At 45.9% G+C, this 105,412-nt stretch overlaps 3 protein-coding genes across 7 annotated transcripts; 2 read left to right on the plus strand and 1 right to left on the minus strand.

Moving 5' to 3' along the window:
* Positions 1-22,071: 22,071 nt before the first annotated feature.
* On the plus strand, positions 22,072-57,044 carry Usp22 (ubiquitin specific peptidase 22). The gene is made up of 13 exons (XM_027921446.2): positions 22,072-22,460; positions 31,118-31,250; positions 40,970-41,083; positions 41,491-41,592; positions 42,241-42,410; positions 44,649-44,796; positions 47,268-47,373; positions 48,727-48,885; positions 50,102-50,228; positions 51,000-51,091; positions 52,462-52,524; positions 52,974-53,123; positions 53,985-57,044. Exons 1-13 carry the CDS (start codon positions 22,290-22,292, stop codon positions 54,025-54,027), a joined length of 1,578 nt encoding a protein of 525 aa, XP_027777247.1. The 5' UTR covers positions 22,072-22,289; the 3' UTR covers positions 54,028-57,044.
* Positions 57,045-63,372: 6,328 nt separating this feature from the next.
* LOC114084186 (uncharacterized) lies at positions 63,373-65,390 on the plus strand. The gene has a single exon (XM_071603530.1). The coding sequence runs from the start codon at positions 63,708-63,710 to the stop codon at positions 65,388-65,390; it is 1,683 nt and encodes a 560-aa protein (XP_071459631.1). The 5' UTR covers positions 63,373-63,707.
* A 6,529-nt stretch (positions 65,391-71,919) lies between these two features.
* Positions 71,920-100,568, minus strand: Tnfrsf13b (TNF receptor superfamily member 13B). Of its 5 annotated transcripts, none has more exons than XM_071603191.1 (7): positions 100,480-100,568; positions 95,627-95,708; positions 83,376-83,513; positions 82,479-82,643; positions 81,382-81,627; positions 73,066-73,251; positions 71,920-72,482 (listed from the first exon to the last, which is right to left on the minus strand). In XM_071603191.1, exons 3-7 carry the CDS (start codon positions 83,482-83,484, stop codon positions 72,229-72,231), a joined length of 960 nt encoding a protein of 319 aa, XP_071459292.1. In that variant the 5' UTR covers positions 83,485-83,513; positions 95,627-95,708; positions 100,480-100,568; the 3' UTR covers positions 71,920-72,228. The 5 variants fall into 5 exon arrangements, with proteins under 5 accessions (XP_071459292.1, XP_071459290.1, XP_071459293.1 ...); XM_071603189.1 differs by lacking the exon at positions 100,480-100,568 and adding an exon at positions 98,273-98,379; XM_071603192.1 differs by lacking the exon at positions 100,480-100,568 and adding an exon at positions 96,493-96,511.
* Positions 100,569-105,412: the final 4,844 nt, after the last annotated feature.

Consider the following 105,412-nt stretch of genomic DNA (forward strand, 5'->3'; position numbering starts at 1 on the left):
GGAAGTGGGGGTGTAGCAGGTCATATGGAATTACAAAGGTCAGAGTAAACAGTTTGAATTTCACTTAAGAGCAACAGGAAATCCGTGGAGAGTTTTAGGCATGGAAGAGACGTGATTAGATTCCTGCAGATAAAAGATGAGTCTGGAGTCAGGGGACAGGAAAGGGGCCGGGGTCAAGATCTAGCCATGGAGGGCTCAGGCTGGTATGTGCTGGATGTGCAAGGAAGGGAAGGAAGTAGGCGTTCCTTGGGGACAAATGAGCAGGACTGGGTGATGGATAGGAAGGGAGAAGTCTGTGGGAGCTCATAGGGAGCTGCTGGAACAGAGGCCCTGGGTGGGGGTAGTAACAGGGGTGGAGGTTGGAGGAGGATGCTGACTTATTTACAAGTATTTACTGATGCCCAAGCATCCAAGCATCCATCTATGTCCTAAGTACCTAAAAAATATTTTACCCAGCCAGGCACGGGTGGTGCATGCCTGTAATCCCAGCTCCTCGAGAGTCTGAGGCAGGAGAATTGCAAGTTTGAGGTCAATGTGACTCAGTACTGACCACATTGTACTAGAATGTGGAGGGCCCTGTACCAGGAAGAGAGAGAGAGAGAGAGAGAGAGAGAGAGAGAGAGAGAGAGAGAGAAGTTTCCATTCCAATGCAGGGAAAGCATGATTAAAAAAAAAAAAAAAAGTAGTAGTACGAAGCCAGGCACAATCTAGTGCAACTTGGGCATCTGAGGATTGCAAGTTCAAGGCCAGCCTGAACAATTTAATGAGACATTGTCTCAAAATTTAAAAAAATAATAATTTAAAAAATGGGCTGGGGCTGGGATTGTGGCTCAGTGGTAGAGTGCTTGCCTAGCATGTGTGAGGCACTGGGTTCAATCCTCAGCACCACATAAAAATAAATAAATTAATTAAAGGTATTGTGTTCATCTACAACTAAAAAAAAATTTTTTAAAGGGGGGCTGTGATGGGTGCAGTGGTGCACACCTGTAATCCCAATATCTTGGGAGGCTGAGGCAGGAGGATCTCAAGTTCAAAGCCAGCCTCAGCAACAGTGAGGCACTAAACAACTCAGTGAGACCCTGTCTCTAAATAAAATACAAAATAGGGCTGGGGGTGTGGCTCAGTGGTTGAGTGCCCCTGAGTTCAATCCTTGGTGTCATTCCCCCCCCCCCAAAAAAAAGTGGGGCTGGGCTTGTAGCTCGGTGGTAGAGTACCCCTGGGTTCAACCCTCAGTACAAAAAAAAAGTAATGTAATATGGATAAGATAAAACAGGCTAAGAGAAATCTGAAATGCCAAATGAGGAGGTATTTGCCATTTTAAATAGAATGGTCAGCAAGGGCTCATTGGAAAGTGACATTGAACAAAGACTTCATGAAAGAGCAGTTTTATCTGGAAAAGAACATTCCAGGCTATGGCAGCAGATGTAGGAGTGCACCTGGTATGCTGGGGAACTGGAAAGAGCAATGAGTGTGGCTGGAATAGAGGATCAAGGGAGCAGTAGTCACATTCACAGTGCTATGGCCCATTGTAAGGACCTGGGTTACTTTCTATGAGAGAGCGCGCGCGCGCGCGCGCGTGTGTGTGTGTGTGTGTGTGTGCGTGAAAATGCAAATAATCATCTCAATTACTTTTAATTGTTTTGAGGCAATAATTTTTTTTCTTTTTCTTTTTCTTTTTTTTTTTTTTGCTTTTTGCTAGGCGTGATGGCACACATCTAAAATCATGTGACTTGTAAGGCTGAAGTAGGAGGCTCACAAGTTTTGAGGCCAACCTCAGCAACTTAGTTAAACCCTATTTCAAAATGCAAAAATAAGACAAATACTTTTTATTGAGGTAAAATTCACAGAATATAAAATAACCTTTTGAACGTATGCAATTCATCAACATTAAGTACATTTGCAATATTGTACCACCACCTCCTCTATTTCCTGAAGTTTTATCACCACAAAGGAAATCCTATTCCCATTAAGTGATTGTGCTCTATCTCCTTTCTCTCCAGACTCTGAAAACAACTAATCTACTTTCTATTCTGGGCATTTCATATAAATGAAATCATACAATGTGTGATGTTTTGTGTGTCTGGTTTTTGCACGTGGGTCTGTATGTGTGTGTGGTGTTGGGAATGAACCCAGGACCTTATGCAAGCACTCTACTGGTGAACTATACCCCCTACTCCAGTACTTTGGCCAAATACGACTGTTTTATGGCTATGCCACGTTTTGCTGATCCATTCATCCATCTTTGTTTGTATGTGGTGCTGAGGATCGAACCCGGGCCGCACGCATGCCAGGCGAGCGTGCTACCACTTGAGCCACATCCCCAGCCCCTAATAGATGTTTTTAGAACTTTGGGTTTTTTTTTTTTTTTTTGGATCCTGGGGCACTTAACCACTGAGCCACATCCCCTACCCTTTTTTATATTTTATTTATAGACAGCATCTTACTGAGTTGCTTAAGGCCTCGCTAATTTGTTGAGACTGGCTTTGAAGTCGCAATCCTCCTGCCTCAGCTTCCTGAGCCTCTGGGATTACAGGATTGTGCCACTGTGCCCAGCAACTTTAGGATTTTTTAAAAAACTTCATTTTGACTCTGACTATGCCAGAAGAATTGCAGGGCTCTGAGCAGTTGGGTAACAGGTTGTGGCCCATGAGTTTACAGGATCCCTCCGGCTGCTGTGTAGAGAAGAAACAGGGAGGGAGGCCTACAGAGGTTCAAGCCATCGGGCAGGAACGAGAGGGCAGAGGTCTGGATCAGAATGGTGAAGTGGCACCCCCTTTCTCCACAGAAAAGCCCTCTTCATCATGGCTGATTTTAGGACTGTCAGCAAGAGAGTCCCTGAGAAAGAGTTCAATGTAGACAAACTTCCTATTTTCGTGTCGCCCTGTTTTACTTGGCTACTGGCCAGGAAGATACCAGCACTCCAGGTGCTGGACACCCCCTTACTAGTTTTTCACAAACGTATCCAGTATAGTAGTTTGTAGAACTGTGCAAACAAGGCCTCTGGCCTTGAGCTGGGCTTCACAGAGATGACTATATTTTTAAGATGTTACAAATGGGCTCCATGGTAACAGCTGGCAGGGGAGGAAACAAAGGGGAGATGAAGCTCTCCCCTTCTCAGGTGTTGTCCTTGAAGGGTTAACATGCCCAGAACAGTGAAAGAAAAAGCTGCTTTTATGTGAACTTCTGCAGACTGTGAACTTCTGACCCCTCCCCTTACACGCTGGGTATAAAACTCTGAAACTCCCTGAACTCGGGGTTCAGGGGATTGATTGATTACAGCAAAAGCTGTGCCCTCTGAGCCTGGCTGCAGCCAAATAAAACTGTTTCCTGCTATCTTCGGTGCCTTGCCTCGTTTGACCCTACAACAATGGCAGCATTGAAGTGCTGGGTCTCCTTGAAAGTACCCTTGGGAGTAGCTGGGGCACAGCACAGGCTTCTGCAGAGAAGGCTTCCTGCATACTCCCCAGGTCCCTCTTTCCTTCAGCTAGAATGCTGTCCGGGTGAGAGGAGTGGGTACAGCCAAGAACAAATGGAAAACAGAGCCCTCCATCCCGTGAACAGGAAAAACCCGAGAACTGAAAAGCACACCCAGAGGACAAAAATGCAAGCCAAGTGTTCCAGCTTCCATCGGAGGGATCACGAGTCGCCTGGCCCGAGTGATGCATGAGTCACGACCGGCCAGACAGTTCCCTCCTTCTTCTCTCACACTGCAAAGACTTAGCAGCTCCCCAGTTGCCTCCCTGGCTGAGTTGACCCTGTAAGCTCAAGGCCTGGGGTATATCTCCCAGCACCCGCAGGCTCAGACATCCCAGGCCAAAAAGGTGTGGCACCCCACACACAGATATGCAGTTATGGTTCCCCAGCAAAAGCAAGGAAGAGCTGCCCCAGACCCCGCCGCACATCCAAGGCTACTGTTTCCTTGGACACACATCAGAGCCCAGTGCACCAGGGAGTCGGTGATGACTTGTTCCCATTCCACACTGGGCAAGATTGTTCAGTGTCAGGCTGTCCAAATGTCAAGGACATGTTGAGAGTAATTGGGAGGGCGAGTCTGGAAGTTTCTGGGATCTGACTTCCTCCCCAGTTCAAAACACCCACAGTGGACACCCTCCGTGCTCGAGCCCAGGAGAGTATGCAACTGGCTGAATTTGGTCTTACAGACAGACACCTTCCTCCTTTATTCTTGGTCCTTTATGCTTCTGGGTTGGGGACTCCACTACTTAGTTTTTTTGTTTTGTTTTACTAGACAATGACATTAATAAGAAGTTTGGAAGTCAGAGAATCCCTGTTTGACCCACTCCATGGGACAACAGGAGGATCTAGGGTTTTTTTAACCTGATGTCATGTGACCTGGGGTGGGTTGTCCACTTGTCTAGCCACAATCTCCTCTTGCGAAAAGCAGGGTTCAAAACATTCCCCTGGGGCTGGGATTGTGGCTCAGCGGTAGAGCTCTCGCCTAGCACGGGTGGGACCTGGATTCGATCCTCAGCACCACATAAAAATAAAGGCATTGTGTTGTGTCCATCTACACCTAAAAAATGAATATTAAAAACAAACAAACAAACATTCCCCTGTGAGCTGTTGTATGCCACAGCTTGGATAAGTCTTGAAGGTATCCCTCAAAGGCTCACGTATCAACAGCTTCATCCTCATTGGGGTGATGTTTGGAGATGGGAAATTTAAAGGGGGCCTACGGAGTCCCAGGGGTGTGGCTCAGAAGGGACGGTGGGGGCCACAGTCTCTCTCTGGTTGTGACCTCTTGCTCCTGCATACACTCTTGCCATGGTGCCTGTTAGGGCTCCATCAGAGACTGAATTAAAGGCCCTGCCTGATTCTGGATATCAAACTTCCAGAACTGGGAGCTAAATAAGCTTCTTTTCTTTATAAAAGAAAACTTTTAAAAAATTCTAGAAAATTCTAAAATGACTTGAGTTAAATACATGACTCCTCCTATATGCTAAGCTCTTTTTTTCCTATGTCCTAATCTCTCTCTCTCTCTCTCTCTCTCTCTCTCTCTCTCTCTTTAGGTTTAAACAACAGAACTTTATTTTGTTACAATTCTAGAGGCCAGAAGTCTAAGGTTATGGGTCAGCAGGCTTCATTTTTCCTGAGGCCTCTCTCTTTGGCTTGAAGATGGACATCTTCTCCCTAAGTATTTTATTTTATTTTTTGGGTATTATGGATGCCCACAACACTTTTATTTTATTTATTTATCTTTATGTGGTGCTGAGGATCGAACCCAGGGCCTCACCCATGCTAAGCAAGCCCTCTACCACTGAGCTACAGCCCCAGACCCCTCCCTAGGTCTTCACCTGATTTCTCCTTTGTACCTGCCTCTGTTCTAATATCCTTTTCTTTTGTCTTTCAACATTTTTATTAGTGCATCATAGTTGTACATGGTGGTGGGATTTATTGTTAATATTCCTACATGCACACAATACAGCAGTATAATTTGGCTAATACCATTCCCCATGTCTCCCCTTACCATCTCTTCCTCCCACCCTCGGGTCCCCTGTCTATATTCTACTGATCTTCCTTCAATGTTCATGAGATCCTCCCAATGTCCTTCTTTTCCGTTCTCCTCTCTAGCTTCCGCATATGACAGAAAACATAACCCCTTGACCTGAGTTTGGGCTTATTTCACTTAACATAATGTTCTCAAGTTCCAATCGTTTTCCTGCAAATTGCATACTTTTATTCTTCTTTAAATGACTTGAATAAAACTCCAAGGTGTATGTACACCACATTTTCTTTATCCATTCATCTGCTGATGAACACCTAAGCTGGTTCCATAGTTTGTTAAATGTGAATTGGGCTGCTTTTTTTTTTTTTTTAATATTTATTTATTTATTTATTTTTAGGTTTCGGCGGACACAACATCTTTGTTTGTATGTGGTGCTGAGGATTGAACCCGGGCCACATGCATGCCAGGCGAGCGCGCTACCGCTTGAGCCACATCCCCAGCCCTGAATCGGGCTGCTTTAAACATGGGTATGCATGTATCTCTGTACTCTGACTTTAATTCTTCTCCATAAATAACACGGAGGAGTGGTATAGCTGGGTTGGGTGGTGGTTCCTTTCCTCATTTTTTTTTTTTTTTTGAGGAAACTCCATTCTGATTTCCAGAGTGGCTGTACTAATTTACAGCACCCCCTCCCTACACACACGATGTAAAAGTGTTCCTTTTTCTTCACATCCTCTCCAGCATTTATTCTTGTTGGTATTCCTGATGAGTAACATTGTTCCTAAATCCTTAACTCATTCTAACTCCATCTTCGAGACACACCTGTAATCCCAGCCGCTCAGAAGGCTGAAGCAGGAGGACTGCAAGTTTAAGGCCAGCCTCCGCAATTTCGCAAGACCCTCAGCAACTTATCAAGAGCCTGCCTCCAAACAAACAATCAAAAGGAACTAGAGAGGTAATTCCGTGTTAAAGTGCCCAAGTTCAATTACCTCCGTGCTATAAATGAGGAAACCAAGGCCCCAACCTGCTGAAAGTCACATGCCTGTAAATCCTGCAGACAGGATTGGTCTCACACCTCTTACCTGACATGCTCTGTGGTCTCTGCTCAGCTGAGAATATGTGTGAGGCAGAAGAGGGATGGGGTAGAAGCCCAAGGTGGGCAGTGATGGGAAGGAGTTGGAAAGGGGGAAGGAGGAGACAGTGTTTGTCTGGCTCAGCATCCCTGACCATATGCACTTATGCATCCTATGCACCTTCTTGAATATTCTTCTTTTTCTTTCTTTCTTTTTTTTTTTTTTTCCCAATCCACTACTGGGGACTGAGCCCCGAGCCATCGGTCGACACTGAGCTACATTCTCAGTCCAACCTTTCTTCCTTATGGTGGTTCATTCCCTTCCGTAAGAGGAACATGGGTCCAGCCTGAACCCGGCCACCTCTTCTCTCTGAGGCTGCATTGCCCCATCAGCCTGGACCTCAGGGCAAAGGGATCGTCAGCCACCCAGCCTGGACGCTGGAAAGGGGTGGAGATGGGCTTTCTGGAGTCCTGAGTAGGCTGAGGAGTGGGCACCCCGGTTGTCAAAACAACAGCTCCCCCAAGGAGTTTCAACATACATTCAGTTCCAAATAGGTCATTGGAATTTCTGACTTTAATTCTGACGCAGGATGCTATATTTTGCCCCTTCTGAGAGACATATATTCCTAGCTTTTTTTTTTTTTTTTTCTAAATCTGTCCTCTGTGCCTTCTTTCATACAGAGGAGAATTTTGTGTTTTGTTTTATCTTACTTTGAATCAGGGTCTCACTCTGTTTGTTGCTCAGCCTGGTCTCCAACTTGTGGACTCAAGGGATCGTCCTCCCTCAGCCTCCCTAGTATAGACGATTTTAATAGCTAAGCTATCTCAAGAGGCCCAGAGTGCTGGGGCAAGTCTCTTTCATTACATGAAAAATGAATCAGCAACAAAATGATGAAGTTGAATGCAGTTGAGATGCTGTCTGTGGCCAGAGCCATGTGGTGGCCGACTTCAGGACATCTCACATTGTCACATTGAATCACAAGGGGACAATACCCTCTGGTGCTCTGCATCCACTGAGACTCCGCTCACTCGTGCCTAAAAATGGGACGAAGCCATGTACTTCAAGGGTCATGACAAAGTCAAATGAGATGATAGGTGTAAAAAGCCGTTTCTGGGATTGTGGCTCAGCGGTAGAGCACTCGCCTAGCATGCGCAGGGCTCTGGGTTCGATCCTCAGCAACACATAAAAATAAATGAATGAAATAAAGGTATTGTGCCCAACTACAATTAAAAAAAAAAAAAAAAAAAAATATATATATATATATATATATATATATATATATATATATATATATATATATTTTTTTTTTTTTTTTTTTATAAAAAAGCTATCCAGGGTCACACACATGGGTGATTAAGATGTACTTTTCTCTCTCTGCCTTCACAATGACATAGGGCAATGTGGATGATTTGATGGAAAAATAAATAATCTATTAAAACATTTTGTGCCTGGTTTGGTGACACATGCCTCTAATCTCAGCTGCTAGAGAGGCTGAGAAATAAGGGAAACAAGTTGGAGGCATGAAGATAACAAGACCCTCTCTCTCCATTAAAAATGGAAAGATCTGGAGATGTAGCTCAGTGGTAGAGCGCTGTGGGAGACCAACCTCAGACGTGACTGAGTCACACTCCCCGGCGGGGTGCTGAGGTGCTCAGTCACAGAAATGTGGCAGAGCTTTCCCCACCCTTCTTGGGTGCGAGGGTCGGTGTCTCATGCATGGGTGTGTCTTGCTACAGCCCCATGGGTGAAGCTATGCTCACCTGTTCCTTTGTAATATAATCCCTTGCCCTGTTTAGGATAGAATCTTCCATGGAAGTGCCTTGTGTGTGCCCCCTTCTCTTACTGTGCCCTTGGGTGTGGCCTACCCAGGTGTCAGTCAACCTGCTGACAGTGGACATCATGAAGATAGACTCAGCCCCCTGAAACCTGACCCCTTGCCTCATTTGAATAGCTTCTCCTCAATAAAAGGGGTCAGCGTGTGTGCTCTCTCTCTCTCTCTTCCTGTGGACCCTTAAGGTCAGAGGAGCCGTCACAGCGACCCCAAAGAAAAAGGTATTTATGTCTCTTGTGTGGTTATTTTGCACGGCCCAGTTGGCCCAGTTTTCCTGGAGTGACCCCTGAGCCTTTTAGTCGCGAACAGATACCCGGCAGAGTGCCCCTGAGTTCAATTCTCAGTTACCATGAAAAAAAAAAAAAAACTCAAAACATTTTGTCATCAGAACTAAGAAAAATTACACAAACCTTAGAAATAAGGTAAAAAGTGACCGTGTGACTGAGTGACATGCCAGACATTAGGCATCATCTAGGATGTCGCTTTGCATAACTGACCACTTAGTCTAGATGAGGATCCGCTGTCTGACACCCACAGTTTGACATAATTCCTGCTGCTCCCTTGTAGGTTCACTGGTCTGTGGCCTGTACACAGAACTCACCCCTTCGTTTTTATTTGTCTCCCCAGGAAACCACCCCCAGGAGGAGAAGAGGAAATAAGAAGCCCCTCAATTTTTTAAATTTTTTTGATACTGAGGATTGAACCCAGTAGTGCTTAACCAGTTAGTCACATCCCCAGCCCTTTTAAATATTTTATTTAGAGACAGGGTCTCACCGAGTTGCTAAGTGCCTCCCTAAATTGCTGAGGCTGGCTTTGAACTCGAGAGCCTCCTGCCTCAGCACCCCGAGCTGCTGGGATTATAGGCATTTGCCACCGCACCTGGCTAGAAATACACAGTTTTAAACCAAAGCTTTGGTGCTAGGGGGAAACACACACACACACACACACACACACATTGCAGGAAGGAAGGAGAACCATGCTCACAGGCTGCCTGGAAATCTTGAACCCTAGTTCTTCAATACTTCAAAATAACAAGCCTCCCTTTCCACTTTGGTATCACTGTTAAGAGTTAGGTTTTCTTTTCTACCAAGGCTAAACCTGTGACGTAACACAGACATGTTTACCGTCACTTAGGTTTCATGGGTATAATGGAGCCACCTTACATTAGGAAACCATGTGGTCAGGACTGTGTTCATTTTAAAATTCCCTAACAGGCACCCCATCACAACTGTAGCCCCATTCCCTGTCCACCCCAATTTTAAATCAGCCAGTTGGGTAGATGGTACCCCAAAACTCTTTCTATCAGGAGCGAGGGGGCAGCGCTTCCTTAGAGATCAATATTGGCGGATTACCTACCCAGGGGTGCTTGCTGGTGGGATTCCTTTTGGGGGCACACCCTTCTGCAGAAGTACAATCTTGTCTTGCTGACCCACTTCTAAGCATTTATTTGCTTTCTGATACCACCTCGGTATTTCTAACGTACCCAAGATGTAGCCACCCTCCCCCAACAAGTCCAGGAATAATTTTGGGGATTCACAGGGATGGCAAGGCCCCAAACACACAACCCAAAGACATTTCACAAGGTTGTCACATTTGACATGGGTACAAATGTGATGTGAGATCCTTGGTTCAGTTTGGAGGGGTGGAAGTACATCTAGAGAATTGTACTTTGGTGCACTTGGGGGAAATTTGAATATAGATTATGAAATGGAATGTATATAAGGCTATGCATATAATGGAACGTATTGCATTAACAATTAAATTTCCCATGTATAATCCGGTGCTGTGGTTACATACGACAGGGAACTAGGAGCTGGTTGCTTCCCAGCAGCTCAGGAAGCTGAGGCAGGAGGATCGAGAGTTCAAAGCCAGCCTCAGCAAAAGCGAGGCACTAAGCAACTCAGTGAGACCCTGTCTCTAAATAAAATACAAAAAGGGCTGGAGATGTGGCTTAGTGATCCAGTGCCCCTGAGTTCAATCCCCGTATACCAAAAAGAAGAAAAAGATACATGCTGAAGTATGTGTGCAAGTAACTCAAGCACAAAATTTAGATTCAAAATACACATAGCAGGCTGGGGGGTGTAGTTCAGTGGTAAAGTACTACAAGGCCCTGGGTTCCATTCCCAGAACTAAAAACAAAATCTATCTAGGGAGGGTTAAAGGTTAAGAAGTGCGTAACTAGGTGTGGTGGCACATGCCTGTAATCCCAGCAACTTGGGAGGCCGAGGCAAGAGGATTCCAAGTGTGAGGCCAGCCTCAGCAACTTAGAACTTGGTCTCAAAATGAAATTTTAAAAAAGCAGGTAGAGCCTCCCCACCACCCTCTGCCCCTGCCCGCCCCCCATTCAATTCCCAGTACAAAAAGAAAAGGGGCAAAAAAAAAAAAAAAACAGGCTGGGGAGGTCGCTCAGTGATTAAAGTGCCCTGGGTTAAATTCTTAGTGCCACACACACCACACAAAGTGTGTAAACAACTGAAGTGTCTGGAGGGAGTGTTTTTGAATGTACTATTCTTACAACTTTCATTTAGGTCAAAAGGCATTCAAAATATTCAAAATAAAAATAAGATGTAACTGGGGAGCATGGGTGGAAATATAGATATTTAGGGTTCCCTGTACCCCAGTCACCGCCTTGCTTTCTGGGTCATGGTGGGTCACTGCCCTGTGACCCTGCTGGCTGCAGGTTTTCCCCTCAGGCTGGACCCCGTGTTGGGACCTTGAACATTCCCAGGTGCTAATAAACTCGCTTAGGTCCTTAGCTGAAACACTGAAGGAGCAAACATGTTGATAAACACTTGGAAACTAGCCAGAGCCTAGAGCCAAATCCCCCAAATCCCTAACTGAATGCCATAGCCCGAACCCTCACCAACCCTCACCGCAGACTGCTTGGTGGAAATCTCACTTCCCTCTCCAAGGTGGCTCTAGCGCTTTGTATGCAAGTTCCCCCAAGGGAGGCATGGGACTGATCAACTTGGCATTTAGTGCCTTTTTTTTTTTTTTTTTTAATCCCTGCTGGCACTTAGGATGGTTTTGGAGACGCCCTTATAGCAATTTCCCTGCTACTGGGTTTGGGGTGACTCAAGCTGTGGGTTTAATTGGATACAATAATATAAACAAGATCAGCCTGGGGGTGTGGCTCAGTGGCAGAGCACCTGCCCAGCATGTGTGAGGCCTGGACATGATCCCCAAGACTAAAAAAAAAAGGGGGGGGGATCGTGTCGTCTAGGATGGATGATGGAGGCTTACTGGAGTATTTTAATATTCTTGCTGTTTTCATGGTGCTGAAATTCAAACCAAGGGCCTTGCACATGCTAGACAAGCACTCCACCACTGAGTTACACTCCCAGTACCCTAGAAAAGTGTTTTATTTTTAAGTCTATTACATTTGGAAAGAGATCCAGATGTTCATTTTTGATAAAATGGAGGATCTCTCTCAGCATCAATTGGGAAGAACAAAGGAGTCACAATTGTTGCTCCAGGGAATCAAACATTGCAACCGGAACCATTTTGGTTTCAGTTTTTAACTCTTAGAATGTAGACATTGCTGTGATTAGATTATAGAGGGTGACTGTGCTCTTGGTTTTCCACTCTGCGGATATAAAATTCCATTCTTATCTGTTTGTTTAGGTAGATAAGAACAGATATAAACATACTGTTTCCAGGATTAATAAAACCCAACAGGGACAAACCTGTAGTCCACAATCAGTTTATCAACCTCTATGGAGCAAGAGAGGTTGAACATGGGCTCCCCAAACACAGAGAAGGGCTGGGGTGTGGCTCAGTGGTACAACCTTTGACTCACATTCAGGAGACCCTGGGTTACACACACACACACACACACACACACACACATTGGTGGCAGGGACTCAGGAGTCTGAGGCAGGAGGCTTGCAAGTTCCAGTGACTCTGTCTCAACAAAAGAAGAAAGGGGCTGGGGTGGTGGCTCAGTGGTAGAGCACTTGCCTAGCATGTGGGAGGCACTGGGTTCAATTCTCAGCACCACATATAAATAAGTAAATAAAATAAGGTCCATTGACAACTAAAAGAAAAGAAAAAGAGATGGAGATGCAGATGACTACCTCTGGGTAATTAAAAGTAAGAAAGAAAAAAAAAATTTAAAACCCAGAGGAATAAAACAATCAATAACCACAGATAGGATTTGTAGGATTTGGAGGGTAGGGGCAGAATGTAAGTTAAAAAGCAGTGTTTTGATGAGTGCAAGCCAACAGGGTATATGTAAAGGAATGACAACAGGCCTGAGCTAGAAAGTGGACCAGCACCCTGTTTCCTTGGAAACAACAAAGTCAAAATACACTTAATATGGTCTCTGTCAGTCTAGAATTTTACAGATCTTTGTATCTCGCTACCAAAGCAGTTTTCTGTAGGTTCACAATAGTTATGGAGTACTGTCGCTGTGATAGACACCCTGAGGTCATTGTCTGCAAGATAAAGATGGTTCTGAAGCCTGTGGGCACTAGACACAGGACTAGAGTTTTCCAAACTTCACTTCCAAGCTTGGTCTTGGAGTCATTCTGTAGTAGGGACAAACAAGGCAAGGCACCGAAGATAGCAGGAAACAGTTTTATTTGGCTGCAGCCAGATTCAGAGGGCATAGCCTTTGCTGTAATCAATCAATCCCCTGAACCCCGAGTTCAGGGAGTTTCAGAGTTTTATACCCAGCATGTAAGGGGAGGGGCTCAGAAGTTTACAGTCTGCAGAAGTTCACATAAAAGCAGCTTTTTCTTTCACTGTTCTGGGCATGTTAACCCTTCAAGGACAACACCCAAGAAGGGGAGAGCTTCTTCTCCCCTTTCTTTCCTCCCCTGCCAGCTGTTACCATGGAGCCCATTTGTAACTTATCTTAAAAATGTAGACATCTCTGTGAAGCCCAGCTCAAGGCCAGAGGCCTTGTTTGCACATTTCTTCAAAGTACTATACTGGATACATTTGTGAAAAACTAGTAAGTGGGTGTCCAGCACCCTGGAGTGCTGGTATCTTCTCAGCCAGTGGCCAAGTAAGCAGGGCGACATGAAAATAGGAAGTTTATCTACATTGGACTCTTTCTCAGAGACTCTTTTGCTGACAGTCCTAAAATCAGCCATGGTGAAGAGGGCTTTTCTGTGGAGAAAGGGGGTGCCACTTCAATTCCCCTACATCTCACATTGTGGTCCTTCTTCCTTCATTGCTGCCTGGTTAACCTGTTTTTCCTTGTGAAAGTCAAGATGAAACAAACCTACTTTTTTTTTTTTTTTTGTACCAGGGGTGATTAACCATTGAGCCACATCCCCGGCCCTTTTTAATATTTATTTATTTAGGTGGTGCTGGGGATTGAACCCACGGCCTTATGCATGCTAGGCAAGCACTCTACCAACTGAGCTATATCCCCGGCCCTTTATTTTTGGACAGGGTCTCACTAGGTTGCTTACAGCCTCACTAAGTTGTTGATGCTGGCCTTGAACTTGAAGTCCTCCTGCTTCAGCCTCCAGAGTTGCTGGGATTACACGCCAGTGCCACCATGCCCAGCTCCTTCCTGTCTTTGTTGGCCATACGGGGGATGTACCTCACAAATGCTAGGCAAGTGCTCTACCACTGAGCTATATCTGCAGCCATTTTTTTCTTTTCTTCTTCTTTTTTTTTTTTTTTTTTGTGTGTGTGTGTGTACCTGGGATTGAACTCAAGAGCACTTGACCACTGAGCCACATCCTCAGCCTTATTTTGTTGTATTTTATTTAGAGATGGGGTCTCCCTGAGTTGCTTAGCGCCTCACCATTGCTGAGGCTGGCTTTGAACTCTGGATCCTCCCATCTCAGCTTCCTGATGGGATTACAGGTGTGTGCCACCACGCCTGGCTCATTTAATTTTGAGTCAGGGTCTCATTAAATTGCCCAGGCTGGCCTCAAATTTGTTATCCTCCTGTCTCAGCCCCCTGGGTGGCTGGATTTACATGTGTGGGTGCCGCCACAAGATGAAAGTTTGTTGTCAGAATCAGACAAAAATTAGAGTGGGGAAGTTGAAAGGGGAGAGTTCCTGTGGGCCTGTGTAGGATATGTACTTTTTCAAGGACTTTCAAAAAAAAAACTCAAAAGAAATCTTTTTCTTGTTCTGTACACACCCCTTCCTTTTCACGCCTATAACAAATTTCTGTAACAAAGTTTATCTTTACTGTTCTTTAGGATTGCAGACAATTGAAGATGCTCTAGACAAGTTGCTCCCAGCAACTTGGGACAGGGCTCGCTGTTACCCACGCCGTACTTGAACTTAAAATCATCCTGCCTCAGGTTCCCTGAGTCACTGGAGTCACAGGTACACACCACCTCACCCAACTCTTCAGTGGTCCACTTTAGGTTTGAATATAGTCCTTGTAGCTCTCGTACTGGGCATTTTTTTTTTTTTTTTTTTTGCACCAGAGGTTGAACCCAGTTAACCACTGAGCTACAGATGAGCCTTTTTATTTTACGGCGGCCCTAAATTTCTGAGAATGGCTTTGAATTTTCAATTCTTCTGCTTCAGTCTCTTCGACTGCAGAAATCACAGGCTGTGACACCAGGCCCGGCCACTGAGTCTTTTTCACTGCAACTTTTTACTTTGGTACCAAGGATTGAACCCAAGGGCACTTACAAAATAAGCCACATCCCTAGCCCTTTTATTTATTTTTTTTTGGGGGGGGAGGGTACCAGGATTTGAACTCAGGGGCACTCCACCACTGAGCCACATCCCCAACCCTATTTTGTATTTTATTTAGAGACAGGGTCTCACTGAGTTGCTTAGTGACTCACTTTTGCTGTGGCTGGCTTTGAACTCACGATCCTCCTGTTTCAGCCTCCTGAGCCACTGGGATTACAGACATGTGCCACCGCACCTGGCCCCCAGCCCTTTTTATATTTTGTTTAGAGACAGGGTCTCACTGAGTGTCTTAGGTCCTTGTTAAGTTGCTGAGGCTGGCTTTGAATTTGTGATCCTTTCAAGGTTTTGGTATGACAGGCGTGTTCCACTGCGCCCAACTGCGACTTACTGTTAAAAGGATATGTTTCTCTTCCTTTCTTCCTCTTCCTCCTCCTAATCTCTCTTCCTCTCTGATCTCAGAGGAAACGGGATTGCTCTTCTTCCCTATCTTAGGCAGAATTAACTGTCCTTGGACATACATCCATCACCGAACAAAGTAATTCAGACTTTGGGGATGGCACCAGAAGATCTCAGAAATGACTATCTCCCAAATTAACAAGTGAATTACAACTCCAAAAGAGAACACTTGGAACGTGGCCTTTGAATCACCTCTTTAAAACTCCATGAATCCCCTTAATGGGTAGAATCACAGCCTCTGGGTCAGGAATCCCCTGTGCTTTCCTTTGCTAGCAAAGCAATACAACTTCTTTTTCCTTTTTCTCCAAACTCTGTCCTCATTATTGGACTAGCATTGGGGACAAGGACCAAGCCTTTGGTAACAATGGGGATTGAACTCAGGGCCTTGTGTAGCTAGGCAAGCACTCTACCACTGAGACACATCCCCAGACCAGCCCTTCATATTTTTATTTTATTTATTTATTTATTTTTAAATTTTTGAGTCGGGGGTCTCACTATGTTGCCCAAGATGGCTTCAGATACACAATTCTCTTGCTTCAGTCTCCCAAGTACCTGAGATTACAGCCAGGCACCACCATACCTGGATAAATTTCTGTTATTTATAAATTACCCGGTCTCAGGTATTCTGTTATAGCTGCACAAAATGTACTAAGACATTTGTTAATGTTGGTTACATTGCTTCTAATCCCACTAGATTGTGGGATTTTTTTTGGTACCGAGGATTGAACTCAGGGGTACTCCACCACTGAGCCACATTTCCAGCTTTTTTTTTTTTTTTTGTATTTTATTTAGAGACAGTGTTCACTGAACTGCTTAGTGCCTCACCATTGATGAGACTGGCTTTAACTGGATCTCTTCCTGCTTCAGCCTCCCGAGTCACTGGGATTACAGGTGTGCACCACTGTACCTGGCTCATTGTGGGATTTTTAAAGTAAGAAACTCTCCAAATCATTTCAATTTCCAGCAACTACTAGATCAGCAGTTACTAATGTTTCTTGAATCCTTAATAAACAATAGACGTACATTAGAAGTTTAGTATGGATTATCTCATTTATTCCTTGCCAAACCCCTTTAATTATAAACCCCAAGCTGATATAACTCTAGTATAAATAGATAAATAAATGGACTGAGAAATGGGACAATCTGCCCAAGGCTACACAGATTGATTGGAATTTTGCAGTCTGGCTTTTTTTTTGAGTAGACAAATAAATGCATAAGTGGAAATTTTGGACTGTGACTGAAGAATCATGTGAATGTATGAATTTGAACATATTTTTGTTTTCTGAGTCTTGAGTTTTTACACTGTCTTGTATCATCATATTTAGTCATTTTTTTAAAGTTTTGATGATATTTAAGTACAAAATAATATATGATTAATTCTCATTGTAAAAAAACAATCTGAGGTGGTGCATGACTATAATTCCAGATACTCAGGAGGAGGCTGAGGCAAGAGAATTGCAAGTTTGAGACCAGCCTGGAAACTTAGCAAGACCTTGTCTCAAAATGAAAAAGATATGGAGATGTAGCTCATTGGTACTGTGCCCCTGGGTTCAATCCCCAGTATTACCGCTAAAAAAAAAAAAAGAAAAAGAAAAAGAAATCCAACATTTTATATATAAATATTGATATATATATATAATATATAATATATGTATAAAAATATTTATACATACACACACACACACACACACACATATATATATATATATATATATATATATATATATATATATATTCACTTGTACTGGGGAATTGAACTCAGAGGCGCTTAACCACTGAGCTATATCCCCAGCCCTTTTTCATATTTTATTTAGAGACAGGGTCTCACTGAGTTGCTGAGGCTGGTTTTGAATTTGCAATCCTCCTGCCTCAGCCTCCTGAGCCACTTGGATTACAGGTGTGAGCCACTGTGCCTGGCTTCATCCAACATTATAGATGAATCCAAGTTGACTTCTCCCTCACCGTAGATTAACTGTTATTAATGGGTTGGTTTGTTTCTTCCAGACTTTTAATACATACCCACATGGAGTATTGTTTTCTCATTAGTGTCAGGATATCATCTGTAATTTTCTATAATTTGTTTTATTTACTGATGATTTACAGACTTCACATCAGTACTTGTCTTATCCCACTGTTGCTAATAACACAATACCAGTGATTGGATAAGTCATAAGGAAAAGAGATTCATTTTGATTCATAGTCCTTAACCAAGGGCAAGGAGTCTCATGTGGTGAAGGACTTCTTGTTGAAAGAATTCCCGGGTATGGCACAGTGAGAAACAGGGAGAGCATGTGCCAATCTGTTCTCTCTCCCTCTTCTTAATAAGCCACTGTATGTATTCAGCAATGAGGGTCCCACCCTGATGACTTCATCTAACGCTAATTGTTTTTCAAAGGTCTCACTTCTGAACACCCTTGTAATATTTTTTTCTTCAATTTTATTTTTTTAGTTGTTGATGGACCTTTATTTTATTTATTTATTTTTATGAGGCACTGAGAATCGAACCCAGTGCCTCACCCATGGTAGGCAAGCGCTCCACCACTGAGCCACAACCCCAGCTCCAGCTCTGTCCTCATTATTGGATAAGCATTGGGGACAAGGACTAAGCTTTTGGTAACACTGGGGATTGAACTCAGGGCCTTGTTCAGCTAGGCAAGCACTCTACCACTGAGACACATCCCCAGCCCAGCCCTTTATATTATTATTATTATTATTTTGCTTTTTTGAGACAGGGTCTCAAAAATATCTTCATGAGTTTTGGAGAGAGTTTTGGAGAGAACAAGCCATATTCAAACCATAGTGATATTTATAGAACTACTTCTTTTTAAAATTAATGTTATTAGTATCTTATTTTCTTTTTTTGTGGCACTGGGGATTGATCCCAGTGTTCTCTGCTAGGGTAATGCTCTACCACTGATCTCTAACAGAGCCACATCCCCAGCCCTATTTTGTATTTTATTTAGAGACAGGGTCTCATTGAGTTGCTTAGCACCTCACCATTGCTGAGGCTGGCTTTGAACTTGAGATCCTCTTGCCTCAGCCTCCCCAGCTGCTGGGATTACAGGCTGTGCCACCGGCCCTTTTCATTTTTTAAAATATTTACACCATAGTGATATTTATATAACTACTATGGTTTGAGTTTTGCTTATTTGCCCAGGCTGGCCCTGAACTTGGGATCCTCCTTCCTCAGCCTCTAGAGTTGCTGGGGTCACAGCCATGTGCCACCATACTCTGCTATATACTCCATTTTATAAATGGCTCTAGAGTATTCCCTAGAACAGCCATTCCATAGTTTATTCAACAGTTCTCTTATTAATGGTCATTTAGGTTGGTTCCACTTTTTCCCCCATTTAAAAAAATGTACTAAAGAGCACTGTCCTTGTTTCTGCTAGAGTTTGCTTCTCAAGTATATTCCAGATTGTGAGTAAGCCTGTTCTGATTATAGAGCATTTTAAATCCTTATGTATTAATTCAAGTAGAGAGCAAAGAAGTTCTTCTGAAGTTAGATGACCATATTAATTAATTAATTAATATTTACAATTATATATTAATAATTAATATGGATTAAAATAGACCAATATTAGGGTTTGAATGCTAAATACACGTTTCATTTATAAGTCCAATAATGTCAGAACACTCCCCCACATTCACATAGAATCACATAGACTTTAAAAAAAATATTTATTGATTTGTGTTTAGTTATAGGTGGACACAATACTTTTATTTTATTTTTATGTGGTGCTGAGGCTCGAATCCAGTGCCTCATGTATGCTAGGCGGGCACTCTATCTCTGAGCCACAACTCCAGCCCCGAATCACATATACTTTTATATTTTTTTATTCTTTTCAGTCTTGGGGATCAAACCCAGGGCCTCAAATATGCTAGGTATGTGCTCTACCACTGAGCCACACCCCAGTCCCACATAATCTTTAATTCCAGCCTTATTAACTATTTGCAATTTCCCTTTTTAGTAAGCCCATATTTCTTCCTCAAATATACCTTGCCTTAACCAGTGTTTTATTCCAAGGATAGTCTTATTAGATTTTCCTATGTGTTAGTGGTTAATTAGGTAGCTAATTAATTCAGCAGGCAATTTGGGACACCTGCAAGTAGGCATTCATGTTTTGGGGCACTGGGAGATGCTGTCATCATCCTTATGAATTTTTTTCATGCTTTGGAGAGAATAGACCACCACCACAACAAATACAGAAGTAAATGAATGCTATGTCAGATAGTTGATAAGTTCTTTGGAGGAAAAAAAAAAACAGGGTAAGGGCTGGGTTTGTGGCTCAGTGATAGAGCGCTTGCCTAACATGTGTGAGGCACAGGGTTTGATTCTCAGCACCTCATATAAATACATAAATAAATATCCATTGATAACTAAAAAAAAATTTAAAAAAAGGGTATGAGGGCAGGGGTTGTGGCTCAGGGGCAGAGCACTTGCCTGGCATGTGTGAGGCCCCTGGTTCAATCCTCAGCACTGCATATAAATAAATAAATAAATAAAATAAAGGTCCATTGACAACTAAAAAAAAAAAGTATTTAAAAAAAAAGCAGGGTAAGGGAATAGAGAATTTTGAATAGAGGGTTTAATTTTCAATAGAGTGGCAGTGGAACGCCTCATGGAAAAGGTAGTTTCTGATAAAGCCTGGAAAGAGTTCAGGGAGTATAATCCGTGGAATACCGGGGTGTGATGGAAAGCATTTTAGGCATAAAGAGAGACTACAGACTCAAAGGCTCTGAGGCAAAACTGTGTTTGGCAATCTGCCCCCAACACAAATGCTTTAATCCAGTAGTCAACAAATTAAGCGCTGTAGCTTTAAGAACCATGATACCACTCTCTTTATTTTTTAACCGGTGACAGCTCTGAACAGCAACTGGTTTTCTCCTGTCGGTGGAAGAATGCTGCAAACTCTCAAGCAATGGGATGAGTACAGGGGAGCAGCATCCCACCTCGCCCAAGAGGTGTCCCAAGATCTCCTTCCTCCCCTCTCAATCGCCACCCACCAAGCTTTTTTTTTTTTTTTTTAAATTGGAGACATTGCCTCTCTGGTCTCGAAATTGACATTCTCATGCCTCAGAGTTACTGGCATTACAGGTGTGTGCCACCGCCCCTGGCTGTCTTGCATACTTAAAACCATAGATCTTCTAATATTTAACACAATGTAAAGGCTTATATGAATAGTTGTCACGCTGCATTGCTTAGGGAACAATGACACTTATGAAATCACGACAAGAAAAATGTCTGTACGCGTTCAGTGCAGGACATTTCCCCTGTCCCCCAGATATTTTCTATCCTGGGTGGGTTGAATCCTTCCTTAGACGTGGAACCCACAGAGAAGAAGGCTGATTGCACTCATTGGACCTGGGGTGTCCCACCTAGCAGCCGCGAGCACTTGAAATGTGGCTGGTACAAACTGGAAGTGCTTGAAACACACACTAGATTTCAAAGACTTCGTGCAAAATTGGAAAATATCTCACTAACAATTTTCTTGCTTACATGGCTAAATGATATTCAGGCTAGGTTGGGTTGACGAAGCTGTCTCACTAAAATTAATTTCGCCTTTTTTTTCCTCTTTTCGGTTTTAAAAAAATGCAGGTTTTATATGATAAATTATTGTGTAATGGTGTATTAAGAATTGTAATGCAAAATAAATAAATTTTAAAAAAATAAAATAAGGGGCTGGGGATGTGGCTCAAGCGGTAGCCCGCTCGCCTGGCATGCGTGCGGCCCGGGTTCGATCCTCAGCACCACATACAAAACAAAGATGTTGTGTACCCCGAAAAATAAAATAAATAAATAAATAAATATTAAAATTTCTCTCTCTCTTTAAAAAAATAAAATAAAATAAAATGCAACCTAAAAAAATGCAGGTTTTATGAAATTTCTAATTCGGTACGTGACTGGCATCCTGTTTCAACTGGACAGCTCTGTGGTTAGGTCTTCCCCTGGACTGCGGGCTCCTGGTTGGGAGGGACCCCAACTGCATCCTTGAAGCAGTGCCAAACAGGAGGCTCGCCATTCAATCTAACGCCCCCGACACTGCAGCGGGAACACGGGCTACGAAGGCGGTAGGGTCCTGCGACAAAGTCCCCCAGGACGGGGTCCGGTTGCCAGGGAAGTGCACCGCACATCAGGGAAGCGCCCAGGGAGAGGGGAGCGCAGACTCAGAGTCCACGCCGCCCCCCCTCCTCGCCCCGCCCGTAGCCCCGCCTCTTTGCGGCAGAGCTCAGGCCGGTGCAAACCGGTTCCGCGCCCTGACGGACACCCAGCGCCACCCAATCCTCAGTACGCCCCCGCCTCCGCAGTTCCGAGTGGAAGGCCCGGCAAGTCCAGTCGCCGGCGTCCCCCCGAGAGGCAGTCCTGAGCCAGACGGACGGTTTTGTCAGCCTATGACAATGGCCGGAGGTGCAGCGGTGGGAGTCGGCAGCCAATGGCGTAGACGTGAGGACGGGCCTTTGTTTCCCCTCCACCGCCCCGTAGCTGCGGGCGAGGGAGGAGCCGGGACGGCGGGGGGCGGGGCTGCAGCCGGCTGGAGTCTGCGCACTAGGGCGGCGCCGGCCGGCTGGCTCGGGGTGACGTAATCTCCGCCCGCGAACCCGGAGAGCTCTGCACTGAGGGGCCCGCGGCAGCCGCAGCTCGGGGGCGGCGCCTGCACTGCCGCCGCCTCCCCTTGGCGTTCGCGCAGCTCTGTCTTTGTCCGCCGGCGCCGCGGCCGCCGCTTTGTTCCCCGGCGCCCTTGCCTCGGCCGACGGGGCGCGCAACACAGCAGCTCCCGCCGCGCTGGCGTCGTCTTCGCCCCCCTCGCCGCCGGCCCCCGTGCGAGGCCGGGCCTTGCCCCCGATGGTCTCCCGGCCTGAGCCCGAGGGCGAGGCCATGGACGCCGAGCTCTCGGTGGCGCCGCCGGGCTGCTCGCACCTGGGCAGCTTCAAGGTGGACAACTGGAAACAGAACCTGCGGGCCATCTATCAGTGCTTCGTGTGGAGCGGCACCGCGGAGGCCCGCAAGCGCAAGGTGAGACCCCCGCCAGCTCCGCGGCCTGGGCTGGCCCCAGGACACCCCCCTCTTTCTGCAGCGCGGTGTGGCACGCGGGGATTAAGGGTCTTGGGGCCCCTGATGGGGGAGGGGAGGGGAGAGGAGGGCCTGCGACCTTCCCGCCGCCTCCTGGGGCTGAGTGCATTAGCGGGGGGGGAGGGGCAGGGGCGTTCTCATTCCCCATCCCCCCCCCACCTCCCCCTTTGGGCGCGGAGGGTGGGGACGGGGGAGGGCGAATGCAAACAGGGAGGGGGGGGGTTTCTGCCACCGGGTTGCAAGGGCAGCTTGGGGCTGCAGGAGAGGGTTTCCAGGGTTCCAGGAATCTTCCAGGACTGGGAGGGGATGGGGGCCCCGGGAAAAGATAAGAGAGGAAGATCCCCGGGCCTTGGGTGATCTGCGGCGGTCATCCTGGCCAACCGTCTTGAAGGCTCCGTGACAACCGAGAGTCCATTCGTGCAGGTCCGGGCTCGGATCCCAGTACTGGGACCAGGAGCCTGTGCCCGGGACCTGGGTGGTTAGGGTGTTCCTAGGGTACTACTGGAAAGGGTACCCCCCCAGGGCCAGGGTCTACAGGGACAGACTGGGCGAGGGCGTCCCTTTTTTCCCCTGGTTCAGTTGTGGTATGGACGGGGTTGGGGCGGGGAGAGAAGGGCGGGCGGGGATGAGCCGAGCGAATCCTCTCGACGTGGAGAGGCGCGTCGCCACGACCACTGAGGATTTGTGTTGTAGCTACGGAGAAGTGAATTAAAAAAAATTTTTTTTGGCTGATGGGAAAGGTGGGGCTTGGAGCCTCTGCAATGAGGAACCATTGAGGTAGTCACAGTGATACCATTGTCTTTTTTTTTTTTTTTTCTTTCAATTGTGTACATCCAAGCAATTAAGCGTGTTAATATTTGGAAGTCAGAAAATAATATTCTTCAACTTTTTTTTAATAATTCAACGCAGTTTTGCAAATGACAACCCAACTCGTTATCAATTTCCACCTTGAATAACACTTTGTAATGGGAAAACCAATAGATCTGCTGGGTTTGTAGGCCTTGTTAAGTGTTATCTTTTTGTTTTTGACAGTAAGATAGTAAAGGTGCTGGGCATAGTTATCATTTAGAATGAACTAAGATTAGATGAAACAGTTTTTTTTTTTTTATTGTCAGTGAGATTCTTGCTACTTACGGAATTATGACTCTTAAAACTAGCTGATAATCTTGCTGCAATTGTTTTGTTCGTTTCTGGATTAAGATTTGATGTAAAATGCATTTCTACATGGGAATAAATACAGAATCCCCTCCTTTCCTTTTTTTTTGGTACCAGGGATTGAACCCAGGGATGGGTTAATCTATTTTTCTTATTGTATTATTTCACATCCCATGTGATTATTTCTAACACCGAATGGCCCAGTTAAGGAAAATTTAGTTTGAGAAACAATTTAACTATGGTGATTAACAGGGAATAACATACATTTTCCATGTTGTATAGGATTAAAATGTATTTGGTTTTAAGAAATGAATTTTGACAATACTTCAGTGAATGTATGTACGTATTTTTCTTGGTGGTACTGGGAGTGGCTCCTAGGTCCTCTCTACCACTGAGCTACGCCCTCAGCCTTTCCCCTGCCTCCCTCCTTCTCCCCCTCTTCTCTGTCTTAGACAGACTAGCTCAGTTGTTGAGACTGGCCTCCAACTTGCAATCTTCCTGCCTCAGTCTCCCCAGTGTTTGGGATTATGGGTATCTGCCACTAGGGCAGACCCTAAATTGTAGTTTTTTGGGGGGTGGAGGGGTGCACTCAGGGGCACTCAACCACTGAGCCACATCCCCAGCCTTGATTCGAATTTTTTTAGAGACAGGGTCTCACTTAGTTGCTTAATGCCTTGCTTTTGCTAAGGCTGTCTTTGAACTCATGATCCTTGTGCCTCAGCCTCCTGAGTAAATGTAGGTGTCCTTTTGAGTTGCCATTCTCAGCTACAATTTAACCATTAGAATGAATCCCTGGATGAATAGGAGTGACACATTTTCTCATTTGAGGTGAGGCAGGTTATGATTTTTGTATCCAAACTTTGATCCTTCTTTAGATAAGGGAATGAGGGGAAACATGATCAGATTTATTAGATTTCTTCCCAATTAGGCTTGAATTGCAGTACAAATCTTGTACTGCTGAATATAAAAATGTTCCCAGGGTTTAGAGTTCACTATTACCTGTATCCTCTTTGCATTCTGGTGTATGTTAAATGTAACAAATGTCTTACCACTTCAGGTAAGTGTAAACACAGCAACTGGCCATAAAAAGTCAGGAAGTGTAATAGTTCTGCTGGTTATTGTGACTTAACATACTCTGCATTATATTTTGAGTATGTAGATATTTGGAAAACAGGGTTTTGTTTGTTTGTTTTTAAATAATCATTTCTCTTTTCTTTGCTCTTAAGTTTTATGGCAGCCTCTCCTTTGGAGGAAAGCTTCCAATGCACAGAATTTGGGTCCTAAATCAACTCTTCTGGTAAAAGTTTTTAGTTTGGGAAAGGGCTAGAGAGGAGGGAGAACTATCTGGGCAGGACCAGGTGAGGGCGAAGGGTGAATTCATGTGGTAAGGGAACACTTTTCCTGCTTCTGTGTTTGGAGTCTTAATAGCACTGTTGGAGGAATAAGAAATGGACACCCTTTGGAAGAAAGGGGCAGAGTCTTTTTTGGACTACCCATTTTCTCTTTAATTCTGAGTCAGCTGAAGTACGAAGGAGTTTGTGGACTCACCCCTGAATTTGTGTGTGTCTAGTTTTTCTTGTGATTATGGGGCTAGGGAAGGAAGACCACAGAAGTAAAGTACCCTTGTCATAATACTGTATGAAGAATAATACTATCGGGATGTTTTACCACTTTTGAGCATTTCATTACTTTCCAGTATTGCAAAATATTTCAGGGTCAAATTGTATATTTTCTGCTCTGGTGTTAGATTCTGCCATTTCTCCAAGGATCCCTGGTTCCATTTATTAGAGAATGAAATTAGAAACCGGGATCTGGGCACTGGTGTGCTCATTAATTACTGGGATATGGTGGCTTCTTGGCTGTCTGAGGATAGCATTAAAAAATAGACCTGTGTGTGTTAATCCATCTGGACACACATCTATAATTTTTTCAGTATATCCCTTTGCATCCATATTAAGCCATACATGGTGTCTCTAACTCTAATCCAGTATTATATGGATCATTTTCTAGTTTTCCTTTCTTGGTTATCTGTAACTTCTGTGTCCAACAGAGAGAAACCTGGCTCCCATCACCCACAGTCCATTTTTGAAATAGTTCAGTCTCAGTGGACATGTGTAGACGTTTCAGAACTAGTGCTGGGTACGCCTTTCCTTTAGTGAGCACCCTTCACTCGTTGCCAAGTTACTTAGGAACTTTCTTCCTACCCCTTTCAGTGGATTGTGTCCTCTACCTGCAGTATAACCAGATTCTTCTCTCATAGGCTGCATTCCATCCTGCCTCCAACTGTGTCATGTACAATTTTGCATGGGTAAAAAGGTGATTGTTTTTTGTATGTGACACTGAGATTAAAGCCAATGGCACTCTATCACTGAGCAATACCCTGAGCCCTTGTTTTTAGTTTTTGTTTTGAGACGGTCTCTCCTAGGTTGCCATGGCTGACTATGAACTTGGAATCCCTCTGCCGTAGCCCTCGTGTAGCTAGGAGTACTGGTGTGAGCCTGCACGACCAGTGGAGGTTGGCTCTGTTCTGTAAAATTTAGTGAATTTTTTGGTAGTGCTGACAAGTGAAGCCAGGGCTTCATCCATGCTGACAAATGTTCTGCTACTGAGATACAGCCTCTGTCCCTGTTCAATGAATTTTGACAAATGCACCCACCACTAGGGTCACATACAGAGCAGTTTCACTGCTTCCCTTGCTCAACTCTCCCTATCCCTAGCAGCCACTGATCTGTTTACCATCTGTGTTTTTCTTCTTTTTCAGAGTTGGATTCCTATAGTATAGTCTTTTCAGACTGGCTGCTTTTGTTGGGTGACACGCATTGCTCCAGAGTATGGTTATAGTGATATCTTGTGTGGTTATAGTGACGTCTTGTAGGTATCAACTTGCTGACTTTCTCATTGTCTGGATTTTGTTTTTCTGTCCTCTGGATCAGCTGCTACAGATTGGTCTCTGATCCAGGGACTGGCTCAGCCTGATTCCTTTGGCCAGATCTTAAGTTTTGCTAGGTCTTCTTTAACGACACACCGATCTGATTCACTTGATGTCGACAGACAGATTCTTAGATTGGAAGTAGATAAACTCACTTTTTGGAGACTTACATGATCTGCCATATAGATACTTGAATCATCTTCTAGTATTTTATGTTGGCAGGCACTTGTAGAAAGTGTTGAAGAACAGAAATTAAAGTAGAATTGAGTGTTGGTAATAGGTTATCATGACTTGGTAGCAGCTCTTATATAAGACTCTGGGAACCAAAGGAGAACAGCAGGTTAAAATAAGGCTTCAGGGTGATCTGCTTGCTCCATGTGCATGTGCAACTGACACTTGGGAAGCTGAGGCTGCTTGGCTGAGTCATTAGTACCAGAGCCTTTTACTTCATCCCTGCTTCTGCCAGATGTGTGACTTGGGCTTCCCATTTGTGATTGTGATACTTCACATGTATCCAGCAGTTTACATTTTGTAAAGCACTTGTCATACATAACGTCATTTGGTTTGGTACTCTTGGTAGCCTTTTTCGGTAGGCCTGGCAGGTGGGTCTCTTGGCCCGTTTGAGAACACAGCTAGTTGGTCCTTCATTGGCTCAATGAAGGTTTTGATTAGGTGGATGCTGAGATCTATGTTAGCACTCTGTCTGTGTTGAAGGTCCGAGTTTGGCTCTTCAGGGTCTCCAGAGTTGTGGGTTTGTTTGAGAAGTTGGTCTGTTTCCAGTCAGGTCTTCAGCTTCAGGTCTTCCCTTGGTTTTTCACGGACAGTAGAATGTTTTCACCTGGTGCTTCAATTATATCAAATTCATGGTGGTAAAAAAGTCACTGCAGGGAATGTATGAGAATTAGACTTACCTTATTAAACTTATCTGCTTTTAATGGAGCAGTTGAAAGTGTGTGACTTGTGTGCTGATTTTTTAGTTGTAGATATGGACACAATACCTTTTTTTAAAAAAATATTTTTTAGTTATAGGTGGACACAATGTCTTTATTTTACTTTTATGTGGTGCTCGCCTCACACGTGCTAGGCGAGAGCTCTACCTCTGAGCCACTACCCCGGCCCAATACCTTTATTTTTATGTGATGCTGAGAATCGAACCCAGTGCCTCACAGGTGCTAGGCAGGCGCTCTCCCACTGAGCCACAACCCTAGGCCTGTGGGCTTGTTTTTATGGTGCTCGTTTACTTCTTTGAACTGGACTGTTCAGTGAATTGTCTGCCCACTAGTGTGAGGCCTTGTGTTTGACTACAAGGGCTGTGCCGTATAGTGTTGAGCTCTCTGCTCAGATTCCATCTCTCAGGTACAAATTTCTCTGATTTTCCCCCAACTCTCCATGATCAGATATGCTTTTCTTCTTTGAATGATCATAGTATTTCATGTATGTCTTCAAGCATATGTGTGTAGATTCTCTATGTGTTGTTTATTATTATGCTGTGGTTTCTCACCTCTTTTAAAACATACACCTCAGTGGCTTTTCATAAAGTGAATGTGCATCACCACTGCAGGGGGCACGGGGGATGGCACTCATCATTCCAGGACCCCCCCTCAAGCCACTGTGTCCCTCCCCTGGCCCTCTGGGAATCATTGGTGTAGATTTCCACAGCCCTTGACTGGCTTTGCTGCTTCTGTGATGGGAGCCCGCCATATGCATTTGCCTGTCTCACTGCTCCCCTCAGTGCCTTGTGAAGTCCTGCACCCCACAGAGTGCCCCATAGGCCCCTTGCTTTGCTGTGTAGTCTTCTACGAGTTGATCACACAGCCATTCATCTTTCCTCATGGGGAATATTTTTGCCTACTTCTTATGTTGGGGTATCACAAATAACATTGCTGTGAAATTCTGATCTGCATGTCTTCTGTTGCACATAAACCTAGAAGTGGAATTGCTGGGTTTCATGCAGTTTGATACTGGCTTTCCCTGTATTTGTGAAATTAAGAAACCTACAACAAATAGTAATAGCACTGTGTGAATGTCACGTAGTTTCGTAGAGTTCCCAGAGGTTTGGCTTTTGCCCTTCATTTATGCCTCTGTATGCCTTTCTTCCTGAGTCCTCTGGAGTTTGTTGTAGACTCTCATGGTATCTACCCTTAAGTGCACCTCCCCTAAGAACCAGCTCATTATTCTCCATAACCACAGTGCAGCGATCCCAATCCAAGTGTAGTTTTAATAGAATCATATTTTCTAACATATCCCTGTTTAAATGCCCCACTTGTTAGCCTTTTGAAACTCTAACAAAAACCAGAGATAATCAGTTTATAAGGAGAAAAGGTTGATTTTGGCTGACAATTTTGGAGGTTACAACCTATGGTCAGTTGGCCTCATTGCTTTGGGATTGTGGCAGGCAGCACATCATGGCAGGAGCCAGTGGCTGAGCAGAACTGGTTATTCACAGTGCCTTCCAAGGACATGCCCCCAGTGGCCCAGAGACCTCCCTCTAGGCCCCTCTGTTAGATGAGTTTCCGTCACCTCCCAGTAGCTCCAAGCTTTCAAATCCAAGCTACAGCTCTACTTTCCCAATAATGCTGTTTATGACTTGAGATCATTTGGTTATAGGATTCAGCCCAGGATCATGCAGTGCATTTTTTTGTGTGTCTCTTCAGATTCTGTTCATCTAGAGTTCTCCAGCTTTTTGTCTTTTGTACATGGTATCTTTGGAGAACACAGAACAGATATTTTTCAGAGTCAGTTTGGACTTGTGAGTTTTTCTCCTGAGCACAATCAAGGTGTGGACCTTGCTGGAGGCAGTGCTCTGTCATGGATTGGGTTGTTTTGCTGGGGAAAGTTCAGTTTGATTAAGGTGGTGTTGACCCAACTTCTCAGTCCTAAAGGAAGCTTTTACGTTTTGAGTTTCTAGGTAAAATCACGTAATGTAAAATTAACCATTTAAAACCATACTCTTCAGCAACTGTGAGTGTGTGCTCAGACCTGCGGCCACCACCCACCTCCTTGGGTTACAGCCCGTTTTTATCCTGCTCTCCTCCCCAGCCCTGGCAGTCTGGGTCCTCTCTGTGGTTTCAGCGTTCTGTGTGGGTGGAATCCTACTCCCCGTGGCCTTTGGTGTTGGGCTTCTTTTACTTGGGTCATGTGTTCAAGGGTTGCCGCCTTGCGGCTTGTCAAGTCCTCCTTCCTGTTCATGGGGAATTGCACTCCACTGCAGTTTGTCTGCCCCATCATCATTTGGCGGGTATTTGATCTGTTTCTGCTATTTTAGCTTTTGTGAATTACTGATATTTTTTTAACCAATGGTTTTAGAGTCCGTTGCCGATTCTTACTTGAATCAGTTATTACTATGGTTACAGAGTGGAGATTTTATATTTTTGGCCTTCCACTATAATTGTTAGTTGGAATTCACCTGTGAAGATGACTTAGAGTTAGTTTGTGTGTCTCTAGTATTAATTTCAATATGGGCTTGGAATTTTTACTCAATGTAAATAATTTGTTCTTGCTGGAATTCCTTAAGATGTCATCTCCTTTTAGTTGTCCCCTGTAGTGCTGGAAGTCAGCCTTCCTTTTGAGTGTTGCGGTTGCATAAGAATTGTTTACCACTGTGCTCATACTTGCTGCTGTTAAAATGTCATGTTTATGTGGCCTATTTCTTAGTAATAAATTGTTGTTGTTTTTTTTTTTGTTTGTGTATATTGCTTTGATTCAACCTCTCCTATTCCTTGTGTGTGTGTGTGTGTGTGTGTGTGTGTGTGTGGTGTTTTCTTTTTTGGAGGTTGGTGGCTTGGGGATCAGGTATTGAACCCAGGTGCTTAACTACTAAGCAATATCCCCCACTCTCTCCCCCCCACCCCACCCCTGCTCTTTTATTTTTTGAGACAGGGTCTTGCCAAATTGTTGAGGCTGACTTTGAATTTGCCATCCTCCTGCTTCAGCCTCCCAAGTTGCTGGAATTACAGGTGTGCACCACCCCCTGCAGCTGTGTGTGGTTTCTGTTTTGCTTTTTTGCTTCTAGGTGTGTGTGCTCTCAAAACCAGGGTTATCAAGCCTCAAATGATACTCAGGGTGTGGGTAGCTGGCCTGCAGTGGGACAGTGCCATGTCGGTTAGGGTGCCTGTTGGGATTGGGGAGGAAAATGTGGTAAACATGCCACTAGTTTTTCGGGCTTTGTTTTTGTTTTTGTTTTTCCACAGTACGGTCGTGCTATGTTGCTGGGCTGCCTTCATTTCATGATCCTCTTGCCTTTGTTCCCCAGGTAACTGGGATTACAGGTGTGTTACCACCACACCTGGCTACTTACTAGGTTTTGACATTGAGGTCATGGCTATCATTTCATATGGAGCTAATTTTAAGATAAATGAAATAAGTCTCTTTAAGGGGAATTGAAAGAATGAACAGTCATTTGCTATAAAATTCCCTTTCCTTTCCTCCAGGATGGCTTGGCTTGGCTTCGGCATTTCCCTTTTACCTCTCCTGTTGCTTCCTGCACTACTTACTGATTCTCTTCTCTGAATTTCAGGCAAAGTCCTGCGTCTGCCATGTCTGTGGCGTCCACCTGAACCGTCTCCACTCCTGCCTCTACTGCGTCTTCTTTGGCTGTTTCAGTAAGAAACACATCCACGAACACGCCAAGTCCAAGCGGCACAACCTGGGTAAGGCGCCCTCCTGAGGCGGGAACGGGCATCCCCAGCTCTCTGTCCTGTAAATTTTGTGATTGTCTCCATGTGAAACATTACAGGGGAAGTGAAGGGTATAAACTGAGCTCAGATGGATGATGTGCCCAGTTTGCCTGAAGGCTTATTAAGTTGTTTTAACACTTTATGTGACTTTAAATGATAAATGGCAGCTACTGTTTGTGTTTGGCTAACTTTCTTTGAAACTTTGATGTGTATTCTTCAGTGCTTTCCCTATGAATGAATATCAGATCTTCATTTTTCCCTTTGAAATATATAGTAGGAACCAAAGTAGGCAAGTTCATGAAAAGACAAGTTCAACATTGTGTGGCATCAAGATAAATTTCTTTCATATGCTTAAAAATTCAAACTCCTTGGGCTGGGGCTGTAGCTCAGTGGTAGAGTGCTTGCCTATTATGCGTGAGGCCCTGGGTTCAATCCTCAGCACCACATAAAAATAAACAAAATAAAGGCATCTGTCCATCTATAACTAAAAAAATTTTTTAAAAATTCAAACTCCTACATTCTGAAGTTACTTAAACTGTTTTACTCTTGGTTTTATTTAGTTATTCGGCTCTGGAGAATGGAACCCAGAGGTGCTTTACCAATGAGTCACATCCCCAGTGCTTTTTATTTTTTGAGTCAGGGTTTCACTAAGTTGTTTAGAGCCTTGATTAGTTGCTGAGACTGGCCTTGAACTTGGCAGTCCTCCTGCCCCAGTCTCCCAAATCATTAGAATTACTGTTGTCATTAAATATTTCTTTCTTTCCTGCAAAGTAGCACCTTCAGTTAAATGCTTGTGAGGTCTTGAGACTCTCCTTTACAAGATCATTTTCAGAGGGTCCAAGCTAGAGAAACTCTTTTGGAAAACGCTTCATGTGGACCTAGCAAAAGATGTTTTTCTGCTTCTTTTCCTAAAAATCTGTAATCTCACGCTCTCTGGAAAACATTAGCCTAAACATCCTAATCACAAACAACGTGATGCAGGTTTGTCACGTTGCTGCACAGACTCCCTGTAGGCAGTGTACACGGGAAGCCTGAGCCCCGTGTTTTGGTTAAGACTAAAGTAGACACATGTCTTCTGTAGTCTCCTTGAAAGAGCAAGTAGACTGACAGCAGAACAGGCATCTGGGTTGTGTGATGTGTTTATGAGCCAGCTGCTGTGTTGTGGGGGCACGGAGGCTGTCACCTCAGCATCATGCTGGGTGCAGCAGCACTTTTGTTGTAAAGGAAACGTTTCTTAATTTCTGTTTGACATGGACTAGTTCATATTAAAGCAAATACAAAAATTCACCAAATAAAACTCCATTATCCGCAGGGCACGGTGACTCTCACCTGTGATCTCCGTGCCCCGAGAGACTGAGGCGGGAGGACTGCAAGTTGGTGGCCAGCCTTGGCCACTTAGCATTAACATCGCGTGGCATCAAGATGAATTTACCTTTTATATGCTTAAAAAATAAAAAGGGCTGGGATGGAGCTCAGTGGCAAAGTGCCCCTGGGTTCAATCTCCATCACCCTTCAGCCATTTGTCATGTGTCTTTGTAATTCACCTTAAGTTTTGTGAAGGGCCATTTATTTATTTATTTTTGAGGTGGGAGAAATTATAGTAACTCAGTCATCTCCAGTGGACCTGATTTCCATCTAATAGCAGTTGTCTGTAAAAAGACTGCTTGGAATTGGGGGCTTCAGTTGTAACAGTGAGCTAACTGGCCTATCAGGGAGGAGAGCCAATGGTGCATAGGGCTCTGGTCAGCTACAAACCCAAAGGGGGCCCCACAGTCAGTAATGACTTTTTGTATTGGATGGGTGAGGGAAGGGATGCTGATGAGGTCAGTGTGGCTGTAATAGACATCTGTGATATCTACTTTTAATAGTACAAATGATGTGTTCCTGCTGTAATTGAATCTCAGATCAGTTTAGAACCAGATAATGGTATGGTTAAAAGAATATGGAATGTTGGAAATATATTTTTACTTAAAAATTTTCTGGAGAATCTTATTAACCCAACATGATCTGTAAAAATCACTTTGTAAATGTGATGTTAATTCATTTTAGCAACCTGAGTGATAAATTTTGCCCTTACTTCAACTAGAATGAGTAAGCTTTTATAAATGTTGCTTTAGGAAACAAAACCATGGAATGGGAGAAAGATGTGGCCCTCTGGTGTGTGTTTTGTGTTTTGTTTACGACATGATGCATGAATAGGCTACTTCCAATGTCCATATCTTTTTTTGTTTTTGTGTTTGTTTTTAGTTTATTTTATTCACTTATTTTTATGTGGTGCTGAGGATTGAACCCAGTGCTTCACACATGCCAGGCAAGCACTCTGCCGCTGAGCTATAACTGCAGCCCAAGTACCCACATCTTTGATTCTGCTCCTGCGTCCACCTGCAGTCTTGTAATTGTGTCATAATAAATTTCTCTCCATCTGAGAACCTCGTCAGTCTCCTCTTTTTTTTTTTTGGTAGAAGAAAATAATTATTGGTTCTGAAACCTATTTTTTTCAGTCACTTTCAGTATCAATTTCTATGTGAAGAAGAAAAATCTCACTACTTTGGATTTAAATTTTGATAAGTCAGAGCTCAAAAATCTGACAAGTACATTTTTTTCTTTTGTTTGTGCTTTCAGTGTTACGTTCAAGAAATCGTTGTCAAATCCAAAGTCATGAAGGTTCCCCCTGCCTTTTTTTTCCCTTAAGTTATGATTTAAATTTTATACTTGATGGTCTTTGATCCATTTTCACTTAATTTTTATATATGGTATTAGCTAAAGTTTTGCTCTTCTTGCATGTTAGGGACACAGATTTTCTAGCATCATTTATTGAAAAGACTTTCCCCAGAAGGATCTTGATACCCTATTGAAAAATCACTTAACTGTACACAAGTGATTATATTTCTGGGTGCTCTGTTCCATTGGTCTGTATGTCTGTCTTTAATCAATGCCACACAATTGATTATTGTAGCTTTGTATAGTAAATTTTGAAATCAATAAATGTATCCTCCAACTTTGTTCTTCTGTTTTAATATTGTTTAGCTGTTTGGGGTCGTTTGAGGTTCCACATGAGTTTTAGATGGATTGTTTCTTTCTACAAAAATATCTTTGGGTTTGTAGTAGAGGTTGCATTGAATCTGTAGACTACTGGGTGGAATTGTCTTTTTTTCCTCTTTTTATTGTTGAGATGCTATCACTGCATCATCCAGGCTGGCCTTGAACTCCTGATGTCAAGCAATCCTCGTGCCTCAGCCTTGTAGTTGACACTATAGGCAGGTGACTAGTATTGTCATCTTAACATTAGGTCTTCCAGCCCATGAACATTCCATGTTTCATTTATTTGTCTTAACTTTTAGCAATATTTTGTGGGTTTTAGTGTATGATAAAACTTGATTGAGTGTATTCTTGAGCTATTTTATTAGCTTTAATACTATTGTAAGTGAAATTATTTTCTTAATTTCCTCTTTGGTTTGCTCATTGTTATTACATAGAAATAAAACTGGTTTTTGTGTGTTGGTTTTTGTAACCTGCAGTTTTGCTGAATTATTAGCTTTTTGTTTTTTTTAAATATTAGTTATAGATGAACACAGTGTCTTTATTTATTTTTATGTGGTGCTGAGGATTGAACTCAGTGCCTCACGTATGCAAGGCAAGCACTTTACCACTAAGCCCCAGCCCCAGCCCCTGAATTATTAGTTTTTATGGATTATTTCTTTGGGAAGGGGTAGACTCTTTAAGGTTTTCTGCATAAAATATTGTGTCATCTGGAAACAGATACTACTTTCTTTCCAATCTGAGTGCTTTTTCTTTTCATTCCTTGCCTGATTGCTTTGGCTAGACCTTGCAGTGTTGTGTTGAATAGCAGTAGTATAAAAGGTATTCTTGTCTTTTTCCTGGTCTTGGAGAAAAGCTTCAGGTTGTCACCACTGTCATTTCAGCTGTGTGTTCATGTGTCCTTTGTCATATTAAGGAACTGGCCTTCTCCTCCTAGTTAACTCATTGGTTTTATCTTGGAAGGGTATTGAATTTTGTCAGGTGCCTTTTTTGCATCAGTCTCTGATTATGGGGCAAGGGCTTAATGAATGCTTAATGGTTGCAGTTTTTGTTTGAGGTAATGAAAAAGGTTTGAAATATGTAGAGTAATAATAGGTTTACAACATTATGATCATAATTAATGTCACTGAATTGCACACTTCAAGAGGGTTAAAATGACAAATTTTGTATATATTTACCACAATTTAAAAAATGCTAACATACAAGAAAGTTATTGATATGGCCCTCCATATCCCTAGATCCCACATGAGCAGATTCAGCCAGCTGTTGATTGAAAATATTTTTGAAATATTATGTCATTGCTGACATCACTCCATAGTTGAACCTATGATGATTTTGTCTGTCCTGAGTATATACAGACTTTTTTCTTGTCATTATTCCTGAAACAATACAGTGTAACAACCATTTACATAGTATTTACATTGAATTGGGTGTGATTAAGTAATCTAGAGATAACTTTAAGTAAATGGGAGGGTATGTGTAGGTATATGCAAATGCCACACCCTTTTATGTAAGGAACTTGAGCACCCAGGGTTTTGGTATCCACAGGGGATTCTGGAATCAATTCTCTGTGGATATAGGTGCACTTTAAATGGATTCTATGGTATATAAATGATATTTCACTAAAAAAGGAATAGGCCATGTGACCAAATTCCCACAGGCCTGAGGGGCTGAAAATTGTGCAAATGATAGGAAATTGAAGGCTTTTTGATTTCTGTTTTGGTACTGGGGATTGAACTCAGAGATTCTTTACTACTGAGCTACATCCCCAGTCCTTTTTATTTTGCTAAGTTGCCAAGGCTGGCCTTGAACCCATGATCCTTCAACCTCAGCCTCCTGAGTCTCTGGGATTACAGGCATACCCAGTGGAAGATGGAAGGCTTTAATTCAGAACTTTTTAGTATTTGAAAATGAGTGCTATTTTCTCCCAAAGATTATTCTTAATAGTGTAACATGATCAAAAAGCTATGGAGCATATTAAAAGGTTATGTAAGGGTCCGGCGAACGTCGGAGAAAGAGACCACCAAGAGGCCGACTCATGCAACCGCAAAAGGGGGTTTATTGAAGAATCCAGCGCACTGGGGCTCCGTGCTCACTCAACAAGGGAGAGCGGCCCAGAGCCCCGAGCAGGGGTTGAGCAGTGCTTAAGTACACTTTTTGGGGAGGACGGGGGCTTTGCATACATCAGAGCAAATCATCATGAGGCGCGGGAAAATCAAACAATTCTTAAACGTGATTAGTACATTCATTGGCGGGAACAGGTCGGGCGGGAGTGATAGGTCAATCCTAAGAAGGGGGGTACATTCAAACTGATTGGTTTGGGCCCTGAGATGCCTACGTGCCAAGCTGCACAGGGTCCTAGGTTATTAAACAACTAGATGGTCAGGGGGAATATTTACTGGGCAGTCCCGGGAATTGTCCTAACAGCTACAGGAATTTCAGGTTTTGGGTGTAGCATAGGAACTTAACAATACCTGGTCCTTGACATTTTAACTCAGGCTTTGCAGCTTAGAAACTTTACAATACCCGTTTTTTTAACACTTTAACTTCTATTTCTTTTACTCTTACAGTTGAAAGACAGTTGCTGGATGAAATGTGCTTTTACTTGTGTGCCTCATTGAGTTCAGACAGTTCAGTGACCAGGTACAAAGTTGAGCCCAGTGTTCTGTCACCTTACAGGGTTAGCAACATTATTGCCTGTCCACAGATGGATCCTTAGGTTGAAGCAGACCCTGTGCTGTGCCGGTGCCTTGCTGGGAAAAAATAGATGCCCTGCTGAGCCAGTGGTAACATGGGCTGAGTAAGGAGGATGAAGGAACTTGTTCAGGTTACAGGACTGAGATAGGGCAGTGCCAGCATTGGAGTCCTGACTTGCCAGACTGCAAAGCCTGTATGCTTTCTTTAGCAAAAACTTCCTTGTCCCCTCCTGCCCTACTCTTTCCTTTCCCTTCTCCCTGGCTAAAGGGGGAAACCTGTTTGGTGTGCTTGTGATGCCTAGATTATTGTCCTCCTCAGATGGCCGCACATGAGAGAACTAGTGGGGTTGGTTGCTGTTCCTTGAGAGATGGCCTGGAGCATGGGAACTCCTGCAGGAGTTCAGGGACAGAGGAGGGGACACTCAGAACACTACCTCCTGTCCATTATACTCTCTCACCTCCAATTCCCGCAGCGTCTCATCTGCTGTCTTGAGGATTTGACTGTTCAGAATATTTCTTGTAAATGGAATCATAAGTATGTGACCTTTCGTATCTGACTTCTGTTTCCAGTGTATTTTCAGAACTCATCCAAGTTGTAGTATGTGTTGGTATTTCACTCCTTTGTATAGCTGAATAATACTCCATTGTGTATATGCCACATTTCTCCATTTATCTGTTGATGGACATTTGGATCGTTCTCACCTTTGGGCTCCTATTGAATAAATACTGCCACGAACGTATGTGTAATTGTAGGTGAACATATGTTTTCATTTTTCTTTGATATAAACCTAGAAATGCAACAGCTGAGTCATTTGTTAATTTTATGTTTTGACTTTTGCTAAACTACCAAACTTTTCTGTGGTGTCTGCATCATTTTATCCTCCCACAAGCAATGTATGAGGGTTCTAGTTTCCCTGCCTCCTCACCAGCCGACACAATGTATGAGCATCTAGTTTCTCTGCATCCTCACCAGCCAACACTTTCACCCTTTTCTTTTTAAAAATAGCTTTCAGAGTGGATATGAAGTCATATCTCCGTGACTTTGATTAACATTTTCTTTTCTTTTTTCTTTTTCTTTTGCAGTACTGGGGACTGAACCCAGGGGCCTGGGCTTGCAAGGCAAGCATTCTTCCCCAGCCTCATGATTTTTTTAGCACCTTAATTTCATTTATTTATTTATTTTTGGTGCTGAGGATCAAACCCAGTGCGTCGCACATGCAAGGCAATTGCTCTACCGCTGAGCCCCAGCCCCTGCCCCCAGTTTGCATTTTCTTAATCACCAATGTTGATGAACATTTTTTTATGCACCTTTTGGGTCATTTTTGTATATTTGAAGAAATACCAGTTTGAGTCCATTTGCCCATATTCTAATGGGATTCTTTTTGTTCCTAATATTATGATGTGTGTAACTTTCTATTCTGGATGGATGTATGATTCACAAGTATTTTCTCCCATTTTTTACGTTGTCTTTTTCACTTTCTTGGTGATGGTTTTTGATTTAAAGTTAACTTTTTTTTTTTGCTTGCTTCTAGAGAGTGAACCCACTAAGCCACATTCCCCTCCCCTCCTTTTACATTTTATTTAGAAACAAGGTCTCAATGAGTTGCTTAGGGCCTCACTAAGTTGCTGAGGCTGGCTTTGAACTTATTGCCTTAGCCTCCTGAGCCACTGGGATTACAGGTGTATGACACCGTGCCTGGCAAAGTTTTAATCTTGATGAAGTCAATCTTTCCTATTTTTTCTTTCTTTTTTTGGTTGGGGAGGGTGTTACTGGAACTGAACCTGTACTGGAGATTGAATTCCGGGGGTGCTTGGCCACTGAGCTACATTCCCATCCCTTTTTGTTTTTTAATTTGAGACAGGGTCTTGCTATATAGCTTAAGGCCTCACTAAGTTAATAAGACTGGTCTCTAACTTGTGGTCCTCCTGCTTCAGCCTCCAAAATTGCTGGGATTATAGGTATGCACCCCTGCGCCTGGCACCTAGCTGACTTTATTTGACTTTAAGACATGGTCTCACTAAGCTGTTGAGGCTGGCCTCAGTGGAACCTGCTTCAGCACTCCTAGTGGTTGGGATTCCAGGTGTGCACCACCATGCCTGGCTATCCGTTTTTCTTCCGTTTTTGCTCATATTTTGCTGTCAAATCTAAGAATCCATGGCCAAATCCCAGGCCATAAAGATTCATCCCTGTGCTGTCTCCTGAGAGTTTTGTCTCATGTTTAGGTCTGTGGTCCATTTTGAGTTGATATTTGCATGTGGTGTACGGTAGGGATCCAGCCTCATTTGTGTGTGGACACCACACTGTCCTGGCACCATTTTCTCAAGAGACTCTGTTCTTACCTCAGATGGTAAGAACAGAGTCTCTTGAGATTGACCAGAGTATTAATCTGAGTCATGGTAACTTAAGACATTGAAGAAAGTTGGCCTTTCCTCCGGGTTCTGCATCCATGGATTTCACCAATTGCAATAGAAAATATTTGGGGTCAGGGAGGAGATTGTGCTTGTACTAAACACATACAGACTCCCCCCTGTTCTTAACAGTACAACCTAATAGTCGTTTACCTAGCATTACGTGGTGTTAGGTGTTATACGTAATGTAATGATGGTTTGGGGTACACAGGAGGATATGTGTAGGTTATATGTAAACACTGTACTCTATACATAAGGCACCTGAGCACCTGCAGATTTTAATATCCAGGGGTGTCTTGTAACTAATCTCCCACAGATGCTGACGGATCAGTGTATCACAAAATCTTTGTTTTATTAAGAGACATTAGTATTTATCATGTGATGTACTTAAGTTGTATGTCCTGATTTAATAATCACACAAACCTAAGAGATGTGCTGCTGTACTGTCACCATTTTACCAAAGAGGAAACTGAGGCTCAAAGAAGTGGAGTAATTTATGAAAGGTGCATAACTGGTAGTTGGCAGAGCGAGGATTAATCCAAGTTGTTCTAAATCTGTGCTTTTTATCCTCCTACCTTGTCCCATACATCTGATGGTGCTTGATGTACACCCATTTTTTTTTTTTTGGAGAGAGTGAGAGAGAATTTTTTAAATATTTATTTTTTAGTTTTTGGCAGACACAACATCTTTGTTTGTATGTGGTGCTGAGGATCGAACCCGGGCTGCACGCATGCCAGGCGAGCGCGCTACTGCTTGAGCCACATCCCCAGCCCCTACACCCATTTTTTTTTAAATTTTATTTTTTAGTTCTAACTGGACACAATACCTTTATTTCAATTTTTTATTTTTATGTGGTGCTGAGGATCGAACCCAGGGTCTTGCACGTGCAAGGCGAGCGCTCTACTGCTGAGCCACAACCCCAGCCCACCCCCCTTTTTAATTGTTGAATTCAGAAAGTATATTTCAGGTGCCCAAAGGACTTTGTCCATAGAATAAAGTAATTAAGAGCCCAGGTATTGGTCCTGTTTTCCAGATGGCGCAGTTGAGAAAGCATAAAAGATCCATGTCCAGGTGGGCGGGAGGCAGCTCTGGCTGAGAAGTCAGAGTTGTCTGATTAGAAACTCTCCCCTCTGTTCTTAGAAAAAGAGCAGTTAATAGCCTTTATCTGTGAAGTAACAGCACACATCGCTTGCTTTCTTTTTCATCATAGCACCAGGAATTCTCAGTGTAGTAAAGCATTTTTACCCTGTCAGGTGGCCAGGAATCCTTATGAATCTAAAATACTAGTTTTAAATGTCACACTTTGTCTAAGAAACTCGACTTGTATGCCTGAGTCCTGAAGCATTGCCTTCCATGTTAAATTGAATTTCCTTGGGCTGGGGTTGTGGCTCAGTGGCAGAGCACTTGCCTCGCACATGTGAGGCACTGGGTTCAATCCCAAGCACCACATAAAAATAAATAAACAAAATGAAGATATTGTTTTCTATCTATCACTAAAAAATTTGAAAAAAAAAATTGAATTTCCTTGTCTCCCTTCTTTCTCTGCAGCCATCGATCTCACGTATGGAGGTATCTATTGCTTCTTGTGTCAGGACTACATCTACGACAGAGACATGGAAATAATTGCCAAAGAGGAACAGCGGAAGGCTTGGAAGATGCAAGGTTGCGTTCTGCCTGAATTTACCTACTTGCTTTGTCTCTTAACCCTGTGGTCTCCTCAGGTCCGTCAAGGGCAAAACTTGGTCATAGAGAATACCCAGGACTGAGTGAAACGGATGCTGCAGTCTCTGTACTCAGGGACTGGAGGCATTTGAAAAAGGAATCATCTTGTATTCATGTTGGGGTGGCTTTAATGGGCAGTTTTGCAGGAAATGTGGTGTATTCATAGACCCCCATCAAAGGCGAGCCGGTCACCCATCTGTGTGGTAGGGTGTTAGAAAACCCTGATATCAGGGCTGCCGCTCTTTCAAATACAGCCTGATAACGAGTATAGAACCCCACAACTTTTGTTTATAAACACACTTGAAAATTGAGCGAACAGCACTTGGAACTGTCTTTCATCTCCTTAGGTGCTGGAGAGAAGTTTTCAACTTGGGAACCAACCAAACGGGAGCTGGAACTGCTGAAACACAATCCTAAAAGGAGGAAGATCACCTCTAACTGCACCATAGGTGGGTAGAGGGCATCTTGCAGAGCAGTCTGTTTCCACTCCTAGGCTCATAATGCAGCAGGAGTCTGTTTAATTCCTGCTTAACTGCATGTCATTGGTTGGCCTGCTCAGCATCCAGGTCACAAGCACCCTGCTCTCTACAGGGATTGCCATGGGCTTGGGGTGCAGAGGAATGAGTGGAGATGGTTCCTGCCCTGTGACCTTTAGAGTTTGCATGTCTTAAGGAACCCAAGTGTTTTTTGGCCAGGTTAATCTTCAGTGATAGAAGTGATGTGGCTATGCGAGGGTGTTTGGTAAGTATTGTAAGAAGTGAGAAATGCATTTTATAACATTTTAAAAGCAATTTGTTTTGTTGGAGGCTCTTTTCCAACCTGTATTTTTATCGAAAACACAATTGGGCAGTGGTTTTAAAAACATAACGGCCAAAGAGAAAGAAGGGATGTTGGTAGTGGATATTCCTCAACACAGTTCATATAAAAATGGTCTAAAAATTAGGAAAATATTACATTTCTTCTTGCTCCTTTCTTCTTGAGTGAACTAATAAAGGAAGGTGATCATGCAGACCAAAAGGAAGCCCCCAGCACGTGGCAGTACACTACCCGTAGTTCAGTGCACAAGTAACTCCCGATGTCTCTGGTTTCATTCTCAGGTCTGCGGGGGCTGATCAACCTTGGGAACACGTGCTTCATGAACTGCATCGTCCAGGCTCTGACCCACACACCACTCCTGCGCGACTTCTTTCTGTCTGACAGACACCGGTGTGAGATGCAGAGCCCCAGCTCCTGTCTGGTCTGTGAGATGTCCTCACTCTTCCAGGAGGTGAGTGCTACCAACTGTGCTGTGGAATATTTTACAACTGCTTTCTTTTGCCTTAAAAAAGGGATTGGCCATGATAAATTTCCAGAACTTTATGTAGTGAATAAATTTTTGATATGTGCTTTAACTATGGAAGACAGTTTTTCCAAAAGAGATTGTTAGATGAGAGGCTGTGGGCATGGCCTTTGGAGACACACTGCTGACCCAGGATGAGAAAAGGAGCCCTTGCAAGGGTTGTGGCAGAGTCAGCTGGTGGAACACATTCATCTCTGTAAACACTGGCAGTTCACTCTTAAATCCTGTTGTCGGTCACACTGGATCTCGGGAAGGCCAGTAGATGTGCTGGCCTCTTTCCTGTTTCATTCTCGAGGGAAGTGGGTCTCCTCTGTTGCTCTCACTGCCAGGCGTGCTTCATCAGAGGCCTCTTCTCTTGTGAGCCTCTGCCCTGCGTGGGTGGCTCTGTTCCCTTGATCTGACTGTGGCTGCACTCAGTGTGTCCATCCATGTCTGTGTCTGACTAGAGAGAGGGTGCAGGATGGAACTCTGGACACAGGGTCCAGACACGTCTGGGCTGAGGCCTCAGGACCTACCAGCTTAGTGCTTCCGACTGGGTTCTTAGAGCTCAGGTCACTCATTTACTCCAGTGTAAAAATGGGGACGCTGCCTGCCCTATAGGCCTCTAGGAAGACCAGTCGGCAGGCCCAGCCTCCCCTGCTTTTATCAGTCATCTTGCTATTTTGTCAGAACGTGGCCATACCCACTGGCTCACGTACTGTTGGTGGCTGCTTGGGCCACAGCCTCAGAGTTGAGTAGTTGGATAGAGACCATGTGGCCTGTAGCTGAAGTTACTCTCTTTTGGGCTTTTTTCAGAAACAGTTTGCCAGTCTCTATCCTAGCAGAAGCCATTTTTCCTATCCAGGTCTAACTAGGCTTGACCCTGCTTAGTTTTTGAGATTGGGCAAGATCAGTGCATTCAGAGTGGTATAGCCATAGACCTAGCCTAACCCATTTCTGACTCCTACAACATACTGGTAACTGTGGGGATTGTATTACTGAACAGACTGAAATTGTTGGAGACCAGAATACCTGAAATGATTGGGACGCAAAGTGTGTCAGGTCTCAGGGTGTTTTGTATTGTATTTGATAGACCTTACTAATTGATCATCACTAACAGAAATCCAAAATGCTCCAAAATACACCATGCACTCTCAAGGTTTGGCTTACAAAGCCTTCTGGATTTCAGATTTTCAGTTTTAGGGATGCTAACCCAGTATTAGCATCTCTTTCTTATAGTGGCTGTCCACCTCTCAGCGTCTTACAAGTGTAAGACTTGAAGCCTGTGGAGGAGTTGAGCATCTTGTTTCCTTGTCCACTTTACGTTGCTGCTAGGTGAACAACTGCCATTTACTGTCAAGCAAAGGAATCTCATGAGTGTGTGAATTCTTCTAAATCCAAAAGAACAAAGCTAACTTTGAGATTCTTGATTTACTTATTTTTTTGTGGTGCTGGGGGTAGAACCCAGTGCCCTGTGCATGCTAGGCAAGCATTACCACTGAACTCCACCCCCAGCCTATCATTAATAATAGTATATTGGTTACCGTGTCATTTTGTTCAGAATTATGAATCTATTCTATTCTAAATAAAGTTCATGTTAGGTCAGATGGTAAGATCTGAAATGTTCATGTCAGTGGGGACCCTGACCTGAGGTTTGCCTGGTGCTTTGTATGAGGTGACATTGGGCATATTAAGTCCTCTTTTTTTTTTTTTGGACTGGTGATTGAACCCAAGAGTGCTTTACCACTGAGTTATATCCCCAGCCCTTTTTATTTTTTTTATTTTGAGAAAAGGCCTTGCTAAGTTGCTTAGGGTCTCTCCAAGTTGCTGAGGCTGGCCTCAGAGTTGCAATCCTCCTGCCTCAGCTTCCCAAGTCATGGGGATTATAGGTGTGTGTCCTGTCCTCAAGAGGTCAAGGTATTTTTATTTTCATTTGCTTTCATTAGCAAGTTACAATTCATCATGTGGGTTTATCTTTAAAAATTAGGTGGTGGGAGGGAGAAAATCCTATGCAGACTCCAAAAGCCCAGAAAGTCCAAATAAAAATAAAATTCAGCTTTAAAGAAAGAGAGATGGTTTTGTCAAACCAGACAGTGCCCTTCCTGGGCAGCTGTTCAGCACTTCCATGGTGTCACATGCTCAGGTCCAGTGTGCTCCCACAGCCCCCCTTTTCTTCTCCCTGAGCAGTTCTACTCTGGGCACCGGTCCCCTCACATCCCCTACAAGCTGCTGCACCTGGTGTGGACCCACGCACGCCACCTGGCCGGCTACGAGCAGCAGGACGCGCACGAGTTCCTCATCGCGGCCCTGGACGTCCTTCACCGGCACTGCAAAGGTGGGCCGTTCTGCCCCCTCTGTCCTGGCGCCTTCCTCAGGTTATGACGGGGGTTTCCCTCTGAAAGGGAGCAAAGAGGGGAAGTGTGCATGCACGTCCAAAACTGGGGGACATTGCCGAGAACCCCCACTATTGTTGCATAGACCGTATATGATCATATTTTCCTAAGGAGGTTCCTTATAGTTTATTTTTAAGAGGAGAAAGTAGTTTCACGTGTCCTTTGGCAGCCGCATGGTAGGGATCCCCTGTGACCCATCATCACCAACAGTGAAAGCTCGGAGGCCTCGGCATGTTGTGGCTGCTCTGTGGCTCCTCTGAGTTGTCATGTCTGAGGCTTCTGAATGTGACTGATGGTCAGAACTATCCTCCCTTGGGGAGACCACAAACGATTGCTGCTCTGAAATAGAGCACTGGGATCAGGGGACCAAGCCTGTTCACCTGCTGGTGCGTCCCTGATTTTGATTGCAGTCCTCTTTTGATTCTGAGGCTTTTTATTTTAAGCTCTTTCTTGGGATTTTAATGGAACATGGCTTCTTCCTTAACGTAGTCCCACAGCCTGCCTGGGAGCACGGTCCCCCTTCGCGGGTTCTTGGATATGGGTGGGATTTGATGGTTGAGGTGGGGAGGAGGCACGGTGTCTCCTAGGGTAGGAAGTTGAGATTCAGGTGGAGTGGTGGGTAGCTCGAAGCATGATTGGGTCCCTTCCTTTTTTTCCTCGTGGAGTTCCTGGTTCTGGTAGAGTTCCCAGTTCCAAGGGCTTGCGGGTTGCCATGAAGCTTGGACGTGGGTTGTTGGCGTCTTACATTGCTGGTGTCTAGTGCAGTAGGTCTGAGGGAGGGTGATGCTGTGGCTGCAGGTTCAGATCTCACCTCTGAAGGCACTGCTGCAGTAAGAAGAGACCTGGTTCCCATCGGGTTCCCTGGGATCTGGGCTAGTTCAGCTAAATGTAGGTGGTACCTGCCCAGCTCATTTTCTCTTGAATTGGTATCTTTTAAAGAACCTGGCTTTCCTAGTGCCGTTCAGTCTTTTGAGGCTATGCTCGGGATGGTGGCCCTTGCACCAGTGCCCTGTAGAGCCTATGGCACCAGCTCAGAGCCCCAACGCTTGACATGAGATGGCTTGTTTGAATCAGCTCTCATGCTTTGGGTTCTGTTTTGTTGGTACTTAAAATTTTTTTCCTCTTAAAACATATGTGCTTTTAATACTTGCCCTGAGAACCAGATGAAAGTTGCTGAATAGCTTAGATTATATTGGATTTTCTTGAATGATGTGTGTCATACATACAGAAAGAGCCACCATGAAAGATTATTAAATTAAAGATTATTACTATAAGCATCTTATGAAGGTAATTAAGAACCTCCATAAGCAGGAGAAATCTGTACTGAAAATTGTTTGAAAATGCATTGCTGTTAAAATGTTTGTAGAACAAAAAACCGTGAAACGACTGTTGCCCGCTCCTGGAAAGAAATGTCAGCTCTTTTCATTAAAAACAAAGTCATGGACTCGGGGTGTGGCTCGTGTGTAGTGCTTGCCTGACAAGTGCAAAGCTCTGGGTTCCATCCCCAGCACTGCAAAACAAACAAACCAAAAAAATGCAGTTATCAGAGACTTGGCACAGGTTGTGGGTCCTGGATGTGCTTGGTTGTGTTGTTCATGAGTTGTCAGCTCTGGGGCATCTTCAGCTCATCTTTCATTACATCTTCCTGTACGCACTTTCCATACCTTGTAACATTCTGCCTTGTGAATTCGAGGTTCTTTTGGGCAGTGTTTTCCTCTAATCTTAAATCTGGATGATTGCTCTCAAAAGAGTGGACATTCTTCATTCTGTAATAATTCTGTTTTTTTGATACATAATGTATATGTAAATGGCTACATCATCATCCCCCTTTTAGCTGAATGAAGTTACAATGTATATTTTAAATATATATTGTACTCTGCTCTTGAAGTTGTATATCTGCTTATCTAAGTAGAGTGTGGATGGAACCCAGGGAGGACCTGGGAGTCAGGAAGTGTGGAGCTGATGAGGAACGGTGGGTTGGGGCTGCTGCAACACATCTTGAGGGAGGCACGGTCTGGTTGAGGGAGGAGAAAGGTGTTTCTCTGGTATGTCTGGTCCAGATCATTATTATTGGGCTTTCTCTCTGGGAAAATATTTATTCAATTATTCTGCATATGAAAAACAGAATCGATAATCCTACCAAGCTGTTAGGTGTTAGGACACTTCATTGCCAAGACAGATGCTAAGGAGAGAACAAAGAGTATTAGCATCTAGGTGCTTGGATCTCTCATGAGATTAAAACCATGATGTGCCCCTTTGTCAAGTCTCCGTTGGAATCACAGGTGTCTTTACCCACCTTTTAAAGTGTCAGTATCCTGGTTTCCTCCTTCCTTTTCTGGGTGGGTGAGGGAACGTGCTGTCTGCTGTCCTGGAGGTGCACAGATGTGATGACAAAGCTGTGCTCTGTCCCCAGGTGATGACAATGGGAAGAAGGCCAACAACCCCAATCACTGCAACTGCATCATCGACCAGATCTTCACAGGCGGGCTGCAGTCTGATGTCACGTGCCAGGTCTGCCAGTAAGTGCAGCCCTCAGCCAGACACAATCCGCTGCAGCATCAGGACCTGGGTGGGCCACACCGACATCTTAGCACAAGCCCCAGTCAGCAGAACTGTTGTGCTGGGGAGTTTTTTAAGTGAACCCTTAATGCTAAAGTGGAATCAGCATCACTTGTTACACTGAGTCCTGAAGTGTAAGGGAGAAACCTGTCAGGCCAGGGTCCTCATGAACATGTGGCCCTCAGTGTTGGGGTTTTCTTCGTGTTCAATCCAGCAGGGTGTTCTTGGGAGTTATCCTTCACATTTCTTTGACATCTGAAACCAAATAAAACAGCTGCCTTTAGGAAGGGCTCGCTCACCTCTGGCAGACTCTTGACATCTGTAATCTTGGTGGGTTATCTAATTATTCCATCACGGTTCCTGTTTCCATCTGCTCCCGGGTGGTGACTTTCATTCTTGCCAGGTGCAGTCACCACTTAGCACTTCAGGCCTCAGAACATGGACAAGCATCACTTGGCAGTGAAATCAGAGGACCTTGCATTCCCCCTCAGTGCACATGCATGTTTTTATTCTAGTTTAGTTTTTTAAAGCCCTGGTCACAATCTACTAAGGTTGTTGAGAGCCCACAGTGGATTGTCACCCACAGTCCATATGGGGTCCTGGAAAAAGGTCCCTGCTGCTTGATGTTGCAGATACAGTTTTCTTTTACGTAGCAGAGGTTGTTTGGGCCTTGGCTGTGAGCATTGTAGAGTTTCTCACAGACCCTTACCTACCAAGTTCTGTTAGCAAGGGGTTGTTTCAGATTTAGATTCTGTTTAAATATCTTGGGCAAATATCCCACTCTGAAGAGTTTCCCGTTTTTAATACTGTGAATTAAATCTCCAAGGAGGAGCTGGCCTTGCCAAATCCAGTGATTTACATTCTGCAGAGTCTGCTCAGCTTGGTCAGTGTACATTCAGTGTGATGTGGGGTGGGGGGATCTCTGTGATCCCCCTGGGCAGCAATAACCAGTTTCTGGGTATTGGTGCTACTCCAGTTCCCACATGCAGCTGAGGTATACCTAGGGATTCAGAGCCTCTGAACCTAGGGCTTGGGAAATTTACTCTTCTTAAAATCCCTAAATGAAGGTGGTGCTCTCCCAAATTTTGACATTAAGGGGCAGCCCTTGCATTACTGGATTTATATTCATCCTTACCTTGGGCCACCCAGGACACACAGGTTCAAGTACTCCTGCTTGAGCACCCACCCTCAGGCGTTCTTGGAACAAAAGGGCTGTGTTGGTATGTCCCCAAAGAAAGCACAGAAGCTGCCTAAGGCTGGCACAGAAGCGGCGATGGCCCTCAGCCCTCATGACGTGTTTCCACTTTCTGCAGTGGCGTCTCCACCACCATAGACCCCTTCTGGGACATCAGCTTGGATCTGCCTGGCTCCTCCACCCCGTTCTGGCCCCTGAGCCCAGGCAGCGAGGGCAGTGTGGTGAATGGGGAGAGCCACGCGTCGGGTACCACAACACTTACCGACTGCCTGCGGAGGTAAGGCAACCATGACATTTGGGCGGGGAAAACCTTGTCTCCCGTGTTTAGAAGTGGTAGCTGGTCAGGAGAAAGCTGTAAATTCAGGGCCAGACCAGGGTAGCATTTTCTCTCTGCTGCCCAGAGTATAGAATAGAGAGAATGTGCGTTAGCCTACAGATGGCTGCAGGTGCCCAGGAGCTCACACTGGTTGGCTCTTTTCAAATTTTTTAGTATTTCTGTCTTCTGCTTTGCAAGACTGCATGTCTGTATCACAGATCACCGACTTTCTCCTACTTCACCCCACTCGGTGAGTAGACTGTGTCACAGACCACCGACCTTTTCCCACTCACCCCAACCCAGTGAGTGAGCTGAGAGCAAAGAGCAGAACGTGATGCTCCCCACCTTTTGTGGCAGGCAACCTGCACCACAGTGTGGACTAAACACTGGTCCTACTTCCCACGTGTGTGGCCTGTCCTGCAAGTGGCTAGAACATCTGTGGTGTTTTGCACTTAACAGCCATTTTGAAGTTGTCCCTTCACTACTTCATTGGTTTAGACAGGTGATAAGACTTAGGATGCTCTTCAGAGGCTCTGCAGAGTTCCCTGTAAGGGAAGTATTCCTTAGAAGAGGGACAAGGTTTTATGATTTATCTTGCTGCATGTTTAAATTTTTTTAACTACATTGACTTTGTTGGATTGATAGGTCCAGATAGTAAATAGGGTATCAGATTGTGGAAAATAAACAACCAACAAAAAACATTTTCTAAGAGTCTTTATAATTTAACATAGTCATAAATTTCAGTAATATAAAAGTTTGGAGAAAAGATTATGGGAAAAAAAGTTTCACGTTTTTTTCATTGTGAAAATTATAAACCATAACTGTGAATTACTTCTCCTCAGATGGACATTTTATGCTTTAAATTTTTCTGTGGCAAGTCTTAACAGAAGTGATAAAATATTCTTTTGTTCTTCCTTTTCTGTCCCTCTTCTTTCCCTCCTTTTTTCCTTAAAAACTCCCCTTCTGCCCCTATACTGGGGATTGAACTCAGGGCCTTGCACGTGCTAGTAGGCAGGTGCTCTACCACTGAGCTACATACCCAGCTCTTTTTATTTTGAGACAGGAAGATGGCCAGGCTGGCTTGAACTTGATCCTCCTGCCTCAGCCTCTTGAGTTGCTGGGATTCCCGGTGTGCACCACCATGCCCAGCTAAAAACCTTTTAAAAATGTCTTGTAGATTTACCAGACCGGAGCACTTGGGAAGCAGTGCCAAGATCAAATGCAGTGGGTGCCATAGCTACCAGGAGTCCACCAAGCAGCTCACTATGAAGAAGCTGCCCATTGTGGCCTGCTTTCATCTCAAAGTGAGTTTTCCAGAAAACAGCCCAGTGGCAGCTTGAGGGCATTTTATAACTGGCCAGTCAGTAGGCATGCCAAAGGAGCAAGAGGGTGCGAGGCCTAATCCTGTGCTACCCTCTGTTGCACAGATTTGTGATGGTAACAGAAAGCAAGTGACTCTAGATAGGATGTGAGCAACTTGCAGTGTGTGTGTGTGTGTGTGTGTGTGTGTGTGTGTAGAAGTTTTATTACTTCCCAAATTCTCCCATCTCTCTCCCCTAGTTTGTTTTACTTAAAGCAATTATGATCTAGTCCAGGGTTGGCAGGCTTTTTCTGGAAAGGGCCAGAAATCAATATTTGGGACACTATATCAGATTTTGATGTTGCATATTCTTATTTCAACACACCTTCAAAATGCTAAAAGAAAGGTGCTAGCTCTGCAGCTGGATTTGGGTGCCCACATATAGTCCTAGAAATGCCTTTCATTTGATGGAGGGGACTGTTCATTTTTGTTGCTACAGGTTAGGATATTTGTCTTGTTTTCTGCACTTTGCTGTGTTTGTCATGAGGCCGCTTTCTTGTACCCCTGGTGTTTATCATGGAGCATGATCATCAAGGCTTGACTTGAACTTCATACATCAGATCTGTGTGGGTCAGCGTTGGGTTGTTGAATCTAACTGTAAGCACTAGATGTGACCCAAAGGCAATTCAGAAAGTAAAAGGGGACGCCCTGACAGCCCACGGGCCGCTGTCACTTAGTCTCCTTGCTGTTCCCTCTCCCTCCTCCATTTCTGTAGCGATTTGAGCACTCGGCCAAGCTGAGGCGGAAGATCACCACGTACGTGTCCTTCCCCCTGGAGCTGGACATGACACCCTTCATGGCCTCCAGGTAGGAGTCTCTGCGTCCTGTTGGGGTGGTTGTGCAGCATCCGCTTTCCAGGGTGAGGCATTTGTCACAAGTAATAAAAAGCTTACTTTTATATAAATGTAATTACTTATCCTGATCCTACCCAAGATCCACTTAAATGAGTTGTTTTTCCTTGGATAGTTTGTTTTGAATTTTTCTCTAGCAAGTCTTTATCAGCTTTCAAACTTGGAAATTCATCGAGGTGAGATATGAGGAGAAGGAACAGATTTTGAAGTGCTGTTAAACAGCTGAATTTTTTGATTGTGGATTCTGTTTTCTTTATTTTCAGATGTTTATATTATGGAACACTTAAAATTTAACCTTTAGATAAACCAAGCTGCTTACTGATGTATTTGTTTTCATCCACAGACTTGGTGGCTTGCAGTGACAGTGATTTATTTTCTCATAGTTCTAGAGGCCAGAAATCAGGGGGTTGGAGAGGGCCCACTTTTGAAAATCTGGCAGCGTCTGTTCCTCACCTTTTCTAGCTTCTGGTGGCTCCAGATCCTCTTGTGGCCACACCACTACCGGTTCCCTGGCCTTGGGGTCTACCCCTGAGTCTGATTTTCCTCGGATTCTCTCTCATAAAGACACTGGTCATTAGAGTTAGGGCCCACCCAGATAATCTAGGCTCAGCGTCCTTATTCACAAAGACCTTTATTTATAAACAAGGTCACACTCACAGGTTGTGAGGATTGGGAGGTGAACATTACTTTTTTAGGGTCTATAGTTCAGCTCATTGCACCATCTCAAGCAAATTTTTGTGGTTAGGTATCAACATCTTCCCGTGTCCTTTCTTTTGGTGGCCCTGTCACCGTGGTCCACAGGTTTCCATCCCAAATAAAATGAGTTTCTCAGAATGACAGCTCTGCATTGTCAGCCCACCCTGGGAAAACGAGTCAGCGTGACCTTGATTTCCCGTGTCGGGGAGGTGACACAGTGGTTGCTGCCTTTACCTGGGTCTCAGAGATCTCATTGCCTTCTGTTAGCCTTTGGTGGGTGAATGCCTTAAACAGAACTCGGGCCTTTTCGTTTCCAGGAGGCCCCCTCCCATTTTACCAAGGTTCTGGTGGAGGGGTAAGCAGTCTTTGATCTTTCTGAGGAAGCTGGTGATGGTCTAACTTACACTCCACCCGTGGGAGGATGGCTCGTCACAGACTCCTGGGGGCAGCAAAGGCCTGGGGGAATCTACTCGAGAGAGTGGGCCCTGCTCCCCACTGCAGCATGGACAGTCTCTGTTTAAAGCCTGTGACGTGCCCCCTCTTGCAGCTTTTGTGGAACCCTTCTCAGTGTTGGTGATTGTCAGAGCCTCCTGTCTCTTTGATGCTGAGTCTTGCTGCTCTTTGTTACAGTAAAGAAAGCAGGATGAACGGGCAGTACCAGCAGCCCACCGACAGCCTCAGCAATGACAACAAGTACGCGGTGGCTTGTGGGGATGTCCCAGGCGGGGTTGGCCGGGTGGGCACATGGGGAGCAGCACCAGCAGAAGTCCCTTTTCCTGTGGCCTCTGAATTGCTTCCTTGCTTGCTTCCCGTTACCTCTATTAGCAAAGGCTGTTTCCCGTGGGGGGCTGCCTCTGCCCAAGCTTCTGGCTTCCTTCAGGCCTAAGGGGCTCTGTTCTGCCGGCCATTAGTGCTGTAGAAAGGTGGCACAGGCAGAGTGGGTACCGCTGCCTCCGCCACTGATCCCCACTTCTGCTGAGTGTGGCTCTGGGGATTGGCTGCACCCCAGTGAGAGCTGGCAGGGCTGGAAGGCAGGCCCAGCTCCCTCCTGCTGCCGCTGGTGTTGTTAGGTCAGCTCAGTGGCCTTCTGGCCTGCCTGGGCTGGGAGTGCCCTCAGTCTTCCCCACTCCTGCTCCTACCAGGTACTCCCTGTTTGCTGTCGTTAACCACCAAGGGACCTTGGAGAGTGGCCACTACACCAGCTTCATCCGTCAGCACAAAGATCAGTGGTTCAAGTGTGATGATGCTATCATCACCAAGGCCAGCATCAAGGATGTGCTGGACAGCGAAGGGTACGTGGCTCCTGTGGGGGCTGGAGGAGGCCTCATGGTTGCAGCCGTATCCCATTCTGCCCCCTTGTCATTTGGGTCCAAAGCCACGTCTCTTTCTAGTGCCTCATGAGTGACTCTTGATGTTCACATTATTTCCTGAAATAATGAGAGCTTGTTCCAGGTAGGACACCACCTAGATGGGCGGTGGGAGAGGAGAATGTGTCACGTAACTCCCAGAGCACCCACGCTGTGATCCGGGACCATCAGTTCTTCATCAGTTCCTCTCTTCTCTCCTGGATTTGTTCCTTTGGGCACAGAAAACTTTTGCCCTTTCAGGGACTGAGGGGACCCCTCTCATTTACCTTGAGCTACCCTAGGTCCTTATTCCTGAATGGACAGCAGGATTCCTGGCCCAGGGGTGAGGCCAGCCTAGCTGCCAGGAAGTGGCAGGAAGTCCTTTGGGGATGAACATGGACTCAGAGCATCCGGGTAGCCCCCGCAGAGGTTTTCAGAGAAGGTCTGTGTGTTGTTGAAGTGCAACCTTGAGAGCATTGCAGGAGTCGGCTACCCCTGTCGTGGTGGTCATAGTGAGCAGTAGGCCCACCGTGAGGGCAGTGTCCTTCAGGGACAGAAGAGGCAGTGCCAGAGGACTGCAGGAGTTGGATGAGCTGTGGTAACTTCCTGGCAGGCAGCGGGTGGTTAGGCCACTTTGATGGGGACAGGGCAGTTCAGCAGGGGGACTCTTGTCCCTGAGGACTCAAAAACCAGAACCAACCAAGAAGTCAGACGCAGGCCACATGCACACGTGCTTGCTTGGCATGGGCTGTTGGATTTGAATGTCTTTGGAACTGGAATAAAGCCAGTATTCCTCTGCCTCCTCAGATACCTGCTGTTCTACCACAAACAGTTCCTGGAATACGAGTAGCCTCATCCACAGCTGGTCAGAGAAAAGGAGGGCGAGGAGTTGGCAAGCCTCACCAGAAGACCCCCAGCTTCCCCGACATCGCACCACCACGGCACCCCTCCTGTATAGATGAGCCTGCACACGTGATCCTTCTGCACCCGGGAGTCAGGTGTCAGAGTGGACGTGAACTGCCCTCCTGAGCATACGTCAGGACGCGTGCCCTGGATGGGAAAGGAGCCGAGGGAATCTGTCACTGGCGTCTCTCCTGTGCTCCTCAAAACTGGGAGATCTGGGGTTGGGGCATCCTCATGGCATGAAACTGCCTCTGCCTGGTGCTTCCTTTTGTCCTACCATGCACACAGTTTAAAAAGGTGCCTACCTGATGAAAATAATGGGTCCATCGCGTGTAGACCAAGGTGGAGGCAAGGGCAGAGGCCTGGGGCGGCGGCGGGCTGAGTGTGGGCTGGGAGCCCCATCCTCCCACTGTCTCCTGCAGCTGGAAGGCTGCCCCAGAGCCCAGGGCCTGGGGGCGCTGGTGCAGGTTCCAAGCACGTCTGCTCTGCAGGTAATTTAGTGTCAACTGCATGTGGAAGCGTCAGCCCAGATGTTCTCTCAGTTTTCTAGAAATAGACATTTTCTTATCCTCTTTCCCTTTTCTCTTTTTCCACGATGGTGAATTTCATAAATGTAATAATAGTAAAGTGAATGACTATCGAGTTTATAATGAAATCTAGATCATTTCTTTATTCTCAAGAGTGAGTCTTGCTTTTTAATTGGTGCTGTTTCTGCTGTGCCCTTTCCCTCCCCTCCTGGCCGCTCTCCCCCTTCCGTGGTTCGCAGCAGGCAGAGGCGGCGGAGGAGGACGGGGGACGGGGCTGCAGCTCAGATCTAGTGTCTTGATTTTGGAGTAAACGGAGCGTTGTCCCGTGGTGACATGGTCCCTTTCCCCCATTTTCCTCCTGATCTTTGGTCCTGCTGCCTGTGCGGGGCTGCGTGGTGGCTGGTGTGTTGGATCTGAAGCTGAGTGACCCTGCTGGAGGCCATGTGCCTCTCTGCACTTGCTGTGACTTCAGTTGGAGCAGGAATGAAATGCTTTTGTGATGAGGTTGTTTCGGAGCTGGTTGAGGAAGTTCCTTGTAAGATATCTTGCATGTATCTAGCTATTCAAACCCAAACTTAGATTGTTAGTCCATTTTTGAGAAATTACAACCTGGGGACCTGGGGACGGAAGCGTTGTTTGGATCTAGTTTGTGAATGGCCATCTCTCCGGCTCTGCCTGCCCGGGAGCGCTGTCTGCATGGACTGCAGGATCCTGGTGTTGGGGAGAAGGAAATGAGCAGTCTCAGGGCTAGGTAGAGTTTTCTCATAAAGAGCCGGCAGGTGAGAATCTGAGGCTTTGTGGGCTATAGGGTCTCTGCTATAGGTAATATGTGAACAGTGAGTTTGGCTGTGTTCCAGTAGTCCTTTATTTATGGGCCCTGAAATTTGAATTTTGTATAATTTACATGTGTCAAGAAAATAAATTTTTTTTAACTATTTGAAAATAAGAAAATTTCTCATAGTTGACAGGCCACACAAAGGCAGGCAGGGGACCTGAGCTGAGAAGCTGCTGCTTACTCAGAACCCAAGAAACCCAAACACCTGCCACGGGGTCGGCAGGTATGGCGAAGCCTCGCTGGTGCGGTTTGTGAACACTTCCCAGTTCATCTCTGTTGTGTTTCTGTGTTGAAAGAATATAAACTAAAGCATGTTTTTTAAATAAGCATTATTGGAAAGCATGGACGGGCCCCGATTCTCAGGCACAGCCCCAGGCGGCCTGTCTGTGTACTGTGCTGTGAAGATCTTCTCGGGAACAGATTTTTGTCTTTTAATCAGGAACAAATCTTTTGGAAAGGAGGCTGAACTGAAGGCAGCCTGCAGGCGTCTAAACGGGGAGCCTCAGCACCCTGACTTGCGGGGTGTCCAGACGCAAGTGTGAAGCCAGCAGGTGAGCTAGCTGGGCTTTCTGGCCCGTCACCTGTGGCTGGGCTGGGCCTTCGTCCTCCGTTGCCACACCCCTCCTGTCTCAGCTTGTGCCACTGCACTGGGACTGTAGAATGGGGAGAAAGATGGAGCTGTGCTCCTTTTTATAGGCACCATTTGAGACGTCCATATTCAGGTGGATTCTCTCCTTTACTGAGGCTTTGGCACTCTAAGCACTTAGCTCTGTCCGGCTGGGAGGCCCCTGGACACTCAGCTCGTGTTGGGCCTTGCCCTCGGCCAGGACCCTCAGCACTGGGTCCGTGTTTCTGCTCATGTGACTTGACTTTGTGAGGAGCAGCATATAGGGATCCCTTCTTTTAGCTCCCCGTCTGGCTCGTCGGTCAGGAGAACGGTTTTACCATTTCCCAGTTAACCACCCTGTGTAGGAAGGTGTTCAGATTGTCCCAAAGTGTGTCTTACCGTGGAGGGACTCGTTGGGTGACAACCTGATGCACGTTCATGACCCGTGTGCTAGGAAGAGTCTGCACCTCTGAGATGCTGGCTGTCATTTAGTGCTTCATGGTGAGACAGCTGGACTCGCCCTCTTCAGAAATCTGGAGGCAATGTTTTTGAGCTGTGTGGAGTGCTGGGGGCCTGGGTGGCCTGAGGGTGGTGTGGACAGCGTCCCTGTGCCTGGGACTCCTCAGCCAGGCAGCAGCCGGGGGCCGGGCCCGGGCTCTGCTCCCCTGGACCCCAGGATGGCCCCTGCGTGTCCCTGTTAGCAGCATCCCTGAGACATACCCGAGTGCTCTTGTGTTTTGGCTTGGTGTGTATGCTTTCACTTGTGTAAAATCGCAGTTCTTTTGACAATTCAAAGTGACTCGTTTCATTTACTATAACTTTAAAAACAAAAATTGTAAGAAAAAATTCCAATGATTGTGCTGTGGTTGGAGATTTTATTACCAAGATGTTTACACCTGCCCTTTCCCTGTCGTTTTGAGGGGCTGTTTGGCGCTCTGCTCCCTGATGGCTTGTAGTCTTTCCTATGTCATAATAAAGCTACGTTTTATTCTGCAGTCTGGCCCGTTCTTTCCTTGCTGATACAGGGTGGCCGGAAGTGTGAGCCTCGAGTGCGAGCAGCAGCTGGAGAAGTAGCCTGGCCCCGTAGTCGTGCTAGGCCTGGGAAGCCCTGTGCACCCTTCCTTGGCCCACCGCTGTTTGACCTCGTTTCTCCTTGTGTGGACAGGAAGAGGACGTGGAGGGTTCAGGACAGCCCCATGCCTTCAGACTGGCGTGCATGAGAGTCACCTGGGGACCCTCAGGGGCAGGAATCGTGCCCGGGTGGGATCAGCTGGCCTGGCTGTGGCACAGGAGGTGCATTGGCAGCAAGCTTCCCAATGATGAGAAAGCTGCGGATGTAAGCAGAGGAGAAATACAGCCATGGCTTTGTGTCTGCTCAGATTTTTTTTTTTTTCTTTTTCTTTTTTTTTTGCAGTGCTGGGGATGAAACCCGAGACCCTGTGCATGATAAGCCAGCATTCTACCACTGAGCCACACCACCAGCCCACCTGGGTGTATTAAGAGACAGTTCCACATTCATACCTTGATTCTCAGACCTGTGTGCTGGCTGGCTGTGTCGGGGGGTTGGGGTGGGTCATATAATAGTTAAAGCACCGTATTTCCCCTGTCACAGCCCCATCCCTTCACCATTACCAAGTTCTCCATAAACCCAGCGACTTCCAGGTGGTGTGTTAGAGCAGGTAAGTCCCACAGATGAGTGCCTGTTCCTGCAGGTCCTCTGCTGTGGATCGGGCTTTGACCAGAGCAGTCACTGGTGGGGGCCTGAGACAGGGTGGAGATACCAATGGGCAGGGCAGGCAAATTTGTACCTAGACATGGCTGTCCTCTAGTGAAGGAAAACAGCCCTTTCATGTTGAAAGAGACCTGGTTGAGCCTTCCTGGGAAATGACGCTGGGCCCAGAATTGGCCAGAGTCTGTCTGGGGCAGATGAGGAGCTTTGGGAGTGCCACCTGGTGGGCCTTGGTGAGGGAGGGCGTATGATGTCGATCCTGTTGGGCCTTATTGCTGTGCAGTGGCCATGTTCACAGGCCCCCTGAGCAAGTGAAGGGCTAAGAGAAGTAGGCCACATGCATAGGCATGCCATTTAAGTGTCCCTTGTGGGAATTCTCTGTGCTCCCACCGAAGAGGACAAAGGGAGCATGAATATAGACATCTTCATAGTATCTGCCTATGTTGAGAGGTCTGTCCATCACAAGGATGATGGGTGCTGCAGCCCACTTGCTGATTCCTGACATTTAGTGCTTTGGGATCCCAGCCAAGGAAGTGACAGTTGAGCTGGTGGGGAGTTGGTAGTTCCACACAGGACAGCATAAGCAAAAGTCCTGGGGCCGCAGAGGTCCTGGTGAGTGCTGAGGCCCAAGAGGCTGGGGAGATGAAAGACCACACTGAACCTTCACAGACTCCACCCTCAGCCACCTCAGGCCAATGGGGGTGCAGGTCAGATCACTTCCTACAGTTCAAGGACTGCCAGACTAGTTGAACTGTGTTCTAGGCACCCCTGAGAAGTTAAACCAGTGAGAGAGGGTTACGAAGGTATCATATGAATGTCAACCTGCAAAGGAACATTCTCCAGAGAGCTGTGGGCCCCATCCTTTTCACTGATGCACTGAGGGTGAAAGGACCAGGCACAGAGTTGCATCCTGCATTGGGTAGACTCTGGGGTCCAATTTCAGCCAGAGTGAACCTGAAGCCCCAATCTGGATCAATGGCTGCCTTCAAGTGTGCACACACACCCCTGAAATCACACCCATTTTACTCCAGGACCTGGGAACTCATCTGAGACAATATCCATGCAACAAATTCCCCAAGGAGAATCCAGACTATTTAAGCCCCTCCCACCCCAACTAAGCCCCTCCTACCCCATCCTGTCGCCCTCAGGAAGCAGTCAATGCCTTGGAGAGCAGGATACTTCAGGAGATGGGAGTTCTCGCTAGGGCTCTGCTCGGTCCTGAACTAGCGATTCCCCGCTGAGGCCCCCAGACCCTCATCTGGAAAAGGAGAGGAGGGGAAGGCTATCAGGAATGGTCGGAAGGTTCCCCCAACCTCTTCTTCCCTGTTCCCCTGGTTGTGGCACAAATAAGTCACAAGTGGTTAAAAGTAGGAGCCAGCAGAGCGTCCTTAGTCCATTTCTGACGCTCGTGAAGAAAGGACGTTTATAGTCTCATGGTCTGAGGTCTATAAAGACATGGTGCCAGCATCTGCCGAGCAGCTCCGTGCCACGTCTTCACGTGGTGGGCACCCCAGGGTGACGCACTGCACGTGTGCTAGAGAGCACACACTCCTAGCCCAGCCTCTCCTGCCACAGGCTCCCCACACTGCTGCCCTGGGCACCAGATATCCAGCTTGTGATCTTTTGGGGACACACACCACAGCAGCGAGGAAGTCATTTTTGTGGATTGTTAACAACTGGAAGGTCTAAAAAGACAATCCTGTCTGACCCGCAAGTCCATTCATTTCAACAACTATTTAATATTCGACATCCTGGAGGGACCAAAGCCAAAGTCCTCCCCACGGCGTAGAGGGCGCAGTCTGGCGGGCGGGTAGAAGTGGATTTGTGCTATGCTATGGAGACAGGAAGGTGTGAGGCACAGGCAGGGAGGGTGGGGAAGGGTCTTCAATGTGACCACTTTGGAGCCGAGGCCTGCAGTACCCGAGGAGCACCGGGCCATCAAGGTTGGACATTCCAGGTAAAAACACCTGGCTGGGGATGGGAAATCGGCCCGTTGGGGCACCCTGGGGAGTTCAGTGTAGTCTATCCATTGAGTCAGGAGTAGAGTGTGGGCACAGTCAGCTGTGCCTCTGTCACAGTCTGGTGCTCACTGTGAGCCAGTGGGGTGACTGCCTGGTGTCTAGCTGGAATTCGCCATGCTTCCCGTGCTAGTGTGTGCATGTGGTTTCTTCTGCCTGGTCAGAGCCTTCGTCGCTGCATGTGAGGTTTCAGCCTCCCTCATCGGTCAAGGGTTAAGTTTAACCTCTGCAGTGGAGGCCAACGACTGCACTACAGACCCCGCTGCCTGAGCTCCAGTCCCAGTTGTGGGTGTCTTTGGCAAGTCACTCAAACTTTACGGACTTGGTTTCTTCATCTATAAAATGGAGAAAATGTAAAAACTGCTAAGGGCTGGGTGTAGGGCAGGCTGGGTGTGGAACTCAGGGGACTGCTGCAAGAGTGTCTCTGTCTGTTTTCCGTTGCTAGTACACCATGCCACAGACTGGGTTTGTTGTAAAGAAAAGAGATTTTTATTTATCTCTCAGTTCTCAAGGTTCTTGGGCTTGAATCTGCTGATGGTCTCCCTGGCAGAGTCCTGAGGCAGCACACAGCAGGAACATGTGTCTATTCTGGTCTCTCTCCCTCTCATAAAGCCACCAGGATTCAGTCACAGGATCTCTAATGACCTTATCCCATAGCAACTTCCGTAGGCCACATCTCTAAACGCAAGAGTCACTCAAGAGCATAGCACCAGGGGAACTTGAAGCCACTAAAAGTAAACAGTGACTTCAAAATCCAAACCCAGCTGGATTCCTCCCTAGATGACTCAAACCCTCACCCTAAGGGACTGCAGGAGGAAGACAGGCACATTTCTTCAGTCTTTGCTCTTCTGCAGGTCTAGCCTTCAACCCAAACCTGCAAGATAAAACAGCAAGCAAAACCCATTGGGCTGGGCTGTGGCTCAGTGGCAGAGCACTCGCCTCTCACGTGTGAGGCCCTGGGTTCGATCCTCAGCACCATGTAAAAATAAACAAAGTTTTAAAAAAAAAAAGCCCTTCATCAAGAGACAAATCTATCAACAGTGGGCTCTGGTGGACCACATGCTTAAATAGATGAGGAATTTCAGCAGAGAGACACTTCAGTGGAGGGAAATGGAAATGTAAAAGAAAAAGTGGCAAGATAGAAAAAATAATATGCTTTTGATGGGCCCATGAGTAGATTCAACACAGCTGAAGAGAGAATCGGTGAACTTGAAGGTTGATGGAAAACATACAAACGGAATCACAAGGAAAAAAAAAACATATATATATATATGTATATATATATATATATATATAACAAAATAATAAGGTACCAGAACTTTGGAACAATATAAAAAAGGCACACATTACAGAGACCAGAGGTAGAGATTAGTAGCATGTGTTTTGTCTGAAATGATGCAAGTCAAAGATTAATAGAGTAACACCCTTAAGATGCTAAAAGGAAAACCACTGGTAATTTCCAATCTTACACCTAGAAAGAATATCTTTCAAAAGTAGAAAAGAAAGAAAGCCTTTTCAAACAAAAACTGAGACCAGCATTATAACATTATAAGATAGGTTAAAAGAAGTCCCTCAGATGGAAAGACTGTGCTACCAGGAAGACGCTTGGATGTTCACTAAAAAAAATGAAGATCCCTTGAAATGAAGGCAAACATAAAAGACATTTATTTTTTCTTCTGGCACTGGGAATTGAACCCACTAAGGCACATACATCCCCCGGCCCTTTTTAAAATTTTGAGTCAGGACCTCACTAAGTTGCCCAGTCTGCCCTTAAACTTGGAATCGTCTTGTCTCAGCCTCCTCCTGTAGTTGGGGTTACAGGCAGGTCCCTGCCCAGTGAGACATTGTTTCTTAAAGGTTTAATGCCTCTGAGATACTATCTTTCTAAAGCAAAAGTAGTAACAATGTCTCCTGAGTTTACAGAACTTGTAGAAGTAAAATTTAAGACAACAACAGCACAAAAGATAGGTGGGGGGAATTTATGGTCCTAAGAATCCTACCCTAAATGCAAAGAGATGCATTACTATTTGAGGATGGCTGTGATTGATTAAAGATGTCTAATGTAAACATGGCTTTTAAAGAGGCACAGACAGATCAGTGTTGCTGTGGAGTCAAGCAGAGGTTGGCAGCCCACAGTTCACATCCCACCCTCCACCTGTTCTAATCAAACAAGTTTAGTTTAGATATCACTATTATTTATTAAAATCACCCCCGTGGGCTTGCTGACTAGCTGGGGCTGCTTTTGGATTCTCATGGCAGAGTTGAGTAATTGTGGAGTAGTTGCAATGGAGACTGCATGGTCCACAAGGTCTAAGATACTCTTTTACTGATCCTTTCCAGAAAAAAAACTTGCTGAGCCCTGTGGGGTTGCAGGAGCAAGGTGGCAGTGAGGAGGCTCAGAGAGGTGAGACAATAACCCAGGTGACAATGAAGAGAATTCAAATTACAGAGGTCATGCAAATGACTGGAATCAGGATCTATTTTCAAGGTAGAAGCAACACATGGTGGGCAAAATTGACAGTATCTAGGTTTATTTCTAGCAAAGGATACTTTTCTTTTAAAAACAAAAACAACAAAAGCTTAGGCCAAGAGTCAACTGAACAAACTATACAAACAACTCTACAAGATTAATTGGGTCTGCTTGAAGTTGGATTTGGATGTTCAGCATCCTGTTTTCAGCAATCCCTCCCCCACTCCAAGTGGTTCCAGAAGCATCCTACATCCAGACCCCCCTCAGTTCAGATGAGCAGAATTTGAAAACCACAGATCAATAAGAATAGCCATCTGCACAGCTCCCAGACGTGCCTTAACACGCAATGCTACATCTCTGAGCACACACCAGTGCAGTGGTACTTGGACAAGTGTGGGTCTACAACATGACCGTGTGTAGAGGGGCGCAGCATGAGAGAGCTCACATACACCATCACGTCCTTAACCTTACTGTGTAAAGGTGAAAGACCCCAGCCCAATAACTTTAGGCCCAGTAATAAATCACCAGGGCTTGCTTCCGCACCTGCACAGACATCAGATGTATTTTTCAGAGAATCAGTTAAGTGTAACCGATTAAGAAAGGACAGGATGGTTGGGAAAGGAGCCGGCACGGTTGGGCAAACGGGATCATACAATGAAAAACCATACAATGAATAACAAATGGTTTTTATGTGGTTTTTCCAGAAACCTATAGTGAAAAACAAGTTTACCCTTTAAGTGACCTATATGCTGGATTCAAAAGAGCCAATGAGATACCTGTTACTGTGCTAGGAGGGAAACTGACCACTGTACCCTATAAAAGATCTGTACCCCAAAGCCCGGTGTGCCAGTTCACCAAAGCTCCGGCTGAGGTTTCGCTGGGCACCCGCAGGCGCCTGTGTAGCAATAAATCGCCTCTTGCTTTTGCAGCCAGTGTGCTTTTCCTTGAGCAGGGAGCCGGAGGGTCTTTCATTTTGGAGGTCCCACCGAGATCCCCCTCCCCCTCCGCGCCCCGGTTCGAGTCCCTGCCCGAGGAACGCCCGGCAACCACTGGGAGGTAAGCTGGCCAGCTCGTGTCATTTTGTGTTTCTTTTGTTCTCTGTTTGCAGTCTCCGATCGTTGTCTGTCTGTGCTCAGCGTCCGTACGATTACGCGTAGTCGCTCTGTATTCTGGGCAGCTTGAGAAGGAGGTGACGAACTCGGACTTCTCCCCTGCCACCCTGGGAGACGTCCCAGGGATCCGGAGGGCCCAATTTTTGGGGCCTCAAGTGTTTTTGAAGAGTACTCTGTTTTGGTGGGGGATGGAGTTCCTCCTCCCCCTAATCTGAATCTGATACTTTCGGTTTGTGCCGAAGCCGCGCAGCGTTCTTTGTGTTTTGTGTCCTGTCTGATTTGTATCTGTCTCCTTGCCTCTGCATTTTCTCGTTCCACCTGAGACTAACATGGGACAATCTATAACAACTCCCTTGAGTCTTACTCTTGATTATTGGCAGGACGTCCGGAACCGGGCTGACAACCGGTCAGTAGAAATCAAAAAGAAAAGATGGATAACACTCTGCACCACGGAGTGGCCAGCGTTCGATGTTGGCTGGCCGAAAGAAGGGACGTTTAACCTTGATCTTATTTTACAGGTGAAGTCTCGGGTTTTCACCCAAGGTCCTCAAGGACACCCCGATCAAGTGCCCTACATTGTTACTTGGGAAGATTTAGCCTCCGACCCACCTCCTTGGGTCGCCCCTTTCTCTCCACCTAAGCTTCCCCCCCGTTCTCCCCTTGAAGCCCCACCCCCACCTTCCGCTCCACTTATCCCGGTACCCGCACCCCCTCCTCAAACCTCTAGGCTTTATCCTATTCTAGATAAGCCCAAAAACATGACTCCAGCAGGGACAAAACCCAAGAAGGTCTTACCACCAGAGGATTCAACTCTTATAGACCTGATGACTGAAGAACCCCCACCTTACCATCCCCAACCTCTACCAGCTCCAGGTCCCATCCAGTTTTCCTCAGAAGAAGAAGAAGAAGAAGAACAAGAGGGCCCAACCGCCAATGCCCCTCCGGGCCCATCCCCCATGGTGAAGAGACTTCGCGGGCGCCGAGAACCTACCACCCCAGGGGATGCTTCAAGGGCTTTCCCCTTGCAGCAGACAGGAGGTCCTAACGGCCAATATCAGTACTGGCCTTTCTCTGCCTCCGATCTTTATAACTGGAAAACCCACAATCCCTCCTTTACCAATGACCCTGTAGCCCTAACTTCCCTGATTGAATCTATTTTAGTGACTCATCAACCAACATGGGACGACTGTCAGCAGCTTTTGCAGACTCTTCTCACTTCAGAGGAGAAACAAAAAGTTCTCTTAGAGGCCCGTAAAAATGTGCCGGGAGATGATGGGCGCCCTACCCAACTCCCAAATTTGATCAATGAAGCTTTTCCCTTAACTCGACCGGATTGGGATTATAATACTGATGCAGGTAGGAACCACCTACGTCTCTATCGCCAGTTACTCATAGCGGGTCTCCATGGAGCAGGGCGACGGCCCACCAATTTGGCCCAGGTAAGACAAACCACCCAGGGTTCAGAGGAAACTCCGACCGCATTCCTAGAGAGACTAAAAGAAGCCTATCGGAGATACACTCCTTTCGACCCCGATAGTGAGGATCAGAAGGGAAACGTATCTATGGCTTTCATTTGGCAATCCGCTCCAGATATTAGGACCAAGTTGCAAAGGTTAGACAACCTACAAGACTTTACTCTAGCAGACTTATTGAAGGAAGCAGAAAAGATTTTTAATAAGAGAGAAACCCCAGAGGAAAAGGAAGAAAGGATCAGAAAAATGCAGGAAGAAAGAGATCTTAAGTTTAGAGAAGAATTAGAAAGGAGAGAAAGAGAAAAAGATCGAAAGCATAATAAAGAATTAAGTAAGATATTGGCCACTGTAACTCAGGCAGGACAACGAGGAGATAAAACAGGTAGGGAAAGGGAACGAAGCAAACCCCGTGTAGACCGGGACCAATGTGCCTACTGCAAGGAGAAAGGACATTGGGTTAAGGACTGTTCAAAGAAACCCCCCAATACCCGAAGAGGTACAAACCGGACCCCTCAATTATTAGCCCTGGATGAAGATTAGGGGAGTCAGGGCCAGGAGCTCCCCCCTGAGCCCCGGGTAACTTTGCAAGTAGGGGGGCAACCTGTAACCTTCCTAGTAGATACTGGAGCCCAACATTCGGTGTTAACACGAACGCCAGGACCCATGAGCCACAAAACGACGTGGGTCCAAGGCGCCACTGGAAGCAAGCCGTACCGATGGACCACCAAGAGGGAAGTGCACCTTGCTACAGGTAAAGTTTCCCATTCGTTTCTGCATGTGCCTGATTGTCCGTATCCACTACTAGGAAGAGACTTATTAACCAAGTTGAGAGCTCAAATCTATTTTACAAATGGGGGTGCCTCCGTTACGGGGCCAAATCAGGCCCCCTTACATGTACTAACTTTCAAATTAGAAGATGAATATAAACTTTTTGATAAACCTCCTGTATCTGATAAAGACATAAATTATTGGCTTAAATCCTACCCGGAGGCCTGGGCTGAAACCGGTGGAATGGGAATGGCTAAACAACAACCTCCAATAGTCATTCACCTAAAAACCACTGCTACTCCCGTGAATATTAAACAGTATCCCATGACAAGAGAAGCTTACCAAGGTATCAGGCCACATATTAAACGCCTCCTAGACCAAGGCATTCTAACCCCTTGCCGATCGCCCTGGAACACCCCATTGCTACCAGTTAAGAAGCCGGGGACAAATGATTATAGGCCTGTCCAGGACTTAAGAGAGGTAAACAAAAGGGTGGAAGACATCCACCCCACGGTGCCTAACCCCTACAATCTCCTCAGCACCTTGCCTCCCACCCATACTTGGTACACCGTTCTAGACTTAAAAGATGCCTTTTTCTGTTTGAGACTGTGCCCTCAAAGCCAGGCCCTCTTTGCATTTGAATGGAAAGATCCCGATGAAGGGGTCTCTGGTCAATTGACCTGGACCAGACTGCCACAAGGATTCAAGAACAGCCCGACACTCTTCGATGAAGCCTTACATCAGGACCTGGCCGATTTCCGCGTAAGACACCCCTCCTTAATTATGCTCCAATATGTAGATGACATCCTGTTGGCTGCAGCCACCGAGGAGGATTGCCTTACAGGTACGGAGACATTATTGCGAACTTTGGGACAGTTGGGGTACAGGGCATCGGCTAAAAAGGCACAAATCTGTCAGACAAAAGTTACTTACCTTGGCTATGAACTTCATAATGGCCAACGATGGCTGACCACAGCCAGAAAAGAAACTATCTCAAGCATACCAACTCCCCAGAACCCTAAACAACTACGGGAATTTCTGGGCACAGCAGGTTTCTGTAGACTTTGGATTCCTGGGTTTGCTGAGAGAGCGGCCCCCTTATACCTGCTAACCAAACAAAGCAACCCCTTTACCTGGACAGAGGAGCACCAATTGGCATTTGATCATATTAAATTGGCCCTTCTGTCAGCCCCCGCTTTAGGCCTACCAGACATTACCAAACCTTTTGATTTGTTTGTGGATGAAAAGCAGGGCTATGCTAAAGGAGTCCTAACCCAAAAACTGGGACCCTGGAGGCGTCCTGTAGCCTATCTGTCCAAGAAATTGGATCCAGTGGCGTCAGGATGGCCACCATGTCTTCGAATGATAGCAGCAGTGGCAATCCTAATTAAGGATGCCACTAAGCTAACTTTGGGACAGCCATTAACTTTGTTAACCCCACATGCCATCGAGGCAATAATTCGCCAACCACCTGACCGCTGGGTGTCCAACGCCCGACTCACCCATTACCAGTCCTTGCTGCTGGACGCGGACCGGATTCAGTTCGGCCCCATGGTCACACTGAACCCAGCAACCCTCCTGCCGCTTCCTGGAAAAGCAAATCCCCACAACTGCCAGCAGATTCTTGCAGAAACACAAGGAACCCGACCAGACCTCACGGACCAACCTATGAAAGATGCAGAACTGGTCTGGTACACTGACGGGAGCAGTTATTTGCTCAATGGGGAACGGCGAGCAGGAGCAGCCATCACCACCGAATCTGAGGTAATCTGGGCGAGTGCATTGCCGGGTGGAACCTCAGCTCAGCGGGCAGAACTGATAGCTCTGACACAAGCCTTAAAGTTGGCTGAGGGAAAGAAGCTAAATGTGTATACGGACAGTAGATATGCCTTTGCCACTGCTCATATACACGGGGAAATTTACAGACGGCGAGGGCTGCTAACTTCAGATGGGAAAGAAATCAAAAATAAGACTGAAATATTGGCCTTACTTAAAGCTCTATTTCTGCCTAAAAAGTTAAGTATCATGCATTGCCCAGGCCATCAAAGAGGAGATACTCCAGAGGCCAGGGGAAACAGATTGGCAGATGAGACAGCCAAAGAAGCAGCCCAGGGGCCTCAACTCTTGGTAATGACTTTATTGCCCCAACGGGCTAATTCACAACATGATGACTGTGAGGATAAATGGGTCTATGAGGACCAAGATCTGGATATCATACAGAAGCTACACGCCTCTTACAACCCAGAGGACCATACCTGGGAATATCAGGGAAAAACCATAATGCCCCTTAAGAATGCAAAAAAATTAATAAAATCATTACGCAAACTGACACATCTTGGGGCTAAAAAGATGAAAGAACTCTAAGAACGTGGAGAGGGTACTCTATATCTTCCAAATAGGGATCGACTCCTCCAGCGGGTTGCAGAAAATTGTCAGGCATGTGCCCAGGTAAATGCTGGTAAAGTCAAACTTGGGACAGGAGTCTGGGTTCGAGGACATAAACCCGGGACACATTGGGAAATAGATTTTACTGAAGTCAAACCTGGTATGTATGGATATAAATATCTTCTAGTCTTCGTTGATACTTTTTCCGGATGGGTAGAAGCGTTCCCCACCCGACATGAAACTGCCAAAACCGTTGCTAAGAAGCTATTGGAAGAAATTTTTCCAAGGTATGGGGTACCCGGGACAATTGGGTCGGATAATGGGCCTGCCTTCGTCTCCCAGGTAAGTCAGGCGGTGGCCAATTCGCTGGGGATTAATTGCAAGCTACATTGTGCATATAGACCCCAAAGCTCAGGGCAAGTAGAAAGAATGAATAGAACAATCAAGGAGACTTTAACTAAATTAACGCTTGAAACTGGCACTAGAGACTGGGTACAACTCCTACCCTTAGCTTTATATCGGGCCAGAAATACTCCTAGCCCTCAGGGACTAACCCCATTTGAAATCCTATATGGTGCCCCACCACCTGCTGTTAATTTCTATGAAACTGAAATCTCTGCCTCCCTCACCCCATCTGTGCAGACTCATTTGCGTGCACTACAACTGGTCCAGAACGAGGTCTGGAAGCCATTAGCAGCGGCATATAAAGAAGAACACAAAACCCCTTCGGTGCCACATCCCTTCAAAATCGGGGACACCGTCTGGGTACGCAGACATCAGAGCAAGAACCTCGAACCTCGGTGGAAAGGACCCTACACTGTCCTGCTGACCACCCCCACCGCCATCAAGGTGGACGGTATTGCTGCTTGGATCCACGCTTCCCACGTGAAAACTGCTCAGCCGTTAAAATCAGCCGACACCTATCAAGAATCGGGATGGAAGTTACAACGTACCCAAAACCCACTAAAGATAAGACTTACGCGCTGTTAACCGCCTTTGCTCTTTGCTTTGCTCCCCTTGTCTTAGGTAGTAACCCCCATACCCCCATGAAGTTAACCTGGCAGGTATACTCTCAAACTGGGGAGATTGTTTGGTCTATAACAGCAACCCATGCTCCTGGCACCTGGTGGCCCACACTTACCCCGGATTTTTGTCAACTAGCCACTGGACTAGAAACATGGGACATTCCGACCCAGTCACATCAACATCTCAGTCCGGTTATGGTCCCAGCCTCTGCCAATCCAGGGTGCTCTATCCCGACTGCTAGATGCTGGCTAGCCCAAGCGGACTTTTATGTCTGCCCCCGGGATGGTAGAGATAGAGCCCAGGCATACAAATGTGGGGGGCCTGAAGCATACTTCTGCTCCTCCTGGGGCTGTGAAACCACAGGAGATGCATACTGGAGCCCCACCTCAAACTGGGACCTCATTCAGGTAGCCAAAAACTTTACTAACCCTAACCCAGACCCCCTTACTTGCTACTCTCGAAGCCAACAATTTAATTCAGGCAAGTCTCTACCCCTTAAGATACAATTCACAGACAAAGGCAGAAAGACTATTGATCCCTGGCTTACTGGGAGAACATGGGGACTCAGATGGTATATGATTGGATACGATCCCAGTGTCACTTTCAGAATCAGACTATCCCTAACCCCAGCTATGATTAGCCCGATAGGACCTAATTCTGTATTAGAAGACCAAAGGATCCCCTCGCTGCCCAAACAGCCCCAAAGCTCACAGAAGTTTCCCACAACTTATTCCCCTGAGCCCACTCACCCTGGGACCGGAGACCGGCTATTAAGATTGATTCAAGGAGCCTTCTATGCCCTCAATGTCACCGACCCAAATCGTACCCAAGATTATTGGTTGTGTCTCACCTCCAGCCCACCCTATTATGAAGGGATAGCAATTAAGTCCAACTGGAACAGTAGTACAAACCCTGACCCTAAATGTGTATCTCTACCAAGCCATAAGCTAACCATCACCGAAGTGACAGGACAAGGGGTCTGTATAGGGAACGTACCCCCATCACACCAACATCTCTGTAATACTACCCTCCCAGTGACAGGCTCACAAAATAACTATTTGTGGGGTCCCCACGGAACTTACTGGGCCTGCAATACTGGATTGACCCCTTGTGTTTCTACGGCAGTCCTCAAAGCTCCCACTGATTTTTGCGTGTTAATACAATTATGGCCTAAAATATCATATCTAGGGTCAGACTATGTCCTAGGACACCTTGAGGGACAAAAACGATACCCTAGAGAACCCATCAGCATGACCGTAGCTCTACTACTAGGAATTGGAGGAATAGCAGCCGGAATAGGGACAGGAACTGCCGCGATAATGCAAGGTGACCAATTATTGCAACTACAGGCAGCTATGAATGAGGATTTAACTGCAATGGCCAGGTCTATCACAGCCCTCGAGACATCTCTCTCCTCCCTCTCGGAAGTTGTGTTGCAGAATGGGAGAGGATTAGATCTGTTGTTCCTCAGAGAAGGGGGTCTTTGTGTAGCTCTCCAAGAACAATGTTGCTTTTACGCTGACCATACAGGGGTAGTCCGGGAAACTATGGAAAAGGTCACTGAAAGGCTGGCCAAAAGACAGAAGGAGTTTGAGGCTCAACAAGGATGGTTTGAACACTGGTTTAATAAATCCCCATGGTTAACTACTTTGCTATCCACCATAGCGGGACCTTTAGTTATTCTGCTGATAATCCTAACGTTTGGACCCTGCATACTCAATAGATTGGTGCAATTCATGAAAGAGAGACTTTCTGTAATCCAGACTATGGTTCTAACTCAACAATACCAGTTGCTTAAACAACAGACAGGGTCACAAACGAGCTTAATCCAAGAACCTGAGCAAGCAGGACAATGGATATAAGATTCTATCCATGATAAAGAAAAAGGGGGGAATGAAAGACCCCAGCCCAATAACTTTAGGCCCAGTAATAAATCACCAGGGCTTGCTTCCGCACCTGCACAGACGTCAGATGTATTTTTCAGAAAATCAGTTAAGTGTAACCGATTAAGAAAGGACAGGATGGTTGGGAAAGGAGCCGGCACGGTTGGGCAAACGGGATCATACAATGAAAAACCATACAATGAATAACAAATGGTTTTTATGTGGTTTTTCCAGAAACCTATAGTGAAAAACAAGTTTACCCTTTAAGTGACCTATATGCTGGATTCAAAAGAGCCAATGAGATACCTGTTACTGTGCTAGGAGGGAAACTGACCACTGTACCCTATAAAAGATCTGTACCCCAAAGCCCGGTGTGCCAGTTCACCAAAGCTCCGGCTGAGGTTTCGCTGAGCACCCGCAGGCGCCTGTGTAGCAATAAATCGCCTCTTGCTTTTGCAGCCAGAGTCTCTATTGTGCTTTTCCTTGAGCAGGGAGCCGGAGGGTCTTTCAAAGGCTCCTAAGAATAGCTAGGCCACTCAAGGTTTAAATGCTACTGAAACTGTAGGTTTAAATGCTAATTTTAAAAATGGATACAAAAGGAAAAGTCTCCTGCTGGGGTTCAGCAAGACGTTTGCTACCTCAGCTCCAGATGCCCTTCAGGCCTGTGCTTGGGTGTGCACGCACACACACACACTCACATATACACATACACGCTGTCCTTTCATGGCCTCACCAAAGGGGCATGGGAGAGAATTTGTTGTTTGTGAAAGAACTCAAGACACTCAAGTCCCTGCTTCTCAGGTACTGAGGGCACCCATCTTCTCTGCAGACCATTCTTCCATCTTTCTGAGCTCTCTCTCTCTTAAATGAGCCAGCCCCACCAGCTCTCTGGGAAGACCGTCAGAGCCCCCAGGTCCCCCGGCAGCTGCACTGGGCCGAGTCGGAGCCAAGGAGAGCAAGGGGTGGATGCCTGAGCTCTTCAGATAGAAGGACACACCGAGACCCCGGAGGAGAGGGAAAATGTTTATTTTACAGGGAAAAGGTCTCTTGGAGCCGCGACCAGCATGCACAGATGACTTTATTGCGTGTGTGTTTAGGTGACGGCGACTTACGGTTTGCACGGAACGGGGGATAAAGGATGTCCATGTCCGAGTTCTGGCACCTGTCCCCTCTCCTCTTTCCTCTGTCTGTCCTCCTCCTCTCGATTTCTCTCTCTCTCTGCCCCATTCCCTGCCGGTCGCTCACTCCCTTCATAGTCTCTTCATTTCTTCCTCTTATCTCCCTCCTCGTCTCCCTGCGTCCTGGTCACCCAGCTTTCATTCACCGGGGACCCCGTCCAGGGCGGGCGCGCACACGACACCAAAACAGCCGTTGGTGGTGGCGTGCGCGCAGGGCTGCGGGGCGGCCGTTCCCGCGTGGTGCACCCCGCTGTCCTGGCCCGCAGCATCCGGAGCCTGCAGCGCGCCTGCGCTCTCCTGGGTGGGCGCCCTGCGCTCCGGGAAGCAAAAGCTGCACGTCTCCACCGGCTCGGGCGGCGCGTCCGCACAGCTGCCAGCCTCCATCGCGGGGTCTGCGGGGACAGGAGAGGACGTCGGCTGGGGGCGACACTACCCTGCACTGCTCTACCCACCCCAGGCCCGCCGGGACTCCAGAAGTGTCCCCTAATCTAGGAACTAAGAGCCACCCCAGGCTCGCCCCTTTGGCACTCGGCTTTCAAATCTTAGCTCTCACTTAACGCGCCCCCCCCACACCCTTACACATCTATGCCCCCCACACACACACACCCACAGGGTGCGCCCCCCAACCCATTAGCTCAGAGAGCCTGCGTGCCCGTGTCCCATACCTGCGCTCTCTCTTTCTGCCTAGCCATTTTAACCAAGATGTTACCAAGATACCATAGGGATGTGTCCCAGACTTCTACCTATTAAGACCTGGCAAACACATCTGCATCCATTAGCTGGCATAGATAGGGCTGGGGATGGAGCTCAGTGGAAGAGCACGTGCTTAGCACGTATGTGCAAGGCCCTGGGTTCAAACCCCAGCACGGCGAGGGGAGGGGCGGGGACCCTAATTCAGAAGCAGGCAGTGACCAATGTGCGAGTCTGGTCGCACAAGCAGTAAAGAGGACGAGGACCCCGGTTTCATGCACTTACCGTGGGAGGACTTGTTCCGGGTTCTGCACCGCCCTGCCCTGGGCTGGCTGGAGAGCCGACCTCCCCTCCTCTTGAGGAAGCAGGCGACGGCCACCAGGAAGCAGCAGAGTATGGTGCAGAGGCACAGCCCCAGCGTGCTGTAGATCAGGACCAGCTGGTCGGCGCTCAGCTTGGGTCCTACGAGGACTGCAAGACAAGTGCACCGACCTTGAGTTCAGGAGGGGAACCCACTCCCCAAGGCCCTTCTCGGATGGCCAGCAGCCATCCCAACCCCTCCCCCACCCCAGCCACCCTCAGCGCCCCTTCCTGACATGTCCTTCTTTCCCCCTCAAGCACTCCATGTGACGGTCACCAAGTTCCAGCTAGCTGCCCTCCTGTCTGACTCGTGGAGAGGTGGGGTTCCTTTCCTGACCCCAGGCTTGGCTAACATGCTCTCTGGGTCCTGAAGGAAATTGATATCCTCTGCCCCACACTTCTTCCAAGACTTCAAAACTGAACACTTGGCCCTATCGCTTGTCTCCGCGTGCTAGGGAGTTAGATTGGAATGGTCCCGGAGGTGGATAGATGTGCGGATGACAGCGCAGGAAGAGAGTCTCCATCTCTTCTGCACCTGGCCCCTCTTCCACCGGGGAGCCTTCCTAGATGATTATACTTTGAGAGCAGGACCCACAAGATTACTAACCAGCCCCCCACCCCCAGCCTTGGGATACCAGAGAAAGACCCCGTTGCTGGGTCAAAACCCTCCTTTGACATTTTTCCTTATCCCAAGTTTCCTTCCTGGCCTTTGGAATTGGAACATGAGCTAGGTCCTGGTGTGGAAGGACAAATAGCTAGATGTAATATAGTATGCATATATTGGACTCCTGCATGCAAACTTGTGCGTAATGGGACAAGTTACCGAGCCCATTCTAGGTGCTGGGCACTTTTTTGCACAAGTATTTTCCTTCATCTTCTGACTCTACTGGATAATTGGTTGCCCCCCGTTTAAAAAAAATATATTGAGAAATAATTCATCTGCCATCCAATTCATCCTTTGAAAGTATACATCTCTGTGTTTTTTTTTTTTTTTTTTTTTAAGTTGTTGCCACCTTTGGATCACTGTGAATAGCACTGCTAGGGAACGTGCATGTGTGAGGCTTCCGTGGATGTGTTTTTGAATTCTCTTGGGTGTAGACCTAGGAGCTGTGTTGCTGGTTCATGCCATGATTGCTTAACCTCATCCAGAACTGCCAGACGGCTTTCCACAGCACCCCTGCGGAGGACTGCATATGTGGCATACGTTAAGGGCACCCGAGTGTCAAACTCCGCAGCCACACTCTCCTCTGCCCTGTTCCGTGGACCTCCTCGCTGGACCAGAGAGAGCCCATGCACACCTCGTCATTTTATACACCATTTTGCAGATGACAAAACTGAATTGCTAAGTGATACTGTTTGTTCCCAGTCTTAGATCTGTGACTGGGAGCAGGTCTGATGGAGTCCCAGGCCACAGGGCAGGCACTGTCCCCTCATCCTTACACACACTCTTAGAGTCAAGAGTTGAGGAAGCGACGGGGCTAGCAGGATGCTGGTGTCACCATGGCATTGACAAAGTGGAGACAGGCATTCTGGGTGAACTGGTACCACACGTGGGCCTGGGGTGCTGTCTTGTATGTGCCTAGAGCTCAGCCCAGAAGAGGGGCACCAAACCCCCCCAAGGGGGCACGCCCGAGTGCTGGCACATGTGGTCCTCAGGAGGTGGTGCTCCACCTCTGGAGACTGAGGCTCACTGTTCCCACTGGGCCCTGGGATAAAACACAAATGTCCTACTGGCTGGACCCACGGGACAGAAGCCAGCAGCCTTCACAGCCGAGACAGAATGGCAGCTACAGACAGCCACAGAGCAGAAGTGACTGCGTAATCATTCGAGGAGGAAGACCAGACATTTGCACATTTGGAATATTTCCAGCATGAGGTTTGCATAGACCGCTTTCCACAGCAGAATGACCACGGCCACCACATCGGGGCGGAGTTCCCTCCCTTCCAATCTGGGCTGAGTCCAGACTCATCTCACCCAGGAGGATGCCCTGGGGTAACCCTGTGCCAGCCTTGGCCCTACACCTGAGGCAGGCCTGGCCGCCCCTGCTTTTGCTCTCTTGGGAGACCTAAGCGTCAGAGCCAGGCTTCCAAGGTCCCCATCCCTAGCACCATCCCCTTGGTGTCCCCATGAGAGACCCCAAATGAGGCCAGCGGGAGACTTGCCCAGCTAAGCCCCGCCCCCCCAACTGCAAAAAATAGTCAACGGCTGTTATTTTCAGGGCACTAAGTTTCAGGTGGCTTTTCCATGCTGCAGTGGGCGACTCTCAAGAGCCCCTTTGTTTTTAGGGGGAGTAAAGGGCTTTTCCAGTTTCTCTGCTTTTCCTCTCTGCCCAGACCAATGGTTTCAGGTTTTCCTGGGGGAAGTGAAAAATAGTCCCTACCTAGAGCCCAGCTCAGAAGTCAGGCTTTTGAAAGCCCCTGGACTAAGAAGAGAAATGCAAATTAAAACTACCAAAAAAAAAAAAAAAAAAGTCATTTGCTACCTGTCCCCCAAGGGGTGTGGGAAAACAGGCACCTCCCTTGTTGCTAGTGCAGGTTGGCTCTTTTCAGGGCCATTTGAAACCATCTGTCACCATTTACTTTTAGTTTTTACTTGTTCAGTACTAAGGATTGAATGAACCCAGGGGCACTGTACCACTGAGCTACATCCCAAAATCTTTTTTTTTTTTTATTTTGAGACAGGGGTCTTCACGAAGTTGCTGAGGCTGGCCTCAAACTTGAGATCCTCCTGCCTCAGCCTCCTGAGTCACGGGGGATTACAGTTGTGCACCACTGTGCCCACTCATCTACCACCATTTAAAGTGTAATTTCCTGATTCCTTTGACTGCCACTCTCATGTCCCCCTACCTACACCCAGGATCACTCTACCCTGATCCCAGAGGGCAAAGGAGCTCAGTCACAAGCACGTTTTGGGAATGGAACCCAGGGCCTCACACATGCTAGGCAGGCACTCTCCTGTGAGCAAGCTTTGTCAGTGGATGTATCATTTTTTTGGCGGTGTTAGAGATTGAACCCAGGGCCTTGTGCATGCGAGGCAAGGACTCTGCCCACTGAGCTATGTCCCCAGCATCAAGCAAGCTTTGTCAGAATCGATGCCCATGGAAATCAAGCTCCAAGGAGATGGCCCCTGATTGCAGTTCCCAGATACTACCACCAGAGGGCACTGCGCACAGCTTCTGCCCTCCAGAGGGCCAGGCAGGTCCCAAGGCATAGTTCATTTCTAAGCCAATGTTTGTGAATTTCGCTTTGCTTTCTCGCCTTATGTCTGTCTTTTAAAAAAACTGTCTTCAAAGCCATCTCTCACTTAAAAATAGAATTTCCACAGCCTGCTTGCTGTCCCAGCTCCGGCTTGGGCTGTGCCTCTCAACCATATTACATATCATCCCTTAGGGGACACATAGAGATTTGGTGACCCCAGCAGGGCTGAACCGAAAACCCAGTGTGGGCCTGGCTGTTGCACTCACTAGAGGGGCAGGAAGCCGTGGTGATTTTAAGCTGGGGATCTGCGGCCATGACTGAATGCAGCTCAGTGTCTTTGAGCCTGTTTCCCTGTCTGCAAAATGGGGTCTGACGTTCTGTCTCTCAGCACCGAGATAATGCAAGTAAATGCACCAGGCCTGGGTGGGAATCCAACAAGTCACCGAGGTCCCCACACCTCCAAGCTCACTGGGCACGGGGAAGGCCCTGGGGAGAGGTGTGGGGGGGCTGGACCTGTGGGAACTCTGACACGTGTGCCTGGCTCTGGCCTCCCCTCAGGCCCAGAAGCCTTCAGGGACTTCACATCCATGTGACAGTCCACTCGGCCAGTCTCTGCTTCCTACAAGTTCTGTGTACACTGTGTGATGCTTGGTTGAGTGTTGGTGGGGAAGGGGGGTTTCCTGTGTGAACTAACAGCCTCACTTTTAGGTCACCGGGGGGGGGGGGAGGCCTTCAAATGTCCACTCTGTGAGCCATTCCCAGAGGACACCCCTTGTCCCCTGTGTGTCTAAACTTGGGAACAGATGGGATGCTGGGAGGCGGTTTCACTTTGGGTGTGTGAACTTCCACCGAAACCATTTCTAGAATGTCACGGCACCCCCCCACACTCCACTCACCTCTCTCCCTGGGGTCCCTGGATCTTTTGGGGACCCCCTTCTCCTGAGGGTGAATGTGTTCTCCTCAAGGGAGGGGAGCAGCTCTCGGCCGTGCCAAGAGGCAGGCCCAGACTCTGTCCAGGCCACGTTGCTGTTTACGGCCCCTTTGCCGGCCCTTGGGTCACATCAGTTGGCTGTTCAGCTGGCCCGGGTCACTCCAAAGTGGCTCCCAGGTCCCACAGCCTACGCCAGCTGCTGCCCTCCATCTTGGCTCTCTTCATAACCAAGTCTCCTCTTCCTCCCCTCTCCACGCGCGTCTACCCTGCGCCCTCGGCTTCTGCCCAATCTTAGCAGATCCCTGGACCTTGGCTTTAGCCGGGGGACAGAAAAATGGGAGAGTGGTCCTGCTCCCACTGGGGTAGCCCAGAACAAGGTCAGGACAAAGAGGACCCTGAGAAACTGAAAAATCATTAAAACAGCGACTAGGGACACCTATCCTGTTCTAGTCCCCAAAGTAAATGAAACCTTGAGAAGTTCTGGGACCCAAATCGTGGGAACCGCCCCCCCATCCTGGCTGGCAGTACTAAGGTCTGAGCCGAGTCTAGACGGCTCTGTCCCCACCGGGGGGCGCTGCTGAGTAAGTTAGAGGAGGCTACTGTTTTGGACTCAGCCTCCTTCTGCACGGGGTCCTCCCAGAACCAGGCTAAAGCTGGAAATGGAACCTGGGTAATGGTGGTGCGCACCTGTAATCCCCGTGACTTGGGAGGCTGAGGCAGGAGGATTGCAAGTTTGAGGCCCAAACCCGGGCAACTTAGCAAAGACCCTGGGCATGTAGCTCAGTGATAGAGTACCCCTGGGTTCAATCCTGAGTCCCAGGGAGAAAAAAAAAATTTAAAAGGGAGTCATTCACGCGAAAGAAGAAACCAAGCTAAAAGAAACTAAGCTGTTTATCTGACCTTCCAAGAAATCAGGAAAAATGAGAGAAGGGTCAGATTTTCCCAACAGCCCAGTTTCAACCAGCAGGATAAGGAAGTTCCTCCGTCTTCCACAAGGAAAGTTCACCTGCAGGAACCCGATGTGAGCCAAGCAGTTCTGTGTCTATGTCTATCTCCCCATCGTGGGTAAAAATCCAGGTTCTCCAAATAAGATGCTATCCAGAGCTCCAGCACACACAGGGTCCTGGCTGTCCCCAAGCCTGGCCTCATGGGAACAAGCCTGGTCACATGGGAATACTCATAGCTCATAGTGCCCTGGGGGATGTCTCTTTCCTCTTACGGTGCCCCCCCCACAACCAAGATATGTCCCCTCATAACCTGCACATGTGACGACAGAGTCTTGGCAGATGTCATTAAATTAAGGACCTGGGAGACTAGATCGTCCTGGACGAGGGTGGGTCCCAGATCCAATGACAAGTGTCCCCAGAAGACAGGGGAGGAGAGAGGCAGACACAGAGGAGGCCAGGAATAGAGACTGGGTTGAAGATGGGAATCGAGCCCAGAATGATGGGGCCACAAGCCCAGGAATGCCTGCAGGCTACCTGAAGCTGGAAGACGGAGAGAACCCAGCCCTGGGCGTTTGCCCTTGGGTTCTGACCTTCTGCCCCTAGAACTGTGGCTGTGTCCACCTGTGTTGTTTTGAGTCACTTGGTCTATGGAGCAAGGTCACCGCAGCCACAGGAAGCTACCCAGCTCACCTGCAAGGGCAGCTGGTTCTCATGTGCTACACACACACACACACAGCAAATGGAAAGTCACCTGAGCCTTGGGAGAGCCCCCAGGAGGGCATTATGGGTGGGGACAGTTGGGAAGGAGCAGTCCTGAAACTTCCCCAGGTCACCCAGGTCTTAGCCTCCCCTTCCCCACCTCCTAATGTCATACCTCTGTTCCACTCAGGTCCTTGTTATCTGTGGCCAGACATAGCCTCTCACTCGGGACCCTTGCTGCCATCCATGTCCCCAGAGGCAACGGGAAGATCGCCTCCCAGCCCCTTTCTGACTCTCTTGTCCAGTTGCTGCGTCCCTGCCTCGAGCCGGACACCGGCCTCCCCAGCCCAGCAAGAGAATCCCTCTGTCATCTGGCAATCACCTCTCCCGGTGCCGTCTCCAGCCACCCCTGGCTGCTAGCTGTTCTGTCTCATTCCCCCTCCTCTTTTCTCTGCAAGTCGTCATCACCAGACCTGCTAGAGAAGTGGATGATGGATCACTGCGTTCCTGTCCCCCCTAGAAAAAAATAATATGTAGATATTGGGGATTGCACCCAGGGGCGCTTAACCACTGAGCAACATCCCCAGCCCTTTCGTCAATTTTTTTATTCTGAGACAGGATCTCCACGAAGTTGCTTAGGGCCTTGCTAAAGGGGCTGAGGCTGGCCTTGAACTTGTGATCCTCCTGCCTCAGCCTCCTGAGCCACTGGGATAGAGATTAGTCTATCATTAGCGGAAGTCTCGTCTGTTGTCTCTCCCTCCGTGAGACTCTGGCCTCCCCCAGGCACGGCAGTCCTGAGTGGGCCGCCTGAGAATCTTGGAATCCATTGAGGTGGGCCTCGCAGTGCTGGGTACGGGTGGTGGGGACAGACCAACCCTTCACCTGGTGTCCTCTGCTCCCTCCCCTCCGGTAGGTCCACATCTGGGTCTGTCCCCTGTGCATGTGGCCCCGACTTCCTGTTTACAATCCACACCAGCCCGGCCCCTGCCCCGGCAGCCCACAGAGATATGAGAGGAGAGAGCAGAAGAGATCTCAGCCGCAGGCCACCAGAGAGATGCCGGGCAGGGAGGGACAGGGGACAGCAAGAGAATCACCAAGTCTCTGAGGCTCTGGGAGGGCCTGTGGTGTCCCCTGGTGACACCACGGTCCAGCCAAAGCTGCAGGGTGAGGCCCAGTAAGGCTGACCCCCCACTCCTGACCTCCCGACATGTCCTTATGCACCCCCCTACACATCCTGGGAGCTCTGGCCCTGGAGCCAAGATGAAGCCCCAAGTACCTTCTGGTGAGGGGGCTTGGCTGGTGGTCCCAAGCAGGATGTGACTCACCTCCTCCTAAGGGCAACCGGTCACCCTCAGGAATCAGTGATCCCACCCATGGGTCCTGCTCTGGGTCTTCCTGCTGTTGCAGGGTGGACAGAGCCCAACTCTGTCACGTACTTGCTATGTGACTCTCAAGGGAACTCGGGCCTGCTGTTTGATAGGTCAAGGGCAGCTCAAGGTCGTCTCGGGTGCTCACAACAGGGTAGGGAGTCTCGAGGTGTCTGCTGGGTGGATCGATTCGATTATTTTTGACACCTGGCCCTCAGCAGCTGCCCAGCAGACTCTTCTCACTATGTTCACGATGGCCATAATGTTTTGTTTGGGTTAGTAATATCTCTTCCTTCTCATTCAAAGGAATTCTCCGTTGTCCCTAACCGGAGGCTGAGATTGGGTGGCCTCCTGGCACAGTGCTCACGTAGGTTGGGCTGCTCATGTTTCAAAAACTTGTTCATCTGAGGATGGCCTGAAATCCCAGCCGCTCAGGAGGCTGAGGCAGGAGGATCACGAGTTCAAAGCCAGCCTCAGCAAAAGCGAGGCCCTAAGCAACTCAGCGAGACCCTGTCTCTAAATAACATACAAAATAGGGCTGAGGATGTGGCTCAGTGGCCGAGTGTCCCCTGAGTTCAATCCCCGGTACCCACCCCTCCAAAAAAATCACATGGTACTCCATAAATTGTAGAATTCTGTGTGAGTTAAAATATATTAAAAAGTGTCATGTATAACTAATTCATACAAATAAAAAATAGATGAAAAGATTTTTTAAAAAAGAACCTCAATAGCTTCCATCACAAGTCACGCCATTTCTTCTGCTACTTTCTTGCCCACACACTTGTGGAATTTTTATCTAAATTGTTTTGCTATCCTGGGTTGACTACCCTGGCTTCTGACCATTTGCCTGGACTCTGGGCTTCTTATATCGCAGACTCTTCGTTTTTTGTTTTTTTTTTAAATATATGTTTGTTAGTCGTCGATGGACCTTTATTTTATTTATTTATGTGCGGTGCTGAGAATCAAATCCAGAGTCTCACACGTATGCCAGGCAAAGGCTCTACCACGGAGCTACGACGACCCCAGCCCTGCAGACCCTTCTGATCAGGCTTGGTGCCCAGCCTCCCGTGCATTCTGGCCCTCCCCACCACAAGCTTACCTGGACCTGCCTCTGAGCCTCTGTGTTCCAATCCCTGGTACCTTCCTGAGTTATCTGACCTGGTTTCCGTCTCCCCTGTCTGCGGCCTCCTGAGCTGGGGTGGAAGGTTCACTCGACTCCGGAGTTTGTTCTCACAGAAGTATTCACATTGCTTGGGGTGCTGACCACAGATGGGGGTGCAGCTGACGCAGTCTTTCAGGAGACGGTCGTAATATTTGCCTTGCTCCTTGAGGCAACTGAGGGACTCTGGGAAAGAGAAAGGAGTGATGGGTGACATGGGCCTGCAGGAGCTCTGGGTCTAATCTCAAAGGACATCAAAGTTAAAAAAAAAAAAAAAAGTCACAGTCTGACTCAAATAGCAATCCCGGAATAATCCAAGTCTTTTTACAAATCGAATTTATACAAACGGAAGGCTATGAATGATCCTCCAAGTGCTGCTGTGGCTGCATCACACACATTTTGATACATAGTGTTTTTCCTGAATCTAGTTCAAAATGTTTTTTTTTTCTTTTCATTATTACTTCTTCTTTGGCCTATAGATTCTTTAAAAGACTCTTCTTTTAAAAAAATTAATAAATATATTTTTTTTTTTAAAAAAGATTCCATTTCTTAGTTTTCAAGCCTAGGAAGATGTTCTACTTTTCTTTTAAAAGTGATAAACTAGATTCTTCAATTGCCTTAATTGTCATTCTTTACTTGCCTTTTCCAAACCCCATCAAGAAGAAATATATCTCCAATTAGCCTAAGGAACAGAGGGGAAAGGTCAGAGTCCTCTTTGGCAAGTTGCGGAGGGTGGGATTGGAAGACAGGTGGGAAAGCTCACATTAGTAGCATTTTGTGGGTTTTAAAAATAAATGGGAATGACAGCCACTAGAATAAGTATCAGTGCCAAGGAGCAGAAGCCAAGCAAACTAAAAGCCCAAGCACCTTGACCTTCAAGAGCTCGACAGAACCTACACTGGGGATACAGAGAACTCTATTTAAGGGCTCCTTGAGGGCACAGCTCAATGGTGGAGCACTTGCCTAACATGCACAAGGCCCCGGGTTCCAGCCCCCACACTGCCAAAAAAGAAAAATAGCTGGGGCAATCAGTTTACCTTCTAGAAAGCCTGAGGATATTTTTATTTCCACAAGTAAACTTTCTTTTAAGATTCCATTTAGGGGCTGGGATTGTGGCTCAGTGGTAGAGCGCTGCTCGCCTAGCACGGGCAGGACCCGGGTTCGATCCTCAGCACCACATAAAAATAAAGGCCCATCTACACCTAAAAAATAAATATTAAAAAAACATAAATTTTTTTTTTTTAAAAAAAGATTCCATTTATAGGGGCTGGGGTTGTGGCTCAGCAGTAGAATGTTCGCCTAGGGCATGTGAGGCCCTGGGTTTGATCCTCAGCACCACATGAAAATAAAATAAAGGTATTGTGTCCACCTACAACTAAAAAAAAAAAAAAATCATAAAAAAAGATGTTGAGGTTATGTTTTAGGGGACCTGGTGTGTGAGGGATTCATGATCTAGTATCTATAGGTAAAAAATGATATTTTAAAATTCACTTTAAAATATTCAAGCAAAAAAAAATGATCGGAAAACAAAAAGGCAGAATTTTAATGATTTTTTTAAGCCGATAACGGGGACACAGGGTCAACTCTTGTGTTTTTGCGTGTTTGACCATTTCTATAATAAAAATTTTCAAGGGCTGGGGATGGTGGCTCAAGCGGTAGCGCGCTTGCCTGGCATGCGCGGGGCGCTGGGTTCGATCCTCAGCACCACGTAAAAATAAAATAAAGATGTCGTGTCCACCGAAAACTAAGAAATAAATAAAGTGGCGAGAGTCGAATGAGGGGGTGAAGAATCGCTGATGAATGAGTGGGTGCATTTCCTTCCCCTGACCCCACTTCTCAGCCTCCGGACGGCTGTGGGGCCAGAGGGAGCTTTGGGGGGGAAGTAAGGTGTGGGGAGGTCCAGCTGTTCCCTGGGCTCAGGCCCCAGAACTCACTGCAGAAGGCTGCGCAGGTGCTCGGTCTCCGCTGGCTGCAGATTGGCTTGCAGGACATGCAGCCGTTCAGCAAGGAGTCCCAGTACTTCTCCTCAGGGCAGGATCTCATAGCCACCCCAAGCCACAGGCCCTGTGGAGCTGAGAGGTAGGGAGCATAAGGGTGGCTGGCAAGCTGAGTGGAGCCAAGGGGGCCTCCCTCACCCAGGTTCCCAGGGACATTCCCTGAGTCTCTCAGTGGGCAGAGGGCACCCAGGCAGAGCTGGCTCCCCATCCCAGCTGCACTGACTGGTGCCACCTCACCTTTCCATGCTTGAGTTTCCCCCATCTACGAAATGCTTATTCTGAGAGTCCCTCCCTCCTTCATGTCGGCCGTACCCTGCTTGGCCGTGCTCTCTGCCCTCCTTCCATGCTGTGACTCTTTCTGCCACAGGACCTTTGCACATGCTGTTCCCATTACATAAAAGGCTCTTCTTCCCCCGCCCCCCACGACCCCTCCCCATCCTCAAGATTTCTGAAGCTTTTTTTTTTTTTTCTTTCAGGGAAGACCTTTCTGACTCCCCCGACCCTGTGACAAGCCACTTTTGCTTGTCACTGTGATGACTTTCCTTTCGTGCTGTGTCTTGCACCAACTATGGGCATCATGCGGAAGGGAGGGTCTGGACCGAATTGCTAGGTCCTCAGGACCTCGAGAGTGCCAAGGGCATAGTAAGTGCTCATGAAATGAATGGATTTATTTATTTATTTTTTAAAGCCGACCTTGCCTACAGCAAACACTCCGTCAATGTTCCCTCCCTTCCCTTTTTTCTTATTTACTGTGGTGTGAAACACAGACAGGGACGTGTGCAAAGTGCACAAGCCTTCCACATACAGTTTGGTGACCATGGATACATGGTATCATTTCAACGCAGTGTGGAGGGAGAGATGGCTGGTTCCCTGCACCCTGGACCACTCCCTGGGGCCACCTCCCATCTCAGACTCTTCCCAGGGGTCGCTAATGTTTTGCTTCATTTGTTGCAATGCTGGGGTTTGCATCTCCAGTCCTGCTCTTCCAACTTCTTATCCCCACCCTTCTAGAACTTTCCTGTCTGGCTTTATCTGCCCACATGATTTCCGAGTCTCACCTGCGCCGGTGCTTGGCAGCCTGGACGTACTCGGGCTGAGATGCAGCACTTCTTTGATAAAAAAATGTTCTGTCTGCTCTTAGGACACCTGCCTCTCCCTTCTCTGAACCCAGGAGCACTTTACTACGGAGCTGCATCCCCAGCCCCCCTTTTATTTATTTATTTTTTCTTTCCAGACAGGGTCTTACTAAGTGGCCCCGGCTGGCCTTGAACTTGCCATTCTCCCGCTCAGTCCCCTGAGTCGCTGGGACTGCAGGTGTGCACCCCCGTGCCCGCTCCCAGCATTTCTTATTCTCTAACCGGGAGAACGTGAGTGACGTCCCCCTTAGCAACTCTTTCCACCTCCGTCTTCAACAGCTGGAAATCAGCAGACGGAAAGAACTCAAACCCAGCCAACAGAAGACCTGGGGCACCTGGGGCCAGCAGAGGTGATGCAGGAAGCAGAAGAAGACATCCATTCCCTGGTCCCCAAATCCTGGAAGGTAGCAGTGGGGGGGGCATTGCCCAAGTTCCTGGTTAGCGTTTGCTGGAGCCAGGTTGGGCCAGAAGGCCCTGGTCCTTACGATATCGGGGTTGTGGGTTCTGGTTGCTGACTCTGCTGGTTTGGATCACTCAGGGGCCAGCACCACGGTGAACCCCACAGGGCTGAAGTGGCTTCTGGGAGATTTAAGGAGATAGTAACCCCCTCTCCTTTTGGGGAGCAGGACACTTAAGGAAATCTTTGTGAGGATCCCAGGTGACCACCGTGCTAGAGGAGCAGAGACATCAGCGACTGTGCACAGCAAGGAACACATACCGTGTGCAAAAAAGAGCTTAAAAAAGTCACAAGTGGACGGCTCCAGTCCTTCATGAGCAAGAGCCAATCCCCGGGGAATGGGGGAAATCGGATTTTCAAAGTTACCACAGCATAATACTGAAAATGTCCAGTTCTCCAAAACATCACAAGCCTAGAAATGCTCACAGGAGATGAAGAACTTGACATTACGTTATCTCCACAGAAGGCTGGATGTACATTGGAACCATCAGCCAAAGGTGTTGATTCAGTGATTTTAACTATGTTCAAGGTAGCTCAAGGAAATCATGGGCAAAGAACTAAAGGAAATAGGAAAACCATGTCTGAATAAAAAAAGAATATGTACACTCATACACTGCTGGTGGGACTGCATATTGGTGCAGCCAATTTGGAAAGCAGTATGGAGATTCCTTGGAAAACTGGGAATGGAACCACCATTTGACCCAGCTATCCCACTCCTCGGACTATACCTAAAGGACTTAAAAACAGCATACTACAAGGACACAGCCACATCAATGTTTATAGCAGCACAATTCACAATAGCTAGACTGCGGAGCCAACCTAGATGCCCTTCAGTGGATGAATGGATAAAAAAATATGGCATTTATATACAATGGAATATTACTCAGCACTAAAAAATAACAAGATCATGGCATTTGCAGGGAAATGGATGGCATTAGAGCAGGTAATGCTAAGTGAAGTTAGGCAATCCCTAAAAAACAAATGCCGAATGTCTTCTCTGATATAAGGGGGGTGACTCAAAATAGGGTAGGGAGGAAGAGCATGAGAAGAAAATTACCTCTAGATAGGGAAGAGAGGTGGGAGGGAAAGGGAGGGAGAAGGGGAATTGCATGGAAGATGGAAGGAGACTCTCATTGTTATACAGAATACATGTATGATGATGTGAGGAAAAAGAAAAAAAGAATAGCATCACATTAGATTGGGTAGAGAGAAGAGATGGGAGGGGAGGGGAGGGGAAGGGGGGATAGGAAGGGCAGCAGAATAAAATAGACTTTATTATTGCTGTATGTATATAGGTGACTGTGTGACCAATGTGATTCTGCAACCTGTATACTCAGAAAAATGAGAAATTATACCCCATTTGATTCAAATGTGTGATATGTCAAGATCAGTTTACTGTCATGTGTATCTAATTAAAACAAATACACAGCCAAGAGCAGATCTGAATGTAGACCGTGGACCCCAGGTGGCGTGTCCCCCGTGTGGGTTGACCATCACCAAGGTACCCATTCTGTACAGAGGGGGAAGCAGCCTGTGTTTTGAGGCAGGATGAGAGTCGATGGGAACTCTTTGTACTCAATTTTGCTGTGAAACTGAAACTGCTCTAAAAATAGTCTCTCTCTTTTTTTTTTTAATTTCATTTTTAAAAAGGAACCAAACCGAAATTCTGGAACTGAAAAGTACAATGACCGAATGAAAAAACTCACTAGAGGGAGTTATCAGAAAATTTAAGCAGCAGGCAGAAGAAAGGATGGGTGAACCTGAAGGTAGGTCTGTTGAAATTATTGATATGTAGAACAGGGATTTAAAAAAAAAAACAGACTTGGATAAAAATGAACTAACTCTCAAGGGCCTGTAGGACCCCTCGCTGACATAAGAGTTGCACAAGGAAGAGAGATAAAAGGGCAGAACATTTGAAGAAATGGTGCCCCCCCCAAAAAAAAAATACTAGCAAGACAGAATCCAAATGCACATCCAAAAGATTCTTCACCATAATCAAGTTGGGTTCATACTAAATTTATTATGTAAATCAATAAATGTGATATGTCACATAACAGAAGGAAGGACATCCATTTGGTCATCTCTAGAGACTCAGAAAAAAGCACTTATTAAAAATTTAAATTCATTGATCATAAAACCTCTCCATGCATTAGGTGTACAAGGAGTGTACCTCACGGGTGTGGCTCGGTGTCAGAGCACTTGCCTAGCATGCACAAGGTCCTGGGGTCCAGCCCCAGCACCTAGAACAAAAATAAAATCCCAAACAAGAAGGAATGGATATCTCCACACCATAAAACCCGTGCATGACAAACCTTGCTAATATAGCAAAAAGGAAAAGGTTGAAGGATTTTCCCCTAAAAATCTAAAATGAGACGAGGATGTCTACGCTTTCCTGTTGTATTCAATGTGGTACCGGAAGTACTAGCCAGATCAATCAGGTAAGAGGAAGAAAGGAAGGCATACCAATTGGAAATGTCACTCAATTGTCCTCATTTGCAGATGGCATGATCTCATACATAGGAAAACCTGAAGAATCCACAGAAACATAATCAGAACTCATAAATGAGCTGGGAGGGATGGCACAGAACCTGTGATCTTAGTTACTTTAGGGAAGTCAGGCAGTAGGATCGTAAATTCAAAAAAAAAAAAAAGTCAAAACTGTTATAGAGATCAGAAGTGGGACCCCCACCAAACATAGTGGGACCCCCATCTCAAACATCACCAATTGCAAAACTGACAAATGTTCAGTAGAGCTGTAGAATATAAGTCCGATATACAAAAATCACTGTGCTTCTACATTCCAACAGCAAGCCAGATGAAAAAGGAATCAAGAAATCCCATTCACCATCGTTACAAATGAACAAACGGAAATACTTAGAAGTAAATCAGACCAAGGAGGTAAAAAAAAAGAAAAGATCTCTGTCATGAAAATCAAGATACCGATGAAAGAAATTCAAGAGGACACAAGCCGATAGGAAGATATTCTGCGTTTAATGAATCCTAAAACGCCCCATTATCGTATTGGGAGATGTTCCAACTACCCAAATTCAAATGCAATCTTCATCAAAGTACTAATGACGTTCTTTACAGAAATCGGCGGGGGGGGGGGGGGGATCACAGTCCTAAAAATCTGTATGGAACCACAAAAGAAAATGAGCATGAAGAGATGATCTACAGAATAGGGAAAAAATAATGTAACAAGGGTTACTATCCAGAACTTACAAAAAAATTCAAACATATCAACATAAAAGAAAACAAGTGATCCTATTGAAATATGCAAAAGATCTGAACAGACATTTCTCAAAAGGCACACCAACGGTTACACAAAGAGTTGATGAAAAGAAGCGCAACATCACTGATCACCAGGGACATGCAAAAGAAAACCACAAGACATCATCTCACCCCCCGTTAGAATAGGCTGTGATCAATAAGGCAAGAAATAACAAATGCTCAAGTTGTGGGGTAGAAGGGGCTCTTGTGCACACTGTGGGTGGGAATGTCAGTTAGTGCAGCCATCGTGAAAATCGTAAGGAGAGTCCTCAAAAAGTTAAAACTAGAATGAACATACCATCCAGCAATCCCACTACTGGGTAATATATATATATATAAATGAATTTAGTGGGTTCAAAAGACATCGACACTTTCATGTTTATTGTAGCACTCGTCACAATAACCAGATTTGGAATTAAATGGCCAACCAGAAATGAATGTATAAAGAAAAGGTGGTCTACACACATGGAATACTACTCAGCTATAAAAACAACGAGATCCAGTCATTTGCAAAACCATAGGTGGATCTGGATGATATTATTTCAAGCAAAATAAACCAGACACAGAAAGACATTTACCCTATGTTCTCACTCTGATGACCTCATGAAAGTAGAAATCTAGTAGAACAGTGGTTACCAGAGATTGGAGAGAGAAGAGAAAGTGGAGTATGGAAAGAGACTGGTACAAACCTATGGAACAGGGATGTGTTCTATTACCTAGTAGGGTGACGATTGTTAATAATAACATACTGTGTATTTCAAATATCTAGGAGAGAGGCTTTTAAATACTCTCACCATAAAGAAGTGACAAACGGACGAGGTAATGGATATGCTAATTACCTTGATTTTTATTATTATGCAATGTATACATATATCAAATATAATATTGTAACCCATAAATAATATGTACAGTTATTTCATGTAAATCTGAATTAGCTGTCAAAGAAACAATGGCCCCCAAACACCCCCAAACTGAGGAAAAGGCAGGAATATACACATTTGTGAAGCTCAACAATCTCCAAGCAGGGAAAAAAAATCAGAAAAACTCACACCAAGACACCGTATAATAAAATTATGGAAAGGACAAAGAATTGTGAAAGTAGCAAGAGAGAAGCAGTTTGTCATTGGCAGATTCGATTTTTAGAAACCCACAAGACTGATCTGTATGCTGTCTGTAAAAGACTTCTTATCAAAGAACCCCAAAAAGGTTGAAAGTGGAAGTATGGAAAAAGATATATCATGCAAATAGTAACTGAAGGAGAGCTGAGGCAGCTGTATTATTGTCAAACAAAAAAAGACTTCGTACGAAATCTAAATAAAGACATCATAAAAAAAGAATATTACAGACCAACATGTCTATGAATACATATGCAAAAAATCCTCAACGAAATATTAGCACATTGAACCCAACAACACATGAAAAGGATTATTCACCATGGTCGGGTGGGACTTATTCCTAGAAGGCATAAGTGTGATGCACCACACTAAAGAATGAAGAATCCAGGCATGAAGGTGCACACCTGTAATCCCAGAGACTTGGGAGGTTGGTGCAGGAGGGTTGCAAGTTCAAGGCCAGACTCAGCAACTTAGCAAGGCCCTGAGCAACTTAGAGAGTCTCAAGATTAAAAAAAAAAAAAATTAAAAGGACTGGGAATGTAGATTAGTGGTAAAGTGTCCTGGGTTCAATTCCCTGTACCTAAATAAATAAATAGAAGGAAAAAAATTACATGATCATCTCAATTGATGCAGAAAGATCATCTGACAAAATCCAACACTTTTCATGATTTAAAAAACTCAATAAAGAAGGGGGAAAAAATTCCTGAATATGAGAAAGGCCATAAGTCAAAAACACACAGCTAATGATGTACTAAATAGTGAAAGACTGAAAGTTTTTCTCACCAAGATCAGGAACAACACAAGAATGCACATTTTTTGCCACTTCTATTCCACATAGCACTGGAAATACTAGCCAATGCATTTAGGCAAGAAAAAAAAAAGTATCCCAATGGGAAAGGAGGAAGTTAAATTATCTCTGTTCCCAGATGGCATGATCTTAAGTGTAAAAAAATCCCTAAAATCTTCACATATGTATATACGCATGTGCTCGTGTGCACAAACACACACAACCTATTAGAGCTAATAAAAGGTTCAGCAAAGTTATAGGATACAAAATCAACAGACTAAAATCAGTTGAATTTTTGCAGACCTACTATGAACAATCCCAAAAGAAAATTAGGAAAATAATTTTCCATTTAACAATGGCATAAAAAGGAACAAATACTTAGAAATAAATTCAACAAATGAGGTGAAGTGTGTACCGAAAATACACAATATACAAGAGATCTGAAAAACTACAAAATATTTCTGGAAGAAACTAAAAATACCTCCATAAAAGAGAGCCATATTCTTGGGCTGGAGGATTCAATGATGTTAAAAGTTAATACTAAACAAAGCCGTCTACAAACTCAATACAATTTCCAACCAAATCTCAATGACTTTTTTTTTTTTTACAGAAATAGAAAAACGGATCCTAAAAACTCAAATAGAATTACAAGAGACTTTGAAAAGTCAAAAGGATCTTAAGAACAAAGATGGAAGACATACTTCCTGATTTCTTCCTGAAACTTACTACAAAACTAAATCCACCAAATCCACGTGCAAAAGAATGAAATTGTACTGTTACCTAATTCCATAGTACAAGAATCAACTCAGAATTTATCAAATGCTAAGAGCCCAAATTATAAAGTCTTAGAGGATAACAAAGAGGGGAATCGTCATTCATTGAATTTTGGCAAGGGCACACTGGTAAGAAAATTTAAAAAAATAAATAAATTGGACTTGACCAAAATTAAAGACTTTTGTGCCTCAAAGGTTTACCATCGAGTGGATAAAAAGACAAGTCCCAAAATAGGAGTAAATATTTCCAAAGTGTGTATCTGACAAGGGTTGACATTCAGACTATGTAAGAAACTCCTAAAATCCAAACAACTCAAGTCAAAAGTGGGCCAAAGACTTGAATCCATGGTTCTCCAAATAAGATACCCAAATGGCTGCTGATCACGGTGAAATGAAGCCCAGCATCATTAGTCACTGGAGAAATGCAAATCATAACCACAATACGATATCGCTCGCTATCGAGATGACTATTGGGAAAAGAAACTGAAAATAACAAATGTCGGAGGTGTGGAGAGATCTGAACCCTCTGTGCCTCACCCCTGAGAATGGGTGACCACGCAGTCACTGCCCAAGATGGCCGCGCTCAGCACCCTCTCACGTCTATTCATCAAAAAGTCAAACACAGATCTACCATAGGATCCAGCAAGTCTACCACCAGGTGAATACTCAAGAGGTCTGAAATCAGGGATAGAAACATAAACATGTTATTAGTTTGGATTTGGAAAGCCTGTGGGGGCACAGGCTCAGTGTTGAAGGCTTGGTCCCCAATCAGCCATTTTCAGAGGTAGGGCTTTTGGGGAAGTGATTGGGTCATAAGGGCTCTGACCTCCTCAGTGGATTAATCCACTGACAGCTGAATGGACCGCTGGAGGGTGGTGGAAATGTAGGAGGGTAGGGTGTGGCTGGAGGAATTAGGTTACTGGGGCCATGTCTTGTCACACCAAAAAAAAAAGCAAAAGAGGAAGGAAGAAAAATGTAGAGTTCATAACAGAAGATTATTTTCAATAGAACGTAATGTTCACCTCCTGGTAGCCAGGGAGGTGAGAGAGAGGAGAAGGAGGAGGAAGAAAGGAGAGGGAGAGGCACCAATCAAACGTAGGGTAGAAGAGACACCAATAAACACTATGAGCCATGCAAGACCTGGTAATACTGGGACGCATGCTCTGTTAAATAGAGGGAGTCAGGAAACAATGGGGCAGGGGAGAAAACTGGGGTCCCTGTCAGCAGACAGGTGAAGATGGAAATTCTCAACAAGGTGAGAAAGGAATTTCCCAGATTGACAGCTACTTATGAGTCTGAAGCGTCCCCTATCCCAGCTAAGGGAAGAGGAAAGAGAAACATTATCAACAAAACACAGAAATGATAGATGAGTGAGTATGTTTAACCAGTTGAAAAGCCAGATCTGTTACAGACCTGAGATAAATGACTTGTATACACACCGAAAACCTAGGCATCATCAACTCCAGGGAAACCAAAGAGGCCAACAACAAAATACAGATAATCACAGCACATGTGTGGCTCAGCTGTGGAGAACAGTAATATTTTCACAAACATGAGAACCAATGGCAATGACCCAGTGACCTGATTGGTACAATGAGGATGTGATAGCTTACATCATGGGGTCATTGTGAGCATTATGTGAAGGAAAATGGTTTTTGATTTCTGTTAGTTGTATCTGATTCCTCACCAGCCCCTTCTGAAATAATGAGGATAGCTGTAGGACCCCCACCCTACCCCACACCCCCCGGCAGCCCACCCCCCAGATACTACCTGTCGGTGATTCTCAGGGTCGAGAGCCACTGCCCCTTGCTGGCTCTAAAGTCATAACTTAAACAGGTTCTGGGAGAACTAAGCAAGTCACTTCTCAGTTTTCTGTTAATAAAAAGGGGATGAGCCTTTCTATGTGCTGGGATGCTCGGTTTGAAAACCGATTTGCTGTGGACGTGGTGGTGTGCGCCTGCGATCCCACTGATGCAGGAGGATGAGGCAGGGGGATTGAAATTTGAGGGCAGCCTGGGCGACATATCAAGACCCTGTCTCAATATAAAAAAAAAATAAAAAGCACTAGGGAGGTAGTTTAGTACCCCCGAGTTCAGCCCCCAGGACCCCAAGAATAAATTTAAAAATTCATTCATTCATTAAGTTTAAAAAGAAAGAAAATTGATTCACCACAGTTCTGCGACGGAATGCATGTCCCAGTGGAAAACCTCAGTTTTTCGGACCTGTAAAACGGGATTACAGGCTTTCCTTAAGGGTATGTGCACGATCATACGTCACTGGCTTAAGACGTGGCTGTTAATATTGGTAGCTACTATTCTGGCACCAATGGTATAGAATGCAATAGGTTGACCATGGTCATCTGTGGTAACAGAATAATTGCAATATCAATGACGGTAATGTTGTAACTCCTACTGTCTCCTTCAGCTCTGAATCCAGTGCCTTTCATAATACTAGGCGCACACAAGAGGTGGTCAATAAATGCTCATTGATGACGGAACCCTTTGTACACAGTTGTTCTCGGTAAAAAATTGTGGAGTCACAACAAACACTGGGCAGGGGTAATATCTGAGCTGTTTTCAACAATCCCCTTTCCTGCCTGTATTTCCTCCATCCCAGTAGGACTCAGGGGCCAGGTGTTCTAGTGGAAAAAGGAGAAGCAGAGACCCTAGCTTTTGGCTTCCACACTTCGGAGAGAAGATTCTTGGCACAAAGGGTCAGAAACAAGCACAGGAAGTTTCCCTTCGATTTAAAAAAATAAAAAATAAAAAAACAAAGCAAAGCAAACCACAACAAGACCCAGTTGAAGATTAAAAGAACAAAAATATAAGAAGTTACATTTAATATACGTCATATTGATTTCTTTACAACCTTGGAGGGTAAATCCAAAATCCATAAGAGATGGATAAAAATAGAACACACACAAAAGAAGCAAATGGTAAACAATGACAAAAGAACTTCTCTACGGCGACGAGCACCTTACCAAAAAGTACAGACATAGGAGAAATGGGAGCAAGACATTTGCAACTCACATTTGAAAGGCAAACAGAAAAAGAAAGACCAGTCAATAGAAAAATGGGCAAAGGTCATGAATGGACAGTTCACAGACAGGTCAACACAACCCAAAGATGCATGATTTCATTCAACCACACTGATCCATCTTCCCTCTAATCGAGTTTTTAAAATATATATATATAAAAAAGAAATAGCACTTCTATTGGCAAACCCTTGAATGAACACATTCTCATTCATTATGGAAGGAAAGTAAATAAGTATGATCATCATGGAGCAGAATTGGGTTAGATTTATCAAAATTATCGATAACTCGGTGATTAAACTCCAGTTTTATCTTACAGAGAAAAAACGATGAATTCACTGCAGCCATGTTTGTAATTACTGAGGATTGAAAGTAACCTAAATGTCCATGCGTTGGGAACTGACAGAGTAAGTTACATTACGTATACACTGGGCTATTATGCAGTTATATTTTAAAAAGTAACGAAGAAGGGGCTGGGGTTGTGGCTCAGCGGTAGAGCACTTGCCTAGCAAGTGTGAGGCCCTGAGTTCGATCCTCAGCACCACATAAAAATAAATAAAATAAAGGTATTAAAAAAAAGTAAAATGAAGAAGATCTTTATTTATATTGCTATGGAAAGAACTCCAAAGTATATTCAGTAGCGGAAAAAAAAAAAAAAAAGAAAACCAAAACAACAAGATAGGTTCCTTTTATTTTCCCTCAAAAGGTAGAAAGTTCTAAATTTATATTTGTGTTGGTATTTGCATTAAATCATAATAAGAAAATAAAGACAATATCACATTTTAAATAAAACATCTTAAAGAATTTTTAAAAGATGTGCAAGATTTGTACACTGAAAACTATAACACATTTTTTTTTTTTTTGGAAGAAATTAAAGAAAGTTTAAATAAGTGGAAAGACATCCCATGTTCATGGATTGGAAGACTTCATATTGTGCAGACAGTCACCAAACTGTTCTACAGATTCAATGCCATTCCCTTCAAAATCCCAGCTGAAATTTTTCTGCAGAGTTTGACAAGCTGATCCTAAAATTCATGTGGAAATGCAAGAGACCAAAAGATCCAAAGCAATCCTGAAAGATTCCAAAGTTGGAGGACTTACACTTTCCTACTTAAACTTACTACAAAGCAACAGTAATTAAGACCCATAGAGTACTGGCCTAAACATAGCCATCGCTCAATAGAATACAATTATGAGTTCGAAATTAAAGCCTAACATTTGTGGCCAATTAATTTTCAACAAGGGCACCAAGGCAATCCAACGGCATAGGGAAGAGTCTTTTCAACAAAGAGTGCTGAGACCCCTGGAATTTACATATAGAAGGATGAAATGAAACCCCTGCCTCACACCGTTATTTCAAACTGGATCCTAGACCTAAACGGAAGAGTTAAGTCTACAAAGAAAAACTCTTAGAAGGCACAGGGAATCAATATTCACGCCTTGGGTTAGACAGTGACACCAAATGTATACATTTAATAAAAGAGATAACTGGCTGATCAATTGGGCTTCGTGAAAACGCAAGAGTTTTGTGTTCCAAAGAGACCATCGATAATAAAAAAAAATAAAAATAAAAATAAAAGAAACCATCGAGAAAGTAAAAGGATCATGGTGCACACCTGTAATCCCAGTGACTTGGAAGGCCGGAACAAGACGATGCACGTGGGTGGCCAGCCTCAGCAACTCAGCAAGATCTTGTTTCTAAATAAATAAATAAGACTGGAGATGTAGCACCGTGGTAAAGTACCCCCCAAGTACAGTCCCCCATCCCTGCAGTGCCCCACAGAAAAAGGAGAAGAATAGAATAAAATACTGGAAAGAAACCATTGCAAATCATGGATCTGATAAGAAACTTAAACTCAGAATGTATAATGAACACTTGTCACGGAATAATTAACAAGACAACCAAACTTTAAATTGGGCAAAATAGGGCTGGGGATGTGGCTCAAGCGGTAGCGCGCTCGCCTGGCATGCGTGCGGCCCGGGTTCGATCCTCAGCACCACATACAAACAAAGATGTTGTGTCCGCCGAAATCTAAAAAACAACAGTTACTAATATGGCATTATGTAAAAATGTGGATGTGTAACCGATGTGATTCTGCAATATGTATTTGGGGTAAAAATGGGAGTTCATAACCCACTTGAATCTAATGTATGAAATATGATATGTCAAGAGCTTTGTTATGTTTTGAACAACTAATAAAAAATAAATAAATATTTAAAAAAATTCTCTCTCTCTTTAAAAAACAATTTTTTTTTAAATTGGGCAAAATAGTTGAAAAGACATTTTTTTTGCCAATAAATATATAATAATGCCAACAAACATGAAAAGATGCTCTGCATCATGATCATGAGGGAGAGAAATGTCAATCTGAACTTCACACTCACTCTCATGGCTATAATGAGAAAGATGGGCAATTTGGTGAGGATGTGGAGAGATCAGAATCTTTGTGCGTTGAATGGGATTATAAAACGGCCCAACCACCTTTTAAGTGGTTTGGCAATTCCTCAAAATGTTGACCACAGAATTATCATAGGAGCCCCAATAATTCCACCTCTAGGTATCTAAGAGAAATAAAAACATGTTAACCCCAAACATGTACCTCCAGGTTCACAGAAGCATTATTCATCCTAGTCAGAGAGTAGAACAACATGTCAATCAACCGAAGAACAGATAAACAAAAACCTGCTATGTCCACAAAATAGAATATTATTGGGCCGCGAATGAAGTACTGATATGTGTTGTGGATGATCTCTTAAAACATGCAGAAATAGCAGGTCATGATGCACCACATACTGTGATTCCATTGATATAAATGTCCCAAATAGGAAAATCTATGGAGATAGAAAGATTAGTGGTAGCCTAGCTTTTGGGTGGGGATTGAACTCTCAAGGCTTCTTTTGGGGATGATGGAAATATTCTTTTTTTTTTTTTTTAAGAGAGAGAGAGAGAGAGAGAGTGAGAAATAGAGAATTTTTTTAATATTTATTTTTTAGTTCTCGGCAGACACAACATCTTTGTTTGTATGTGGTACTGAGGATCGAACCCGGGCTGCACGCATGCCAGGCGAGCGCGCTACTGCTTGAGCCACATCCCCAGCCCGGGATGATGGAAATATTCTAAAATTAGATTACGGTGATGGTTGCACAACTCTGTAAATATGCTATAAAACATGGAATCTTAAGCTTTAAATAGGTGAGCTTCATAGCCTGTAAAGTGCGTGTCGATGAAGCTGTTTATCCCAGAGAAGGCAGGCACTGGGCAGATGAAGGAGGGAGGAAAGACTTTCTATTTTTTTCCCCTCTCCTTTCCAGGTTTCAAATCCCATGACTAATACCATCTATTCAAAAGCAAATTTAAAACCAAAGAATCCAGCAAAAAAAAAAAATTTTTTTTAAAGGCCTCTGATTCTCCGCGCCCCCCCCCCCCCGCCCCGTTTGGGGTGGGGAAGATGAGAGGGAGGGACCTGCCACCCACCCCGGTCACGCTGTGAAGCAATGGCTGAGTGCACAACAGGTTCGTGGGACAAGGGCAGCCTTAGAGAGGTTCCAAGACCCATCCGTGCCCTGGAAGCCACTAAAGCCACTGGACTGGACTATCTAGTGCCGCTTGACCTTGGCAGACACCCAAGGGAGCAGAGGAGACTATCCCTAAGTCCCCCTCCTCCATGGCCACCTGGACCTATGTAAAATCCCAGAGCCACCATTCATCCCCAAAGATAGGCAAAACGTCCCAGAGAGTGACAGCCACCAGGCAGAACCGGAGCTTGAGAAAGATGCTCTGCCGATGAGCAGAAAAGAAGGGAGAATTCCTCTCGCATGCTGGGCCCATGGGCTGGGCCCACGCCTTGGCTGCATCAGGGCCAGATAGAGCCCAGAGGTCCTCCCCTGCACCCTGAAACCAGAGGGACGATTCTTAGAACCCTCAGCCTGAGCTTCTTGGCACACTCGGCTAGTTAACAGGTGCTGTACCAAGAAAGACCTCTGTGGTCAAATACGTTTGAAAAATGCTGCGTTAAAGAAAGTCAAAGCCAGACCATGATTTACATTACTCAGAAGAGATCCAAACCGTGTCCGATTCATTAAGTCCAGGGGCTCCCTACACAGCCACTCGGAACAAGCCCCATGGCAAATAAGCAGGAAAAAAATATTTCTGTCCCAAATCTAAAACTAATTGGATTTTTTTTTTTTTTTTTTTTTTTAGTAGTCACTGTTGCAGATTTGGTAAAGGCCATCTTGAATTTCCTCAATCTATCTGTACTTGCCTTTTTAAAATCGGCATCTGGGCTGGGGTTGGGGCTCAGAGGTAGAGCGCTCATCTAGCATGCTTGAGGCACTGGGTTCGATCCTCAGCACCATATAAAAATAAAAATATTGTGTCCACCTACAACTAAAAGATAAATATTTTTTTTTTAAAAAATTGGCATCTGAAGATTGTCATGCATAAAGTTTGACTAATATTCTGTTCTGATTGCCTTGAAAGAGGAAGAAAAGACTTGAATTTCTCAATATCAGTTTGAGTAAGATTGTTTATGAGAACAAGCCTTCTCAACATGACTATTAAAGTAAGAACGCTAACAGTTTAAGAACAGAACGGGACCCAAAACAACAGCTTTCTGTTAGTAAACCAATACTTGTGATGCGTTTCTTGTATGCAAAGCGTTTTTTTTTTTTTCTGTTTGAGAAAAACAGCAGCACTTGTTAGAGTAAATAAACTAAAGGTGGTTCATTCACGTCTTACTGGTTTTATATTTTTGTCCTGATTTGTAGACATTCTAGCTTTTATTGTTGCATGAGAGCTATAGGCAAAAAAGAATATATACCTACTTTTATGTATATATAAACTTACTGGTTTTATATTTTCGTTCTAATTTGTAAACTTTCTAGCTTTTATTGTTGCATGAGAACTATAGGCCACAAGAATATATACCTACTTTTATGTTGGAACAAATATGAGAAGCTATTAAAAATTAAAACATATTGAGTTTAAAAAAGCTAAAGCCTGGGGTTGTGGCTCAGCGGTAGAGCACTCGCCTAGCACATGAGAGGCCCTGGGTTCGATCCTCAGCACCACATAAAAACAAATAAATAAAGTTATTGGATCCAACCACAACTAAAAAATAAATATTTTAAATAAATAAGTAAATAAATAAATAAATAAGCTAAAGCCCTATTTTAACCTCAGAATTTCTCAGAGCCTTTGCTTATGACTCTTCAAGAAAGGGTCCAGCCTTTTCAAAGCTTTAGTGCTTTAGTCTCTGAACAACGGGAGCTAGAAGGTTTCCCTCTCCAGTGAGTCCCTAGAAGCCTCTGTGGGTGCCAAGTCACAATTCTAGCTAGTTCTTGACATTTGGTCCCAGAGTCCCGGGGGGAGGTTTCATCCTGGGTCAAGGTGGCCTGGTCACTGCCTTGTCAAACGCTCTAAGAAATTATGTGTATTTGAGCCCTTGGCTGGCTATACAGGTCAGTACGGGTCTCCCGGTTGCAAATGAAAATCAGAGATATGACAGGCTTCAAAGCTGGGGTGCTGGGGAAAGGAACAGGAGAGATATGTGGATTTAAGGTGCAGCCCTGGATGCTGGACAGTCCCTACTCACATCCAGCCTTGGGTTCATCTGCTCTAAGCAACAGATGTTTCCAGGTAAATTTTATCTTTGACCAAGCCTCCCAAACCCGTCCTGATGAAATGTTACAAGAAAACACAGTCCCCTTTCTTCAACAAATAATTTGAAGCAAAAAAAAAAAAAATTAATAAGAGAGTGAGAATTGGTGTGGATTAAAACTACAAGTAGGGGCTGGGGTGGTGGCTCACCGGTAGAGCGCTCTCCTAGCATGTGCGAGGCCCTGGGTTCGATCCTCAGCACCCCATAAAAATCAGCAAATAAAAGAAAGGTATTGGGTCCAACTCCAACTAAAAAAATATAAATATTTTTTTAAAAAAGCATAACTAAATGTCTGACGTGGGCCGTGTTTAATTCTGATTTGAACAACAACAAAAAGAAAAGACGTGGATATATCCATCAGGTACATTGGGGCACTGACTGATAATATCAAAGGTGACCGCAGTTCGGGCAGGGGTCAGGGGTTTTGAGTTTAATCCAGAGGCATCTAAGATCCCACCATGTCTGGGGTTCATTTTAAAATGACCCACTGAGGGTGGAAGAGAAAACATGGTGGGGGGACACCTGGTCACAAAGGGGACAACTCCTGCCATGGGGGCCAACCCCCCCCCCCCCAGCTCCAGTCTTAGCTCTCCTCTCCTGGAAGGCAAGACCCCCCCACATACCCCTAAGTGCCCCAGACTCGGGGTTCTCCACATGCAAGGCTTGGGGAAGCCTTGGGGCTGCAGACATCTTGGGACCCCCCCAAGGTCCTGGCTCCGTGTGGGCCCAGGAGCCCGTGCAGAACACGGGCCGAGGGCCTCCCCCCCCACTGTCCACCTGCCGGCCTGCCCACTGGCTTGGCTACTCACAGCGCTCCTCTGCCTGCCCGCCGGCTCCGGCCACCTCGCCTCCTCTGGCCCAGGCCACTCATTACTCAGGATGTTTATTATTAGCCCCAGATTTGATTAGTGCCTGGGCTGCGCTTCCTGGGTCTTCCCCTCAACCTGGAGGATGTAAATCAGCCGCCCCGGTCACCTGCGCCTGCGCGCTCACCAGGCAAGGTGAAGGGCTCTGAGTCCTGATGGCTCTGCTCTGTCCACCAAGGTGCGCAGAGCGGCTGGGCGACATCATCCACCCTTGCATGGCTTGGGCGCGTCCAGGTTTTCCCTGGCCCATCTCAAGGGCGAAGCTCCTGCCCCAGGCTTATACTCATACACCCCAGGCCCCGTCTCAGCTGCACAGAAGGGCTCACCCTTCCCTCCCCCTGGACAGTCTTGGCCTATTCTATTGCAAGTTCAGCTCCTCCAAGACTCAGTTGAGGTGTCCTCTCCTCTGGGAAGCCACCCTAACTACCCCAACCCAAGTTAGAGGCTCATTTTCTGCACCTTCTGAGCTTTGTCACTGTGGGGACCGGTGCATGGAGTTCTGCATGCATGGCATATGCTAAGGGTGTCGTCTGAGTGGCAGGCCACTCCCCTCTTGCTAGGCGTGTAGTAGCAATCTGCTTACCCCATAGGCACAGCCCTGGGCATGAGGCCGTGGGTTGCAGTCCCTGTGCTTGCTCCACAGCCCACTCCTCAATTGGTGGCTGCAAGGGCAGTTAGCAGAAATTGCATTAGTGGCTGCCTGTAACCTGCTTAGCTGCTGCCTGAGTATATATACATGGTAACTGCAATAAAATCAGACCTGCTTCCTGCTTGGTGTCCGGAGATCTTGATTAGCGACTCTGCAGCCACACTCTTTCTCTGCCCTGTTCTGTGGACCTCCTCGCTGGACGAGAGAGAGAGAGAGAGCCCACACATGTCACTATGCCTATCAAAGCACGAGAGCCAGCCAGACTGCGTTTGAATCTCTACTCTGCCAAATACCAACTGGAGTCCTTGGTGGCAACTTATGTACATAATGTCTCTGTGTCTCTGTGTTCTGTTCTGTAAAATGGGTATAATAGCAGCACTATGTGTGGCACAAGCCATGTGAGGCTGAGTTCAAGTAGTTACATTCTCAGAGCAACTGAGTTCTCTGCAGATGGGATTGAGGATTGATACTGTGGCCCTTATTACCGTGTATTGTAACTATTTCTATGTCATTGCAAGTCTTCTGAAACCTCCTGAGAGATAGGAAGTACAGCAACCCCTCTCTCATGTTTACTGCAGCACTTTACACAGTATCCCAGATATGAAATCCACCTAAACGTCCATCAACAAATGATAAAGAAAATGTAGTGCATATATATACCGTGGAATATTATTCAGCCTTTAAAAAGAAGGAAATCCTGTCATTTGCATCAAGATGGAGGGAACTGGAAGATATTATCTTAACTAAAATAAGCCAGGCCCAGAGAAACAAAAACCACCCATTCTTGTTCACAGGTGGAATCTAAAAATGTTGATCTCAAAGAAGATGAGAACAGAATAGGGGTTACTAGGAACTGGGAGGGCAAGAGAGAGAGAGGATGAGGTTGGGGTTGTGGCTCAGAGGTAGAGCACTCGCCTAGCATGCACGAGGCACTGGGTTTGATCCTCAGCACCACGTACATGTAAAATAAAGATATTGTGTCCACCTAAAACTTAAGAATAAATATTTTTAAAAAAAGAGAGAGGATGGAGAGAGATCTGTTAACAGGTACCACATTAGATAAGAGGAGGAGTTCTGGTGTCCCATTGCATGTAGGGCGGCTGTAGTTAACAACAGAGGATGCTCAAATTGATGGGGATTTAGCTCAGGGGTAGGGCTCTTGCTTGGCTCGAGTGAGGCTCTGGATTCCATCTGCAGTACTGCCCTAAAAGAAAAAAAAAAAAGTTGGGAGCCGTGGGGCACACCTGGAATCCCAGCATCTTAGGAGGCTGAGGCAGGAGGGTCACTAGTTCAGGGCCAGCCTCAGCAACTTAGCAAGGACCTAAGCAACTTAGCAAGACTCTGTCTCGAAATAAAAAACAAAAAAGTGCTGGGGATGTGACTTCATGGTAAAAGTGCCCTGGGTTCCATCCCCAGTACCAGAGAGAGAGAGAGAGAGTGAATGTGGGTGGGCGGCACCATTTGGGAAGGCCACGGTCAATTAAAATGTAGAATATGTGCCTACCCCCAGGACCCTGAAGTTTTGTCCGTGGTTAAAGCGTTGCTGATGATAGTGGGAGACTGGGGACAATTTAAATGGGCACCAATAGAGACTGCTGAGTACCCCTGTTGCCAGGAACTTTCTGCCTGCCAAAACGGGGCAAGCCCGGGTCACTGCCGAATGCCTGCATCACCCCTCCCTCCTTGCCTTTTGTTCGCAAACCCCTGGGGTCTGGGGCTCACAAGGCAGCTGACTCCCTGGGGGTTTTGTTACCAAGCTCCTCTCTGACTGTTGAGGGAACTGTGCCTTCCAGAAACGGAACTCTTACTGGGCTAGACTGGGGTGCAGCTGTCTAAAGCCACACACACACACACACACACACACACACACACACACACGGTCTTGGCTTTGCAGAGCTTGTGCAGCATCCAGCCCGCATGTGCTTTGCATGAAGCGAAGACCAAACAAGATGCAGCCTGATTCGGGAGGTGGCTGGGGATGGAAGGATGGCGCTGTCTCATTGCTGATCCGCCTTTTTGCTCACGTGCAACTTCCCCAGAACCGGGCAGGAGGTTTCTGAACCTCATTCTTCACTTTCCAAACCTCATTCTGAAACCAGCCCTTTCTGAGCTGTCCCCCCCCTCCCCAGGGGAAGAGAGGTCTTCTAATTTTAAGTTCAACGATCAAGGGAAATGGGTGAGTTTTGGAACCCAGAGGGAAGGTTTTGATATGCTGTCTCATCAAAAGGTTAAAATGCACACACACACGCACACACGGTCAAGGAAAAAATTTTTAACGATATTAAAGGGAAAATAGTGAGCAGTAAAGGTCTCTCCCACCTAGATACCATAGACCTGCTATTCGCAGAAATCTGCCAAACAGGCGCTTACACACACCTGTGTGTCACTCTTGATGTGTGTCCCCTGGTTTCCCCCATGCTGTCCCCAACATGCACCTTTTAAAAATACATACACGATGGCTCATTTCCGAGGACGGGACACGCTGCTTTGCATGGGACTTGTTCATTTACCCTCCTGCCCGTCAGACCTGGTGTTATTTCTAGTGAGCCCTCAAGATGCTCTTTAGGAGGACCAGCTGGGAGACTGTAGGGAGTGCTGACTGTGTTCGGGGCCCGGGCCTAAATGCTTTTATACCTATTTAACACATGTTGTATCTTCCTGTCTCATTGCAGGGCTGGAGTTGCTTAAGTGGGATTGCCGAATCCATGGGGTACGTTTGTCTTGCCGATCGGGGTCACCTCACAGGGTGACATGGTCCCCACGTCACACTTGGACATCTGTGGTATTTTCACCTTGAAGGCCCATGACAGGCTAGACCTTGTGGACTCTGTGTGCTCCCTCGTGTCTGCCAGGCCCCCTGCAGATCCCCCTTCCATTGAGACCATGCTGGGGCCACCTCTGAGACAGTCCCGAGGTAAGAAAAAAGCAAAAGTGTCCCCAAATGGGGCATTTCTTAGAAACGCAGAGAAAGCTCTCATTTTCATTATTGCAATTTACATACAACTCAGATGCTCCAAATTTCCTAGGTGGCTAATTGAGCTGCTCTTCCCATTTGTTACTGATTTCTCAGAAATGCGAGATACCATCGTTCTAGCCAAACCCCAATTTGAAGAAGCAAGCAGTGGTTTCTCTGTACCGAGTCATCCAACTTCTGTGGGAAGACCTAGTTGCTTTTCTTATTTTAAAATGTCTCCTTCATGCTGGGTGCGGTGGTGTGCGCCTGTAATCCCAGCGGCTTGGGAGGCTGAGGCAGGAGGATCGTGAGTTCAAAGCCAGCCTCAGCAAATAAGCAAGGCACCGAACAACTCAGTGAGATCCTGTCTCTAAATAAAATACAAAATGGGGCTGGGGATGTGGCTCAGTGGTTGAGTGCCCCTGAGTTCAATCCCCAGTACAAAAAAAAAAATTCCTTTATTACTTTTGATTATATGAAAAATTCAAAACTTAGAGTAAGGTGAAAAAGGAAATAAAGTGAATACCCACAGATCCTCCACCTGGGCTTGATGAGTCTACTCATTGGGTCTATGATCCACATCTGCCTCTACAGAGACCTTCTACTGGGCACAGCAGTGCATACATCTGTAATCCCAGCAACATGGGAGGCTGAGGCAGGAGGATGGAAAGTTTGGAGGCCAGCCTCAGCAATTTAAATAAACATTAAAAAGGACTGAGGAGCAACTGTGTTTCATGTTCAGTTTTCATGTTGCTCAGTGGTAGAGTGCCCTCCATTCAATCCCCACATATATACACACACACACAAAAGAAAATGAACATTTCCTTACATAGACTATCATTACCACACCCAAGACCGTCCACCATAATTCAATAACATCACCTGATATCTGGCCCAATATATAAATGTCTCCAATTGTCCTGAGTTTTCCTGGCTGCTTAGTTTTGAATCAGGATCCAATCGAGGGTTATGCATTACGTTTTCTATCGTCTTTTTTTTAATCATTAGCTATTTATTTTTAGGTGGTGCTGAGGATTGAACCCAGGGCCTCACAGGCGTGAGGCAAGTGCTTTGACCACTGAGCCCCAGCCCTCTCTTGTCTTCGAGGCACCTGGAGTGGTTTTCTATTCTCTTCTTTTTTCCTTTAGACCCAAAAGCAAGCCTCCAACTGACCATGGATTGAGACCTCTGAAACTGTGGGCCAAAACAAACCTTTCATTCTTTTAAAGTTGCTTATCTTGGGTGCAGCGGTGTAATCCCGTAATCCCCAGAGG

Source organism: Marmota flaviventris, chromosome 17 (assembly GCF_047511675.1).
Source record: "Marmota flaviventris isolate mMarFla1 chromosome 17, mMarFla1.hap1, whole genome shotgun sequence".
Lineage (NCBI taxonomy): Eukaryota > Metazoa > Chordata > Mammalia > Rodentia > Sciuridae > Marmota > Marmota flaviventris.

Bases quoted from the DNA above. Each gene is read 5' to 3' on its own strand.
- Tnfrsf13b (XM_071603189.1), bottom strand. From the start codon at position 98,326: ATGAGCGCTCTACCTCTGAGCCCCAACCCCAGCCCAGATGCCGATTTT. The intron at 95,709-98,272 runs GCAAGTACAGAT...TTATTTATTTAG, and splicing joins CAGATGCCGATTTTAAAAAG to AAACAAGATCTTGCTGAGTT. The intron at 73,252-81,381 runs GTAAGCTTGTGG...CTTGTCTTGCAG, and splicing joins AGGCTCAGAGGCAGGTCCAG to TCCTCGTAGGACCCAAGCTG.
- Usp22 (XM_027921446.2), top strand. From the start codon at position 22,290: ATGGTCTCCCGGCCTGAGCCCGAGGGCGAGGCCATGGACGCCGAGCTC. The intron at 42,411-44,648 runs GTGAGTGCTACC...CTCCCTGAGCAG, and splicing joins TGTCCTCACTCTTCCAGGAG to TTCTACTCTGGGCACCGGTC. The intron at 50,229-50,999 runs GTGAGTTTTCCA...CCATTTCTGTAG, and splicing joins TGGCCTGCTTTCATCTCAAA to CGATTTGAGCACTCGGCCAA.
- LOC114084186 (XM_071603530.1), top strand. From the start codon at position 63,708: ATGGGACAATCTATAACAACTCCCTTGAGTCTTACTCTTGATTATTGG.